Here is a 144179-nt window from a genome sequence, read left to right on the forward strand (position 1 = left end):
AAGTCTAGGGAAAAAGATTCCAGTACATTAAGAAATAAGCTTTAACAGTAGAGTGAAAGAAAACAATTGGTAGGTTTAAGCACATAGATGGTAAGGTTAAGTGGTAAAAATTATTGTCTTCAATAATGTGAATATTTTTGTTTATTTAATAAGACTGACTCCAGTGATTTGCAGAGAAGCTAGACTTCACACCTTACTAGTGAAGGGTGGCTACTCACAACATAGGTTAGCCACCTCTGGAAAGGGGGGACAGACTCTTGGGGCCACATTCTATGATCTCCTGACCAGATATGGAGATATTAGGCCCATAGTCTGAGATAAAACCACAGGCCCAAGTGCTCTCTTATGGTGGCGGTTTGGGATCAGGTGCCCCTCTGACTTATGCATTTTTTAAATAGACTTTATTTTTTTAGAGCAGTTTCAGTTATACAGCAAAATTTAGGGGAGGTTCTAGAGATTTCACATATATTCCCTACCCCAAAACACATGCATAGCCTCCTCCACTATCGACATTCTCCACCAGAGTGGTACAGTGTTATTACAATCAATGAACCTACATAGACACATCATTATCACCCAGAGTGCATATAGTCTACATAAGGGTTCTCTCTTGGTGTTGTATACTCTATGGGTTTGAACAAATGAATAATGACATGTTTCCATCATTATAGTATCACAGAGTTGTTTCACTGCCCTAAAAATCCTCTGTGTTCTCTGCCTATTCATCCCTCAGTGGAGTTTTTAAGAGTAAAAATGAGAGTCTCAGCACAGCAAATAAAAACAAGAGATTTTCTGTTCTGCTCCCAGAAAAAGCAGAAAAGGGTATATAGGAAGCAATATTTTGAATTATGAGAAGAGTAAAACAATCTGTAGTTTTATTTTTTGATGTTTTAATCATATGTTTGGAAGTCCACAACCTGAGCCTTCCAGCATCAGTCAAATAGAAATGTGATTCCCAGGGTTGCAGTGTCTGCAGGAGTATTAGGCTTCTTTGTGTAAAATATCATCTTACCATTTGGGAAAGATCCTTAAACAATTCCTCAAAATATGGATTTTTAATAGACCTTGAAAGACAAAGTTATAATTTTCACATTGATGAAAAGTAAGAGGATAAAGTTTTCAGAACACATTTAAAGAAGCGGATGGAATTGTGGGTGCTGTTAAAAAAAACATGAAAATAATCAAAGAGTCTCGGGGCTGGTATTCTACTATCTCACAGGAAATGAATGTATGAATATATGAAGGCTAGCAGAGTCTGAAAATTATATAGTTTGGTCAATTTGATTATCAGTGGGTGGATTATTCAGCTTGTTGATTATCTGCAACAAAATTTTAATCCCAGTATGGCTTCTTCAGCTTGCTTTGCCTGTAATTAGTTAGCATGTGCTTGGGGAATGCCAACCAACTCTAATATTAGCTCCAGGAAAACATAATCACCAAGGTAAATCTGCAGCTGCTGCAAGAATGAATGTGTCCCAAACTAGATGCCACTGGGTTTTATATTGGATGTGGTTTTGGATTATTCATGCTATAAAAATGCAGATAATCATGAGTGGTGTGAAATTTTTCTCTTCCAGCATGTGGGGCTTTCTTTTGGTCATCTTCCTGTAGTCCTGCTTTCTAGTGAGCTACCTTTCTGCTCAGCATCCACCCAGGCTTCCTGAGCTCAGAGATAGAGAGCTTGGATTCATGTTGCAAGTATGTGTTCCTATGGCTCATGCCTGTGATGGGACAACCGTGAACGTCATTGGACTTCCCCTACCACAGTTATTGCTAGTTGCTACTGTCAATTTCAGGCGAGGTCTCCGAATGCCCCTTATGGATCTCAGGCAAAGACGACTCTGTCCCCAGGAAAGTATGTACATGTGAGTGAGCAGAAGGCAGTAATGGAGGGTGATAATGAGTTGAAGTTTAGCTATAAATAGAAATGTGTTTTTCAGAAGAACAACTGTAAATTGAAATTCCTCAGGAAAACAAATAACGCAAACTTTCCTAAGGGCTCCTTTTGCCATTAGTTAGGATTAGGTTCGGCTGCATATGACAAAGCACCCAAAATAACAAAGCCTAAAAAAATCTGAGTAAAAAGAAGTGTAAACTCCATTCTGTCTTCTGTAGAAGGCAGTTTTACAACGTTATCATAGTCACAAGGCTTCTGCCGTCTTGATGCTCAGCCATGCTCAGCGGGTGGTTTTCATCAAGATGGTTGCTCAGGCTCCGGTCACTGTTTCCACCTTTTAGCTGGCAGAAAAATGGAAGAGTCAAAGAAGGACATGTCCATTCCCTATAAAGACCCTTCCTGGAAGTTGCCCAGGCCTTTCTTCAGCTTCCATCGTATTGGCCAGAAGACTTAGTCACGTGATCACATCTAGCTACAGGTGAAGCTGAGAAGACTTTATTCTGGGTGGCCCTGTATCGTTAAGTATAGCTGAAAATGGAGGATTTTGTTACCAAGAAGAGGAGAATGGTTTTCAAGAGATAATTAACTGTCTTTGTCACAGACTGCTTACCTTTTATTAAGTGCAAAGCAAACAGACCTCCGGCAGGGATGGTATTAGATTATATTACAGGTTGTCCTTACGTTTCAGAGGAAGGAAAAACCTGTTCTCTTTCATTGTCTCTATGTCCCTTCACTTCTTCTGCCCTCTTTTCCCAGTGCCCTGACCTCAAGGGGCAATTATAGGCCTGACAGCTTTGTAGGACTTATCAGGAAAAACTGTGAGTCTTCAAAATAGAAAAAAAACAGTGTCCTGTCCAGTATACCTTTCAAGGTTATCTACACCATTCACTGTCTTTGAACTTTTTCACAACCCTGTGGGTTGTAGAAAACTCATAATAATGCAAATTATTTTTGCCCATAGAAATGCAAATTAGTTGTGTCTGGTGGAATGCAATTGATTTTTGACTCATTTTGCATCTATTTGCAATTTTATTTCAGCTTTCCTTATTTGCCTATGTATGTGTGGTGCTTTGAATTCTCCTTTGGACAAGTTGCAACATCTTACTGGTTTCCTCATTAATTAGCAAGTTAAATAAAATATTTGACGTGTGTTCATTCTATAAAAGAGTTATGTTTATATCTTCTTTAAAAAATTGTCCTTTATCAGAATCTTGAGTCTGTGCCTGGTGTCTTGGTATACTCTGATGTTCTTGATCCTCTTCACTCCATCAAATCTATCATCTCAGTGTCTTTAATGTACTCTGTCATACTTCTAGAAAACAACTTAAAACATAACATCAGTAATAATAGTAATGACAGTATCATTTACTTAGTGCTAATTAGTCAGACCCCATACATACCCAACCCGTTTAACTTTCCTCAGTCCACCCTGCAGAGATGAGTACTATTATAATAACAATAACCACTTTATAGGTGTGAAACTGAGCTTGGAGTAGTTTGATATCTTTCCCAAACTCACACAGCTAGAAGGTGGCAGAGACTGGATCTGAGCTCAGGTCAAACTCCAAACCAGTATCCATTTCCCAATTTCCTGAACTTGAGAGTTAATGGCCTGAAGTGGTCACTGTTGCTACCTCTTTCAAAGATACTTGCTCATTAACAGAGCATACACAAATAAATGAATTCCTGATAGTGGGATTTCAGACTTTTTTGGTGTGTTGGTGCTGAGATGCTTCCTCAGGTGGCAATTTCAATCATCAGATAGATTGTTCTCTGCCTATTCAACTTATTAACAAAACTCACTTTACTCAGGGAGCAATGACTACTGGGGATGGAAGAAAGAGCCCTGGGGGCTGGAGACCTGACTTCTAGTCCCAACTTTGCTACTGACTAGCTACAGGTCGTATCCTAATAGGACCATGAAAGTCTTCATTACTCATTTCACAGATGAAAAAACTGAGGGCCAAAGGAGAATTTCTGACTTGCAGTGATCTGTTCACTAAAACAGCACATGGCATGGTAAGGATTTAGATGGCAGTGACGAGAATGCAAGGGGAGACAGCCAAGAAAGTTGAAAGTGTCTGATTTTGACTTCAAAGACTTGGGTTTGAGGCTGACTTTGCTGTGTGATGTTGGATAAGTTACTTTGGCTTTTTTCACCCAACAGATCTCATCTTTAAAGTCAGGGATATAAGATTTCTAGGATCTTTCTAGCACTAAATGTCTTTTTAAAAAATGTACAAATTTATGGTGTACATGTGAAATTTTGTTACATATATATAATGTGTATAGTGACCAAGTCAGGGTATTTAGAGTGTCTACCACTTGAGTATAATACATTTTTGTTAAGTATAGTCACCCCATTCTGCTATCAAACATTGGATTTATTCCTTCTATCTTACTCTATGTTTATACACTTTAACTTCCTTCTCTTCTTCCTGTCCCCTTCCCCCTACTCACCCTTTCTGGTCTCTGTTATCTCTCTTTATACTCTCCACCTCCATGTGGCTAAATTTATTAGCACCCACATATATGTGAGAACATGTGATGTTTGTCTTTTTATGCCTGGCTTATTTAACGTAATGATCTCCAGTTCCATCCATGTTGCTGCAAATGACATGATTTTATTATTCTTTATGGCCAAATAGTATTCCATTATATATATATATACATATATATATATATATATATACACATTGTATATATGTATGTATATATATGCACATATATAGTATATGTGTATATACAATATACATATATACTATATATGTGCATATATATACATATATACATATATATACTATATATGTGCATATATATACATATATACATATATATACAGTATATGTATATATATACACTATATCTGTGTATATATATTGTGTGTATATATATATATACACACATACACAAAATGGAATACTATTTGGCCATAAAGAATAATAAAATCATGTCATTTGCAGCAACATGGATGGAACTGGAGATATATATATATATCACATTTTCCTTCTCCATTCATCAATTGATTGACATTTAGATCGATTTCATGTGTTTGCTATTGTGAAGAGTGCTGCAATAAACATGTGAGTGCAGGTGTACCTTTGATATATTGATTTCTTTTCTATCAAGTGGAGTAGATATCCAGTAGTGGGATTGCTAGATAGAATGGTAATTCTAGTTGTAATTGTATGAGAAATCTCCATACTGTTTTCCATAATTGCTGTACTAGTTTACATTTCCACCAACAGTGAATAGGAGTTCCCTTTTCTCTGCGTCTGTTATTTTTAATAATAGCCATTCAATAATAGTCATTCTGACTAGGGTAAGATAATATCTCATTGTGGTGTTGGTTTGCATTTCCCTGATGATTAGTGATGTTTAGAATGTTTTCATATACCTGTTGGTCATTTGTATGTTTCTTTTGAGAAATATCTATTCATGTTATTTGCCTACTTTTTAATGGGATTATTTGCTTTTTTCCTGTTGAGTTGCTGGAGTTCCTTGTATATTCTGAATATTTGTCCCCTGTCAGGTGATTCATTTGCAAATATTTTCTCCCATTTAACAGATTATCTCTTCACACTGTTGATTATATCTTTTGCTGTGCAGAAGCTTTTTAGTTTAATTAAGTCCCATTTGTCTATTTTTGTTTTTGTTGCCTGTGCTTTTGAGATTTTAATCATAAATTCTTTGCCTAGACCAATATCCAAGAGAGTTTTCCCTAGATTTTCTTCTAGTATTTTTATGGTTTCAGGTCTTACATTTAAGCGTTTAATCCATTTTGAGTTAATTTTTGTGTATGATGAGAGATAGGGGTCCAGTTTCATTCTTCTGCGTGTGGCTTTCCAATATTCTCAAGCACCGTTTTTTGAAGAGGGTGGCCTTTCCCCAACGTAAGTTCTTGTTGGCTTTGTCAAAGATCAGTTGGCTCTAAATATGTGTCATTATTTCTGGGTTCTCTATTATGATTCATTAATCTTTGTGTGTATTTTCATAACAACATCATGCTATTTAGGTTACTATCATCCTGTAAGATATTTTGAAGTCAGGTGATGTGATGCCCTAGCTTTGTTCTGTTTTGCTCAGGACTGCTTTGGTTATTTGGGCTCTTTTTGGTTGCATATGAATTTTAGGATTGTTTTTTCTAATTCCTTCTATGAAGAATCACATTAGCATTTTGATAGGGATTGCACTGAATTTGTAGACTGCTTTGGAATATGGTCATTTTAATGATATTAATTTTTTTTATATCCAAGAGCATGGGATGTTTTTATATCTCTTTGTGTCATCTTCAATTTCTTTCATCAGTGTTTTGTAGTTTTCCTTGTAGAAATCTTTAATCTCCTTGGTTAAGTATATTCCTAGGTATTTTTCCGTAGCTATTATAAATGGGCTTGCCTTCTTGATTTCTCTCTCAGTTAGATCATTTTTAGTGTACAGAAACACTACTGATGTTTGTATGTTGATTTTTTTGTATCCTTCAACTTTACCGAATTCATTTATCACATCTAAGAGTTTTTTGGTGGAGTCTTTAGGTTTTTCTAGATATGAGATTATGTCATCTGCAAAAAGGTACAATTTGTCTTTCTCTTTTCCAGTTTGGATGGTTTTTATTTCTTTCTCTTCCCTGATTGCTCTAGTTAGGACTAGAGTACTACATTGAATAGGAATGGTGAAAATGGGCATCCTTGTCTTGTTCCGTTCTTAGATTAAAGGCTTTCAGCTTTTCCCCATTCAGTATAACATTAGCTGTGGTTTTGTTGTATGTGGACTTTATTATTTTGAGATATGCTCCTTCTATGCCTAGTTTGTTGAAAGTTTTTATCATAAAGGGATGTTGAATTTTATCAAATGCTTTTTCTCCATCTATTGAGATGATCATATGATTTTTGTCCTTCATTTTGTTGATGTGATGTATAACGTTTATTGATTTGCATATGTTGAACCATCCTTGCTTCCCTGGGATAAATCTCAGTTGATCATGGTGTATTATCTTTTTGATGTGCTGTTGAATTCAGTTTGCTAGTATTCTGTTGAGGATTTTTGTGTCCATGTTCATCAGGAATATTGGTCTATAGTTTTTTTTTTTTTTTTTTTTTCTGCATCCTTGCCTGGTTTTGGTATCAGGGTGATGCTGGCCTCATAGAATTAGTAAGAGAGAATTCCCTCCTTTTCAATGTTTTGGAATTATTTGAGAAGAGTTGGTATCAGTTCTTCTTTGTATGTTTGGTAGAATTCAGTAGTAGAAGTTGGTAGAAGCCATGTGGTCCTAAACTTTTCTTTGTTGGGAGACTTTTTATTGCTGATTCAATCTCATTACTCATTATTGGTCTATTTAGGTTTTCTATTTCTTCCTGATTCAATCTTGGTAGGTTGAATGTGCCCGGAAATTTATCCATTCTCTCTAGGTTTTTCAATTTGTTAGTGTATAGTTGTTCATAATTGTCTCTGATAATATTTTACATTTCTGTGGTATCCATTGTAATGTCTTTTTTCATTTCTGATTTTATTTATTTGCATCTTCTCTCCTTTTTTTCTTGTTTTAGTCTAACTCGTGTTTTATCAATTTTGTTTATCTTTTCAAAGAATGAACTTTTCATTTCTTTGACCCCTTTGTATTTTTTTAGTCTCTAGTTCATTGAGTTCTGCTTTGATCTTTACTATTTCTTTTCTTCTGCTAATTTGGGATTTGGTTTGTTCTTGCTTTTCTAGTTCCTTGAGGTACATTGTTAGATTATTAATTTGTAATCTTCTTTTTTGATGTAGATGTTTCATACTATAAGTGTCCTTTTCAGCACTGCTTTTGCTATATCCCGGAGACTGATATGTTGTGTTTCTATTTTCATTTGTTTCGAGAAATATTTTGATTTTTGTCTTAAGTTCTTTTATGACCCAATGGTCATTCAGAAGCATGTTGTTAATTTCCATGTTTTTGTATAGTTTCTAAAGTTCCTCTTGATATAATTTCTAGTTTTATTCCATTGTGGTCTCAGAATATACTTGATATGATTTCAAGTTTTTTTTTTTTTTTTTTTTTTTTTACCATTCATTCTTTTTTTTTCTTTTTTTTTTTTATTATTATACTTTAAGTTTTAGGGTACATGTGCACAACGTGCAGGTTAGTTACATATGTATACATGTGTCATGTTGGTGTGCTGCACCCCGTAACTCGTCATTTAACATTAGGTATATCTCCAAATGCTATCCCTCCCCCCTCCCCCCACCCCACAACAGGCCCTGGTGTGTGATGTTCCCCTTCCTGTGCCCATGTGTTCTCATTGCTCAATTCCCACCTATAAGTTTTAAAAATTTGTTGAGACTTGTTTTGTCACATAACATATGGTCTATCCTGGAAAATGTTTCATATGCTGATGAAAATAATGTATATTCTGTAGTTGTTGGATAGAATGTTCCGTAAATGTCTGTTAGGTCTATTTCATCTATACTCCAGTTTAAATGCGATGTTTCTTTGTTGATTTTCTGTCTAGATCTTTCTAATGCTGAGAGTGGGGTGTGAAAGTTCCCCACTATTATTATGTTGCTGTGTGCATTTATCTCTCTCTTAAGAGCTAGCAATATTTGCTTTATGAATCTGGGTGCTCCTGTGTTGGGTACATATACATTTAGAATTGTTATGTCCTCTTTCTGGATTGATCCCTTTATAATGACTTTCTTTGTCTTTTTTATTTTATTTTTTTAACCATTCTTGACTTAAAGTCTGTTTTATCTGATGTAGCTACTCCTGCTTGCTTTTGGTTTCTGTTTGTATGGGACATCTTTTTTTCCATCCCGTTACTTTCAGTCTATGTGTGTCTTTTCTGGTATGGTGAGTTTCTTGTAAACAGCATATAGTTGGATTATGCTTTTTAAAAATCCATTCAGCCATTCTGTATCTCTTAAGTGGAGAATGTAATCTGTTTACATTCAGGGCTATTATTGATATGTGAGGTTTTGTTCCTGTCATATTATTAATTGTTTTCTGGTTGTTTCATATATTCTTTGTTTATTTCTTTTTCTTTTGTCATTTGTTGTGGTCTGGTGGATTTCTGTAGTGATACTATTTGAGTTCATTCTCTTCCTCCTTTGTGTGACTGTTTTATCAGTGAGTTTTATACTTTGTGTGTTTCATGATGGTAAATGTCATCATTGTGCTTGCAAGTTTAGGACTGTCTTGAGCATTTCTTGTAGGGCCAGTCTAGTGGTAATGGGTTCCCTCAGCATTTGCTTGTCTGGGAAATACTTTATTTCTCCTTCATTTATGAAGGATCATTTTGTTGGATATAGTATTGTTGCCCAACAGTTTACGTCTTTCAGCACTTTGAATGTATGTATCATCCTATTCTCTTTCCTCCTGTAAGGTTTCTGCTGAGAAATCTGCTGTTTGTCTGATGGGGTTTCCATTATAAGTAACTAGGCATTTATCTCTTGCCATTTTTTTTGATTTCCTCTTCGTTTCATTTTAGACAACCTGATTATAATGTGCCACAGGGAAGGGCTTTTTGCATTATATCTGCCTGGGAATCATTGAGCCTCCTATATTTGAATGTTTAAATCTTTTGCTAGACCTAGGTAGTTTTTATCTTTTACTTCATTAAGTAGATTTTCTAATCCTTTCATTTCCTCTTTGCCCTCAGCGATACAGAATTCCTATATTTAGTTGCTTTGTGCTGTCCCAAATGCTCATTTTTTAAAATTACTTTTTTAAAAAAAATTTGTCTGACTGTGTTATTTCAAAAGATCTGTCTTCAAGTTCTGAGATTACCTTTTTTCTGCCTGATCTAGCCTTTTGCTGAGGCTTTCAAATGTATTTTGTATTTTCTTCAATGAATTCTTTAGTTGGGAGGCTGAGGCCAGCAGATTACCTGAGGTCGGGAGCTTGAGACCAGCCTGACCATCATGGAGAGACCCTGTCTCTACTAAAAATACAAAATTAGCTGGGCATGGTGGTGTGTGCCTGTAATCCCAGCTACTCAGGAGGCTGAGGCAGGAGAATCATTTGGACCCAGGAGGCAGAGGTTGTGGTGAGCCAAGATCGTGCCATTGTACTCCAGCCTAGGCAACAAGAGCGAAACTCCATCTCAAAAAAAAAAAAAAAATTCTATTTGTTCTTTTTAAAAAAATCTATCTCTTTGGTAAATTTCTCATTCATATCTTGAATTGTGTTTTTCTGATTTCTTTGTATTGTTTTTCAGAATTCTATGTTATCTCACTGAGATTCTTTAAAATCAATATTTTAAATTCTTCATTTGGAATTTGGAATATTTCTGCTTGATTAACACGTATTGCTGGAGAATTATTACGTTTCCTTGGAGGTGTCATATTTCCTTGCTTTTCATGTTTCTTGTGTCCTTACACTGATATCTGTGAATGTACTATAACAGTCACTTCTTCCCATTTTTGAATTTGCTTTCATAGGGGAGGACTTTTTTCTGAAGATATACCTGTGGTGTTTGTTTGGTTGGATCCTTTGGCTTTGATTCTGGGTGTACACAGCAGCATAGTCTTCATATGGTTTCTTTGGTTGTAACAAGTGTTAGTGCTTTCTGTGATTTACTTGGAGGGTTAGGGTGAAGTTATTACTGGAGGTTGTGGTGAAGTCCTATTGGGTATTGGGAAGTCAGGTAGGCCAATCTTCAGGCTCCAGTGGTAGCAGTCATGGGCTGATCATGCATGTCTTTGTGCACCAGGGTGCTGTAGAATGGCACTTGTATTGGTGGTTACTGGTGTGTCAATTATTGGACCTTCAGGTGGCTTGCTCATATGCCACTAGTGGCAGTACTGGGCTGGGTGGGTGAGTGGGTTCTTGGGTCCTTGGACAGTTGGTGTGCTGTGGGTGATGGTAGTAAAGTCCCCCCCACAAATAAATTTTTAGAGGGAGGAGCTTCTGAACATGTTGGTATGTCATAGGCCTTGGGGTCTTACAGCAGTGCCAAGTCCTCAAAACTATGGTGATAATTAAGCAGAACTTCTAAATGTGGTTTTAGCCATAGCAAATTAAAACATTTGAAAAGTTATTTGATGGGATTCATTAGCTAGGAAGGTAATAGATGGCTTCATCTCTAAAATGAAATTAATAATACATGCCTTGCAAAGGTGTTAAAAGGATTAAATGAGATAATGCATGCAAGACATCCAGAACTCTACTGGGTACATATTGAGCAGGCAAAACATCTAGAACCCTGCTGGGCAACATTGGGCACGTGCAAAGATTATCTGATGTTACTATTAATACTGCTGTTGTCAGTACTACTATTCAGACATAAAAGAAATTTGCTCATGGTATCTATCAATGAGGCTGCCTTTGCCAATAGGCATTCAATTTCAGCACTTTGTATCAATACAATAGCCCCATGACTATAGCTCACTTATCTCTAATTTAAAATCAAATAAAATTCCTCTGGAGGAAAACAACCACCTAATAGCATAGAGAATACAAACACAATCATCGACTTGGGCAAGAAGTGCATCTGTCTCTTTAATTTAAGCTGTTGGATTTGATGGAGTGTTTTCAGCCTGCAGGACTTCACAGGATCATAGGGATTTTTAAAAACTACTTTCTTTTTTAGCATAAAGCTAATACATTTGCACAATAAATATTTCAAGCAGAATAAGACTGTATAAAAGGAAAACTGCTATGTAAACTATTTTTTCTTTAACCCCCATCACATCAGTCAAATAACCCTGTTAGCCATTTTCAGAATACTTCTACAAATTTTTGATGCATATATAGGTATATTTATCTCATCTTTTTTGAAATAACATAAATAGGATCACATTGTTTTGTACCTTGCTTTTCTTCTCTTAATAATGTATCTTGGAGATTATTCCAGATTAGCACATCTTTACCCTTTTTTTTTTTTGTAGCAATGACATAGTACTCCAGGTATGGATACATGATTGTTTACTAAATCTGTCTCTTTCAGATGGTTAATTGGGTTATTTTCCTTTTTTCTCTATTACAATCCACAATAAACAGCCCTATAAGGTATTTGAATAGTTGTGGGTTGTGCATGGACACATGATTGGGCTGCCCATTATTATGAGATGGATTGGGGACTTAGAGGACTGTTACTCTTTCCTACAATGTTTATGCCTTGATTGAAAGCAGTGACTAATGGAGGGACTATTTGAGATCACTTCAGCCCTCTTATTCATATGCAAATATTTATCAGGCTCTTCCCAGAGCTGGTTATCTTGTTAAGCTAGTATGGGTCACGATGTTATAGATGTTATAGTAAAACAACTAAAAGATTTGAATAGACTCTTGGAAACTCAAAAGTGGTATACAGGTGACCAATCCTGTTCTGACTAGCATTATGGTATTGGTTACTAGGATGTGTCACTGATGTGGGGCTCACCGAAGCCCAAAACTGAGTCCTCTTTGCTTTATTTCTCTCCTTCAACCTTCTCATCAATCATTTATCAAATTATTAAATATGTTTGATTTGTCTTTCATAGTTGGTCCAGTTCCATCTCTTCTCTTTCCCACTACCTTCTTTCAATACGCCATCACATATGCCATTTGTGCCGGGCACTGTGTTAGGAGGCTTACGTACATTTTCTCAGGTAATCCTCTCAATAGCTCTGTGAAGTAGGGACCGCTCTCCCTCTTTTACAAGATAATGAGGAGGAAACTGGGGTTCAGAGAGATTAAGAGATGTGTCCAAGATCACACTGCTTGTATTTGGTGACCTGGGATTGAAACCTAGATCTAATCCACCCCAAAGGCTATGTCCTTCCTTCTATCTCAGCTGCCTGCTAATTGGTTTCTGTTCAGACCTATTTTTCCTCTCTAGTTCATTCTGCAGGCCACTGCTAGATTAAGCTGAATAAAATAGCTCTTAAACACAATATTTTTCTATTCAAAGGCCTACGAAGACATACTTCCCAAAGACCTGTTAATTTTATCAATGAAATGGACATGTTAACCTGGAATTTAAAGCAGTATGAACTAGGGACCCTACTTAAATTTCCAGGAAAATTGTCTCTGTATCTTTACCTTTCTGTAGTTGCACGGGAAACAGTTTATGTGAGAGAGTCAGAAGGAAATCTTTGGCGTCAGACAGACCTGGGTTCCTTCCCACTCCACCACTTATTAGCATGTGTGACATTCAGCCAGTGAGGTAAACTTTCTAAGCCTCCATTTCCTCATGTATAAAATGGGGATAACATACTTACATCATCTTAAATCCTTACACCACACTAATTATATAAAGGGCCAGGGAGCTATTGTTGTTACATATATTCTGTTCCTAGCCCATTACTCTGTACTGACTGGATGGCCAGTGGCAGCTATTTGAATGAATGAATTGAATGAAAGATTCGATAGGTGGAATAAACTGGGCCAGGCAGACTTTGGCAAGGGACCAGTTTGAGAACCTTGAGATAGTGTGTGTTATGTGCATGGGTAACTGTGATGAGGAGAAAGATGTGAAAAAGAAGGGAGTCCCTGAGAAGACACATTTTTGAACAGAAAATCTGTAAATGATTGTGCTTGATTGATCCCCAGTGGAGAGTCAGGAAAGTCTAAGAAAAAGGCATTTACATACTTGGCTCCTCCTTTCCATCAGACTGTACTTGGGATAATTGTTTTTTAACTCTTCAGCTGAGTAAACTGAGGCACAACTTACATTCTACAATTCCCACAACACAGAACACGTATGGCTAAATTCTTAACATTACGGGGTATTGGAGTTTGATATTCTCAAGAGGAAAAGTATATTAAAGGCACGCTACTATTTAGAGAATTTTGATTGATGTTCACTGTAGTTCCTTTGCATTCTCTGAAGGCCTTTATTTGCTCACTGCATAAAGGTAGGGTCCACTAACATTAAACATAAACATGTTTGCAGTAGGTTTAGATTGACCATTTAAAAGCCACCTGGCTGGGGATTTGATGCTTCGCAAGAGTGGGGAAGAAAAGAAAAATGAAAACAAAAACAAAGCCAAGCAAAAACCTTAGGGAAATACATTTCTAGTAATGTGAAATTGTGAATTGTTCTTTGTGTTATTATTTCACAGCCGGATCAGTTCAATGTTTGCAAAAATTGATGTTACTCTACGTCAATTTTTAAGATTTCTGACTGTGGGATTCACAGTTGAAAATGCAGTGAAAGGTGATGTGGCTGCGGGAAACAAAATTAAGGTATAAAACAGTAAAATGGTAAGAGTGATCATCAAATATACAGCATGTTCAAATGCAAATGGTATTTCAGAAATAAGTAGACTTAAAAATATGAGGAATAAAACAGGTCTGTGCAGAAAAGTAAAATAAAAGCACAAGGACAGTGATAAAATAGATCTGTTCATTTAACATCTACTGGTATAAATGTTTGCTTCTACGCATAATTTAGATACAAAAGCGTAATATATTTTGTTCAATCTTGGAAGAAAACCAAATGACATTAGGGTTCTACCTAAGGAAGAATTGCAAGGGTATCAGAGGAGTTGGCCTGGGACTCACCCCCACATGGTAACACTTGCAGGTGGATGCATAAGGCTGACCTGGGCAGAGACGTGTGTATATAGGAGGGGAAGGAGATGAGAGGAGTTTAGACCACCCCAGGGGAGGTGCTGGTGGGAACCCAGAAGGGGAGTGTGTCAAGAGAGGGAAGAAAAGAAGGAGTTTTGGTTTAGAATGATAGATATATGTATAATACATGCCTGGGGTTTTGAGAGCATCTGAGAAGTCCTGCAGATGTAGTGTTTTTCTCATTTATAAATAATTGAAGGTTGGAAGTTTTGCATTTCTTCTACTTCACTGTTTATATGCAGTGGTTCTCAACTTTAGCTGTACATTAGAATCACTTGAGAAACTTTTATAAAATAGCTTGCCTAGGTGTTAATACAGAGCATTTAAATCAGAATTTCTGGGGAGTAGAATCTGGGCATCTCTGTGTGTGTGTGTTTTTTTAAGCTTCTCAGGTGATGCTGATGTACAACGAAGGTTAATTACTGGCACAGGAGTATTGCTTTAAGTGGAGTGCTTGCGACTGCAGTTGAGATCCAAGCCAGCAACCCACTTTTGGTACTTCAGGGTTTCTGGTGGCCATACAGACGAGAAGGTCTTTAGGCCACAGCTGTATGTGGATTTTGGTGACCCAAGTAGGAATCTTGGTACCACCACTTGCTACATGTGAGGCCTTAAGCAACTTGCTTACTTATCTGAGCCTCAGTTTTTGTACCTGTAAGTTGGAGATAACAATAATTTAATAGGATGATTGAAAGGATTAAGTGATAGAATGTATGTATTAATAAATTATCTGGTACAAGCCACCATTTATTCAACACCTTCCAGATGTTCACTGGACTCTGCCTCACAAGGAACCAGTGAAGATGTTTCAGACACTCATCAAATCTGCAGATACAAAACTGGGAGATAGAGCTGATATAAGAGATATTAGAATCAAGATTCAAAAAGATTTTGATCAGCCGGAAGGATGGTCAACCCTTGCAAAATAAGTACAGGGATTTGAACTTAAAATTTAATAAAAATAAGTGTAGAGCCACGATTTATACCAGGACAGGATATGAGAGTAGTTCCTGTGCAAAAGGTCTGCGAGTTTCACGAACAGGTTTAATAAGAAGTAGCTATGTAGTGTTATTGTTCAGAAAGCTGAAGTGATTGGAGGTTGAATGAAGAGAAATGTGGGATGCAGGTCTCATGTAGCCACAGACTCTATGGGCCCTGCTCTAGATTGACTCTCATTTTCTTAAGGGTCATTTATTCATTAACAAATATTAAAGACCTACTACGAGCAGGGCCCTGTTCTAGGCTCTGGGGATATAACATTCTTATCCCTGTGGAGCTTAAATTCTATGGGGGTGGGGTGGGGAGACAATACACAAATATATAAGTTATATGAGCAATTAGAGATAAGAACTATGGAAAAAAATAAACAGGGAAGGGGGGAAGACAGTGCCATAAGTAGAAGGGGCTATTTGCAATTTTAGATAGGTCAGCCATAGAGGGCTTCACTGAGAAGATAACATTTGGGCAAAACTTGAGGGCAGTAAAAAAGGTAAGTGGTTATTTGAGGCGGAAGAGCACTCCAGGTAGAGGGAACTGCAAGTACAAAGATCTTGATGTAGGATGTGCTTATCTAATTAAAGAAAAATGAAAGAAGCCCTAATCGGAATACAGTGTTCAATCCTAGGCCTCATCCTTACTGTTTTTAGCTGAGTATAAAAGGAAAATATTTGGAAAGAAAGCATTTGAAAAATATAAACAATTTAAAGACAGTATAAATCATCTACTATTCAAGTATTCTTGGTATTTTGGCATATATTCTTCCAGCTTGTGAGTAGACTGATATGCAGAAGTAGCAGAAAATAGTGTAGGTGAATTGAGATTTAGGTTTTAGGAGCTCTCCGGGGCTCTATTTCTAGTTCTGGGGACTTCATTCTGCATTCCTATCGTGGTATCCAAATGTGAACCTCAACGTAATTTCAAATTACTACGGATCAAATCTAGCCTTTGAGTTGTTTCCAAATAGTTGAAATCCTTATATTCAAGGATTTACAGTTTTTAAACTCTTTGCTACTTTGACAGGTGAAAAATGCCCTTCACTTTCGGGTTTCATTACCATTGGCATTGAGCATCCTTTTCTATGTTTATTGACCATTTGCAATTCTTCTTCTGTGGTGTTCCTGCTTACCAATAACCCTTTACACAGTGTGGTGCCTAAACTAGAGTATTTCTAGAGGATACTCAGCTGAATGGCAGAGACCCTATCATTTTATTCAAGGTTGTAACATTGAATGGTAGTTACCAAAAGTGGCTGCAACCATTCCTCCTATCCCACATGCTCTTTTGCAATGTGACATTGCCTATCCTCCTACCAAAAGGTAGACTCCATTTTCCCTCCCTTTAATTTTTTTTTTTGTTTTTTTTTTGTTTTTTTTTTTTGTTTTTTGAGACGGAGTCTCACTCTGTCGCCCAGGCTGGAGTGCAGTGACGCGATCTCGGCTCACTGCAAGCTCCGCCTCCCGGGTTCACGCCATTCTCCTGCCTCAGCCCCCGAGTAGCTGGGACTACAGGCGCCTGTCACCACGCCCGGCTAATTTTTTGTATTTTTAGTAAAGACAGAGTTTCACCGTGTTAGCCAGGATGGTCTCATTCTCCTGACTTCGTGATCCGCCCGCCTCGGCCTCCCAAAGTGCTGGGATTACAGGCGTGAGCCACCGCGTCCGACCCCCTCCCTTGAATTTTGGCTGGCCTTGTGATTTACTTTGATCAATAGAATGTGGCAGAAGTGATACTGTGACCTCAAGAACTTACAAGGTTAAATTAATGGCACAGTTTTGTTTCCTAACTTAGACTAGACATTCCAATTTTTGAATTGCTACTTTGGGGATGCAAAGTAAGGATAGGATTATTTTACCACAGAGTGAGCAGAAAATTCAGGGGCCTGCAGGCACTTTCATTCAGAGGCAGAGGGTAACCCTCACCTAATTAACACTAAAGGGACAGCATAGGGACAGTAAGATCATAGTAGAGATGAACTTTCATTATTTCATGAATTGATCACCCCTTGCTTGGCTAGAAGTCCAACAGCCCCCTTCTGGGGAAGAAGCTTACATTTTCCTGAGTCTGAGGCACTGCTCCAGTTTCTTGGCAGCCCCAGGCTCTTGACTATTCTTGACTATCATTCTGTGCTCTGTGATTGTTGCCCTTTCTAACATTCCAACTTTGAACCCCCAAAGTAAAAGGTCTTCCTTTTTTTGATTTCCCCAAAGCATCGCCCACCCAAGGTAGTTGTGTAGCAGCCTTTTGGGGTCTCAACCATTGCAGCAAACAGCATTAAATTGACTACTATGAATTCATATTCTTACAAGTCTTTCAGCTAGTGAGAAACTCTCAGTGGTAGGAATGGCTGCTTTTTACCTTGTATGTTCTCCCATCTCTCCAATCTGGTATCCAGCCTCTGAACACCCACATTTCTATTAATTTCTAAAGCAGAAGACTTCAGCTCCTACCTCAAATTACCTTCAAGCCTACCTTTACAGGCCCTCAAACTCAAGTCACTCTACTACATGTGTGACCATACATGCCACCTTAGGTTGATGATAATGGCAAACTAACATTTATTGTTGTTCCCTAGTGGCCAGGCTCACCTGCCAAGTCATTTAATATTTACAAGGTAGATATTACAATAACCCCTTAGTCTCCTTTTATATTTAAAGAAACTGGGGAGCAGAGAGGTTAAGTCAAGTGTTCAGGTCACACAGTTAGGTAATTGAGCTAGGACTCAAGTCCAGGAAACAGAAGCCACCAACTTAACACTAGTACTGCCTTTAAAATTATAATTCTCTCTTTAAATGATGGCATCCTTAGATAAGGCCTCACTTCCTACTGAGCATTGTTGAGAAACTATCTATACATTTATTCATCCCCTGTTTAGAACCAGTACCACAAAGGGCATGGATTTTTTTCACTTTCTTCATGTTTATGTTCGCTATAAAAAACATTCAAAGAAAACTGATAGAAATTGTAGTGATATGGGATGCTATGAGGTGACACTGGGAACTTGTTGTCTTAATCCTACCTCCATCTCTTACTCCTACTCATGAGATGCTTAGAGAAATTATATGCCTGAGAAAAAGGCTGGCAAATACTGGCAAAACAGTAGTTTTGGGTGAACTGTGACTTTCTCTGCAAACACCAATATTGAACCCTGGAGAAACACACTGGACTTCAATGTCCTGGCTACAGACCTAATGGGTCTCCTTCCAAATCAGAATCTTACCTCTCGAATAGCAAAGGGTATTCCAATTCCTACTTTGTATTCCAGAGGAAAGAAGGAAACTTCACTTTCCCTTGTGTTCCTTAAGGTAGCTGAGTGCTACCTTACCTGTCAGGCAATAGGGAAAGACTTGAGGACGTGATAGATGCGATGCCTTCTGTTATGGAGCTTATAGCTTGGTAGGCAGACAGACATTAAACAGAGCAGCACATAATGATAATGATAATTGGAATACATATTCTGAAAAACAAGTGCAGAATCTTGGGGATGGAGATGGGGGTGCGGCTGTTCATGAGAGGGCCTTAAAGGTGAGCAGGAGCCAGCCAGGTGAAGACTGGGATAAAGTGTGTCAATGTAGAGGGAATAATAAGTGGAAGGCTTGGAGTCAAGGACGGATTTGATGAATCGCAGGCCCTGGAACCTGGTGGGGAGAATGAAGCAAATGGCACATCCAATGGTTGGGCGATGGGGCAGGGCCTTTGAGACTATGATAAGTGTGAGAGTTGACCCCTTTTTTGATAAGCAGACCCACCCTCTTCCCCCACTTGAGATGGTCCCAGTGGCCAAAGGACTCATCACACAAGCTAGGCTAATCAGAGTGTGTATCTTGAGGATTCGAATCTCAAGCAGAGTGACCTAAGGGCAAAAAACCGTCAGCACCGAGCTGTTCTGATGTCTTCACTGTTCTATAAGTTTCTGACTGAGCTTCCTAGAGTCACTGGATCTCCTGCTCTTCCCAAGGACTACTTATTGATATTTTCCTTCAATTCTGAACAGCATTTTTGGTTGAAGTTAGCCAGGGTTGATTTCTGCAGCTTGTGACTAGAAAAAAGAAAAGTGGGGGTGGAGGTGGTGCTGAACAGGATCCCACATCAGTAATAATAAAAGTAGATTAGAAAGCCAGCAATGTTGACCTTTAAAGGCTAGCATAGGATAGACATGATCCAATGAATTTTAAAAATCACTCTGCTCTTCCTGTTTCCTCTTTTGTTCTTTATACTTTCCCTAATAACCTATCAGCAATGTATTCTATAGTTCAGATGAGAGGTGATATGCTTGGCCTAGAGAGAGAACAGGGCAGTTGCAGAAAATGAGACACAGGGAAAAGCCTGCTTATCCCTAATGCCCTGTAGTAGGCAGGTGATGGAACTTGGTGGCCTGCTTGCCCTCCCCTGCCATCTTTCCAGCAGAGTTGGTCTTAATCTGCCCTATCCTCTGAGTGGGGTAAGAAATAGGAGACCTTTTTATACAGTGACTCTGCCTTCTAGAAATCATGATCCATTTAGAGTCTTGCAATTTTACCAAGCAGAGTAAGTGAAATGCCTTGAGATTTTGACCCGTCTTTTCAAGAGGAATGAAGGAATGAAAATTAGGACTTGCTTATCTTTTAAAGCAAGCAGAGAGCTGTATCAATTGGTCAGCCCTCAGTTTATACTTTCACTCTTCTATTTTTCTGTGCCTGCTAGAAGGCATATTTTCCCTATGATTCTAGGCTGCTCTAGGCCAGCTGATCAAATTTCTGAGGCTCCCAGGGAATGGATAGAATAAATATCCATTACCAAAAGTAATCTGTGGCTGAGAGTGCAGAGAATTTGTGGTGGAAGAAGAATTTGCCCCTTCAGCAACATAATCCTGTGAGGACTGAGTTTTCTTGGCTGAAGTAGGAGCTGTGGGCCTTCATTGGTAACCTGCAGAATAGTCCTAAACGGCTCAGGGCCATAGCCATGAGCAGAAGAACCAGCCTCATTCTTGTTGAAGTTCCAAAACAGAAATTGGGTAGACAGAGAATTTGAGTGGGTTGTTTGCCCAGAAGGTCCCCTAGTTGAATTCCTTGCTTAGCCCACATATGGTTGTCTTTAGCTCACATCTGGGCCCTGATCTAATCCCCTGTAGACAGAGCAGGGACATAGAGCACCCTACCCTGATATGGTAAGTAGACATGGGAAATTATAGTTGGGGCAGCTTTTCTCCTTAGGTGTCTAAAGAACCCATGAGTTCTCAAAGCCCCCTCTCCCACTACCTTACCCAGTCTATCTTCGTGTTTTTCAGTTGGGCACCAGTGTCTCCAGTCCTATCCTCATATATATTTCCTGGTCATTTAGTGACTTTAACAGTCCCTTCTCATTTATTGTAATCTCATAGTTTTAATATAGTTTCAGGGCCATAGAGGTCATCTATATCAGCTGTTCCACTTTACAGACATGAAAACTAGATATAGTAGAGCTCGATTGCACAGCATGAGTTGGGATCCTGAGGTCACCTTATATGTCAATAAAATAATTCTGTAAACCAACATTTTAGGAAGGGAGTGTTATGGTGAAGTTTCAAAGAGGAAAAATGTAATTATCAAGGTCAGTTTGAGATCTTTAACATGGAATCATATAATATGAATTGGTTTCGTATCTGGCTTCTTTTGTTCTGTTTTGTTTTTGAGACGGTATCTCACTATGTTGCCCAAGCTAGTCTTAAAGTCCTGGGCTCAAGCAGTCCTCCTGCCTCAGCCTACCAATTAGCTGGGACTACAGACATGCACCACCATGCCCAGCTCATGTCTGCTTCTTTAGCTCCAAATAATGGTCTTGAGATTCATCCAGGTTGTAGTATGCATCAATAATACATTCCTTGTTATTGCTGAGTAGTATTCCATTTCATGAATGTACCACAATTTATTCAATCATTTACCTGCTGATGTTGCCTCCAGCTTTCATTTTGAATAAAGCCACTATGAACAAGTCTTTGGGTGGAAATATATTTTTATTTTTGGGTGTAAATGTCTAGGATTAGTATTGCTGGCTCAGGAGACTTAGATTTTATTATTAGCTCTGAACTAATTTGTTGTTACTTTAAGCAAATTATATCCCCTCTCTGGGTTCCAGAGTCCCCATTTGTAAAAGAAAGGGGTTGGACTAGATGATTCTTTTTGAAACTGTGCTCCTTAAATCCTCTCAATTCTGAATTGTCTGATGGGGGAAGAGGGAAGGTGAATAGCCAAGGGCTGAGTCCCCACTCCTACTTTACCCAGACAGCTTGACTAATATCTAAATGTTGTCTTTCTCCATTGGAGTTCATTTGAACAAAGTGTTCCATGACTAGGAATGTTAAACTCTTGGTCTAGATGGTCTCTAAGATTCCTTTGACTCTCTAAAATATTTGGAGTGTACCAGAGTTTTTGCCTGCTTTCAGGCTTCCATGAGTAATGTTCTGGGAACAACATCTAAGGTCACAGAAAAGCAAGCATGAGTGAAAATCACCTCTCTTTTCTCTTTATATATGACAGCAGGTGAAACTAAGCTGTAACTGAACTGAAATATATATGCAAGAGGGCATATCAGACTTCTGTGTCAGACAAGATGGTATAGACACATTTTCCCCTGCTCTTCCTAGTTAAGTACTACTGTAAATCCAGGAAATAATGCAAAAAGCAACCAGAGGAGAAGTCAGAATGAAAGGTGGTAACAGGAAGGTGAACTGGTTTGGGACCCCAGAATTGAAAGGACAACACAGATGCAGAGCATTCATGTCCCCTCACCCAACAGAAAAAGGTTACCAGGCCTGGTGTTTCTGTATCCCTAACTTGGCAACAGAAGGCAGCCAAGGTAAGCTTGTTCTACCCCTGGATCAAATGGAAGGCCCTCTGACAATGAAGGCAAGCCCAGCATCACCAGTAAGAAGGATTGATAAGGAGTGCTGTAAACAATAAGTAGTCAAGGGAGGTGTTCTCTTTCCCTGCCCAGCCTGAGACTCCCCTCCCCTCCTGAGAGATACCTAGGCACCAGCACAAGTAGCCCAGCCTGCCAGGAAGCCTTTTTGTCCCTGTGGACCTAAGACTCACTTCCCACATTGAGATATACTTGGCTGCCTGACCTGAGCAAATCTCCTCTTTTCTCTCAGGCAACATACAAATGAAAAAAATAGAAAATCTCAGCAAAGAAATAGAACAGACATTTTATGGAAGAGGATACACAGATGGTGAATAAGCATATGAAAAGATGTTCATACCATTAGCCATCAGGGAAGTGCCAATTAAAACCACAATGAGATATCACCAAGTACCTATCAGAATGGCTAAAATAAAAAATAGTGACAACACCAAATGCTGGTGAAGATGCAGAGAAACCGGATCACTCATACATTGCTGGTGGGAATGGAAAATGATACAGCTACTCTGGAGAGCAGTTTGGCAGTTTCTTAAAAAACTAAATATGCAACTACCATATGACCCAGCAATTGCACTCTTGGTCATTTATCCCAGAGAAATAAAAATGTACATTCACACAAAAACTTCTTCATGAATATTTATAGTAGCTTTATTTGTAATAGCCCCAAACTGAAAACAACCCAGATGTCCTTTGACTGGTGAATTGTTAAACAAACTATGGTACATCCATACCATGGAATACTACTCAGCAATAAAAGTGAATGAACTCTTGATATATGCAACAACCTGGATGAACCTCTGTAGAATTACGTTGAGCAAAAGAGGCAGTCCCCAAAGATTACATGCTGTGCGATTCCATGCATATAATAATTTTGAAATGACACATTTTTAGAAATGGAGAATAGATTAGTGGTTTTCAGAGGTTAGGAACTGGGGTGGATGGAGAGAATAGGTGGAGGAGGGGCTAGAAGAAGGTAGTTGTGGTTATGAAAGGGCAACAGGATGCATTCTGTCATGATGAAACTGTTTCCTATATTGATTGTGGTGGTGGATACACGAACCTACACATGGCATAGAATTGTACTAAAACTAAACACCTCCCTCCAACACACACAAACGAGTACAAATAAAATTGAGGAAATCTGAATAAGATAGGTGGATTGTTACAGTCTTGCAAGTTGTTACTACTGGGGGAAACTGGGTAAAGGGTACACAGGATCTCTGTACTATTTCTTAAAACTGCATGTGAATCTACAATCATCTCGTGAAAAAGTTCAATGAAAAAGGAGGCCATTTCAAAAAGAAGGAAGTAGATGGTATACACACAGATCACTGTCCTAGGAAGGACAGGCATTGGAGGAGTCTGGGCAGCTCTTGGCTCCTAGAGAGAGCAGTGACCGTGGAAGAATGTGTGATTCAGGCGGCCACGCTTTCCTGCTCCTGAAGAGAGTGCTTAAGTACTGAATGCTCTTCATTTAAATTTGAAAAATGTGGTAGCCTGCTTTTGTTTGGGCCCGCCACTAAATAAGACTGTAATTAGTGAAGTATTTTCAGTAGCACTAGGGCTCTTACCCGCGGGATCTAGGATGTTTTAATTGCTCTTTTATAACAAGTGCCTAGACAGACACTTCTGCCTTCAGTCTACATGTGAAAAAAAATAAAAAATCCACAACCCCAAACACCACAGCTTAGAAGTAAAACCCTTCTGAGAAAACATGTTTTGAATATAACTTCACATCACTGATGGAATTTAATTATATATGAGCACTTAAGTTTAGCACCTTGTAGCCAATTTTTACACTTGGGATTTTAGATTTCTTTAATATATTTACTCAGTATGCCAAATGTAACTTATTTTTTTCTAAACATTGAGTCTACAGGGAAGATTTCCCTCCAAGTGAAGGCTGGCTGCCGGAGACGGAGAGATGATTGAATTTGCAGGGTTGTCAAAAGTTGCCAAGAAGGAGGGATGAGGCAATGATGCAAGAGCTCTCTAGTGGACACTGTACTGCTCGGCCTAGATACCTCTTCAGAGCCAACACACTCATAACCAAGCTGCTGTGAATATTGATTGCAGACGGCCAATGACTGACTGAGCCCCCTGCTTCAATTTAGGACAACTCTTAGGAGCCATGCCGGCTCTACAGAGCCCCCTGTTAGGATTGGCTGAGGTCTCAGTTGCAGTCTCAGCTGAAGTCTCACCTTACGGGTCAGTTTTGCTTTCTTCACCCAGTTACAAATGTATCTCTTGAGGTTTCTCCCTAATAAGTCCTTTGTACAAAACTCTCTGTCTCAGAGTTGGCTTCCAGGGAATCCAATCTAAGATAATACATTTAATTGGATTCCCTGAAAGCAGAGCCTGCAAGGAGAACTTCGGTGCAGAAGGTTTATCTCCCAAGAGATAATTCTAGGTATTGGGAGTGAAGGAGCAGGAGGAATGAAACAGAAAAGGAAAACAGCCAATATGAAGTGCATAATCAAGCTGGTTGTTGCTGTGGGCAACGGGATCAATTCCTCTGGAGATGTCGGAGAAATCTGAGTGTGGCTCAGATATGTCTCAACGAAGAATGAGATGCTGGGGCATTTATCCACATACTACTGCCCCCAATTATTTAAGGACTATCTCTAGAGACACTAATGCCCCCAGGCTTCTGCTTGTTTTATGCACAAATGGAAAATTTCTCAGCATTTCTGAGAGTACCCTAAGGCAGAAAATAAGAGAGGCCCAGCAGGTATTGAGGTGGGATAGTTCCAAAATCGGAGGTAGCTGAGGGTCTGTGGTGTGGAGCATCAAAAATGTCTGCTACTTAGGAGAAGGAATACCAGCCTTTTTATTTGACAGGAGTCAGAGGAGCTCATATAATTCAGGTGAAATTTCCAGGGTGAACTAGATCCTTTTCACACCAAGCCTCTGTTTGTGGCACTGAACTGGCAATGGAAAGCAAGGATACAGGAAAGTCGAAAGGACACCAATTAAAAGGTCTTTCACTTACTTACCTACTGAGCTGGCTGAGCAGTCATTGTATTGGTCCCTCTTCTCTCTGTGTAAAGCTAGACATATAAAAATTAGGTTCTGAGATGGAGTCCAACAGTATCTCAATTGTGTTAAGATGTGTTTATCTCCAGGAGTGGAAAGAAGACAAAATAATATTGGTTCTGCCAGAAAAATACAAAGGAAAGAACTGATGAGAAAACACCAATGGCTGATCTAGGTTCACTTTGAAGTGTTTAGGCTGGTAAATCTCAGAGCATGGGCTCGAGATCAGCAGTATCAGTATCATCTGGGAACTTGTTAGAAATGCAAATTTTCAGGCCCTTCCCCAGACCTGTAGAATCAGAGACTCTGGAGCATGGGCCTGGCACTCTGTGCTTTAACCAAGCTTCCAGGGATTTCTGTTGAGAGCTAAAGTCTAAGAATTTTAATGGTCTAATTCTAGAGTATTCACTTATACCTGAGATTTCAGCAATGAAACCATAAATCTAATTCACAAATTTTGCTCCAGTTAGGCCTGGTTTCGAAGCAATGTGGCATACATAGTGAAAATTATTCAGCAAGTATTCCCTTTGTTAGTCTCTGTGTTGAGTAGGTGTCATATGAAGAGAAATTTTACAGATTTGAAAAACATCTAGAAGATAGCTTTTACTGTTTTATATCTCTGTAGTTGGTCATTGCCTATTTCTCTCCTCCTTGCCTAACAAATGCTGACTCATCATCTATCATGTGCTAAACATTCGTATAGATGCTAGAAATATGGCAATGAATGAAAGAGATATAAATTCTGGTCCTCATGGAGCTTGGTGTGTGTGTGTTTGTGTGTGTGTGTGTTTATGTGTGTGTGTGAGAGAGAGAGAGAGAGAGAGATGGAGGTGAGTGGGATGACAAACTAGTCGTTAAACACAAAGAAATTATATAGCATGTTAGAGAGTTCTTAGTGCTCTGGAGAAAAGTAAGGCAGGAGAGGTGAATAGGGAATTTTAAATAGGGTGGGTCAGGGGAGGCTTCACTGAGGAGACGTTGAAAACCAGTTTTGAAGGAGATGAGGGAGAGAACAGTGAAGATAATTTGAAGAATGAGTGTTCCAGGTGGAGGAGTGGCAAGATCAAACAGATACCTCGAAGTGGGAGTGTGCTTCTAGCATTCAATATCAGTTCTGAACCTAGGTATGGAGAAAATGCTGTGTGACCGCAGAGCTTTACTGCTAACTATTGGCAGGTGAGCAGCAAAACCCTAGCTAAGTTGAAAGTAGAAGCATTGGAATCTGTGTTGAAGTCCACTTTATGTATAATATGTGTTTAGATGGCTCTTGTTATCCCTTTAAACACAGATGCAAATGCCTACGTGTAAATAAACTGCTGTACATTTTATTTATAATATGTACTTAACAGTTTATCTAGACATAGCTATACCTAGATGCAGATTTTTTATATTTGTCAAACTGATTTATAATACATAAATGTAAATCAAACTTAGCTGCAGTTTAAGGAGACAAGGAACCATGAGTGGAGGATGGGACTTATTTTTTCTGCTAACAAACAAAGCATTTAGAAATTGTCATGGAGCCTTCTGAAGTCATGTTCAATGATACAAGCACAAGTTCTGAGCCCAACAGGAGTAATTGCACATGGTGGGTGAGGCTGGCCTGCCCGGTTTGCCTCAACATTTCCTTCCTTTTTTGGCTTTGTGTGGGACTTCAACTCACTTTCGCTTCTCTTCAGGTTCAAATAATTTCATAACACAAATAACCTTTTGGAAAAATTATAATGTGGAGTCTTAATGGCAACCTGTTTCTTCTGGTTGTGTAAGAAAATTAGTAAGGATCTCAGAGGGTGGATAGTTTCACCCTGGCTAGTAAATCAGGCAGTTCCTTACATCAATGCAAATGGCGGTTGGTGCTGGAGAGCTGGCTTGTAATAACTACAGGAGAGTTTCCAGTGATTATGAGAGAAGCCCGCTGATGTGCAGCTTTGGACTTTTTCGTGTCAGCACTGAATGTCTTGATTCAGGTTAAACACAAACCACTTCTGCTTGGAAGAAGCAGTCCTCAGCACGATCTTTCCTAATCAGTTTGCCAGAGATAATGATTTATTCAGTGTATGAAGCATAGGGGTGACTTTTCCAATCAGCACTGGGAAATATCTGGAAGGCAGTCTCGAGTCTCCATAGTGAATAGGGTTATTTTTCCCATATGTTTCCAGGCACCCCTTCAGTTTATGGTAGTCTGTGTGAACACGTTTGCAGGAAACCTGTGAAGTTGAATTACTGTGGGGTCTACAATCGCTGAATTCTGAGTGTTGGTTCCATACAATAAACGATGAACAATTCAATGCTGAATGACGTGTCCTACTGTTGGCTGCAGAGAATTTTCCTTCTGAGGGATGTTTAAGAAAACATGTACGTGGGGAGGTTTCAGAGCAGATTTGTCAGAAAATGATGGGAAGATTACACCAGCAATTCTTAGCCTTTTCAGGTATAAATATTTTTAAAATCCAAATATTTCAGGAAGCTGCTGCTGCTATTTCAGTATTCATTATATAATAGATATGATCATTTAAAAACATTACTTAGTTTACTAAGTTAGGCTTAAAGAGTCTATTCCTTACCACAGCTTCTACAAATAATTAGAAAAAAATTAACAGTCCATATATGTGTGAGGAATATTAGTTTATTTAACTGGCCAACAGAGGAGTTCATAGATTTCCCTACTCCAGTTCCCTCCAAATGAAACTCATAGCTCAGAGATTGGGAATTTAGGATGAAGTGGCTTTTCAGAATGAACTCTTGTAGCTCCAGGGTGCAATTAGTTAGTGCATGGTACTTATAAGGCAAGATGAACTCTTTTGTACCTACTAGCCTTCCACCTCCACCCCCAGCAGCATACACTTTGTTAAATGCACTGGCATTCAGGGGTGGGGGGATAAGGTAGGACTAATGGACCTGCTCATTTGTGGCAAAGGGCAAAAAGCAGGACCTAGCAGGTGTCATTGTGCAAGGTTTTAAGTCTAGTGTCACCATATTATGTTCGCAGTGTCAGAGGGCCACCAGACTTTGCTTAGAATGACTTCCTGCTGTTTTCTCTTCCCTGAAGGGATTTCTTTAAGTCTTAAGGTCATTGTGTTCCAGTGTCATCATTTATAATCTCTCTTGTAAGGATCTTCTCTTCCCCACGTCACTCATCCATGGAGGGTGCCTCCTTTTCAGAACAAAAGGCTCAGTGTGGATTTTATTCTGAAAGAACAACCTAATTGTAATAAAGGCTCCACTGACCCTGTAGCTTATGTTGGTAAGGCTTCATTTTATTTTATTTTAAAAAATCTAATCCTTTATGAACTTGAATTTCAAAACAAGAAATTCACTCTTCCCAAAATGATAGTCAGATGGCTTTGGAAGGGCTCCAGTTGCTTCCCTGACTCCTGCGATGGAGGCGTGTGTTTTATATATCCTATCATGCGCAGGTCTCACACAGACCTTTTAAAGTTAATTAAAAAGTCTTCTATAGGCTGCCAGATCTGGGCAGGAGCATTCCTCTCTAACCTTTTGTACCAGATTAAAAACCTCTGACAACCAGGGATGTTGCCAAATTTCAAATGAAGTGTTCAGAGTAAATTCAATAAGCTGTACAATTCAGTCAGCTTTAGAGTGACTCGCGTTTCTGGTTCAGCAAGAACTGGAGGATTGATGGGGACTGAATTCCTTCCTTTGAAGATTTCTTTACCATCCTGCTCTTTTCAATAGCATCCCCCCACCCCCACTGAACACCCATAATGTTTCTAACCATAGGAGAGTGTTGCTCAAAGTCTCGTGGGCGTGCCTTTGACAAAAGTGTTCCTTGTTACGTGCAGGTTGGGAAACTCTGCATACCATATTCCCTGCTTGGAGAGGCACAATGCACAGGAGCATATCCAACTCGAGCTTTTCTGCAGAAAACAGTTTCGTTTTGCTTAACACAATGCTTCCTAGATATATTTGACCATACTACCTATATTCCCCCCAATAATCTTTAATAGCTTTCCAAAGAGCTTGCAATATCCTACAAAGGATTAGGTTGAAGGTTCTGTGAAAATGAACTCTCTGACGTATAAATATTGTACAAGTCATGGTTTCCTGTGATAAGCACAAGGAATACATTCCCAGCAGAGCATACCAGGAGACAGTGGACTGAGAGGGATGTTTGGTAAGCAGACTTCTGCGTTGCCCCAGTTCCTTTCGGGAGACCTACTCTGTTGCTTCTGAGAAAGATTCTGCCATTTCACAAGATCAAGTGAACCCCGTGCTCCCAAATATATCATTCTAAAATGCCACCTTATATGTGTGGTTGCAAACACTGTCTTTAGCAAACCATGTCACTATGATCTGTCATCCGGCTATAATTTCTTTCTACCCCACTAGCTCATCTTGCTCTTTTGCCCACCGTGTATATAGTAATGAACAGGCATTACCCCTGTGCAGTGGCCTTGCAACTACATAAGAAAGACCAGTTTGTGGGCACACATTCTTAGTTCTCCATGAAGTTTAAGTGGACCTTAGCACAGCAGGAATGGTCAGGGTGTACCCCAGAACAAGTGTTCTGAGGAGAACATTTTGACCTGTCATTACCAGTTCCCCAGCTCTCTAACAGTTTGGGTCAGTAGAGTTTGGAGAATGCTGAACATTTTGAATTTTTTTTAGCAAGGGCAGAACCAGGGTCCTGGCAGAAGAACAAATGGCACGCTCAGAGAATTTTAACAGACAGCTTATAGAGGTAAGGGTGAGGTTAAGGGAACGATAAGGGATGAGAAAGCACCCAGAGAATAGCAACAGCAGGAAGCTGTTACCACCCTAGGACTTCTCATTTTAAGGCCGGTTTATCCCTATTTGTGAAAATAAAATTAAATGACAGTGTTTCAAATGACACATATACAAAAATCATAGACATAAATGTAAGAGCTAAAACTATAAAGCCATTAGAAAAAAAATATAGAAGTAAATTTTTGTGACCTGAGGTTAGACAAATTTTTTTTTAGATATAACACAAAAATTACAAGCAATAGAAGAAAAAAATGATAATCTGGACTTCTTAAAAATTAAACCTTTGTGCTTCAAACAATATTAGGAAAATGAAAAGACAAGCATTTCAAATTGTAATGTAATAAAGGACTTTTATCTAGAATATGTAAAGTATTTTTGCAACTATATAATTTAAAAACCCAATTAAAAATGAGCAACCCTCCTGAATAAACATTTCTTCAAAGAAGTTGTACAAATGCTCAAAAAGCACATGAAAAACTGCTCAACATATAAGCCATTAGGGAAATGCACATCAAAACCACAACGAGATACTACTTCACACCCACCAGGGTAGATGTAACCAATAAAAACAGACAATATTAAGTTTTGGCAAGGATGTGAAGAAGTTAGAGCCTGAACCATTGGTTGTGGCAAGGCAAAATAGTGCAGCCACTTTGGAACATGGTTTGGCAGTTCCTTAAAAAGTTAAATATGAACTTACCATACAACCCAGCAGCTTCACTCCTGTCTGTGTATGGAAGAGAATGAAAACATATGTTTACACAAAGGCTTGCATGTCAGTATTCATGGCAGCTTTATTCATAATAGTCAAAAAGTAGAAACAATCCAAATGTCCACCAATGGGTAAATGGATAAACAAAATGTGGTGTATCCATACAATAGAATACTATTGGGCAATGAAAAGGAATGAGGTACAAATACTGTTCCACTGTGGCTGGACTTCAAAAATATTATGCTAAGTGAAAGAACTTGGATATAAAAGACCACATATTGTATGATTCCATTGATATGAAATGTCCAGAATAGGCAAATTCATAGAGATAGAAAATAGATTAGTGGTTGCCAGGGGCTGGGAGTAGAGTGAGGTGGGGCGGGAATGGGGAGTGACTACTGATTGGCAAGGTGTTTCTTTCTGGGGTGATAAAAATGTTCTGGAATTAGATAGAGGTGATGGTTGCAGAACTCTAAGTTTACTAAAAACCATTCAATTGCACACTGAAGTAAGTAAATTTTATTATTTAAATTATATCACAGTAAAGCTATAAAAAAGAAATTTCTAGGAAGGGATTAAGATGACACATAGGAGGCAGGACCAGCCTGCAGCCCCACTTGGACAGATAGATCAGCGTGTGGAGACTCTCATTTTGAACTTTTGCTCCTAGAACTACCACAGGAACATACAAGGAAAGCTGAGAAAATCCGCAGACCCTTTGAAGGAACTGGATCACCACTGCAGGCTCCCTGAGATGCTGAAAAACTGTAAGTCTGCTTGCTTTCTCAATGGAGAGGCTCGTGGTCTGGGGCAAGTTCTCAGCCCTGGTCACCAGCTGCCTGGAAATAGACTTGGTGCTGTTGAGGGGGGCGGGGGCATGGTGGGAGTAAGACTGGTGTTTAGGAATGGGAGAGGGGTGAGACTGGTGACTGCCAACTTTTTTCTCACTTCTTTGGCGACCTGTATAACTCAGCAGAGGCAGCCATAATCCCCCTGGGAATATAACTCCATAGGATTGGGAACCACACCCCCATCCCCCACAGCAGCCACAGCAAGCCCTGCTCAAGGAGAGGGTGAGCTCAGACACACCTATCCCTGCCCCTACCTGGTAGTCTTTCTCTACCCTCCCTGGTAGCCAAAGACAAAGGTCATAATCTCTTGGGAGATCTATGGCCTTGCCTACCACCTGAGAATCTTAAATACTAAACCAGGTGTCCCTAGGGCAAGCTTGCATCCTCCCTATAGGACCACAGCTGATGTGCTCTTGAAAGTGCCACCTCCTGGCTGGAGGCCAACCAACACAAAACCAACACACTAAACAAAAACACAACCAAGGACCCTCACAGAGTCCACTTCACTCCCCTGCTGTCTCCACTGAAGCAGGTGCTGGTATCCACGGCTACAAGATCTGAAGATGGATCACATTACAGGATTCTTTGCAGACACCCCCAAGTACCAGCCCAGAGTCCAGTAGCGCCGCTGGGTGGCTAGACCCAGAAGAGCAAAAATAATTACTGCAGTTCAGCTCTTAGGAAGCCCCATTCCTAGGGGGAAGGGGGTGAACACCACATCAAGGGAGCACCCTGTGGGACAAAAGAATCTGAACAGCAGCCCTTGGATCCCAGATCTTCCCTCTGACATAGTCTACCCAAATGAGAAGGAACCAGAAAAACAATTCTGGTAATATGACAAACATGGTTCTTTAACACCTCCAAAAGATCATCCTAGCTCAACAGCAGTGGATCCAAACCAAGATGAAATTTCTGAATTGCCAGAAAAAGAATTCAGAAGGTCAATTATTAAGCTAATCCAGGGGGCACCAGAGAAAGGCGAAGTCCAACTTGAAAAAACAAAAAACATGATACAGGATATGAAAGGAAAATTCTGCAGTGAAATAGAGAGCATAAATGAAAAACAATCACAACTTCTGGAAATTAAAGACATACTTAGAGAAATATAAAATGCACAGGAAAGTCTCAATAATAGAATTGAACAAGCAGAAGAAAGAACTTCAGACCTTAAGACAAGGCTTTTGAATTAACCCAATCCATCAAAAATAAAGAAAAAAATTTAAGAAATGAACAAAGCCTCCAAGAAGTTTGGGACTATGTTAAACATCTGAACCTAAGAATAATCAGTGTTCCTGAGGAAGAAGAGAAATCTAAAAGTTTGGAAAATATATTTGAAGGAATAATCAAAGAAAACCTTCCTGGCCTTGCTAGAGATCTAGACATCCAAATACAAGAAGCTCAAAGAACAACTGAGAAATTCATCGCAAAAAGATCATTGTCTATACACATAGTCATCAGATCATCTAAAGTAAAGACAAAGAAAAGAATCTTAAGAGCTGTGAGGCAAAAGCATCAGGTAACCTAAAAAGGAAAACCTATCAGATTAACAGCAGATTTCTCAGCAGAAACCCTACAAGCTAGAGAGGATTGGGGTCCTATTTTCAGCCTCCTTAAACAAAACAATTATCAGCCAAGAATTTCATATCCAGTGAAACTAAGCTTCATAAATGAAGGACAAATACAATCTCTTCCAGACAAATGCTGAGAGGATTCACCACTACCAAGCCAGCACTACTAGAACTGCTAAAAGGAACTCTAAATCTTGAAACAAATCCTCAAAATACACCAAAATAGAATCTTCATAATGTATAAATCTCACAGAACCTATATAACAATGACACAATGAAAAAGAAAAACAAGGTATTCAGACAACAAATAGCATAATGAATAGAATAGTACCTCACATCTTAATACTATTAGGTTGCTGCAAAAGTAATTGCAGTTTTTGCCAAAATGGCAGAAACTGCAATTGCTTTTGAAGCAACCTAATAGACTGTAAATGGCCCAAATGCTCCATTTAAAAGATACAGAATGGCAGAATGGATAAGAATTCACTAACCAACTTTCTGCTCTCTTCAGGAGACTCACCTAACACATGAGGACTCACATAAACTTAAGGTAAAGGAATGGAAAAATATATTCCATGCAAATGGACACAAAAAGCAAGCAGAAGTAGCTACTCTTAGACAAAACAAACTTTAAAGCTATAGCAGTTAAAAAAGACAAAGAGGGACATTATATAATGATAAAAGGACTAGTACAAGAGGAAAATATCACAATTCTAAACATATATGCACCTAACACTGGAGCTCCTAAATTTATAAAACAGTTACTACTAGACCTAAGAAATGAGATAGACAGCAACACAATACTAGTGGGGGACTTTAATTCTCCACTGACAGCACTAAACAGTTCATCAAAACAAAGTCAACAACAAAAAAATTGACTTAACAGATATTTACAGAACATTTCACCCAACAACTGTGGAATATACATTCTATTCATTGGCACATGGAATATTCTTCAAGATGGACCATGTTATAGGCCACAAAACAAGTCTCAGCAAATTTAGGAAACTCGAAATTATATCAAGTATTCACTCAGACCATAGTGGAATAAAACTGGAAATCAACTCCAAAAGGAACCCTCAAAACCATGCAAATTCGTGGAAATCAAGTAACACACTCCTGAATGATCATTGGGTCAACAATGAAATCAAGATGGAAATTAAAAATTCTTTGAACTGAATGATAATAGTGACACAACCTACCAAAACCTCTGGGATACAGCAAAAGCGGTCCTAAGAGGAAGGTTTATAGCATTAAATGCCTACATCAAAAAGTCTGAAACAGCACAAATAGACAATCTAAATAAATAAAGCCAAATACTTGTAGCCAACTGATATTTGACAATACAAACAAAAACATAAAGTGAGGAAAGGACTTAACAGATCAACAAATGATGCTGGGGTAATTGGCAAGCCACATGTAGAACAATGAAACTGGATTCTCATTTCTCACCTTACACAAAAATTAACTCAAGATGAATCAAATACTTAAATCTGAGACCCGAAACCATAAACATTTAGAAGATAACATCAGAAAAGCCCTTCTAGACATTGACTTAGGCAAAGACTTCATGACCAAGAACCCAAAAGCAAATGCAACAAAAACAAAGATAAATAGATGAGACTTAATTAAACTAAAAAGCTTCTGCACAGCAAAAGAAACAATCAGCAGGGTTAACAGACAACCCACAGTGTGAAAGAAAATCTTCACAATCTATTCATCTGACAAAGGACTAATTTCCAGAATCTACAAAGAACTCAAACAAATTAGAAGAAAAAAACAAGCAATCTCATAAAAAATAGGCTAAGCACATGCTTCAAAAGAAGATACACAAATGTCCAACAAGCATATTGATATGGTTTGGCTGTGTCCCCACCCAAACCTCATCTTGAATTGTAGCTCCCATAAACCCCATGTGTCATGGGAGGGACCTGTGGGAGGTAACTGAATCATGGGAGCAGGTTTTTCTTATGATAGTGAATAAGTCTCATGAGATCTGATGGATTTATAAAGGGCAGTTCCCCTGCACGCGCTCTCTTGCCTGCTGCCATGTAAGACGTGCCTTTGCTCTTCCTTCGCCTTCCATCATGATTGTGAGGCCTCCCCAGCCATGTGGAACTGAGTCCATTAAACCTCTTTTTCTTTATTAATTACCCAGTCTCGGGTATTTCCTCATAGCAGTATGAAAATGGATCAATATACATATGGAAAAATGTTCAATAGCATTAATTATCAGGGAAATGCAAATAAAAGCCACAATGTGATACCACTTTACTCCTGCAAGAATGGCCATAATCAAAAAATCAAAAAATAATAGATGTTGGGTGAAAAGGGAATACTTTTACACTGTAGGTGGGAATGTAAACTAGTACAACCACTATGGAAAACAGTGTGGAGATTCCTTAATGAGCAAAAAGTAGATCTACCATTTGATCCAGCAATCCCACTACTAGGTATCTACTCAGAGGAAAAGAAGTCATTATATGAAAAAGATACTTATGCACACTTGTTTATAGCAGCACAATTTGCAATTGCAAAAATATGGAACCAGTCCAAATGCCCATCAATCAACGAGTGGATAAAGAAAGTGTGGTGTATACATACCATGGAATATTACTCAGCCATAAAAAGGAATGAAATAATGGCATTTGCAGCAACATGGATGGAATTGGAGATGATTATTCTAAGTGAAGTAACTCAAAAATGGAAAACAAAATATATATTCTGACCAATATGTGGTAGCTAAGCTATGAGGATGCAAAGGCATAAGAATGATACATTGGACTTTGAGGACTCAGGGGAAAGGGAAGGAGATGGCGAGGGATAAAAGACTACACATTGTGTACAGGGTACACTGGTTGGGCGATGGGTGCACCAAAATCTCAGAAATCACCACTAAAGAACTTATTTATGTAACCAAACACCACCTATTCCCTACAAACCTATTTAAATAAAAAATACATTTCTAACAATGTTTTCATTACCAATGCCATTTCTGTGGCAAGTGAACTCAGTTTCTCCACAGTAGATCAAACTTTAAACATTCTTTACTTGTGGGATGTTAGTCCTTCGATGTTTATGTGAGCAAACTAATTAGGCAACGGATTTTTCATTCTTTCTTTGTTGGTTATTTTTTATCCATTAATAGCTCAGGAGGAATCTTGCTCAGGGTCAACTGAATTACATTTGCTGTGTGGTGGTTAAACCCTCAGACTGTGGGATATGAGGATCCTGCCTCCATCACTTAGCTGTGTTAAATTTGGGGCACAATTATTTAAACTTTCTAATTCTTCCTCTTCTTTACAGAGGAGGTAAAAACAGAAATGACTTCATGTTTATTGTGAGAAATTAAAATGGACTTTTTACAGCACCTGACACATAGTAAATGCTCAATCAAAATAAATGCAATCTACTCTATGGGCTGAATGCTAGACACCCTGATATAAAGGAATAAATCGTTTACTAATTACAAGATTTGCCTCAAGCTTGTGTAAGGCTGAACTGGAACTAAGATCTTCTGGATAGTTCTCTGTTTTATTTCAGATTTCAGCATGTAGAGTGGCTGCCCTATCTGTTCCTCCTCCCCAGTCTCTACCTGGTCTTGATTTTGAATTTCCTCAACTGCTTGTATGCATAAAAGTCTCAGGATCAGCTGTTACAGTCTAAGTGCACCCCCGAGTCACTGTCCTCCAGGTGGGAAAAGTTCCAAATCCTCAGGGCCTCTGGGTAAAGCTAGAGTGGCTTTGAGGATGATCTTAGACCTAGAGTGTACATGCAACAGGAAGAGATTTTGCTTTCCATTGGTGGTATCCATCAAATTTTACTTTTTGGCCAGACATGATGGGATTTTTCACAGCTTCAAAATCAGACAGAAACTGTGCCTAAGATGGAATTTATAGCCTGGATATAAAATGAAATGGATATCAAAGGGGGACAAGTGCCCCTTAAAATAAAATCAGAGAATAGGGAGCAATGGTCTTAGAAGTGATGCCTCTAAGAGGGATTCATAATAGAATCTAACTCAGAGTTAAATGAGCAGTTTGTAAAGTAAAATATTGTGTTCTGGCTACATGGATTGTCATATTAATTTATAAATTAAAAACAAGACTCCATGTTGAAGGCACCCACTGACATGTTGAAGGAGAATTTCTACCACTTTGGAAAAGAATTTTTTTTTTTTTTTTTTTTTTTAAAAAAGCCCTCCACAAAAATTTTGACTTGCCTACATTCTTGCTGTGTCTTCATTCTCTTTTCTGCACTTCTCCCCACCTCTCCACCTTCCTTTGCTTTGGTGATTTCTACCTGGCTCCACTGCGCAACAAGGTGAAGAATGAGGGGAGACATGAGTGAATGTGGTGTAGCCTACACACTGATTTATCTCTGTCCAAATCTTTCCTTGTTCACTTTAAGACACAAAACCAAACATTTCCTTCCGAGTCTCCCAAGGATTGGGTGGGCCTGATCTAATAAAGGTCATTAGAAGCAGAGAACCTTTCCCTGCTGTAGTAAGAGATGTGACAATAGAGCAGAGTCAGAGAGCGAGAGAAAGCAGATGTTGCTGGCTTTGGAGGTGGAGAAAGAGGCTGTGAGCCAGGGCATGTAAATAGCCTCTAGAAACTGGAAAAGACAAGGCAACACATTCTCCCCTGATGACACTAGAAGGAAGGCAGCCCTTCCAACACCTTGATTTTAGCCCAGTGAAATCCATGTCAGACTTTTGACCTACTATATTAGGGTTCTCCAAAGAAACAGAACCAATAGGATATATATAGAGCGATATATAAGAGATTTATTATGGGAATTGGCTCATGTGATTATGGAGGCTGAGGAGTCCCACAACCTGCCATCTGCAAGCTGGAGACCCAGGAAAGCCAGTGGTGTAATTCATTCTGAGGCAGAAGGCCTGAGAATTTGAGGGAGGGCTGGTATAAATCCCAGAGTCTGAAGACCTGAGACCCAGGAGCTCCAATGTCCAAGGGCAGGAGAAGATTGATGTCTCAGCTCAAAGGCAGAGTGAGAGAATTCACCTTTCTGCCTTTCTTGTTTTATGTGAACTCTCAGTGAGCTGGCTTATGTCCACCACATGGGTGAGTGTGACTCTTCGTTACCCAGTCTACTGATTCCAGTGCCAATCTCTTCCAGAAACACCCTCACAGACACTCCCAGAAATCATGTCTCACCAACTACCTGGGGATCTCTTAGCCCAGTCAAGTTGACACATAAAATTAACCATCACCCTTACAGAATTGTAGGATAATACATTTATGTTGTTTTAAGCCACTAAATTTTTGCTAATTTGTTACAGCAGCAATAAAAAACCAATATACCTTCCCATTCTTTTCCTTTCACCTTCATTCTCCCCACACCATTGTAAGTAGATCCTTCATTAACAGCCCTTCGTTGAAATCATTTAAAGTGAAACCTGTTCTCTGTCCTTATAAATGCGTAGTCTCATTTTATTCTTCCTTCCTTCTGCCGTTTATTCTCTATGCCCATACTCATTCTTCTTTTCAGTTAGGCACCCTTTCAAATGTTTAATACATGTCCTTGTATAGGTAACCCACCCAAAAGATACATGTGAATGTACACCTTTTAAACTTAAATAAACTATCTTCTATAATAAGTCTAATTTTTCCATAGGTTTTAGTTTTTATTCAATGCTACATCTTTAAGAATGATCAATATCTCTGTATATGAGCTGGTTCCTTACATCTGATTGCTGTATCCTTGAATCCTGAGATCTAGGCATGAAAAGATGCAAGTGAACCAAGGCCCTGGGGCCTGAAGGATCCTGAGAAGAAAGCAAAGTTCCCACCTCAGAAGATGGGGTGAAGGCAGACAGCAGGGAAGTTGGGAGTGGAATGAGATAGAAGGTGAAGAGATGTGACTGGAGAGATGCCCTTAGTAACCAAAAATTTATGAAATGAGTGTGAAAAAGTGAGTTCATTCATAACAAATAGCTTACAAGCATTTTCATTTGATCCAGCCTCCCTAAATTTCTCTGCTTTTTCTTGGCTTACCTTGGATATTTATCTCTGATCCTAGAAAGCAAAGCAAAACAAAGCAAAGCCCAGTCTGTCTCAGCCTGGTCTTAAATCTTGCTGCTAACCAAGACCTTATTTACTATTCTGACACCTAAATATTTATCTCCTTTGTGTGAACTTACAGTCTCCTGAATTTGGAGCTATATGTAGATTTAACTCATGCAAATGACTTCTTGTGTGACCCATGAGAGTATTTCTTTCCAGATAAATATATACACATTTTTTCTTAGTGAAAATAGTTTTTTCTTGCTTTTATTCCAGATTATAAAGCAATTAATGTTTATTATACAAAAACATTATTACAATACAGACAAGTAATATCATACAGGAAAGAATGAAGATATAAATATTACTTATTCTATCATCTGATTTTAACATTTTGCATGTATATTATTATTTCAGCCTTTCTTAATAATATTAAACCAATAAATATTTATTATGCAATTTAATGGGCTAGGTGCTGGAATATAATAAAAAGTGAAAATAGACACAGTTTCTGCCCTTTGGCCCTTGTAATTTAGCGAGGGAGAATTACATTTAATTATATGATTATTTAATGTCTGCAATAGTTACAATGCTTTTGCTGGTGTATCAGCCAGCTATTGACACAGCAATGCTCCATAGTAAATTACCCCAACACCCAGTGGCATATAACAATAAACACTTTTTCCCATGCTCACAGGTCTGCCGGTGAGTTTGGGAAACTCTGCTTTAGGTTGTAGGTCTGTGAATTGGCAGAGGTGGCTCTGTTTTAGGGTGTGAGTTAAATTTAGGTCCTCTTTATATGTGTTCATTCTGGTACCCAGACTGGTGAGAAAACAGCTACCTAGAGGATGATCTTCTCATTTAGAAAGAACAAGAAAGCAAACCAAATCATGCAAGTACATGTTGAGGTTTTTCTCTCATTATGTTTACTAACATACCATTGGCCACAACAAGACACATAACCAAGCCAAAAGCCAAGGGACAGAGAAGAACATTCTTACCACCATGAGGATGTGGCAAGGGTATGGCTATCTATTACAGAGGCATGAATAATTGGAATAAGGAATTCAACTAATCATAGTATGTACAACCAGAAGTGTTATTTATCAACTGTTTTCTCCTCATGGTCATAAAATGTCTGAAACATTATTAGGCGTAATATCATCTTATGATATTATCTAAAAGGGAAGAGATGTGTCCTATCTTATTCCTTCTTAGAAGGCTGACTCCCCATCTCCTTGTTATTTGACTTCTCATTAGCAAGGGTTGCTTCACATGCCTATTCCTAATCCAATCACTGGTAGGAGAATAGAACTGACATGATTGGCCTACACTAGAAAACATTCATTCCCTGGGGCTGGAGAATGGCTCCTGACACAAGATTGTAGAAGGTCCAGAGCATACCGTTCAGGGCCTTGCAGATCAAGTTAAAGTTTTTATTCTTCATCCTGAGTGCAATGGAAAACCACTAAAGATTTTAAGAAAGAAAGTGATATAATCAGAATTGAGTTAAAGGAAGGTCACACTATCTACAGTGTGGAGACAAATTGAGGAGTTGCAAGAATGGATAGAGAGGGATGAGTTGAGAATTTACTGTGTAGTTCAGTTGAGAGAAGATAATACCTTAGCTGGAATGGTAGTGGTAGATATGAAACAGATGTGATTAAATTTGAGAAATATTTAGGAGGTAAAGTTGATAGTATTTAGTGATGAATTAGGTTCAGGGATGGTGATGAGCGAAGGTATCAAGGACTATTTTTAGATTTTAGGACTACATAGCTGAACCAATGTTGGTACTATTCATTGTGACAGGGAATAGAGGAAGAGGTTCAGATTTGAGCAGGAGGACCTCAAAGACAAATGTTGAGCTTGATATGCCTCTGAAATGTTTACAAAGAGATATTGGATTTATGTGTCTGAGATAATATGTATGTATCTGCACAAAAATGGAAATCGATGCCAAATATGTTAATAAGGGAGAAAATAAAATGGAAAGAGTGAATGGTCTAGGAATAAGCTTTGAGGAATACCAGCATTTAGTGGGTTAACAGGAGAGGACGAGCCTATGATATGGTGAAGGAAGCTGAGAAAGACCAATCATTGAGGTAAAAGAAAAACTCAAATGTAGAAAGAAGACCCGAAGCCAAGAGAACAGAGTGTTTCATTAAAAAGAGAGTGGTGATGTGAACTGAAGTTAGATTGGTTAGTAACATTGAGATCATGGCTCATAAGTAAATCAGCAAGTACTGTTTTGGTGAACTAATGGGTGCAAAAGATGAGAAAATGGAGGTGTTGGGTAGAGGAAATTTTTTAAGAGCTTGGCTTTGAAGGGGACAGAATATGAAGTGGGAAGTGTAACTAAGGGAGCATTGGGATGAATGGGCTTGATGCTGATGAGAAGTATCCAATTGAGAAGAAGCTTTATACACAAAAGAGAGATGGTATAAGAAAGACTAAGACTCTTGAGAAAACAGAGGGTAACAGAATCTATATATGTATCCTTATGTATTTATGTAGTTAAATATCTCATCCTTATACAACAGCATCCCAAAGAGAAAAGCAAGTGGACAGGTGTGAGTGACTAAAATGCCTTCTATATCCACTGCTGTCTTTCTATTTGGGTGAAAATTTTTTTTTTTTTGAGACAGGGTCTCACTCTGTCGTTCAGGCTGGAGTGCAGTGGTGTGATCACGGCTCACTGCAGTCTCAACCTCCCAGGCTAGGGTGATCCTCCCACCTCAGCCTCCTGAGTAGCTGGGACTACAGGCATGTACCACCATGCCCGACTAATTTTTTAAATTTTTGTAGATATGGGGTTTTGCCATGTTGCCCAGGCTGGTCTCCAACTCATGGACTCAAGTGATCTGCCTGCCTTGGCCTCCCAAAATGCTGGGACTATGGATGTGAGCCACCACACCTAGCCAGGATGAAATTTTAACCCAAGGCCATCAACAAACTTCTATATCTCATTAGCCAGAACTGGGTCACATGCTTACCCCTGGGTCAATTACTAGCAATGGGAAATGAAATGTCCACGATTTACTTACAGTCACCCCTCATTTTTCATGCTTGGGCCTGGGTACATTGCCACCAAAAAACATCGAGGCAAGGAAGACTGTGAAATAGGTTTTGGACTGGTGGCTCCAAGACTGTCTACCACCAAGAATGTTTGCCTCAGTAGCTATTTTGATTGGCTCTTGTATGTTTGTGTAATTATAAAATTAATTGCTAATATAAAAATTCACATAATATTAAAAGATACAATAAAAAGTGAACATAAAATAGTGCGTAATTCCACTAACCCCAAAATAAGCAATTGTGATTAACATTTTGGTATAGAGCCTTTCAGAACTTTTACATGCTTCAAAATGATTTTTCTTGTCTTTCTCAAAATCGGGAGCATACTGTGTGTTTGTGTGTGTGTGTGTGTGTGTGAGAGACATATTCTATTTTTTTCACATGAAACATATTTTTTGAAATGAAACACTAAAATATAAACTAGATCCCGGTAAATTGTGTGTTTCTGTTGTGTTTATGGTTGTTTCATACATGGTTCTAGGGGTATATGAGCATGCATGCCTGTTTCTTTATTCCCTGAACAATGTTAGGTATATTAATTTTAAAAATCTTTGATAATCTTATAAAGTAAAAGTAATAAATCAATCTAATTAACTTTTTTGTTTCAGTTTAAAAAGCTTTCCATGGATACATTTGCCATTTTAACTTTTTATTCTTTCATTTTGCTTATATATCTTATTGATTTGTGAGAATCTCTTTATGTATTAAGGACATGAATTCTTTCACATATGTTTCAGGTGTTTTAATTTTTTTAGTTCTTGTTTTCTCTTTTAACCTTGTTAATAATCTTTGTGCAATTTTAAAATTTTTAGATAAATTCATCAAATCTTTTTCTTATGGTTTCTGAGGCAGTACAATGCAGTATTTAACATCCAGGTTTTTGGAGTCAGAAAGAATAGGGCTTGAATCCTGGCTCTTTCCATGATTCTATTGCAATGATCTTTGAGAAAATGACTCAACTTTTCAGACACTTTGTTTCACCATCTATAAAATGGAGACAAAAATGCCTCCTTCAAAAGACTGTTATGCAAATTATATACAAATCATGAATGAAAAGATTTCAATGACTGGTGCATTAATGCTCAATAATTTTAGATATTGTTATAAGAATAAATATTAATATGATTATAAAAGATCTTTATATTAAAATTTTATAAAATATGCATGTATTTCTTGTCTTTAAACGTAAATATGAAAATATAAATCTTAATTTAAAACAGAATGATAATACCGAAACAGTTTCACATGGATTAAAATTTGAATTTGAATAACGTAAATTCAAAGACTTTATTATTGGAGATTTTGAAGTCTTAAACAAATATAGCCCACTAATTTTTTTTTAAAGTACAGTCTCTGTTTAATGGTTAAAAATTATTTTATGAAGTTATTTATCCTTTATTCAACCATTCTAGCTTTTTAAATTTTCAGTGAATCAAATGAATTATCAACTATGGAAGAAATTAAACAGATATTTTTCATATTCATGCTTGGTTTTTAAGTGTTGTTTGAAAGTCAGAGAATTTTAAAGATTTCATGAAACCATTAAGTAAAGAAACCATAGCTTCCTTTTCAGCATTTTATCCCCCCATTTTAGTTAATATCCAGAAGGGATGGCCATATTTGGGTAGATGACCACAAACAGATTACTTATGTAGTCTTGGATTTTCTGTGCATTTCATGGGTGATGAAGAGTTCACTATATACACGTGTGTGTGTGTGTGTGTGTGTGTGTATGTCTCTCTCTCTCTCTCTCTCTCTCTCTATATATATATATATATATATGAAGTGCTGACTTGTAATGATAACAAGAATTATTGCTTTGAGAATACCAAATGTGTAATGATTCCTTCCACTAGAAGGAGCGGTGCTTCATAAGAACCCAGACAGGATGGGAGGGTTCCAGAATACTGTGCTCCTGTTGTTAGACAGGCAGTGTGGTGTAGAGCTTAGAACAGGACTTTGCAGACTTACGGCCTGGATTTGAATTCCACTTGTGTTGCTTAGTAGCTCTGAGGCCATAGGCAAATTATCTAACTTCTCTGTACCTCAGTTTCTTTGTTTGTACAATGGGGATAACAGTAGTGCCTACCTTGAAAGGGTATTGTGACAATTCAGTGACTTCATGGCTTTAAAGCACTTAGAACAGTATCTGATATAATTAACAGTCAATAAATATTATTGTGATGATCTTGTACTCCTCTACCCAACTTCTATCATAGCACTGTGACATTTACAGTTAAACTATAGTGTTCAGTACAATCATAGGAATATCTTGAATTTGTTGGTTGTCCTTATGGAGAGGAAACCCCTGGATCTCTTGAGGTTTCATGCTCCAATCTGAGTAGAAAACCCAGGACAGACATAGAAGGTAAGGAAAGTGAAAAGCATTTGACAGTGCATCAAGAAACCAATAATAGCACCTCCCCTTTTAGTGATGAAAGGCAATTTTTATATACTATACTAAATAAAATGTATTGCAAGCATTCATTAGATAGCATCAAAATCCGTTCGTTACATCCACTGGCTATTGTGTTATTCAGGTATCTGTTGGCATATTGCTTGGTATAACTGAATAATGAGGCTTTCATTCAATTTGCAGATCTGCAGTACAGTGTATTTAGGAATTAGCTCAATGTTTCATCTGTGTCTGTTATGAAAAGGACAGATAATAGAAAGATTGCCATGCTGTCTGGTAGCAAAACCATCTCATGGGATTGCTAAATGAGGTGCAAGCTCATCTGGAAATCCAAGCAATCTTCCTTTCCTTTCTTACCTTTTCCCCTTTACACAAGAATTTCTTCCATTTCATTTGTGCCAGTTTTGATGGAGAGCTGTAGGAAATTATGATTAAATGTGGCATTACAATTTTTACCCTGAATTTTGGTTGTTCAGAATTAAACAGCAGCCCTTTAAGCTGAGAATTATCTACAGAGCCAGGCCTGACATCAAGCACTGACATTGTTTCTGTATTGAAGATGCTGTCTTTGTAACACAGTGTGGTTGAGATCTAAAAGATGAAACAGAATGCTTTCTAATAACCTAGATACTGAAGTAAGAAAGAAAAATTCAACAGCACAGTCTTCCTTTCTTAAAGAGGCTGCCAATTTCTTGGACTTGAAAAATAATCCTTGGATTTAATGAAGTTCAATGTCTTTAGTTCAACTCATTATGCCTCAGGTAGCATTCCATTTTTAAGACTCTAGTTACACAGTGCATTTATAACTAGATATAAAATAATAACATCTTAGATTCATACAGGCCAACCCAGTGTCCATTAGTATACACTACTTGAGGGAATGTAGCCTTATTGGCAAAGTCAACATCAAATGTCTTATACATGTGATTATCGGCTGAGTGGCACCAAAGTACACTTTAATTCAAAGTCATTGCAATCTCTGACTTTATTTTTACTCAGATGTGAAGGGAAAGATGTGGGCTTCTCTCTGTTTTGGCTACTCCTTCAAGCAGCTCCTTCAGCATCTGGCCTTTTCCTGAATAGAGAATGAATCCTGTCCCAAGATGGATTTGAAGATAAAATGGACCAATCTATGGGTGAGTCCATAGTTTTCTGCCACATCTATATTACCTCCTCTTATATTCCTTTCTATTGTGATTAAAATATGCATAACATGAAATTTATCATTTTAGCCATTTCAATGTGTATAACTCAGTGGCTTAAGTACATTCACATTATTGTGCAACCATCACTGCCATTTATCTCTAGAACATTTCCTTCTTCCCAAAAAGAGACTTTGTACTAATTAAATAATAATTCCTCATTTCCTCCTCTCTCAGCCCCTGGTAACCTCTAACCTACTTTCTATCTCTTTGAGTCTGCCTGTTCTAGGTACCTCATATAAGGAGAATCATACAATATTTGTCTTTTTGTGTTTGTGTTTTCTAGTTGCATTGGCATGTAATATATTTTTCTGGAAACACTGGCCACTGGAGACTTGACTTGTGATTGATTTGAGTGATTGACAGTATTGTATTGAAACACTTAGTCATATATGTTGATAAAAATAGGTACTATTTGTAACTAGAATATAGGGGTAGAGTTTGAGTTTTTCATGAATAAATTTTCCTTTGGATTTTTAGTTGGAAATTTTGATTAGTTCCCTTTCACTAAAGTGCAAGGCTATATTTTAGTTCTAATGTTAAAAATAATCACCACATCATTGTGTAAAAGAAAGTTGAAAAGAAGCATAATTTCCCTTGGGAGCTAGAGAGCCTATCCCTGAAAGTTTTGCTTTATCCAGAGTTCCACTGAAAACGTCAGGTTGTCTGATACTGTGTCTATAGAGATTACTTGTCTGTGTGTTAAGGGTGAAGTAAATCCAACATTAGTATCCAGTTTTCTTGAGACAAGGGAGAGGAAAGAAAGTGACATCACCTTTTGGTGACATCATGCAAAAGTCAATCTTCATTTTGAATTAGCTCTTGAAAAAGCTTGCCTTAGGTTGAAAACCTTAGGAAAAACTATGAGTAACACTATAAAAAGCGGATTGAGAAATTCAGAACCAGAATATGATCTTGCTCAATGTGCAAATGTGGTTTGTTTAGAGGATGCTTTTAGGAAGTGTATACGTGCCTGTGTGCACACACACACATATGCACACTCACACATTGCACTGAACTGCAATATTGCAGCTTCTGACATTTGATGCCTCAATTTTGCTAGAATTTCCAAGGGCATAGTTTGGAGTAAATAATAATCATTTACTGCATTAATCTTGCATTCTCAAAAAATGCCATTTTGTTTCCTCAGGACAAGAGTGTCAACTCAAATTTACTCATGGACCAATTTCTCTTCATGAAAATCCTGGTGGGCTGAACTAATATTTCCTTAAAAATATGCCAACTAAAATAAACCTGTTTTCACTGAGGGTGTTATCATTGAATGATGACCTTCTGCAGACTGGAGCTGGCCTGCAGGCTCAATGCTTGGCATTTATACTCTAGTATATTTCAGGTTTACTTATACTAATAATCAAGCTAACACTAGCTTATGGGCTCTTAGGCATGGAAGGGATTTTGAGAACCCGTTTGTTGATCTAGAAATGAATCCTTTTCACTTTAATTGGATTTTTTTTTTACATATGTGAGACAGATGACAATATGTATCCTGTTTGACAATGCTTTTGGAAAAATAGCAAGAGGAAATAAGTTTTAAGTGGAAGAATTTAAGTTGGATACAAAGAAGTAGTTGCTGAAAGAACAAGCAAAACACATTAGAAATAGCTATCAGTGTTGGCTTGGTAAATCTCTCTTCCCTCTCTCATTTTGTGGGTGCATATTGGTGGGTGCAATTTGTTAATGCATATACACAATCATAATTTTTTCTTTTTCTTTTTCTTCTTATTTCACCTAGCTCAGTTCTTGCTGTTATAGACTGAAAAGTACTCACCATGGTGAGTAGTGGCCTAACCTGAGTGATTATAACTTGGTCCAACAATTGGGATTGGCCTTCAGCCTTGTTAGACATGGTTCTAAAGCAAAGCTGTTTATTTAAAGTAGGCAAATCATGAGATACAGATTTACAAATGAAATGCAGGTGTGTTACGTTCCATGGGGAAATATTCCTCCCTGGTGAGCAGAATGATCCTATCCTCCACTCAAGGTACCCACCTTCCGGAATCAAAACCAAATGCAATAGGAAATGTTGGTTGTCATCCTGGCATTCATTCCCTCTTTTTCCATTTCTAACTAAATTGTGATTTTGTGTAGGTGTCATCTACTCCCACACATAACCCACATGCCTCAGGGGAAGCTGGTCCACCCCAGACCTTGAAGCCCCAGTTAGTCTAATCTAGTCATGTAAGCCAGTCTGTTAAGCAGATAGTCTGGCCCAAATCAACTTGATCTAATGAAAAACAAAAATAACTTCTCTGAGAGTTTTTGGGAATACAACTTTCTTGTTGATAAGCACAGCTACAGGAAGTCAGTCTCTCACTGGGTATAAATTAGTAACCATTAGCACTAGTTGCTATAAGAGTGTATTCTATAGCCATGAGGGGAATCAGCCTCAGGATGAAGCTGACAGTGTTGGTGTTAGAATGAAGAAATGGAAGTAACCTGTGTCCTTGATGATTTTCTTGCTCAACTAACCCTGAAGTCTATCCTACAGGATGAAGCATTATGAGGAGATATAGCAGGCAAGCAGAGGTCTGAGATCAGTTGACTTTAGTTTTGGCCAACAATACGTTTTATTATTATCGAAGAGAGGTTGAGACCGGTTTTCAATTTTATACAGCTCAAAGAACTGAGTTTTTTGACAACTCAGCTCAAAGCTTGAGTTTTCTATCATTGTCATGCCAGAGTGAAACATTTGTCGTTCTCTAATTAAATAATGTACCTACCACAACTGGAACATTAAAGGATCTGGTAGAAAAATTTCAGGCTATTGACTATTTCTTACATATTCCAGTAAAGTCTTACAAAAATGAGATAAGCTTCAATATTCATCTCAGATGTTGCCATTGGAAGACAGTGGGGTTTCTTTCAGAGAGAACTGTGGGATGCCAGATTGGTTGTCTCTCTTGAACTCCCTTTACTACTAGAATAGTAAACCTTGCTACCATGTCCAGGAAGAAATATATCATATATCCATAGACTGATGATCATTGGTGGTATTTTTCATTCTTTTTTCTATTTTGTTTTTTGAAACAGAGTCTCACTCTGTCGCCCAGGCTGGAGTGCAGTGGCACGGTCTCTGCTCACTGCAACCTCCACCTTCCAGATTCAAGCTATTCTTATGCCTCAGCCTCCTGAGTAGCCACGGCTATTTTTTTTTTTTTTTAAGTAGAGATGGGGTTTCACCATGTTGGCCAGGCTGGTCTTGAACTCCTGACCTCAAGTGATCCACCCACCTCGGCCTCCCAAATTGCTGGGAATCCAGGCATGAGCCACCATGCCTGGCCATTTTTTAAATTATTATTTTCTGAAAGGAAGGTTTTATTAGAGCTTCTGTGCTTTATCAACCATTGTGTATTACATGTGCTCAAGATGTATTATTTAATTTATAGCCATCTATTGCTTGATTGCCAGGAACTATATCTTGACCTGATAGAGAGGACTCAGTGTCAACCAGGGATGGGCTTGCAGCTAAGTATAGCAGCTGGGAAGACATTGGGTTGCTTCCTTTTAGGAGTGGCCAACAAAGGAAGAGGCTTTCTATGTTTTGTGTTTCTATGAAGTTTTCAATAAACTTTTACCAATATACTCCTTTTATCTCCTTGGCCAAAATTTGGTCACAAGTCAATTCCTAGACCAGTCATTGGCAAGGAAAATATGGGATTACCCTTAAATCAATCATTCTTGTCTAGAGTTAAAGCTAGCTAGCCAACTTCCTCTAAATCTGCTCATTGGAATAGAGATAGAATGGATGTTGGAGAGTCAGCCACAGCATGTACTTCATGGATTTGGTAATCAGAGAGTTGTTTCATAAGCATAGAATAAGGTGGAGGACTGAGACTCTGCATATGACAATAAGGAGAAACTGTACTTTTTTTCCAAGTTCTTAGGGGTAGTCACACTTGCTACCATGTACTACCATCCATGGGATGGTAGATCCTTAAGACCTAGAGGTCTAATGTTAACTTTCTCACACTTTTGTCTTTGATTAGGCCTCTCTAGCACATAACATAGTGAGACTATGATTATATGATAACAGAGATTCTTAAACTGGCTATGTTGAATAAAAGATTTTCAAGACATTGATGAGTCTTATGAGAAAAAGCATTGTATGTTTCTGATAATTTTTGAAATATGTGGCTTACACCAAATATGACTCCCAATGATTTTTTTCCCCTCCCTGTATATGCAGGCTACTCTTCACATGAAGACTTTGTCCCTCCCTGCCCCTTGAGTCATAGCCAGCCTTGTGACTTATGTGGATCAATATAATGTGACAGAAGTGATGTTTTGGGATTTCCAAACGCGGGCCTTGAGAGAACTAGCAGCTTTGGCTTCTTCTGTCTGGAAGTCAGCTACCATATAAGAAGTACGACTGCTCTGAGATCACCATATTTTGAGAAACTCAGCCTAGCCATTTGGCGAGGTCACATGGAGGAGCACTGAGGTGCCATCCATGTGAGTGAAGCCATGTTGGGCTTTCCAGCCTAGCCATTAGCTGAATGTGGATAAATGCAGCCTGAATTCCTGACCCATAAAATCATGATAAAGAGTAGAGCATTGTCTTAAGCCACTGAGTTTTAGGGTAGTTTATTATACAGCAATAGATGACTGAAACAGTTAAACATATGTCTTTACTGCAGAACATTTTGAAGCTTTTAATATGCACATAATCTTTAAGTATCTCCAAAGCATGACAGGGTGATTGGCAATTGGGAACCCTCTTCTCTTGTTACAAATATAAGTGTATGTTCTGCAGGTCAGAATATGAGAAACTACTCCAGAGTGTAGTAGATGGAGGCTTGATGCTCCATGGCCAGCAGAACTGCCAAGGAAGGAGTTTCTGGGTGCTAGGCATAACAATGGAGGTGACCAAAGTCTAGGTTATAGAAAATGTTCTAGCCAGGCAGGTGAAGCAGAGTGTATAGGAAGATTGAAAGATCGGGGCAAGTGTTATATGGGAGGAAGAGCAAGTAGTCAGCCTCAGGGAGGTCTAGCACAGTGTCATTGCTCATGAGCAGAGCATGGCCTCAGGGATAAGGCACTATGAGAAGACATAGCAGGCAATCAGAGGTCTCAGATCAGAGATCTGGAAGCTTGCACACCCTAGTCACTGAGATGGAGTTTAAGAACAGGATTCCAGCTGACAGGAATCCTGTTCAGAAAGGGGAGACATTGCTGAGAACGAGGCAAGATCCCAGACTTAGAGTCTTAGGGCACCAAGTAGGTTATAAAGGCAGTGTCTTACAGTGTTGCCCAGAGATGGCTGAAAAACTTAGTCCCATTGCTGCTGGAAGCCTTCAACTGTCAGCCCTTTTTGGGGATTGTCTCAGCTGAAGATAGCCATTTCCATTGAAGAGAGCTGCCTTGCACAAAATAATAACTCCTACCCGAAGATGGTGCAATGCTGAGGTATAAATGTCTGACTCCTCACCCCAACTTGGGACAACTCTGAAGGCCTATCCCAGCTCCAGATCTGCCTGTGGGGTTTGAATGAGGCCTTCATCAGGACTGTATGTTAGTCTCCTCAGGCTGCCATAACAAAATACCACAGGCTAGGCGGCTTAAACAACAGAAATGTGTTTTCTTACAGTTTGAAGGTTAGAAGTCTAAGATTGAGGTAATGGCAGGTTTGGTTTCTGGTGAGGCCTGTCTTCCTGGCTTGAGTAGCCACTTTGTCATTGTGTACTTACATGGCTGCTCCTCTGTATTCTTGGGGAGAGAGGGAGAGTCTCTGGGGTCTGTTCCTCAACTTATAAGGACACCAATCCTGTCAGATTAAGGCCCCACCCTCATGACCTCATTTAACCTTAATTACTTCCTTATAGGTCCTATTTCCAAATACAGCCACATTGAGACTATGACTTCAACAGATGAATTTTGGGGTAGACAATTCAGTCCACAGCACACTCCACTCCTAGCATTCCCACTCCTCTCTCTGCCCACTCCTGCTTCCTTGGCAGTTTTTCCACAGGTGTAGATCCTAAGAGCATTCCCTAATAGAATTCCTGCACACAAATCTGTGCTTCAGAGTCTCAGTCCCAGGGAATCCAACCTGTGCTGGATTTGAACTGTTCAAACTGAGGTACAGATTGAGGACTGGCTATGGGAAGTACCAGCTTTTCTAGGAAAGAGATCCCAGGCTCATTGTCTCTTTTATATTTGTCTTTTTATGTTCTGTACCTGACTTAGGGATTGGCAAATGGGAGGTGTTTAATGGTTAGTTGAAAGAACTAATGGATGAATGAATAAACAGGAACAATGCCTGTTTCCTACACTTGGGATACAAGTCCAGAACTAGCCTGGTTCCCTAGATCAAACCAGATTACTTAACTTCTTGAATCAGGACTTCCTAAATACACTGTGAAGCTATAGGATCAGATCCAGAGCCTGAGATGGGGCTGAGTCTGCAGATGGAGGTCAGCTAGATCCATTTTTGAGGACTGTAGCTCTGTGAAGACACAAAGGTCAGTAGCTCCCACAGAGTGCCTTGTAAGATTAACTTCCAATGCATTAGGATTTTAATATGGCCATTTGTTTAAATTAATGTCTTACAAAATGTCTGTCCTTGATACTATCCCACTTACACTAACATCTTAGGGTTCAAGGAGGCAGTTAGGCCCTAACACATTGTCAAGTATTTGTTTATTCTGTTGATCATTTAAAACAAATATTTATTGGGCATCTATAACACTCAGGCTCTATTCCAGGCATTGGTGATTCAAAATTGGTGTTCAACAAACTCCATAAACTTCTTTTTATCATGTTTTAAATCTTACTGGGAGTATAGATGGAAGGAAGCCTCAAGGTCACAGCTGCAAGGTTTAATACACAAGCTTTGGGATTAGGATGAGTTTAAATCTTGGCTCGGCAATAAACCTGGGCAACCTGCCTAACTTTTGTGAGCCTCAATTTCCTCATTTGTAAAATGGGAATAGTAACACTAACATTTACCTCATGAGGTTGTTGTAATGATTATATGAGATAAGCTTAGAAAAGTGTCTGATTTATACTTTGTGTCCCTTAGTAAATTCATAGAATAATGGTAACCTCTTTCCCAACAGATTACCAATTTCCTTATCCCACGCATATAATCCAGGTATGAATGATAAGAGAAGATACGGTTGTGTGAGATGTGTAAAGAAACAACATGTACTGATAACTCTGGTAGGTTGGAGTATTGTTTCCAACTTTTTGCTCACCCTGTAATAGAATGATATGTTCACTGACTTTGCTATATGACTTTGTGGTATCTCCCATACGAATAAGCAGAGTGTACTTCTCCACCTCATTGCTTTTAGGTCTTGGCCATGTGATTTGTTTTGGTCAATGGAATGTTAGCATGTACGGGCATTGTAGTGGGTTGAACAATATCTCCGCAAAATTCATGTCTTCTTGGAACCTGTGAATGTGACCTTATTTGGAAATAGGATCTTTGCAGATGTAGTCAAGTTAAGATGAGGTCATACTAAATTACGTGGGCCCTAAATCCAATGACTGGTGACTTACACACACACACACACACACACACACACACGGTATAAGGCCATGTGATGACGGAGGTAGAGATTGGAGTGATGCAGCTACCAGCCAGGGAATGCCAAGGATTGCTGGGAGTCACCAGACACTAGGAAGAGATAAGGAAAGATTTTTTTCCTTGAGCCTTCAGAGGGAACATGACCCTGCTGACACCTTAATTTTGGATTTCTAGCCTCCAAAACTGTGAGAGAATAAATTTCTGTTGTTTTAAGACACCTGGTTCATGGTATCTTGTTATGGCAGCCGTAGCAAACTAATACACACAAGTACAGAGAATTTAAATGAGCTTGTGTGTTTGACTTGGTCTCTTGCATTTCTGGCATTTGCCATGAGAAGAACATGCTCTGGGTACATGCTGGTTCCAGAATGAGGAGACTTGTGGAGTATATGTGATTCCAACCCACAGTTATGGGCAAAGTCCAGCAAATCTCAGATGATCTCAGCAGAACCACAGTCAGCCTGCAGGCTGTGAACAAGAAATAAATGCATGTGGCTATATTGCATTTTGGGCTTGCTTGTTGCACAGGATTAGTGTAGTAATAGCTGAGTAATATAGTGATGGATTGGGAGTGAGAGACAAAGGAGAAGAAGCAGTCTCTTAGAACTTTAAAAAGTACCAGATCACCTTATTCATTGTCTTCAGGAATAGATGCAACCCAAATATATAGGGGGCAGTGGTGGGAGGGAGTAAGGTTTCATGCTAGAGAGTATTTTTCTTTTTTTCCATGGGAAGATGGGAAGAAAATGAAACCTACTTTGGAGTCACTTATCTATCCAGTTTTCCGGATATCCATTTGGATGAACAGGCAACAAAATGAAATACAGTGGAAGGAGAAGGGAAAACCAGGGAGGCCCCTAAGCTGTTTCTGTCTTTGCCAAAGGAGCCAACAACCCAAACAAGAAGAGGTTGTCTTTAGAAATGACATATGGTTAGGTAGGTTTTGAAAAATTAAAAATAGCAAAGGGTTTCTAGTGTTCCTAGCTTATTATGGGATAAAAATGAGAAGCAATTTGCAAAGATGTGGGCAGTAGCAGAATGAATAGTGGAGGCTGATTAGGTACATTTGCCCAGGGCAACTCATTAAAAAGCACCCGAGTACAGTACTGAAACCCTTGTAATTTCCACTACCTCCCACCATTACCACTTTATCAGCTTCAGAGAGAAAGTCAGTTTATTATTCAAAAAGCCCACTCCTGAAATATGTTTGTTCCCAAAGCCCTTTTCTTTCTTGTAGAAACACACTGGAGTCATTCAGTTGCTTTTGGATGGGGATGAATGTCAATACCTCTCCTTAGCCTTAAGGCAGGAGGTTAAAGATTGACATTGTGCCTCTATTTCTGTTACTTTTTTTTACCTTTGTCTTCCTTCTAGTCAACAACGTACCATTACAGATGAGGTAAGACACCATGTGCTCATTCTCTGTGTGCATTTAAAATGTGGATTCAGCAAGTTCATCTCTTCTCTTTGTTTTGACAATGGGGAAGGGAAGGCTGCTTTGATCTTTGAAAATTATGGCTATAAATAATGCCTATTCAAATGTTGGCTCAACAGTGATTGCTTTTGAGTTATTTTTGGAATCTTTCTAAAGCCCTCTTTTCTCCTTTGGATGTGTTAGATGCTGATCAAATTTGGATTCCCACATCATATTTATGTATCTCAAGTATATTTGACAAACAGATGCTGTACTGTATCTCAGGTAAATATTTTATGTTTTGGTTTTTTTCTTATCGTAAAAGTAATGCATGCTTATTATAAAGTTGGACTGTATACCAAAAAAGTGTAAATAAGCAAAAAAAGTAAAAATCCATAAGCTTACCACTCAGAAATACTGATAGAATCTATATCTATATCTGTATATTTTTATAAATATGTGTATACGCAAATTTTATATATGTCTATACAGTTTCTTTATAAATTTGGTATCATACTGGTCATACGGTTTTGGAGTTCCTGTTTTTAGCATAAGCTATTATCCCATGTGCTAGATGGTACTCAATTTGGTGTGTCTGTTGTGTTTGTGGTAAGATTTATTCTTTTTCCGATTGGCACTTTGCTTAGGGATATTTTGTAGCCCAGTTCTTTTACTCTGTCTTCATAGTGCATGGAAATGGAAATGTGCTTTCCCCTATGCATGAATGAGGATCTTTCATTTGCTACTCTTTCTGGAGAGAATGATAAATCCAGTTCTAAGGTTTCAGATTTAACTCTAAGACTGATTTGTATGTGGCCATAAGTTTAAGTGCTAGGTAGTCAGGCTTCCAACATGTATTAATCCCATGTCATGTGCAGAACACAATGCTAATTGTTTTAGTGTTTCTTGTGGATGTAGAAATACATCAGTCTTCAAGTGACCAGCAGTTCATGAAATAATTGGTGAGGGGAGAATGGGTTCCGATGGAGTCTGGCACTGACTGGTTCTTGGGGAAGTGAACAGAGTAGACTGGCTAAATTCTAGGGTTCATCTTTGGAACAAGAAATGCAATAATCACAGGCTCAGAGGCAGAGAAAGTCTTTATAAGTGTAAAGAATGGCAAGGAGCTTGGCTTGGCAACAGCAGAGGAGCCATGCAGGGGAGAACAGACTGGAGGCTGATCTGTTTGTAGGACCTGGATGCTGAGCAGACAAGCCTGAATTTGACAACACAGATGGGAAGGATCCCGAGTAGGTTTCTCAGCAGGGCAGTGATATAAAGATGAGGGCATTCAAAGTAGATGATTTTATTGCCTGTGTGGATCTGTAGCTCTCATTATCTAGTGTGATCATTTTAAGAGTGTGCCTGCTAGGCTTCTGCCCCGTCGGAGTCTGGCCATCTAAGTTGTGTGCAGCTTGTGCAGCTAGTATCACATCCTGTCCCACTGGGAAGGTCTGAGGTGGGCCAATTCCGGCCCCTCTAAATAATTAGTTCCCACTGCTCTCTGTGTACAGAACTGAAAGGAGCAATTTATTGACATTGTGGGTAATGCCCAGACACTGCCAACAGAAAGTATTAAGCTAACTGATTTGTAGAAGAGGACAAGGGGGATTATTTTTCAACCATAAACCCAACTTGAGAGGGAGTAGTTGTCTACTCTTTAAAATTAGCACCAAGGTTTACCTCACAAAATGCACACTCCTGCTCTCACACATTGCTGGCAGGGATGCAAAATGGTACTTGTGAAGGAGAATTTGGTAATTTCTAACAAGATTGCATATGCAGTTACTCTTTGAGTTATGAATGCCACTTCTAAGAATCAACCCTAAAGATATAATGGCAAAAAATATAGAACGACACATGTGCAGGGTTATTCACTATAACACATTCTAGCAAAAAATTGGAAACGTCAAATTTTATCAATGAGACAAAAAAAAACTAACACACGTCTACACAAAGGAATACTATGCAATTATAAAAAGGAATGAGGAATAGCGCTATACATTGCTGAGGACTGGTTTCCAGCATATATTATGTGAAAAAACAAGGTAGGAAAAGCATATATTATAAACTATCATTTATTGTAAGAAAGGGGGGTATGAATGTGTATATTCATATGTGTATATTACTATATATACCCATATGTGTATATGAAAGTACATACAGTATAATATATTTATTTGCTTATAGTAAAAAAGGAAGGATAAACTTGAAGCTAAAAATGAAAAGAAAAAAAAAGGTTACCAATCGGGAAGGGGAACAGGAAATAAGAAAACATGGTGAAGGGAAAGGAATAGAGTTGGCACTTATCTGAATATACCTTGTTTTGCAGATTTGAATTTGGAAACAAGAAACTATATTATATAATTATATTACAAAATTAAAATTTAAAAAGCAATCTCTAAAAATAAAAAAAAGCAATGTAAAACAGATGAAACAAACTATGTAGCAAGTTTTTGGCTTAACCACACAGAGAGAAACTGTTCCATATGATTTCAATTAAACACAATAATTTGGCTTTACATTCCTAGAGTGATTATGTGCTAAGGACAGAAAGAACTGTAAAAATATCTTGGTAATATTAGTGTTATAATTCTGATGTTGTGTGTGTAGTGTAGGAAAAGGCAAATGAGTATACTGGTATTGTTGAGAGCTGGGATTTTTGGCATGAATAACAGGCAATACAGATATAATACAGATGAGATTAAGTAAAAATCTTATATTTCTGGATTTGAAATGAAAGCGTCATTACAAACTCACATTATAGCTCATCTTTCATAAGTAGATTTTCTAGCTTTGAACGCTGAAAAGACCTAAAAACAGTGACCACCCCAGTAGCAATGCACATCCCTGGTGTCCAGGTTGTGGTCTTTAAGTACCATTTTCCATTAAAAGGAACCTGGGCTCCTTGGAAAATTAGCTGATATCAGAACTGGGGCACAAATGTATAAGATAAGCCTGGAACAACTTAAGAAACTAGGAGGCAAGGAGGCTTTCAAAGACTACTGTGGGTTTCTTAAAAGGACACAAGAGCCACTTGAAGGGGGACGATTTGATTATCAATAAGAATAACAATTGCGATGGATTGAAACATTTGTATATGTTTAATCCTTCCTTATGCTTATTCTGATTAAAAAAATAAAGCTCACCGGTCACCTCGGATCTGCTTTGTATTAGAGAACCAATGGATATCCTGAAAACTGGAATATAAGTGGAAAAAATCTAGCTTTTATCTTTGTTTCCTACATCATTATAATCAATTAATTGATCAGTGGAAGTTCCTTATTCTTCTTCTTTTACTTTTAGTTCAAAGTACTCATCATGAAAGTTCCCTCTTAAGCATATTAGCTGGCAAATGAAGGAATGATAGAATTATAACACTTCTATGTTGCAACCTCTAATAAAATATTGATCTGGACAATGATAGTGGGTGACTGCTAACATCACAAAAAGAGAGAAAATCAGCTTTCTTGGCCTTTTAATGGATACTCACAGCACTACCTATTAAAGATTACTGCCAAAATAGTATAACCAAATATGATCAAGGTTTTACTTTTAATAACCAATTTACAGGAAATACAGGGACAGAGGAACATGTTAAATAATATCATGAGATATGCTATGGTTTGAACGTTCCCTCCCAAACTCAGGACGTTTGAAATATATTTGTCATTGTGATAGGGCTAAGAGGTGGGACCTTTAAGAGGTGATTAGGTCATGAGGGCTCTGCTCTCATGAATAGATTAATGCCTTTATTGTAGGAGTCAGTTAGGTATTATGAGAGTAGACTCCTGATGATAGATAAGTACAGCTCCCATTTTCTTTCTGTCTTGTGTGCTTGCTTACCTTATGATGTAGCAAGAAGGCCACCACCAGATGTGGCTCTTTGATCTTGGACTTCCCAGATTCCAGAACCGTGAGCTCAATACAGTAGTCCCTCAGTATCCATGGGGGATTCGTCTAGGGCCCCATACAGATACCAAAATCAGAGGATGCTCAAATTCTTGATATAACATGGCATTGTATTTGCATATAACCTACACATATCCTCTCATATACTTTAAATCTCTGGTTTACTTAAATACCTAAAACAATGTAAAGGTTATGTAAATAGATATTATACTGTATTGTTTTTTATATGTATTTTTATTGTTGTATTGTTATTTTATTATTTTTTTCCCAGTATTTTTGATCAGTGGTTTGTCTGAATCTACAGATAGAGAAACGGTGGATACAGAGGGCCAGCTGTAAATCTCTTTTCTTTCTAAAGTATCTAGTCAGTCATATTCCGTTATGGCAGCAGAAAACGGACTAAGACAAGATACAATTTGCAAAATCCAGACTGTACAAAACATGGGACCATCAACCTAGTTTATCCAACAAAAAATTGCAGGAAAAAAAAGATATGAGTGAACTAAGACTTAAAAAAAGGAAACCAATTGCTATGTACAGATCTTATTTGGATTCTGATCCAACACATCACAGAAATGCAGATATGAGACAGGGAAATTTGAATATTGACTAAATTTTAACAATACTGAAAAATTGTTAAGTTTTACAAGTGATATTAGTATTATTATTTTTGGCAGTAAATACTGAGATATTTGCAGATTACACATTAGGAAATTGTGGATTTGTTTCAAAATAAGAAAGTAGCATGGGCTGGGGAGAGTAGTAGGTGGGGAATGTATGAGACAAGATTGGCCATGAGCTACTGGTTGAAACTAGGTGATGTGATGAGTATATGTATTACCACATCGTAATAATCAGGCCAATTCTCTCAAACAAATGAAGAAGTAAATATGAGAAATAGAATACAGAGGAAAAAAGCAATATCTTTATTTCTTCGAAGTTTACTAATCGGCTTTAAAGTTCTTGAGTAATATTTAAGTATTCTGAACTTCTATTAGGATTTCAAAAATACAATTTATTTATTTGTTTTTGACTCTTTTAAAATCATCATTTAGAAACAAGAACTTCCATAGCAAATTGGGATTTTAACTCAGCATTTAGTGATGAATTATACAATTCTGAATATCTGGGCTTGTTAGAAAAGATGACATTTTCCATTGTAATGTTTATGTATGAGTTATCTCTCGTATGGGAGTCCACTGTTTATAGTAGCCTAGGCTTTTGATAAGTTATAGTTGCTTCAGGCTGTGTGCTACATTTCTTGGTAAGTCTCGGTGGGTGTTAGCACAAACACTACTCATTTGTCATCTTTTACTAAGCTAAAACTTTTCTGTGCAGTTGGAACACAAGTCTTCTCTTTTATCCCTGACCTTCCTGGGACCTTTATCGCTATCAGCAGTCCCTTCCTTGACTGCCTTACTGTCATCTCAGATGGAATCTACCAATATTGTATTCCTCTTATTTCTTCTGAAGTGGTTCTCTCTTGACATAGCCTAGCATCTGATAACCCTAGACTCAAGAAATATTCTTTGTGTTTGTCTTTCTTTGACTATGACTGCAGGTCATCTGGGGAACTGTTTACTGTTTCAGATATCACCAGTCACTACTGAGAAGGAAGAAAAGTAAAACTATCTTTGAACTCTGTGGAGGTAAAGATTTTCAAACTCTGAAAGACAGGAAGGAAGGGCCTTATTGAAACCTTTACCTTCATTGTCACAAGGGTCTCTACTCTTCTTATTTCAGGATGGTTACTGAATTGTTTTCAATACAGTCCAATTCAGAGTATAAATTTATAGTAGATAGTAAGTATATGACTTCTTTTTATAATTTTATTAAATGGATGTACTCATACAATTACCAAAGCCTACTTGGGAGTTAGATGGTTTTAAATTTAAGGTAATAATTTATGCAATTAATAAATCTGTGTCACCCTTTAAACAGAGATTAATTGAATTAATTTTGATAACATTATTCTTCATATTTCTCTTTGTGTGTGCTAGCACACTAATAATAGACGTTAATAATGCTTTGTATTTGTAAAGAATCACTGTATTCAAACCATTTACAGTGATGTCTCATCTAATAACATAGGCAAAGTAATTATTTGAAAAATTAGAAAATTTTGATCCAATGAGGCCAGAAGACTTACCAAGTTAAGGATAGAACCCAGAGAGTCAAGGAATGCTTTTTCTACGTCCCTTCTTCCCCAGCCACATCCCCAACCAGTGTATGGGCTTGATTCCCACTCCACTTTTCGGAGGACCAGCTTTTGGTTTCTTTTTTCTTTTGGCTTGGAAAAGCACCCATTTATTATTTCACTGGGCTATAGATTGAATGTTTGTATCCCCCCAAAATTCATGTGCTGAAATCCTAACCTCCACGGTAATAGAAAGTGGGGTCTTTGGGAGGAGATTAGGTTATGAGGGCATAGCTCTCATGAATGGGACTAGTGCCCTTATAAAACAGGCTCTGGAGAGATCCCTTGCTCCTTCTGCCATGTGAGGACACAGTGAGAAGACGGCTGTCTTTGAGCTGGGAATGAGTCCTCACTGGACACAGAATCTGCAGGCACCTTGATCTTGGATATCGCAGCCTCTAGAACTGGGAGAAATAAATTTCTGTTTTTCGTGAGCCACCCAACCTATGGTATTTTGTTATAGCAGCCAGAACAGACTAAGACACACCGTTTTTGTGGTTCAGGAGTCTGAGCATTGCATAGTTGAATCCTCTACTTAGATCTCACAAGATAACATCAAGGTGTCAGCCAGAGCTGTAGTCTCATCTGATGCTTAGGAACCTCTTAAAGCTCATTCAGCTTATAGACAGAATTCAGTTCGTTAAGGCTGTAGAACTCATGCAAGCTTTTATTTTCTTTGAAGCCAGCAGGAGACTGTGCCTCTGGTACCTCATCCTCTTTTAAGAACTCCCCTAAGTAAGTCAGGCCCACCCAAAATATTTTCTTTTTGTATTAACTCAAAATCAACCTAATGACAGGAGTGAAATCTCACACTCAGGGAGAGAAAATTATATAGGGCGTGTACACCAGGAGGTGGAAATCTCGGCCAACTACAAACTGTATACAAAAACCTTTAAAACATCATTGTGAGAAATTATAAGAACTAAGTAAATGGAAATATATATGTTCATGAGTTGGAAGGTTCAATATTGGCAACGTATTCTTTTGAAATTGATTTATATGTTTAATACAATCCAAATTAAAATCCTGGCAGGCTTTTTTTGTAGACATTGACAAGCTGATTCTAAAATCTATATGGAAATGTAAAGGACCTAGAACAGCAAAGACAATTTTGAGAAAGGATCTAAGTTAAAGGACTAACGCCACTTAATTTCAAAACCTATAATGAGGCTACAATGATCAAGTCAATGTTGTATTGAAATATAGACAAATAGATCAATGAAGTAGAACAGAGATTAAAGAAAAGGACCCACAGATATAGAGCAACTGCTTTTTACCTTCATTTATTCCTTCTTTAATATTCCTTTATGTGGATCTGAGTTTCTAACTTATATCATTTTCTTTCTTTCTGAGGCTTTTAAAAAACATTTCTGGCAAGAGTCTTATTGATTTTTCTCTATTGCTTTTCTGTTTTCAATTTCATTGATTTCTGCTCTTAAATTTGTTACATTCTTCTTGTTTTGAATTTAATTATTTTATTTTTCATGTTTTTAAGGTTGAAACTTGGATCATTGATTTGAGACCTATCTTCTTTTCTAATATAAGCATGTAACGCCATAAATTTCCCTTTAAACACTGCTTCAACTGCATGCCACATATTTTTATATGTCATAATTTTGTTTCTTTCAATTCAAAATGTTTTCTATCCATAGGTTATTTAGATGTGTGTGATTTATTGGGTTATTCATTTCTAGCTCAATTCCATTTTTGTTATATAACATAATGTGTCTGATTTCACTTGATTTTATTTTGTTAAGTTTTGTTTCTTGATTCAGGATATAGTCTATCTTGGTGAACATTCCACACATACTTGTAAAGAATATGTATTTTACTGTTGTTGGGTAAACAAATTAGGTTATGTTGAATGATAGTGCTGTTCAGGTCTATATCTGTATTAGTCAGCTCAGGCTGCCAGAACAAATATCATAGACTGAGTGGCTTAAACAATAGAAATGTACGTTTCACCATTTTGGAGGCTGGGAAGTCTAAGATCAAGGTGCCAGCTCATTCTGTTCTTGGTAAGGACTCTCTTCCTGGCTTTCAGATGACACCCTTCTTGCTATGTTTTTCACATGAACTTTCCTTGGTGCTAGGGCTTCAACATATGAATGGTGGGGGGACATATTCCGTTTATAGCAAGGTCCTTGTTAATGTTCTAATTATTCTGTCTGATCATTGAGAGAAGAGTGTTAGAGTCTCTGACTTTAATTGTAGGTTTGTTTATTTCTCCTTTCTGACTTATCAGTTATCTCTCCATGTATTCTGAAGCTGTGCTAGTAGTGCTTACATATTTAGGATTGTTATTTTTTGTGAACTGGCTCTTTTGTCATTAGGTAATGTTTCTTTATATCATTGGTAATTTACTTGTTCTGAAGTTCTCTTTGTTCAGCATTAATATAATCCCTTCAACTTTCTTTTGATTAAAATTTACATGATATATCTTTTCCTATTGTACTTTTTATATTTTTATGTAGACTCTTTCCATTTAATGTTAGTTTATTGTAGACAACCTCTTGTTGTGTGTTGTTTCTCATCCAGTATGACAATATCTGCTTTATAATTGTGTTTTTAGACCATTTAATGTAATATAATTATCGATGTTTGGATTTAGGTCTACTACTTTATATTTGTTTTGTTTGTTCCCTTTGCTTTTTGTTCTTCTGTTTCTCTCTCTCTTTCTCTGTCTCTCTCTTTCTTTTTCCTGACTACTTTTGGAGTATTTGAATTTCCTTTATTTGAATTTTGACTTGTCTATTTTTGGCTGTATCTCTTTGCATTAATTTTTTGATTGTTCTAGAGATTGTACTCTCTTTCTCTCTCTCTCTATAAATATATTTTAGAGTTAATAGTATTTCACCACTTCAAGTAAAATATAAAAGCCTTATAACCATATACATCCCCTTTATGCTTCCCCCTTTATGTCATAGTTGTTATATGTGTTTTATCTACACACGTTGTATTAGTCCATTTTCACACTGCTATAAAGAGTACTACCTGAGACTGGGTAATTTATAAAGGAAAGAGATTTAATTGACTCACAGTTTCACATGGCTGAGGAGGCCTCAGGAAACTTACAATCATGGCAGAAGGTGAAGGAGAAGCAAGCATCTTCTTCACAAGGTGGCAGGAGAGAGAGAAGTGAAGCACAGGAAAAACTGCCACTTTTAAAACCATCAGATCTTGTGAGAGTCACTATCATGAAAACAGCATGGGGGAAACCACCCCCATAATCCAATCACCTCCCACGAAGTTCCTCCCTTGACACATGGGAATTACAATTCAAAATGAGATTTGGGTGGGGACACAGAGCCAAACCATATGACATATTGAAATCCCCACCAGACAATGTTATAATTTTTGCCTTTACAGTCATACATACTTTGAATAATTTAAGAAAAATAGTATTAATATTATATAATGACCCTGTTATTTATAATTTTTGTTGCTTTTTCTCATTTCTGATGTTCCAGATTTCCCTCATGTATCATTTTGCTTTCTGTCTAAAAAATTTCCTTTAATTTATTTTAGAGCAGGTCTGCTGGTGAATAATTCTTTTAGTTTTCCTTCATCTGAACATGTTTTATTTTGCCATCATTTTGAAGAATACCTTTGTTTTGTATAGAAGCATTGACATGCTTTTCTTTCAGCACTTAAAAATGTTGTTCCATTGTCTTCTGGCTCCCTGGTTTCTGATGAGAAATCTGTTCTGATGGGAGCAATTCAAGTCATTGTCCTCGTATATACAATGTATCACTTTCTTTTCGGCTGCTGTCAAGATTTTTTTCCCTACTACTGGTTTTCAGAAGTTTGATCGTGGTGTCTCCAGTATGGTTTTCTTTGGATTGGTGCTGTCTAAGGCTTGCTGAACTTCTTGAATCTCTAAATGAATATATTCCATCTTTTTTTTTTTTTACATTTTTGGTAATTATTTTTCAATTTTTCCTGCATGAATATTTTTATTATCTTCTGCTGGGACTCACTGACACAAATGTTAGATATTCTGATATTGTCCCATGCCTGCATCTCTGTTCACTTTTGAAAATCTTTTTCTCTCTGTTATTCAGATAGATAATTTCTACTGACTCATCTTCAAGTTCGCTGTTTCTTTCCTTTGTTATTTTTTTCTGTTGTTGAGCTGAACAGTGAATTTTAAAATTTAAGACATTGTATTTTTCAATTCTAAAGTCTCCTTTTAAAATAGTTTCCATATCTACTTTGTGAACTTCTATCTTTCTATTTATAACAAGTGTATTTACCTCATGGAGCCTAGTTATAATAGCTCTTTCAAAGTCTTTGATTATTTCAGTATGTGAGTCATCTTGGTGTTAGTACATGTTGATTATATTTTTCTGTGAAAATTGGTCATATTTTCCTAGCTGTTTGTATATGAAACAATTTTGGAAAATATTCTGGACATTTCGAATATCATACTGTGAAACTGAATCATTTTAAACTCATCTGAGAAATGTAGATCTCTCTCTCTCTCTCTCTCTCCCCCTCTTTCTCTCTGTCTCCTCTGTGTGTGTGTGTGTGTGTATTTTAGACCACAAGTTCTGTCTCATCCTCTGTCAGTGGTAATTCCAATGTCTGTTCAGTTTTCAACATCTTTGGTTTGTTTCTTTGAGTCTGTGCCATACATGTGCCACTTTGGGGTCAGTCTGGAAGTTGAGAAGTAGTTTATGTTGTATTTTAGTTCTGAAAGCTTTTGCTATGCTGTTTTTGTTCTGCCCCATGCATAAATTACTCATGGATTATTCTAGAACTCAGGAGTGAGTTATATCTTAGTTCAGTTCTCAAAGTCTTTGCTATGCTGACTTGGGTCTGTCCCAGGCATCTACAGCTCAGGTGTGAGGTCAGATCCTATCTAAGATGGTACACAATATTCAGAAATAATCTTCTCCCTTTTGTCTGGGATTCTCCAACCCCTCACCTACCATCCCCCCAACACACAAATATACACATCAGCTTGCAGAGACCTCTTTTCTTGGTGCTATGGCTAGAAAGATGGATATTTTATTGCCTGTGCAACTACTGCCACAGCTCCTAACTAGTGTCCATCTTTGGGCCATGAGATCAAAGAGAAAAAATATCTGAGAATCTTATACTCCTATATGGGTCTCTTCTTCAAGATTTGATTCCTGTCCCCAATCTGCCTACTTTTGTCTACTTTTGAGTATACAGGTTGTTACTTTTTGTGTTTTGTCCAGAGTTTTTAGTTACAATCCATAAGCTCACTCCATCTTGGCCAGCACTGGAAGTCTCTTTTCACTTCACTTTTAAGAAGAGAACTTGGGCTTCATGTTTGCTCCACAGTCTCCTATCAGATTCTGGGTAAAACACAAGACTTTTAAAGAAATCGTAGACCTGTGTCCACTAGGAGGCAGCACTAAGAAACCCAGCATTTCTCCAGGTCTCTGCAGCCTCAAGTACATGGATGAAATCTTGGCACCTTGTGGCTTCCAATTCCCACAAAAACAAACACTGGGACCCTAAGCTCCCCTCTGCACTTTGCCTCATTCCCATTCTTTCCTTAAGGGTTGTAGGTATGCGGCCAGTGCTGCTGCCATGTCCACCTGCTTCCAGTGCTTGCTCAGTCAACTTGCCGTGGCTGCATGGATGGAAGAGGGCTTCTCCCTGGTAGTGTTTACAGTTCTTTCAATAGGCTCCCAAAGCTGACTCTTTCAATATCTTCAAGGACTCTTCCAGAAAAGCTGGAATAAGTGCCTCCCCGCCGGCCCAAGTTAGGTTGAAAACTGAAGTCACTAGTTGCTGCTCATCACATACTTCTGGCTCTCTAACTTCTCAGCACTTAGTAGGGTCATCTTCTTGGCCCTTTTGTGGTTCGGTCAGGCCACACGATTAATTTTGGTCTATAAATTGAGTTGAAAGTGATGAATATTACTTCCAGGCTGGAACATTAAATTGTCAGTGTGAAACTTTCTAGAGTTCTCTTTCCCTTTGTCAAAATGACTGTAATGTTCCAGGTTGTAGCTCCTCTACCAGGCAAGGTCTCAGAGTGAGGACCACATAGTGCAGAGCCCCCTGTCAACCTACAATGGCCATGTAGTATGAGTGAGAAATAACTTTTGTTGTTTTAAGCTACTGAGGTTTCGGGGTTATTTGTTGGTGAAATATTATCTAACCTACCCTGACTGATACAGAAGCTATATGAAGAGAACTACCTAGCATTATAGTAAAAATTATTTCTCCTTACCCACTTCAAATAAGGGTCTCAGGGCATAGACAAGTTATTCTTGAGGTGGTCCCAGCTAATTGTTAGTTTTCTGTCCATTCAAGCACTCCTCTTAGAACTTGAAGCTGTCTCTGTCTTGCTGGAATTTTTGAGTCTTAGTTTCCAGGACCTGAGTATCATTTCTTAAATTTATGCCCTACATTTATTCCTCAAGACCAGGTGATCTTCACACAAACAGAACAAATGGTAACCTGCCAACAAAACCCAGAATTCAAGAGGTGGGCTAGAGTTTAGACTCCTCTCTTTCTTCCATTCTATTACACTAAAGTTGTTTATTTCTTTTTCCTTCCTTTATTCCAGTAATTTCTGGCACTTTTACCTTTTAATATTTTTTCCTTTATTCCCCCTTTAGAACACCCCACCCTGAAGACATCTGGTTACTTATCACTATACTTTTATATCCTTCTTTCTCTTAGTGGACTACCTTTTTCCTTATTTAGATTAAATTTGGTGTTCTCACCTCAAGACCCTTCAATATTTGTATTAAAGTTGATTCTATCTGTGGCCCTTGTTTAATTCTTGCATCCCTGGCCTAAAGAAGTAATGTACTGAATCTCCTAGAATAAGAAAATATAGAGATAATGCTACATGGTCATAACAGCCCATATACAGCACTTGTTATGTACCAGGCATTTTTCTAACCTCATTAAGATCTATTAACTCATCTTCTGCTCACAAAAGCTCCATACATACATAAGTATTATAATCTCTGTTTTGTAGATGAGGTAACAGGCACAATGATTATTTGACTCGTTCAGGGTCACACAGGTTATAAGTGGCAGAGCGAGAATTAGAAACCAGGTTGTTTGGCACCAGAGTCCATGTTTTAGTCATTACATTTTATTGCTTCACTCTAATGCGGAAGGTTTTAAACCATGGGTCAATAAACTATGGTCCTCAGACCGTATATGCGTTGGCATACATTTGTATAAATAAAGTTTTATTGGAACACAGACACTTCGACTTGTCTAATATTGTCCGTGGCTGCTTTCATGCTATAAGGGAAAGGGTGAATAGTTGAGACAGAGACCATATAGCCCACAGAGCCTAAAATATTATTATCTGACCCATTTTAAAGGGTGAATAGGAGTATTTCAGACAAAATGTTCCTGATAAAGGGAATGGCATGCAAAAAATTATGGGGCATACAACCTCAGAGTTTTTTTGCACCTGCACTGTAAATGTTTTAAGAGAAGAGTCTCGTCTCACCATGGTGAGAACACCATACGTGCTCAATACACAGTTGTTGAAAACATTTGTCCAGTTTATCCGCAATGTTAAGCCACTCATAAATGTGTACTGCTGTACCTATTTTTTGTGTTTTCCAGAATTATTTTTTCTTCTAATATTTAATTTTTTAATTTTTGTGGGTGATATGGTTTGGTTCTGTGTCCCTACCCAAATCTCATGTTGAATTGTAATCCCCAATGTTGGAGGTGGGGCCTGGTGGGAGGTGATTGGATCATGTGGGTGGTTTCTCATGAATGGTTTAACATTGTCCCCTCCCCTTTAGTGCTGTTCTCATAATAGAGATCTCGTGAGATCTGATTGTTTAAAAGTGTGTAGCACCTCCCGCCTCATTCTCTCTTGCTCTTTCTCCAGGCATATGAAATGGTGCTCCCCCTTTGCCTTCTGCTATGATTGTAAATTTCCTGAGGCCTCCCCAGAAGCCAAGAAGATGAGCCAATTAAACCTCTTTTCTTTATAAATTACACAGTCTCAGGTCTTTATAGCAGTGCAAGAACAAACTAATAAGGTGGGTATATAGTAGGTGTATGTATTTATAGAGTACATGAGATGTTTTGATACAGCCATGCATACTGATATTGATTATGACCATATGAGTCAGGAACAAGGAAGGATAATGAGTAGTCCAGTGAACTGAGTACATTATAAATTCACATTATTATGATTCTAATTATATTACTTTTATTCATCTATGTATTTGTTGATAGGTTGTATATTTTGTGTTCAAATGTGTTTTATAATAGAAAATAATCCTAGTGAATCTGATGACATGTCAAAAAAATTTGTCCCTGAATTTATGGTGGTGGTGATAAGGGGCTTAGAACACACGTACATACACACACTCACTGTTACCAGACCTTGCCCCTTCCCAACAAACACACTTACAGACACATTTTAATAATTAATGTTTTATTTAGGCCCATTTCAAAGATGAACATTACAATGACAGTTATTTAAAATATAAATAGGGTCCAATAACTCTAACATAATGTATTTCTGAGGAGAGAACTGAGGAGGACCATCAGAGGGAGTCACATTGCTTATTCAGTTTGCACAGTTGTTTATTGTTTGCAGCAGTAGAAAGGAATAGTTTTGTGTCATAATAACTTCACAAGGCTTTGACACTTAGTAAAACGGGAAACTGTTGCCTGGGAGAGTTTTTTAATACAGAAGGAAATGATTGCATGTACTAAAAACTTTTGAAATTCAGTGTACGTGTTAGATTCAAGTTTATAGGCAGGAAAGTGTTTGATCTCTGTTATAGATAATTTTTTTAATCTGATGAATAAAATAGTGTTTTTGTTTCTACCTGTTTTTACTGAATACCTAAGATAAATGATTAATTATATAAAATCTTGTAATAAATATTAGTTTCCATATTATGAGTCCATAGTTTTAAAATTATTTTCTATGTATAACACACTTTTTTAAAAAAGAATCTTTATTTTAGGCTCAGGGGTATGTGTGCAAGTTTGTTGTACAGGTAAACTCATGTCATGGGGGTTTGTTGTGCAGATTATTTCATCGCCCTGGTACTAAGCCTAGGACCCAATAGTTATTTTTTCTGATTCCTTTCCCTTCTCTCACCTTCCACCCTTAAGTAGACTCAGCGTCTTTTGTTCTCCCTTTGCGTCCACGCAGAACACTATTATTTACACATTAGGATTTTTTTGTTTATACAATATGTTTTAGAAACTATAAAAGTAGCCTACTTGTTGAAAAAGTATTTTTTAATATTCTAAAGATCTGCTATGTTCTCTTTTCATGTTTCAGTACCATTGAGCTGTTTATCTTAACAGTGTCATCTGATAATCTGAGACTTCTTGAACAAGCAACCTCATTTTTTTTAGAGAGCATAGTACTTCAAACTATAGTTTGCTTGACTGTACAGGGAATACTCGACGAGGGTTTCAGTGGGGGCATCTATAAGAAACACTATGATCTTTCCATCTTTCCCTTAGCAATTAAATTCTTGTTTACTAACTGTAGCTTAATTAATTGAATATGCTAAGTTTGTCTAATTTTTTAAACTCAAGTTCAGGGATACAGGTACAGGTGTGTTATAATAGTAAACTTATGTCACACGGGGTTGTTATTCAGATTATTTTGTTACCCATGTATTAAGCCTAGTATGCATTTGTTATTTTCCTGGGTCCTCTCTCTCCTTCCACCCTTCCCCCTCAGGTAAGCCCCAGTGTCTGTTGTTCCCCTCAATATGTCTATGTGTTCTCATCATTTAGCTCCCACTTATAAGTGAGAACATGTGTTGTTTGGGTTTCTGTTTCTGTGTTAGTTTGCTAAGGATAATGGCCTCCAGCTCCATTTGTGTTTCTGCAAAGTTTATGATCTCATTCTTTTTTATGGCTGCTTAGTATTCCATGGTGTACACATACCACATTTTCTTTAATCAATCGACCATTGGTGAGCAGTGATTCCATGTCTTTGCTATCATAAATAGTGCTGCGGTGAACATACGTGTGCATGTGTCTTTATGATAGAAAAATTTATGTTCCTTTGGGTATATATAGTCAGTAATAAGATTCCTGGGTTGAATGGTAGTTCTGTTTTTAGCTATTTCAGGAATCACCACAGTGCTTTCCACAATGGTTGAACTAATTTACACTTGCCTCAACCGTGTATAAGCATTTGTTTTTCTCCTAAATCTTGCCAGCATTTGCTATTTTTTTACTTTTCAATAATACCTATTCTGACTGGTGTGAGATGGTATCTTATTGTGGTTTTGATTTACATTTCTCTAATGATCATTGATACTCAGCTTTTTCATATGCTTGTTGGTACATGTACGTCTTTTTTTGAAAAGTATCTGTTCATGTCTTTTTCCCGCTTTTTAATGGGGTTGTTTTTTTTTTCCTGTAAATTTGTTTAGCTTCCTTAAAGATGCTGAATATTAGCCTCTGTCAGATACATAGTTTGCAAAATTATTCTCGCATTCTATTTAGTCTGTTCAATCTGTCGATAGTTTCTTTTGCTGTGCAGAAGCTGTTTAGTTTAATTAAATTCCATTTGTCAATTTTTGCATTTGTTGCAATTGCTTTTGGTGTCTTTGTCATGAAGTCTTTGCCTATTTCTATATCCAGATGGTATTGCCTAGGTTGTCTTCCAGGGTTTTTATAGGTTTGGGTTTTACATTTAGGTCTTTAATCCATCTTTAGTTTATTTTCGTACATGGTATAAGGAAAGGGAACGGGTCCAGTTTCAATTTTCTGCATATGCCTAGCAAGTTATCCCAGCACCATTTATTGAATAGGGAATCCTTTCCCCGTTGCTTATTTTTGTCAGGTGTGTTGAAGATCAGATGGTTGTAGGTGTGCGGCTTTATTTCTGAGCTTTGTATTCAGTTCCATTGGTCTATGTGTCTGTTTTTGTACCAGTACCAAAGAGAAAGAGGAGGAGTATACTTCATAACTTTTTTCTTTCTTTATTGATACATAATATTTGTACATATTTATGGAGTGCATGTGATAGTTTTTTTATATGTACAGAGTGTGTAATGATCAAGTCAGGGCATTTGGGGGTGTCCATCACCTTGAGTATTTATCATTTCTATGTGTTGGGAACATTTCAAGTCCTCTTTTCTAGCTATTTTGAAAAATATAATACATTGTTGTTAAATATAGTCACCTTAATATATATGCGTGTGTATATATATATATATATATATATATATATATATATATACCTATAATTAAGGTAACATGGTATTATCTTGGAAATAGGCACATAGACCAATGAAACAATATTGAGGCTGGGTGCAGTGGCTCATGCCTGTAATTCCAACACTTTGGGAGGCTGGGGTGGGGAGATGGCTTGAGCTCAGGAGTTCAAGACCAGCCTTGGAAACATAGTAAGACCCTGTCTCTACAAAAAAAAAAAAAAAAAAGCCATGCATGGTAGTCCATGCCTGTAGTCCCGGCTACTCAGGAGGCTGAGGTGAAGTATCACTTGAGCCCAGAAAGTTGAAGCTGCAATGAGCCATGATCATGCCACTCTACTCCAGCTTGGGTGACAGAGTGACACTCTGTTAAAAAAAAAAAAAGAAGGAAAGAAGACAAACAAAAAACAAAACTGAGGGTGCAGAAATAGCTCACACATATATATATGGTACTCAATACATGACAGAGGTACAGATGCGTCACTATAGGTCAGTGGGAGTATATTAGTTTTGCAGGAATCCCATAGAAAGTTACCACAAACTTGGTGGCCTAAAACAACAGAAATGTATCCCCTCACAATTCTGGAGACCAGAAGTCTGAACTCAAGCTGTTGGTAGTGCCATGTTTCCTGTGAGGACTCTAGAAAATAATCCTTCCTTGCTTCTCCCAGTTTCTAGTGGCTCCCCATGTTCCTTGACTTGTGGCAGCAGAATGATAATCTCTGCTTCCATCTTCACATGGCGTTTCCCCCTGTGTGTCTATGTCTTCTCCTCATCTTATAAAAGCACTTGCCATTGAATTTAGGGCACATCTTTTTAATTTAGGATGATCTCATCTCCAGATCTTTCACTTAGTTGCATCTGTAAAAACCTTTTTTCAGAATATGCTCACATTCATAGGTGTTGGGTGTTAGAACTTGAATGTATCCTTTTCAACCCACTACAGGGACTAAAGAAGAGAGAGTTTAATAAATGTTGCTGAGGCAATTGGCTGTTCATGTAGGAAAAAATTGCATTCCTAAACCACCCCATATCAAAACCAGACTTCCGTGTGGATAAAAATGCAAAAAGAGAATTTTAGTGGGAAAGAAAATACGTATAATATTATAATCTGTGTAGAATTTAAAAAATCCTTGTTTAAAAAGAGGCCCTGAAAACACAGGCATAATGGAAAAAAAATTCATAAATTCAATTACATTGAAATTTAATACTTCTATACATCAAAACTACCATAGATAATGAAAACACAAGTTATATTAGAAGAATATATTTGCAATGTATATGACTAATAATGAATATGTATAAATCAGTAAGAAATGGAAACAAAGCAAAGCAAAATAATAATTTTTAAAATGGGCAAATGTGTAAACATGCAGTTCATAGAAGAGCAAATAAACCTATGAAAAGATACTTCAACTCCTTGCTAATATGGGAAATGTAATTTCAGTGAGGAATGAGATTCCGTTTTGCAAACATCAAACGTGTAAAAAACTGAAAAACTTGAGATTACCAACACTTGGTATAGTGTACATTAGTATAACGACTTTGGAGAGCAATTTGGCTTTGTCTAGTAAAGTTGAAAGTGTATATACCTAGAACCTATAAATTCTCCTGCAGACATGTGCGTTGCAGCTCTCAGTCATCAGTGAGGGAATGAATAATTTGTAATAAATTCATGGAATGTAATATTCTGTGACAGTTGAAATAAATGAACTAGCTCTATCTGTGTCAACCTGAATAAATCCTTAAAATAATGTTAAGATAAAAAGCAAATTTCAGAAGAGTAGATACAGTATGAGAGTGTTAAACACCAAACTCTGGAGAATTACTCCTTTCGTGGAGGTGGTGGAGGGAAGAAAACTTAATGGAAAGAGATAAATATAGGACTTAAAATTTATTTGCTATGTTTTCATTAGGCTGGATCATGAGTACATGAGTATTTATTATATTATTCTCTAGATTTTTGGTATTTCTTAAAACTTGGAAAATCTTTCATCATTTCAAAAGCAAAATGTAAGAGATGATTGATTGAGTTATTACAAGAAAGATATTGTTCTGATGATTTCAGTCCTCTCAAATTTAAAATAATATGAATTGTAGCTAAAATTATAGCATGATGGAATTTAAAGACAAGGAAGAATAAGTGAAGAAGGAACATGGGAAATCTGGAGGTCTGGGACTCAATTCTGGTTCTGTCATCAACTAGTTCTAGGACCATGGACGAATCCCTTAACCTGTCCGAACCTTTGTAAAGTTGGATTGAAAACAGACCCTGATCTTGATTGTAGGTAAAATGTCTATGGTTTGTAAAATTTACAAAAAACATGACCATGTGAACTGACAGATAGGAGGGCTGCTCCAGGGAGGTAGACAAAAGCTAGACCTTTGTTGATTGAAGTTCCAGGATGCTGTGATTCTTTGATGTTAAGGCTGTGGAGTAAGGAAGATTTGAAGTTGGATAAATTTGGGGCTATCTAGTATAATTGAAAGTGCACAACCCCACCCCAGAACCTAGTATTTCCTCTGGAGATGTGCAAAAATGTTCATGGCAGCTTCAGAAGACGATGAAGAAGAAATAGGAATGTGGCAAAGAATACTCTTTAGTGCAGACATGAGGATGATCAAAGACTCCAGTCTTCTCCCTAGATACATTGGGAAATATTTTGTGTGTGGTGTTTCTTATCTTGCCAATCATGTTACACATCAAGTAATATTTTTACTGACACTTTGCAAACTGTATAAAACAACACAATGTTGTAGAACAAGCATTAACTGCAGATTCCTTTGAAGAGGAGGGCTGGCTGACTGGCTGACCTCTAAGGATCCTCAAAGGGCGACATTCATTATGATAGACCAGAGCCTGCCTCTCAGTCGGTGGAAAATTCTTCTAATCATCAAATGTGTAAAATTGAAGCCAAGGATTCAGATCTTATCTATGTCTAATCAAAAATGGAAGTTTTCTCCTTGAAAGAGATTTTCCCTAAATCTAACAGATAATCCTGAGAAACCCACACGTGACATTATTAATAATAAGTTGTAAGTTAAAACTTTTCTAAACTATTAATAACAAAATTTTTTGAACAGCCGTTTTAGGAAACGGAATTATCTTTCTATTCTCTCTGTTAAAATGATACTACAAAATCATTATCACATGAAAAGACAAAAGTGCATACATCAAAAAATGTGAGAAAAGAGTATTATAGAGGTGGGTCAAGCTTTCAATTAGTAAAAACATTATGTTAATTTTTGTGGATTTTGTTTTACCTATGGTATTTTCCAGATATTTAAAATGTGTATTTATTGTGATTTTTCTCATTCTAAATTAATATTTACTTTTATATGTTAATTTTATTCTTATTTTCATATATTTTTTTCTTTCCAGTTTTTATTTTAGTTTCAGGGGGTATCAGTGTTTCATGGGTAAATTGCATGTTTTGGGGGTTTGGAGTACAGATTATTTTATCACTCAGGTAATAAGCATAGTACCTGATAGGTAGTTTTTTGACCCTCACCCTCCTCCAACCCTCCACCCTCCAGTAGGCCTTGGTGTCCATTGTTCCTTTCTTTGTGTCCATGTGTACTTAATGTTTAGTTCCCACTTATAAGTGAGAACATGCATATTCTTTTCCCAAAAAGATGTCCCTCAGACTGCATAAGCTTCGGATACCACAGAACCTGTATTTTCCTTGAGCTTAAGAGATTGTGAATCCCAAATACCACGTACATTATGGATCCTAACGGTCAGAAATTGTGATACTTGAAATCCTTATGAACAACCTTTTCAAAGCCTGGTGTCACACTTACTCAATTACAGTTACTAGTTGAAAATGAGCAAAAAAATGTGACAAGAATCCACATGACCTGATTAAAAATCTACATTGATAGAGGTAAATAGAAATGGTAATGATAAAAATGGTAATAATCATAGATAACCTTTGTTGAGCACCTTCTATGTGCCAAGCTCAGTATTTTATGCCTTTTATATCAATTCTCAGTTAATATTTGCACTAACTTTATTAAAGTAGTTTTTATGCAAATAAGGGCAAGTGCCCAGACAACACACATATTAAGACCTGCTAGATCAGTGATCATTTGGAAAATCTCATGGAGATTTTAAGCAGTAGCAGGTGTAAAGCACCTCTCTTGCTCATTCATTCTAGGGTAGTGCATGGTGATCTAGCAGAACCAGACATTCAATTCCAGGAGAGGCGCCCTTACTCTTGGCTCTGGGGCTTTTAGGCTGCATGATTAGTGTGAGAGCTTTGTAACGTGTCAACTTGGCTAGGCTAAACTACATTTCCCAGAATCCCTTTCTTATATGTTTCTGGTTAAGAGGACCACAAAGGAGATTCTGAAGAGATTTGGAGAGCTAGGGGGAGGCAGCTGCCATTTTATAGCATACACACATTGTTGCCAATCTGCTGACTTACCTTCTTGGCATGACACATCAGCTGGGTTAGGGTTATGTGTTTAGCTCTTTGATGAAGGACCCTGCTTCCCCCAAGGTATCCTGGTGTCATTGGCAACAAGAACAGATACTGATTTCAGTCAACCCTTGTGGGTTTCCAACTTGTGATCATGGAGTCCCATGCTACTTGTGTTCTTCCTTTCCTGGCTGCTTTCCCTGTGAACTTCAAGTTCTAACATCAGGCATGAAGACAGCCTCACAGAGACTGCTTAACTAATTCCGGCAATTGTGTAAGCCAATTCTCTGTAATATCTGTGGATATAAATGTAGATGTAAATATATAGAGATAGATATATATCTCCTACTGGTTCTGCTTCTCTGGCTGAACCCCGACTAATACAATTAGAGAAGCCTTGGCCCCTCCCTTGATATGATAAGGGCCCTGATGTCCATCATTTGCAGTTCCAGGTGATGACATGATGAGGTACTGCTAAGATTCATCAATTCATTATTCATGATTAGAGAAAAATTAGTTCTCTTCCTGGCATAATCAAGGAGCTAGGTGCCAGGCCTTAAAATTGAATAGGGTTGATTATTCTTATTACTAGACCGTAGCTGGTTTGCATGATGCTTTGCCGGAGGCTAATTCCTTTACTGAGAGGCCAATTTGCAGGGATTCAGTCTTGGACAAGTATGGCAGATGGTATTTTCTAAAGATAGCTATACCAATATACAGTGCATCCCACATGCTCTTCCTAACAATGCAATGTTGCCACTCCTCCATTGAGAGATAGGGTCTGTATTCCATTCCTTTGAACCTTGGAAAATCTTTGTAATTGCCTTCACTACCAGAATGCAGCAGAAGTGATACTATGTGACCTCCAAGGCTATATTATAAAAGGCTATATGGTTTCCATCTCTCTCTCTCTCTCTCTCTCTCTCTCTCTCTGTTTCTCCCTCCCTCCCTCCTCCTTCTTTCTCCTTCTCTCCTTTCCCCCATCCATGGTACACAGTCACCATTATAGAAGAAAGCCTAAACTAGCCCATGCAGGGAGACCACACAGACACACCATGTGGAGAGAAGCAAAAGTCTCCAATTGTTTCCCAGCCATCAACCACCAGACATGTGACTGAGTGAGGCTTTAGAAGTTTTGATCCCGTAGTTTTTTAGTCTTCCAGCAGAGGCCTCAGATACTGTGGAGCAGAGTGGAACACAGATAAGCTGTCCCCAGAAAATCCTGCCCAAATTGAAGATTTGTGAGAAGAATAAAGTTGGTTGTTTTTACCACTAAATTTTGGAGTAACTTGTTTGGTATTAGTTACTGGAAAAGACAAGTTAACTGTGTGTAATAGTGATCTACTGCTGTGTAACAAATTATTTGAAAATTTAGTGACTTAAAAGTATAAACATTTATTACTTCACAGTTTCTGAGAATCAGTAATTCAGGAATTGCTTAGCTTGGTAGCTCTGGCTCAGGATTTCCCATGAGGTGGTAGATGAGATGTTGGTCAGGGCTGTAGTCATTTGAAGGTTTGACTGAGCAGGAGGATCACCTTCCAAGATATCTCCCTCCCATGGTTATTAAGAAGAAGTCTTAGTTCCTTGCTGGATGTTGACAATAGGCCTCAGTTTCTTGCCACATGGGCTCCTCACAGAGCTGTCTTAATGTCTTCATGATGTGATATTTGGCTTCCCCTGGAGCAGATGAGAGAGAGAGAGAGAACAAGAAGGCAACAAAAATTCTTCTCATGTCCTAGCCTTGCAAATTGCCCACTATCATTTCCATCACATGCTGTTTGTTGAAATACAGCCCACACTCAATGGGAAGGCAATTACGTTCCACCTTTTGAAGTGGGGAATTTCAAAGAACTTGTTGGTATACTATAAAGCCACTACAACCTGACCTCAGTTGTAGCACCTATGCCTCCTTCCCCCATTTTGTGACCATTCCATCCTCTTTAAACAAAAGAGGGCTGTGAGGCTAATTACTGCTATCATTCTAGGAAACACTGGAGAATAGTTCAGAATGGCTGGGTGACTATCCTGGGGTGCAGGTCATGTTTACCTGAGGCAGTTGGGTGAAGACAATTTGTCAGAAGGATCCAGGAGGCATGCATTTTGTGGTCTGCAAAGTAATAAGGCTGACACCTACTATTGCTGTGTGGAGACTGAGGAAATGTTAAACACGATTTGCAGAATTGCTCTTGAGTTTCTTCTAATGGGAACCTGTGTCATTTGGAAGAAGAATGAGCTCTCCTGCCTTGTTGCTCAGTCCTGGATCCTAGGATCCATTGTTGATATTTTTATTGATGAGGATTAGTGTTTTAACTTAGTGGAATTTGCAAAAGACTGGGAGATGCCAGTAGCAAAGTGGTGATGTTAGGAGACACTGGAATGGCCTTGATTTACTTCAAAGAGTCATGAGGATGACAGTTTTCCTGGAATGCAAGGTGGGTGATAATTACTGATCTCCACCCCCTTCCTCCTGTAATTTTTCGTGATGTTTTAATATTAGTTGAGGTGCTTCTTCTTCTACTTCAGATGAAGTATTCATTTCATTTGGTTCATATCCAGGGTGATAATCTTGATGGAAACCCAGACACTCAGTTACTGTCACATTTAAATAATTTGTTATTAGTAGTTATATCTTGCTTTTTAAAAATTGAGGTAAAATTCACATAAAATAAAATTAACCACTTTAAAGTATACAATGAAGTAGCATTTGGTACATTCAAAATGTTGTGCAACCACCTCTCTCAAGTTCCAAAACATTTTCATCACTCTAAAATAAAACTTATATGCATTAAGCAGTCACTTTTCATTCCTCTCCTACCAGACTGTGGCAACCACTATTCTGCTTTCTGTCTCTATGAATTTACCTATTCTGAATTTTCAATGGACTGTTCTTCAGCCATAAAAATTGAAGTACTGATACATGCTACAATGTGGATGCACCTCAGAAACTTGCTAAGTGAAGGAAGGCAGACACAAAATGTCTCATTACTGTACGATTCTATTTGTTTGAGTTTCCTTCTATTTCTAGTTTGTTTTTATCAAAAGAGAGTGCTGCATTTTGTCAAGTTCTTTTGTTTTGCATCAATTGACATGATTGTGTGTGTGGATTTTTTCTGTCATTCTATTAATGTGGTGTATTATATTAATTGGTTTTCAATGTTGCACAATTCTTACATTTCCTGGGATAAATACCACTTGCTTATGGTGTATAATTCTTGTAATATGCTGCTGGATTCAGTTTGCTGGTATTTTGTTGAGATATTGCATCTAAGTTCATAAGGGATGTTGGTTTGTAGTTTTCTCATGATGACTTTGTCTGGCTTTGATATTAGAATAATTCTGGCATCACAGATTAAAGTACAAAGTATTCCCTCCTCTTCTATCATTTTTTGGCAGGCTTTGAGAAGAGTTGTTGGAAGTTCTTTTTTAAATGAGTGGTAGAATTTATAGGTAAAGTCATCTGGTCTTGAGCTTTACTTTGTTGGGAGGATTTTGATTACTGATTTAATCACTGATTAATTCTCTTATAATCCTTTTTAATATTTCTATTGGTCAGTTGTAATGTCTCCATTTTTATTTCTGGTCTTAGTAATTTGAATATTCTCTTTTTTCTTAGTCAATCTAACCAAAGATTTGTAAATTTTGTTGATCTTTTTAACTGACCAACATTTGGCGTCATTGATTTTCTGTATTTTAAAAAAATTTTAGATCTCATTTAATTTCATCCTAATCTTCATTATTTCTTTCTTTCTGCTGGATTTGGGTTGGATTTTTCTCTTCTCTTTCTAGTTCCTTAAGGTGTAAAGTGAGGTTATTGATTTCTTCTTTTTAAATGTATAAGTTTTTACAGCTATAAATTCCCTTCTAAGCACTGCTTTTTCTATATCCCAAACATTTTAGAATGTTGTGCTTTCATTTTTATTTGTCTGAAAGAATGTATTTTCTAATTTCTCTTGTAATTTCTTCTTTGATCAATTGTTTTTCTTTTTTTTTTTTTTTTTAATGGAGTCTCACTTTGTTGCTCAGGCTAGAGTGCAGTGGCACGACCTCAGCTCACTGCAACCTCTGCCTCCTTGGTTCAAGTGATTCTCCTGCCTCAGCCTCCCAAGTAGCTGGGATTACAGGAGCTCGCCATCATGCCCAATTAACTTTTCTATTTTTAGTAGAGATGGGGTTTTGCCATTTTGGCCAGGCTGGTCTCAGACTCCTGACCCCAAGTGATCTGTCCCCTTTGGCCTCCCAAAGTGCTGGGGTTACAAGCATTAGCCACCATGCCTGGTCTTTGATCAACTGGGTTTTAAAGAATGTTGTTTAATTTCCAGATATTTGTGAATTTTCTAGTTTTCCTTCTGTTATTTATTTCTAGTTTCATTTCATTGTAGTAGAAGAAAATACTTTGTATGATTTCAGTCTTTTAAAATTCATTGAGATTGTTTTGGCCTAATGTGTGGTCTTCTCTGGAGAATGTTCCATGTATATTTAAGAAAAACTTATATTCTGCCATTCTTGAGTAGAGTGTTCTCTGTATGCCTCCTAGGTCTAGTTGGTTTCCAGTATTCTTTAAGTTCTCTATTTCCTTATTGATCTGCTGTTTTGTTGTTCAATCCATTATAGAAAGTAGGGTGCTAAAGTTCCCAACTACTATTGTAGAATTATTTTTGCTTCACATATTTTGGGTCTCTGTTGTTAAGCAATATACGTTTATTGTTGTTTATTATTGTTGCATCTTCTTAGTGAGTTGACCCATTTGTCAGTATATAATGTCCTTGTTTGAATTTTATGATAGTTTTCTTATTTAAAGTCTATTTTGTTTGATATTAGTATAGCTACCTCATCTCACTTCTGGTTATAATATGCGTGTAATATTTTTCCTATCTTTTCACTTTTAACTTTACGTTTTTGCATCTAAAATTAGTATCTTGTAGATAACATATAGTTGAATCATGTTTTCAATCTGTTCTGCTAATCTCTGCCTTTTACTTTTAAAATTTTTATTTTGTTTTTTACTTTTGTGACTACATAGTAGGTGTTTATATTTATGAGGTACATGAGATGTTTTGATACAGGCATGCATTGTTAAAAATTCACATCATGGAGAATGGGGTCCCCATTCCCTCAAGCATTTATCCTTTGTGTTGTTAAAAGAAAAACTTTGGCCGAATTAATTTAAAGGAGTTTAGGGGTGGGGCCAAGATAGCCAACTAGAAACAGCATCATTATGAGGCTCCCATAAAACAACAACAACAAAACAACAAAAACACAACATAATAAGCATGTGAATCCTTCACCGGCAACCAAGGTATCCAGGTTCTTTCATCAGAACTGACTAGGAAGCTGGCATGACCCATGGAGAGAAGGAAGAACAGTGTGGTGTGGTGGCCTACCTGAGAGCCACACAGGGCAGGAAAGCCCCCTCCCCCCAGCCAAGGGAGGCGGTGAATGAGTGTGCTACCCAGCCAGGGAAACCATGCTTTTTCCACAGAACTGTGCAACTCACAAGGATTGGAAGATCCCACTCATGAACCCATGCCACCAGGGCCTAGCGTCCCAACCCTGGAACATGCAGACATGCAGACTCTTAACAGCTTCTCAGCTGAAATCTGCTTAAGCCTACTGAACTTCCTGGTGGAGAAGCAACCAGCACCGTGGCTGTGGCTGCCTGCTGTCTAAGCCCTTTGAGCTCCTTGGGGGAGGGGCAGCAGCCAGCACTGGGACTCTAAACTGCCTAACACACTAAGCTCCCAAGGCGGGGCAAGGGCAGCACCCATCTCCATAGCCCCAGAGTGTGCTTTTCCCCTGCTGGAGTCAGGGAGGCTGGATGGCTTGGTCCCAAGACTTGTCCCCTACAGCCCAACACAGTCAGCTTCCAGAGTGCCAGTCAGCTTCCAGAGTGGCCGTGGCAGTCAGCTTCCAGAGTGCCTCTTCAGGCTTGACTCTGACCCATTCTTTCTCAGTGGGCGGGGCTTCCCTGCAGGAAGTCCAGTAACTCCAGCCAGAGGCTCAATGACAGAACCCAGGTCCTCCTGGGCCTGAGCTCCTAGGGAGAGGGGTGGCCACATTAGCCTTTCCTCCTAGTAGTTCTGAGGAATCTGGGCAGCCCAGATGAGTGGGTTTCCCCCAAGCAAGGCACACCCCTCCAACAAGGGGCAAAATGCCTGGTTAAATGGGTCCTGTTCCCCATGCCACCCAACTGGGTGAGACCCTCCAACAGGGGTTATCAGACACCCTGTACAGAAGTGATCCTACTGGCATCAAGTTGGTGCCCTTCAAGGTCAGAGGTCCCAGAAGAAGAAGCAGGCACCCATTTTTGCTGTTCTCCAGCCTCCTTGAGTGACATCTCCAGGTGTGGGAGTGAATCAAATGAATAAGGCCTGAAGTGAACTCCCAGCAAACTGCAGCAGCCCTCCAGAAGAGGGACCTGACCATTGAAAAACAAACAAACAAACAAACAAGCTGAAAGCGACATCATCATCATCATCAACAACAACAACAAAGCCCTACAAAAACCCCATCTAAGGGTCAGTAGCCTCAAAGACTGAAACTAGACAAACTCTTGAAGATGAGAAAGAATTAACAAAAAAAATGCTGTAAACCCAGAAGGCCAGAGTGCCTCTTGCTCTCTAACTGATCACAACATCTCTCCATCAAGGGCACAGAACTGGACGGAGGATCAGATGGACAAATTTATAGAAGTGGACTTCAGAAGATGGGTAATAAAAAACTATGCTGAGCTAAAGGAGCATGTTCTAACCCAATGCAAAGAAGCAAAGAACCTTGATAAAAGGTTAGAGGAATTGCTAACTAGAATAAACAGTTTAGAGAGGAACATAAATGACCTGTATGGATATTCAACATTTTTAAAGAAAAAAATTTTCAACCCAGAATTTCATATACAGCCAAACTAAGCTTCATAAGTAAAGAAGAAATGAAATTCTTTCCAGACAAGCAAATGCTAAGGTATTTTGTTACAACCAGGCCTGGCCTGCAAGAGTTCCTGGAAAAAGCACTAAATATGGAAAGGAAAAGCTGGTACCAGCCGCTGCAAAAATGCACCAAGATATAAAGACCAATGACACTATGAAGAAACTTCGTCAACTGGTGTGCAAAATAACCAAATAGCAACATAATGACAGGATCAATACATATAACAATACAATTCACACATAACAGTACTAACCTTAAATGTAAATGGGCTAAATGCCCCAATTAAAAGACACAGGCTGGCAAATTGGATAAAGAGTCAAGACCCATCAGTGTGCTGTATTCAGGAGACCCATCTCACGTGCAAAGACACACATAGGCTCAAAAATAAAGGAATGCAGGAATATTTACCAAGCAAATGGAAAGCAAAAAAAAAAAAAAAAAAAAAAAAAAAAAAAGCAGGGGTTGCAGTCCTAGTCTCTGACAAAACAGACTTTAAACCAACAAAGATGAAAAAAAATACAAAGAAAGACATTACATAATAGTAAAGGGAATGATTCAACAAGAAGTGCTAACTATTCTAAATATATATGCACCCAATACAGGAGCACCCGATTCATAAAACAAGTTCTTAGAGACCTACAAAGAGACTTAGACGTCCACACAATAATAGTGGAAGTCTTTAGCAACACACTGTCAGTATTAGATCAATGAGACAGAAAATTAACAAGGATATTCAGGACTTGAACTCAGCTCTGGATCAAGTGGACCTGGTAGACGTCTACAGAACTCTTTACCCCAAATCAACAGAATATACATTCTTCTCAGTGCCACATGATACTTATTCTAAAATAGACCACATAATTAAAAGTAAAACACTCCTCAACAAGTGCAAAATAAGTGAAATCATAGAAAACAATCTCTCAGACAACAATGCAATCAAATTAGAACTCAGGATTAAGAGACTCACTCAAAACCACACAATTACATGGAAATTGAACAACCTGTTCCTGAATGACTCCTGGGTAAATGATGAAATTAAGGCAGATATGAAGAAGTTCTTTGAAACCAATGAGAACAAAGAGACAACATACCAGAATCTCTGGGACACAGCTAAAGCACTGTTAAGAGGGAAATTTATAGCACTGAATGCTCATATCAGAAAGCTTGAAAGATCTCAAACTGACACCCTAACATCACAATTAAAAAGGATAGAGAGCCAAGAATAAACTAATCCAGAATCTAGCAGAAGACAAGAAATAATTAAGATCAGAGCAGAATTGAAGGAGATAGAGACACAAAAAACAGTCCAAAAAATCAATGAACACAGGAGCTGTTTTTTTTTGAAAAAAATTAACAAAACAGACTGCTAGCTAGACTAATAAAGAAGAAAAGAGAGAAGAATAAAGTAGACACAATAAAAAATGATAAAGGAGATATCACCATTGACCCCACAGAAATACAAACTACCACCAGAGAATACTATAGACACCTCTATGCAAATAAACTAGAAAACCTAGAAGAAATGGATAAATTCCTGGACATGTACACCCTCCCAAGACTAAACAAGGAAGAAATAGAATTCCTGAATAGACCAATAACAAGCTCTGAAATTGAGGCAGTAATTAATAGCCTAGCAACCGAAAAAAAGCCCAGCACCAGATGGACTCACAGCTGAATTGTACCAGAAATACAAAGAGGAGCTAGTACCATTCCTTCTGAAACTATTTCAAACAATTGAAAAGGAGAGACTCCTCCCTAACTCATTTTACAAAGCCAGCAACATCCTGATACCAAAACCTGGCAGAGATACAACAAAAAAAGAAAATTTTAGGCCAATATCCCTGATGAATACTGATGCAAAAATCCTCAATGAAATCTGGCAAACCAAATCCAGCAGCACATCAAAAAATTTATCCACCATGATCAAGTTGGCTTCATCCCTGGGATGCAAGGCTGGTTCAACATATGCAAATAAATAAACGTAACCTATCACATAAACAGAACCAATGAAAAAACTACATGATTATCACAATAGATGCAGAAGAGGCCTTTGATAAAATTCAACATCCCCTCATGTTAAAAACTCTCAATAAACTAGGTATTAATGGAACATATCTCAAAATAATAAGAGCTATTTATGACAAACCCACAGCCAATGTCATACTGAATGGGCAAAAGCTGGAAGTATTCCCTTTGAAAACCAGTACAAGACAAGGATGCCCTCTCTCACCACTACTGTTCAACATAGTATTGGAAGTTCTGGCCAGGATGATCAGGCAAGAGAAGGAAATAAAGGATATTCAAATAGGAAAAGGGGAAGTCAAATTGTCTCTGTTTGCAGATGACATAATTTTATATTTAGAAAACCCCATCATCTCAGCCCAAAAACTCCTTAAACTGATAAGCAAGTTCAGCAAATTCTCAGGATACAAAGTCAATGTGCAAAAATCACAAGCATTCCTTTATACCAACAACAGAGAAGCAGACAGCCAAATCATGAATGAACTCCCATTCACAATTGCTACAAAGAGAATAAAATACCTAGGAATATAGCCAACTAGGGATATGAAGGACCTCTTCAAGGAGAACTACAAACCACTGCTCAAGGAAATAAGAGAGGAGACAAACAAATGGAAAAACATTCCATGCTCATGGTAAAAAGAATCAATATCATGAAAATGGCCGTACTGCCCAAAGTAGTTTATAGATTCAATGATATTGCCATTAAACTATCATTGAAATTCTTCACAGAAGTGGAAAAGGGTATTTTAAATTTCATATGGAATCAATGAAGACCCCGTATAGTGATGACAATCCTAAGCAAAAAGAACAAAGCTGGAGGCATCACTCTACCTGACTTCAAACTATACTACAAGGCTACAGTAACCAAAACAGCATGGTACTGGTACCAAAACAGACATATAGACCAATGGAGCAGAACAGAGACCTCAGAAATAACATCACACATCTACAACCATCTGATCTTCAACAAATTTGACAAAAACAAGCAATTGGAAAAGGATCTCCCATTCAGTAAATGTTGCTGGGAAAACTGGCTAGCTATAGGCAGAAAACTGATACTGGACTCCTTCCTTACACCTTATGCAAAAACTCAAGATGGATTAAAGAGTTAAATGTAAAACCCAAAACCATAAAAACCCTGGAAGAAAACCTAGGCAATACCATTTAGGCATTGGCAAAGACTTCATGACAAAAACGCCAAAAGCAATTGCAACAAAAGCCAAAATTGACAAATGGGATCTAATTAAACTAATGAGCTTCTGTACAACAAAAGAAACTATCATCAGAGTGAACAGGCAACCTACAGAATGGGAGAAAATTTTTGCAGTCTACCCATCTGACAAAGGTCTAATATCCTGAATTTGTAAGGAACTTAAACAAATTTACAAGATAAAAACCACCCCATCAGAAAGTGGGCAAAGAATATGAACAGACACTTCTCAAAAGAAGACATTTATGTGGACTGGGAGTGGTGGCACATGCCTGCAATCTCAGCACTTTGGGAGGCCAAGGCAGGTGGATCGCAAGGTCAGGAGTTCGAGACCAGCCTAGACAATATGGTGAAACCCCGTCTCTACTAAAAATACAAAAATTAGTCAGGCATGGTGGCATGCACCTGTAGTCCCAGCTACTCGGGAGGCTGAGGCAGAAGAATCGCTTGAACCCAGGAGGTGGAGGTTGCAGTGAGCCGAGATTGCACCACTACACTCCAGCCTGGGTGACAGAGCAAGACTGCGTCTTAAAAAAAAAAAAAGACATTCATGTGGCCAATAAACATATGAAAAAAAGCTCAACATCACATCAGAGAAATGCAAATCAAAACCACAATGAAATACCATCTTAAGCCAGTCAGAATGGCGATTATTAAAGTCAGGAAACAATAGATTCTGGTGAGGCTGTGGACAAATAGGAACACTTTTACACTGTTGGTGAGAATGTAAATTAGTTCGACCATTGTGGAAGACAGTGTGGTGATTCCTCAAGAATCTAGAACCAGAAATACCATTTGACCCAGCAATCCCATTACTGAGTACATACCCAAAGGAATATAAATCATTCTACTATAAAGACACATGCACACATATGTTTATTGCAGCACTATTTACAATAGCAAAGACATGGAACCAACCCAAATGCCAATCAATGATATACTGGATAAAGAAAATGTGGTACATATACATCATGGAATACTATGCAGCCATAAAAATGAATTAGATCATGTCCTTTGCAGTTGCAAGCCATCATCCTCAGCAAACTAACACAGGAACAGAAAACCAAATACTGCATGTTCTCACTTATAAGTGGGAGTTGAACAATGAGAACATGAACGCAGAGAGGGAAACAACACACACCAGGGCTTGTTGTGGGGTGGGGGGTGAGGGGAGGGAACTTAGGGGACATGTCAATAGGTGCAGCTAACCACCATGGCACATGCATACCTATGTAACAAACCTGCACGTTCTGTGCATGTATTCCATTTTTTTTTGGAGAAAATTAAAAGAATGAATAAATGTTCTCATCACACACACACACACACACACACACACACAATAAATTTAAAGGAGTTTAATTGAGCAATGAACAATTTGGGAATCAGCCAGCCCCCAGAATCACAGAAGATTCAGACAAACTCCACGGGTGACTTGCGGTCAGAACAAATTTATAGACAACAAAGGTAAAGTGATGTACAGAAATGGAAGTGAGGTACAGAAACAGCTGGATTGGTTACAGGTTGGTGTTTGCCTTATTTGAACACAGTTTGAACACTCACCAGTGTATGAGTGGTTGAAGTATGGCTGCTGGGATTGGCCAAGACTCAGCTATTGTTATAGGTGCATACTCCTAAATTAGGTTTTCAATCTTGTCTATCTATTAAATTATGTTGCAGTTCATCCACAAAGACTCAAATATAGAAGTACAGAGTCCTTCTCAGGCCATATTTAGTTCTCTTTAATAGTGTTACAAACAATCCAATTATACTCTTTTAGTTATTTTAAAATGTACAATTAAGTTGTTATTGACTGTAATCACCCTGCTGTGCTATCAAATAATAAGTCTTATTCATTCTTTCTAACTATTTTTTGTACCCATTAACCATGACCATGTTCCCTTTCAGCCCCCCATTAGCCTTCCCAGCCTAGGGTAACCATCCTTCTACTCTGTGTCCATGGGTTCAATTGTTTTGATTTTTAGATCCCACAAGTAAGTGAGAACTTGTAATGTTTGTCTTTCTGTGCTTGGCTTATTTCACTTAACATAATGATCTCCAGTTCTGTCCATGTTTTTGCAAATGACAGGATGTCATTCCTTTTATGGCTGAATAGTACTCCATTGTGTATATGTACCACATTCCTTTATCCCATTCATCTGTCAATGGACATTTAGGTTGCTTCCAAATCTTGGCTATTATGAATAGTGCTGCAACAAACATGGGAGTACAGATATATCTTTGATATAGTGATTTCCTTTCTTTTGGCTATGTACCCAGTAATGGGATTGCTACATCATATGGTAGCTCTGTTTTTGGTTTTTTGAGAAACCTCCAAACTGTTCTCCATAGTAGTTGTACTATTTACATTCCCATCAACAGTGTATGAGGGTTCCCCTTTCTCCACATCCTTGACAGCACTTGTTATTGCCTGCCTTTTAATTAGAGAGTTTAATTCATTTTTATTTAAAGTAATTACTGATAAGAAATGACTTACTGCTAATGTCTTGCTATTTGTTTTCTGTTTGACTGGTATATTTTGTGTTACTAATTTCCTCTATTATTACCTTGTTTTGTGTTCAATTGACTTTTTGCAGTGTGCCATTTGATTACTTTTTCTTTTGCTCTCTTTCTTTTTCAGAAGCTTTCTTTTGTTGTTTTCTTGAGGATTACTATAACCTCTTACATGTGTGACAACCCATTTTGAATTAATATCATCTTAGTACCCTCTTAATGTTTCATATAGGGAAAATCTGCTAGGGGTGAACATTCTCAGCTTTTGTTTTTCTGTGAATGATTTATTTTGTGTTTCATTTTAAAAGGAGTGTTTTGTTGGACATAGCATTCTTGGTTGACAGTTTTTTTCGCTTTAAATGTCATTCCACTGCATTCTGGCCTTCTTGGATTCTGCTGAGAATGTAGCTGTTAATTTTATTGATGATCCTTTGTACATGATGAGTTGCTTCTCTTTTGCTACTTTTAAGATTATTTCTGTCTTTCGAAAGTTCAGTTAGAGTATGTCTTGGTGTGATTCTCTTTTTGTTTATTCTATGTGTTGAGCTTCTTGGAAGTGTAGATTAATGTGTTTTATTTTCTAAAATGGGAAGTTTTTCACCATTATTTCTTCAAACATTCTTTTTGTACATTTCTCACTTTTTATTCTGGAAATCTCATTATGTATATGTTGGTAGGTTTGATGGTGTCCCGTAAGCCTCTTAGGCTCTGTTAATTTTTCTTAATTTTCTTTTCTTTCTGATCCTCAGATTGGATAATTCAATTGACCTATCTTCAAGTTTACTGATTATTTCTTCTCCCTGCTCAAATCTGTAGTTGAGATCCTCCAGTGAATTTTTAATTTTACTGATTATGTTTTTCAGCTTCAGAATTTCTGTTTGTTACTTTTTATAATTTTTAGTCTCTTTAGTAATATTCTCTATTTGTTCTGTACATCATTTTCTTGATTTTTTTTGGTTCTTTGAGCATGTTTAAGTCAGTTGGCTTAAAGTATTTGTCTAGTAATTCCAATGTCTTTGCTTCCTTTGGTACAGTTTTGGTTAATTTATTCAGTGAATGGGCTATACTTTCTTGTGTCTTTGCATTTTTTTCATAATTTTTGGTTAAAAATTGGACATTTTCAGTAGTATAATGTGGTAACTATGGAAATCAGATTCTTCCCCCTCCTTAAGGGTTGTTTTGTTGTTTGCTGTGGGTTGCAACTTCTTTTTTGTTTAGTGGCTTTCTAAACTATCTGTAAAGACTATATTTTTTTCTTGTGTAGTCTCTGATGTCTCTGTGCCTTTAGCTTATGTTATGATAGAGATTTTCTTGAATGGCTGGCGTCAATAAAGGAAGAAGAATGGAAAAAATATTTTAGTCTTTTAAAATTGGCTCTATTGGGGACTGTATTAGTCCATTCTCACATTGCTATAAAGAACTACCTGAGACTGGTAATTTATGAAGAAAATAGATTTAATTGACTTACAGTTCTGCAGACTGTACAAGAAGCATGGCTGAAGGCCTCAGGAAACTTATAATCATGGTGAAAGGGGTAGAGGAAGCAAGCATGTTTTACCATGGCAGAGCAGGAGAGAGAGAGGGCTAAGGAGGAAGTGCCACACACTTTTAAACCATCAGATCTCATGAGAACTCCCTATCACAAGAACAGGAAGGGGGAAATCTGCCCCTATGATCCAGTCATCTCCCACCAGGCCCCCTCCCTCTACATTGAGAATTACAATTCAACATGAGATTTGGGTGGGCATATAGAGCCAACCCATATCAGGGACATTCCTTCAATGCTTAGCCAGTTTCTTAATAACTCTGCCTTAGTCTTCACTCTATATTTGTGCTGAGCCTAATGATAAGCCTCAGGTGAATACTTAGGGTCTTCTCAGGTCTTTTCTGAGTGGGAGCCCTCCCCTGGGGATGCATGAATTTCTAAATTCCCCAGCTGGCACATTAAATTAAAGCATTTTCAATGCTTTAATTCTTCAAAGAATATTTCTCTCCAGTTTTTTTTTCTCCCAGGCTTTTAGTGCACCCATTCTTTACCTTGACTGCAGTCTTTTGCCCTAGGCAACAGTGTTTTGTTAATTGCCTTTTAATGTTTTTCAAGAATATCCTCTGTATACTCTCTTTTCTTCCCTGAGAGAGTTCTGACTTAGATGAAGCAAAAGCAAGTACCTTGTGTGAGTCCTTTAGGCAGTTGCCCTATAGATCAAAAAAAAAAAAAAAACAAACCCACAATTATTTGAGAACATAGCCTACTGTCTCTCTCTGGAATAAGGGACCAAGGTCCTACACTGGGACCAGAGGAATTGTCTTCAAGACTATTGTCAAGTCAGAGATGGGACAGTGCAAGGGCAAGTAAAAACACTGAAAATTTCTACCATTTTAAAATTTCCTTTTTCTTGACTCAGCATTTACATGGTTTCTACAAAACTTTGACTATTTTCCAGAATTCCTACAAAGGTGATTCTGAGCATGTTTGCTCATTTCTTGGTATTTCTGTGGAGGAACAGGCCCTTGGAGCTAACTACTTTGCCATTTTTGCTGACATCACCTTTCCACAATTTGTTTTGAATTCCTCTAGTATTTAGTAAGGACTTGCTATGCGTCAGGCACCATGTTAAATGTTTTATGTTTATTTAACCCTCATACTAATTATATGAGGGCAATATTATTATCCGCATTTCACAAAAGAAGAAAAACAGGGAAGATTTGTCTAAGGAAATACTACAGATAGGAAGAGATACACATGAGCTTGAACTCAGATCTGTATGATTTCTAGCCCCAGGCTCTTAATTGCTAGGATAAACCAATATGTCAAGAAAGGCAGGCATAATAAAAGGTGTTAGGTGACCTAATTCTAGACACAATTTTATGCTAAGGGATTAACTATAATTTGTTTATATAAAAGATGGTTTTTATTTTCTATCTCTCATTCATGCTTTGCATCTGAATGGTATAAGTGAGTGTGAAGGGTCTCAATAGAAGTAAGAGAAAGAACTATATCCAAGATAATCCATCAATAGTCATACAGGATGAATAAACAAATGTTGATTACTGTTCATGCTAGCATGTAATGTTTTTATTGAAAGACTTAAGTTAGGAGGATGGCCAAAGTAAATAGAAAAGGAGTGAAGGGAGGATGTGTGGATACTTGATACATGATTATCCTATTCTTGTGTGTTGCAGTTGTTCCTGATTATTTTGATGGAGGACTATTAAGGAACTGTAAGAGTTGTGGATTTAGACTCCCTGAGTTCAAATTCTGACTCTACTTTTTGCCATCTCTATGGCCTTGGGCAAATTCATTAATCTATGCTTCAGTTTCCTCACTATGAGGTATGGGGATAACAATGGTATCCACTTCATAGTGTGCTTCAGAATCAGATAAGCTAGCAAAGTGAACAGCATTAAGAATTGTGTCTGGCACAGAGTAACCATTTTAAAACGTTGGCTATCAGTATTATTATAAAACTAAACAGAAAAAAAAACACATTTTTTCTCAATAAGATTTTAATGGTCACACTTCATTATCACCTCCCTTTGCTCACTTACTTATCCTGGTGGACCCTTATGGGGCACATGGCACTTTAGAAGCATCTCTTGTTTTGCATTTCACCTTGTTAGAGTAACTGTAACTCAAAAAAGAAAAAAGAAAATTGAAAGACTTTCTTATCATGCTTCTTCCTGACAACTTCTTCAATTCTCCTTCATTTCAAAGAGGATGAAAATGTACAGACAGTCATTTTTTTAATAACTGAAATTGTACAAACATCCCTCTTACTTGTACTGAAAGTTCCATTTTCATTTAGCATTTTATTTCCTTCTGTGTAATTTTAAGTTTACAAAATCTCAGATAACATTAATCTCAACAAAATTTTGTTAATGGTGTTACCTCTGGTACTCCAATATGATGAAGCTAAAATATAAATAGATGGAAGTCTTTTTATGAATTTTTTATTTGAAAGTGTCTTGGGGATCCTATGGACATGAGGATTTATATTGTTTTTCCACTGTGATACATATGAAGGATGATGTTGATGAGATTAACACAGTCCTATGGACTCATCTAAAAATTCCTTGTGTGTACTAACAGATGGTAATCTTCATATTTCCTCAAGAAGTCATTTAGGAATACCAGCAAATAAATGTGACATTATTATTTTTAAATAGATTTTATATTTTAGAGCAGTTTTAGGTTCACAGCAAAGTTGAGCAGAAGGTACAGATATTTACCATATATTTACACATAATATCTTTCCCCATTATCAATATCCCCCAGCAAGGTGGTACATTTATTGCAATTGATGAACCTATGTTGATATATCACTATCACTCTAAGTTCATGGTTTACATTAGGGTTCCCTCTTGGTGTTGTACATTCTATGGGTCTGAAAAATGAATGACATATGTCCATCATTATAGTATTATACATGGTAGTTTTATTGCCCTAAAAGTCCTCTGTACTCTGCCAAAGTGGCATTATTTTAACAAATAAATTTGACCTTTTTCCTAGTCACACTATAAAAAGCAAATCCTTCAAACATGCTGAAACTTTATAATTAGTGATGATACTGATAAGAAACCTAAGAAGTGACTCTGAGTCATAATGGGCCCCAAGATCAAGAACCAGCTAACTTGCCAAAGTGCTTCACTTTACAAAAGAAGAGAGTGGTGATCAGTTGCCCAAAGTCACACAGTGGTGAGCAACTCCAGGGACACTTGACTCCGGGCTTAGTTATTCAGTCCACAGACACTTATTGAGCTGCTTCTGTGTCTAAGCCTCTTGCCCAACAAAATGGTGAACAAGACTCCACCTACTTCAAGGATTGGGAGAATAGAGAGTGGAATGGGAGCAACTGGTGAGTAAAGCATCAATTACGTAACAGTATTAAGGTGAAATACAGAAGTTGGTAGAAGCACAGATCAGGGGAATCAAACTGGAATTTGTAGTAGGTTTGAGGAAGGCTGCCCAGAAGAGGGGATATCTAAGGTAGACTTGAAGAATGAATGGGAGTCAAGTCATATTTGGCCAATTGATAATTGATATTAAGGTAAGACTATGTCCAAAATTGGCATCATGGAAGAAAAAATAGCCCTTTAACGATCCTTGTCTTGTAACCTTAGCCAGAGTTAGAACCTTTACTGGGTAATGATAAATAATAATATTCATTGGTTTATTGTTGTTAATTTTTAAGCATATCTGTATTAGAACTTCATGTGATTCTTTCAGTGATTCCATGAGTAAGGAAGAGCAGGTATAATCAATGTCTCAAAGAATGACCTAAAATAAATTTGGAAGTAAATAAAGTGAAATTACAGTGGATGTGACCCTTTTGATTTTTTCTTTGAGATATGAAATAGCCTTTGTTTGCTCAAACACATACTGACCATCTTGTGGAGTAAAGTTTGGTCCATTAGAGAAGTGAAAAATGCCATATCAGTCATGTCAGTTGATGTTCTTCCCATGATCACTTTGTATTCTGATTGAACTACCTCACCCACAGCCTGTGACCCTACATCCACAGGATGAGCCTATCTTTCCCTTGGTTAAAACTAATTGACTAGGATTAGATACTTTGATCGTGATTCTATAAAGTAGGGCTATAGAGATAGGATTTAATTATTGGCCCCAACTTTTTACCCTTCTGTTTGTTAGTCTGTTTGTGTTGCTATAAAGGAATACGTGAGGCTAGATCATTTATAAAGAAACGATGTTTATTTGGCTTATGGTTCTGCAGACTGTACAGGAAGTGTGGCACCAGTACCTGCTTCTGACGGGGACTTCAGGAAGCTTCCAGTCATGGGAGCATATGCTTCTGGTGAGGGCTTCATGAAGCTTCAGGGTAGGGGAATAGCTATCACATGGTGAGAGTGGAGAAAAAAGAAAGAGAAAGGAGATGCCTGGCTCTTTTTAATAATCAGATCTCTTGGAAACTAATGGAGTGAGAACTCAGTCATTACTGTGAGAACAAGACCAAGCCATTTATGATGGATCCACCCCTGACCAAAATACCTCCCACCAGACTCCACCTCCAGCATTGGAGATCAAGTTTCAACATGAGATTTGGAGAGAACAAATATCCAAATTATATCACCTTCCCTTGCACCCATATTCTTATGGTCTCATTATGGGCAGAAAGTACTTTCTCACTCAGGACTTTGGACTTGCTGCATGACTTGTGTTGGCTAATGGCACACAGGTGGAAGTGCCAGCCATTCTGAGCCTAAGCTTTAAGAGGCTTTCTGTGTTCCTTCTCATCCACTTGTGCCTCTGTCATCTCACGATAAAAACTTCTCTTGGATAACTTCTGCCCCTGTAGCCTGAGTCTTAGAATAAACACATGTGGAGCAGAGCTGCCAAGCTAAGTCAGTTAAGTTTAGCTGACACCAGCTGACTCGCAGATCCATCAGAATCAATGGTTCATATCTTGCCCTTGATGTTTGCAACTAACTTGATGGAAGACCAGTAGATGTTGTCCTCTTGACCTGAAACCTAAGGTAGACTTTGTGGCTTGGACTGCCATTTTGGGCTACAGATGAGTATGTAGAGGAGGTCAGTTTACAGAGAAAGACAGGAAGTGAAATATACAAGTGACAGAGACAATCATCTTGGCTTCTAGCTGTTCTCTAGATTTAGCTTCCCCAAGGCAGGGAGCTATAAGGGTAGGTAGTGGTCTTTGGACTTGGTGACATTCTCAATCTATGAGAGGACTGGCTATTATTGGACTGTCTTGCAAAAACTGGGATACCATGTGGTTTCTTGAAATTAGGCAAAATTACTAGCAGTAAGACTGAGGAACAATGTTAAAGTATGGTTTCTGCAAGGTTGTCTTGAAGCTGAGTCACCTTAAAACAAGGACAGTTTAGATTTCTCTCTTGGAGAGCAAGATCAGTCCAAAAGTCTAGGAAGTGGCTGCATCTACAGGGGATCAAGTTTCCAGAGATGAGTAAACGAGATGCAAGAGGCAGCTGTTATTTTGTCTGTACAGTTTTCTTTCTCGGGTTTACTTAAAAATGTTCCTGTGAGAAATACACTGCCTTGCCTAACTTCTCTTTTCAGCTTAAATTGTACCATCCCCAGCCAGACTCAGAAGTGGTCAGTCTTAATATCATGCCACTCTGCCTTCCCTCTCTCCTCATCACAAAGTAAATTGAACCAAGGGAGTACTTCTGCCTGATCCAAAGGAAACCTGTCCATGTGGCTTCTGTGGGGCTCAACCTGGTTACAGGGGTGTAAAGATTTGGCAAACAGACTAGCTCATCTGCTTGGCTACAGTGATTGGTTCAGTCTTAATTTAGGGCCCCAGCCAGGGCAATCATAGTCCTCTCCAGGGTTTTTCTTCCAGAAGGTTGAGGAGAGACTATTATTTTTACTCTGATGGCTGAGATGGCAGCATTTAAGGGAAGAGCTGATAGTGGCTATTTTGATGCTATCAGATGAGAACCTAAGGATTAATTCTGTCAGATGCAAGAAGTATGGTGAAGAAGCAGGAAGGTGGGAGGGAATAAGGGAGAGACAGAGGAAAGAGAATGAGAGGGCACTGAAAATAGTGCCTGAACTCCTGGTATGCAGCCCTGCTAAAGCTAACTCTATCCGCTGGTTTTGACAGGTGCTAGTCCAATAAATGCCTGCTTCTCTTTTTCTTAAACCGGTTTGAGTTAGGTTTCTATCACCTCTAACGGACAGTCTTGATGAATCCAGAAGGACCATTGGGGTAGAGAGGAGGCAGCCCATTGTGGGGACTAGGTCTTCTTTATTGGCACAGCTCATTAAAATACAAGAGAGAAAGGCCACATAGATTCCTCTGAAAGCAGAAAGTAAATTGTAAAATCATGAAGGAAACCAAAGCAAAACATATCAGACCTAATTCAATTTACGTTATTAGGTAAAGGTTTTTATAAGACTTTTAAGACTTGCTGTAATTTCATAATGTCAGTGGTAGGTACTGCTCAAAGTAAACTGCATGGATTCAAATCCCACCTTCAGTATTTACTAACTGTGAATATTAACCTCTCTGAATAGTAGCCTCATCTCTGAAATAGGGATAAAAGTAGTGCCTATCTCATGCAGTTGTTGCAAGAAATAAATGACTTAATTTATGTAAAGCTTTTAGAAGAGTGTTCAATAAACACACAATAAATGAAACTGTTATTATGAGCTGTTTTTATTTCTCACATTTGTTACCTTGATTTGTAAGAGGGATGGTGTATTTGTGTAGGCTTAAGAAGGTGGGATGATGAACAATACAGGTGAACAAATCCCTAAGGTTTCTGGGAAAGAGGAAGCAGGTAAACTGTGAGTGAACCAGAACTCATAAATATCCCTGGGTGTTCATTCTGGCTTAAGGTATTTGGGAATCAGGTATCTATAATGTACACGTAAAGACATTGAGGACTAGAGACTGATGTGCTCCAGGCCCATCAGAAGTTACAGGCAGAGCTGAGACTTGAGCTCAGATCTTGTGATCTTAATTGGGTCCCCTTTCCAGGTCATCATAGTATGAGCAATGTGAAGGCAGGGACTGTATTTGTTATCCTCGGGGTTTGAAGAAATTTAAATGGAATGAATGAATGAATGAATGAATGAATGAATCTGGTCCAAAATGACTCTTCTGGTCACCAATGCTATTTAACAAATTACTCCAACGTTGGTGGCTTAAAACAATAACCATTTTATTATGCCCATGGATTTGGGATGAGGAATTCATGAAGAGCCCAAGTAGGCAATTTTCATTTGAGGTTTCTCATGCAGTTACAGTCAAATGACATCTTGATTCAGTTGGATGTTCAAGATTGCTTAGTCATGTTACTGGCAGTTGGATAATGGTTGTTTGCTGTGAGCTCAACTGAGGCATCTGAAGCATTTATACATGGCCTGTTCATGTTGGACTTCTTACAGGATGGCTCAGGACTCCAAGCAAAAGTGTTGCAGTGGCAAAGTGGAAGTTACCTTTTCTTTTCTGACCTACCCTTAGAAGTCACATAACATTACTTCTACTGTATTCTGTTGGGTACAAGTGAATTGCAAGCTTGCAAGGGGAGAGGACGTAGATTGCACCATTAAATAGGTAGGGTGTCAAAGAATTTAGGGCCATAAAACTAAAACTTCCACAATGACCTTCATTATATTTGTAAGTTATATCCATGTAAATAGACTCTGCAAGGGTGAGACTTGATGCTGGTCCTGTCCCAGGTTACCTGATGTTCCTCGGAACATGAGTCACGGAGGTGCCACCTGTTTTGTTTACTGGCCATGGCTACACACCCTCTTTGTGCTGCTGCTTATTTGTATCTCAAGCCACCAGTGGGATATTATTCTTGCCTCTGTGTGACATAATTCTTACTCTTTGCACCATGTCCATATCCATCCTGTTCTTCTCTTTCCCTGGAAGTCAGGCTACACCCTTTGCAGCAGCTCTTCCTGAGTGAGGCTGCACGAGCCCATTTTCCCATCAGAACCCACTCTGAGAGTTCCACTTAGCTCGGGGCAATGCACACCACTTTGGTGTCACTCCTGATTTCACTGCCTACAGTTCAAAGGTTCTCTAGATTAAGTCCCTTTGGTTTAGAAAAATATCCTTGCTAAAGTCTCTTTAATGGAGGATGAACTGGTGAGGTGTAGGAGTGATCCGTGCTACTAACAAACATGAGACAAAGTTCTGAAAATGTTTGCCGTTTTTCCTACAGAAACCCTTCCTAGGGGACATAACGGTCACCAAACAATGGTTTCTGAAGATGATGCTGCTGATTCTGAATCTAGTAATTTTTCCGGGAACCACCTAGAAATAAAACATAACCCTGAGACTTTTACTGTAGTAAAAATGTCAAAGCAAATCAAAACACAAGGAATACAATATGCAGATCAATGCAATAAATCTCTATATTGCTATATTTAACATTTTCATTTTTGAAGGGGTTTGGTTCACTGCCAAAATGATCTGAAACACTAGAATCCCATTAGTCATTAAGAACCAATTAGGTGGGAAGTTGTCAATTTGTAAGCTAATTTTGGGCGTATAAGAGAAAAATAAACTGAATTATTTTAAGGGACCACAAGCATCTCTCACACTTCTAAGTATAATTATGCCACAACCAGCATAGATAATGCTGCCCAAAATAGTACTTTAAGATAAGACTAAACACAACCTTTTAAGCCCTAAGGAAAATATTTATGAACAGTCTAAAAGAAGAATAATGCTAATTTATAAGGTAAATTGGGAAATGAGAGTCAAAGGAATATTATGTTCAAACTATATGTTATGGTTAGAGTGTCCCTGAAGCTTAGAAGAAAAAAAAAATCATGAAATTAGAAAGCTGGTCCTAAGGAATTGAAAAGTGCAGTAATTATCTTTGTTGTGGTTAAGGGTACAGGTAATTCATTTTAAGTAACAAACAAACAAACAAACTGTATTTTACTTCCTGAAATCTCACAGAAAAGCAATTTCAGTAAGATGAAAAACACCAAATTGAAAAAATGGTTGATTTGGATTTCTTCATCACCTCACGGACCAAATCAAAGAGACTGTAGAACTAATTGCCCCAATTGTGAAAAAATGAACTAGCCAAGAGAAATGAGTCCTCCCAAAGCAAATTCAGAAACAAACTAAAATTGGTGTATATTTTTCTTAATTCTTTTTCATTTGAGAGCAAAGAACCTATATTGCTCAGATTAAAAAAAAAAAAAAAACAGAGCAAATTCAGGAGTCATAGAGTCCTCCCGAAGCAAATTCAGAAACTAAAATTGGTGTACATTCTTCTTAATTCTTTTTCATTTGAGAACAAAGAACCTATATTGATCAGATTAAAAAAAAGAAGCAGGGAGAATTCAGGAGTCATAACTGAACTGAAGGTTTGATAGAATCAGGGTGGGTCATTGAAGATGGTAGACCTGGGATAAGATACTTGGAAGTCTGTGTTGCGCATGTCCTTTTGTCTCTGACAGAACAACATGCAGTATGCTTCATGGTGGGAAGGCCTGTAGCTTTCCTAACTCTTGCTGGCTGCCTTGTGTTAGCAAATAATTAAGAGTCATTACTATAAGATGTGACACTCTTATTAAGAATTTCAGAAGTTAGAGGCTTCCCGTAAGTGTCAAAGGGAGAAAAGAGCCTGAATAACCAAGGCAATCCTAAGCAAAAAGAACAAAGCTGGAGGCATCACACTATCTGACTTCAAACTATACTACATGGCTACAGTAACCAAAGCAGTATGGTACTGGTACAAAAGCAGACAAATAGACCAATGGAACAGAATACAAAGCCCAGGAATAAGACCACACACCTACAACCATCTGATCCTCAACACACCTGACAAAAATAAGCAATGGGGAAAGGAATCCCTATTCAATAAATGATGCTGGGATAACTGGCTAGCCATAGGCAGAAAATTGAAACTAGACCCTTTCCTTACACCATGTACAAAAATAAACTTAAACGTAAAACCCAAACCTATAAAAACCCTGGAAGACAACCTAGGCAATACCATCTGGATATAGAAACGGGCAAAAATTTCAAGTCAACATAGGTTTTTGCAACAAAAGCAAAGACCTATAGACAGAAATACCAAAAAGCAAAAATTGACAAATGGGATCCAATTAAACCACTTCTGCACAGCAAAAGAAACTATTAACAGATTGAACAGACTACATAAAATGGGATAAAATTTTTGCAAACTATGCATCTGACAAAGGCCTAATATCCAGTATCTATAGGAAACTTAAACAAATTTACAAGAAAAAAACAAACAGCCCCATTAAACAGTGGGCAAAGAACATGAACAGACACTTTTCAAAAGAAGACATAGATGTGGCCAACAAGCATAAGAAAAGAAACTCAACATCACTGATCATTAGATACATGCAAATCAAAACCACAGTGAGATACCATCTCACACCAATCAGAATGGCCATTAATAAAAAGTCAAAAGATAACAAATGCTGGCAAAATTGTGGAGAAAAAGGAATGCTTATACACTGTTAGTGGGAGTGTAAAGTAGTTCAACCATTGTGGAAAACAGTGTGGTGATTCCTCAAAGACCTATAGACAGAAATACCATTCAACCCAGCAATTCCATTACTGGATATATACCCAAAGTTACGTAAGTCATTCTATTATAAGGACACATGCACATTACTCACAGCAGCAAAGACATAGAATCAACCTAAATTCCATCAATGGTAGACTGGATAAAGAAAATGTGTATATATATACACCATGGAATACTATGCAGCTGTAAACAATAATGAGCTCATGTCCTTTGCAGGGATATGGATAGAGCTGATGACCATTATCCTTAGAAATCTAACACCAGAGCAGAAAACCAAATACTGCATGTTCTCACTTATAAGTGAGCTAAACGATGAGAACACATGAACACATAGAGGGGAACAATGCACACTGGGGCCTATCACAGCGTGGAGGGTGGGAGGAGGGAGAGGATCAGGAAAAATAACTAATGGACACCAGGCTTAATACCTGGGTAATGAAATAATCTGTATAACAAACCCCCATGATACACATTTACCTAAGCAAAAAACTTGCATATCCTGCACACCTCTGAACTTAAAAGTTTAAAAAAAGATTGTTACTGATGAGTTTAACGCCATACATATAGTAAGCACTAAGCAAAAAACTCAATATCAAACACTTAGTTCCTTGTAGTTGGCAAAGCATTTTCTCATGCATTGACTCATTGATCCTCATAATAATCCTGTAAGGTAAATATTATTAACTCCAACTTTACAAATTAGGAAGTAGATTTTCATATTATTAGTGGGCTCAAGGATGGTGTGGAATTGGGGGTTGATATGTGGAAACCCCAATAGGAAGCAATGAGAGGCTGGCAAACTGAACTAGCTGCAGAGTATGGCCTCAACAAGAAACCTGAGCAGGTTGATCTCAGGGGCTGACAGGAAGATCAAGTTTGGGCTTTAGGCAATATTCAGACTCAAGGGAGGGACTGCTCCAGCAGATAGATCACAATGAAGAAGTACACTGAGCTATTCTGTAATATTCAGCAGAGAATCCCAGGCAGGAACTCAGTGCCATGGACTGGTTCAACACAGGAAGCAGAGAAATGTCCATTGGTGCTGTCAATTCTAGGTACCACCCATGGGAATGCTGAGGTTCCTGTTATGTATACTGCCTTTGTCCCATTGACTGGCCTGTGTGTGGATACTTTCAGTAGTAGGGACAGGGATAATGAGAGCAAGAGGCATTAGGCAGGGGTGAACCTGGGGGAGCAATTCTTTGTCTTTTTACTTCATAACCTATGCAATTTCTATTGTACCTCACTGGCTGCCATGAATAAGAGAAGAAAATTAAGGAGAGCAAAGAGACAAAAGTCAAATGACCAACTGGTGTATAGAAAGATGGGTATATTAACTAGAATTAATGGTAACTTGTGAAAAAAAAAAGAAAGATGGGTGTAATCAATAATGGCTTCACAGTGCAAATGAGTTTTTAACTTATTCTCAAAGGAAACAGATCATGTAGCCTGACATTTGCAGTGATCCTTAATACGGTTAAATGACAACATTAATTGTACTGAAGCCCAGTTATATATTTTATCATCTTCTCCAAGGAAATCAGTTTGGTCTACTTTCTTCCAATCTTCTCCTCGTAGTGTCTATTCTTAATTCCAAAGACTGGGTGAAGGAAATGATCCTGCCTTCCATTTCTCATGGATATAAGAACTGTTTAGAGCTGCGTTGTTCAGTGTGGTAGCCATTAGTTACATGTGGCTATTGAGTGCTTGAAATCTGGATACTCTTAATTGAGATGTGCCCTAAGTGTAAAATTTGCACTGGGTTTGAAGACTTGAGGTGAAAAAAATGTAAACTCTCATTAATAAGTTTTATATTGATGGCATTTTGAGATAACTATTTTGGATATATTGGATTAAATAAAAATATTAAAATTAATCCCACCTTTTTTCTTAATTTTTAAAATGTGGCTACAATAAAATTTAAAATCACATATGTGATTCATATTATATTTCTATTGGACAGTGCTTTTTTAGAGAGAAGTGCCACATTCCTAAAGGGTTGCTCCCTTTCAGACTTTGCCAAATGATTCTCTCCCCTCTAGGCCAGTTTTAACAAGTCGAATAATACAGATTTCATAATTGGAAGGAAGGCTGCAAGTCATTTGGAAATTACGTGATGAAGCTGCAATGGGATCATAACTCCTGCATGACAATTTGCTTTTCTGAGCCTTTCTTATTCCAAATGGAAAAGTCACTGCTCTGTTCTCTCCTCTAGCTAATTTACATCTTATTTTCTTTCTGTCAGAAGTGTCATTTCCTGTGATTGATGAAACCATCTTTGCTAAGTGCAAAAACAAGGCCACCACGTTATTAAAACTGGATTCACTACAAATATTTTCATCCTCTGGATTGGGAAGAATTCATATAGTTGCTTGGAAACCCTTTTAAAAATTGCAATGTTTAGTTACTTTCAGAAATTGAAGTCAGGATTACAGGAGCAAAAAATATCACTACCTTTACAAATATGAAAAAAAGGAGACATTATCTGGCAGAATGATTTTCCTTTAATCCTAAATCATAGCTATACATTGCCTCTGAATTGGCCATTTTTTGATTCAAGGGTTTTAGGGCCATCTTAATGTTGGGCTTCTGTACAGTTAATTAGATTGACAGTTCAATAGATTTTATTCACTTAAAAAATAATTGATTTGGTCTTTAGAGATGATTTTTTGTAAGTCTGTAGTCTTCGTTTTATGAACACAGCTGAGTCTGTAACAGCAATGTTGGATCTTTATAATGATTACTTCAAAATAAGGAAGACATGTTAAACAAAAGGAAACAGACCCTTTCTCTTTAAGAGGCAATTGGGACAAATTGCATAGTTGTATTTACTCCCATGATGCCTTTTTCCTGTTTTGCTTTAGTTTCTTTGTCTTTTAATTTTATTTTGTATAATCTTACATTACATAAAATACATATTTTATATATTTATTAAAATATCTGCAACTCAGACTTGTTTACTGTTGTTTTTTGTATTATCATTTTAAGTTACAGATAGTAAAATTTACTTTTAAATTATAACAAATGTATAAATTTTTGTAACCATCACTAACAGGATATAGAACAATTCTGGCACTCTCCCGAATTCCCACTTGCTACCTCTTTGCAATTAGACATTCTCCCTACCCTTGATCCTTGGCAACCACTGATCTGTTCTCTGTCCCTAAAAATTTTGCTCTTAAAGAATGCCATATGAATGGAATCATATAGTATGTAACTTTTTGAGACTGGTTTCTTTTACTTAGCATGATGGGTTTGAGATAGATTCATGTTATTGCATCTGTTCTTTTGATTGCTGACTACCATAGTATGTTTATGCATTCAGTTATTGAGGGACATTTGGGTTGTTTCTGTATTTTTCTGACTGAAAATAATGCTGATATAAATGTTCATATCCAGGTTTTTACATGAAAATAAGTTTCGTATCTCTAGGGTGAATACCTAGTAATAGGATTGCTGGGTCACATGGTAAGTGTATATTTATATTTTTAAGTCGATGTTTAAATTTATAAAAAAATTATGCCAATGTTTTCCAGAATGGTTGTACCATTTTGCATCCCCACCAGCAATATATGAGTTTCAGTTGTTCTGTGGCCTCACTGGCACTAGGTATTGTTGGTAGTTTTTTTAAAGCCATTTTAATAGGGATGTAATGGTATCTCATGGTGGTTTTAATTTGCATACCCTTAATGACTAATGAAGTTGAGCATCTTTTCATGTGATTATTTGCCATTATATATTTTCTTTGATGAAATATCTATTCAAATATTTCATCCAGTTTTAAATATTACATTATTTTATTATTATAGAGCTTTATATAAGTCTTTTGTTGGATATGTAACTTTCAAATATTTCTCCCAGTCTGTGGTTTGTCTTTTCACTTTACAGTGTCCTTCAAAGAGCAAAATTTTTAAATTTAAAAGATGTACACTTCAATTTCTTCTTTTATGGATTGTGCTTTTGGTGTTATGCCTAAGAAATCTTCACCTAACCTAAGGTCACAGAGAGTTTTCCTATATTTTCTTCTAGGAGTTTAGAAAATTGACCCATTTTTGTTTTTTGTATACAATGTGAGGTATAGGTCAAGGTTTATTTTTTTCATATGGATGTCCAATGGTTCCAGCATCATTTGTTGAAGACTGTCCTTTCTCTATTAAATTGCCTTTACATCTTTGTCAAAAAATCAATTGAACATGTTTACATGGCTCTATTTCGGAACTCACCATTTTTTCCATTCATCTATATATCTATCCTTAAGCCAATACTGCCCTGCCTTGATTTCTGTAGGTTTAAAGTATATCTTAATATTGGGGAGTGTGTCCTTAAGCTTTGTTTTTCTTCTTCAAAAATGCTTTGGTTATTTCACTTTCCATAAAATTTTTAGAATCAGCTTGTCAATATGTACAAAAAATTTTGGAATTTTCATTGGGATTGCTTAAAATATATACATCAAGTTGCGGTGATTTGACATTTTAACTATATTGAGTCTGCGAATAGCATGATCATGATGTATCTTTCCATTTATTTACATATTTGAATTCTTTCATTAGTAATTTGTAGTTTTCACATACAGATTCTATATCATTTAAATATATTTATACTTAAGTATTTCATATATTTCAATGCTATTGTAAATGGTATTTTTCTTTAAATTTTAGATTCCAACTGTTCATTATTGATATATGGAAAATTTTTAATGTCAACTTTTTTATCCTATGACCTTGCTATACTTGTTTATTACTTCCAGGAGATTTTTTTTTCTTTTTGTATAGGCTTTGGGATTTTATACATAGATAATCATGTCACATGCAAAAATATTTTTGTTTCTTCCTTTTAATCTATACACATTTATTTCTTATTCTTGTCTTATTGTGCTACCTAGGACTCCCAGTACATGTAGAATAGGAGTGATGAGAGAGGATGTTTTTGCCTTGTTCCTGACCTTGGAAGAAGGCACCCATACTTAAGTCCAGTCTTAAGCATAATGGAAGCTATGGATTTGTTGTAGATGTTCTATATCAAGTTGAGAAATTTCCCATGTTTTCAGTTTTCCAAGAGTTGTAATCACACGTGTTAGATTTGTCAAATGCTTTTTCTGCATCTATTGATATGATTATGTGATTTCCTTCTTTAGCCTGCTGATGTGATCGATGTTGATTAATTTTCAAATGTTGAACCAGCCTTGCATAACTGGAAAAAAATCACTTGGTTGTGGTATATAAATTTTTAAATACATTGTTGGATTCAGTTTGCTAATATTTTCTTGAGGAGTTTTGTGTCTATGTTCATGAGAGATACTGGTCTGTAGCTCTTTTTTCTTGTGATGTCTTTATTTGATTTTGGTATTAGCGTAATGCTGGACTTACAGAATGTATTAGGAAGTATTCTCTCTGCTTCTAGTTTTCTAGAAGAGACTGTAGAGAACTGGTATCATTTCTTCCCTAAATATTTGGTAGATTTTACCAGTGGAGCTATCTGAGCCTGGTGTTTTCTTTTAGAAGATTCTTAATTGTTGATCCCATTTCTTTAATAGGATTGTTGTTGAATAATATATATTTCTTCTTGTGTGAGTTTTGATAGTTTATCTTTCAAGGAGTTGGTCCATTTCATCTAAGTTATCAAGTATGTGGTCAAAGAGTTGTCATAGTACTCCTTTATTGTGCTTTTAAGGTCCATGTGAAATCAGTAATAATGGCTCAGCTTTCCTTTCTGATATTTGTAATCTATGTCTTTGCTCTTTCCCCCTAACCTTGGTTAACCTGGCTAGAGGCTTATCAATTTCATTGACCTTCTTAAAGAATCAGCTTTTGGTTTAGTTGATTTTCTCTATTAATTTCCTGTTTTTAATTTCATTGATTACTGTTCTAATTTTTATTATTATTTTTCTATTTGCTTTAGTCCTACGTGGCTGTTCATTTTTTTTATTTTTTATTTTGTAAATTTATTTTACTTTAGGTTCCAGGATACTATGCAGAACGTGCAGGTTTGTTACCTAGGTATATGTGTGTCATGGTGGTTTGCCACACCTACTGATCTGTCCTCTAAGTTCCCTCACTCTCCCTCCCCTCTCCCTCCACCCTGCAACAGGTCCTGGTGTGTGTTGTTCCCCTCCCTGTGTCCATGTGTTCTCATTGTTCAACTCCCACTTATGAGTGAGAATGTGCAGTGTTTTTGTTTTTCTGTTTCTGTGTTAGTTTGCTGAGGATGATGGCTTCCAGCTTCATCCATATCCCTGCAAAGGACACGATCTAATTCCTTTTTATGACTGTGTAGTATTCCATGGTGTATATGTACCACATTTTCTTTTCTTTTTCTTTTTTTTTGAGATGGTGTCTCACTCTGTCGTCCAGGCTGGAGTGCAGTGGCGCAATCTCGGAGCATTGCAAGCTCCGCCTCCTGGGTTCACGCCATTCTCCTGCCTCAGCCTCCCGAGTAGCTGGGACTACAGGCACCCGCCACTACGCCTGGCTAATTTTTTTGTATTTTTAGTAGAGACGGGGTTTCACCATGTTAGCTAGGATGCTCTCAATCTCCTGACCTCGTGATCTGCCCACCTTGGCCTCCCAATGTGCTGGGATTACAGGCGTGAGCCACCACGCCTGGCCACCACATTTTCTTTATCCAGTCTATCCTTGATGGGCATTTGAGTTGGTTCCATGGCTTTGCTATTGAAAATAGTGTTGTAATAAACATATGTGTGCATGTGTCTTTATAGTAGAATGATTTATAGTCCTTTGGGTATATACCCAGTGATAGGATTGCTGGGTCAAATGCTATTTCTGGTTCTGGATCCTTCAGGAATTGCCATGCTGTCTTCCACAATGGTTGAACTAATTTACATTCCCACCAACAGTGTAAAAGTGTTCCTATTTCTCCACAGCTTCACCAGCAGCTATTGTTTCTTTACTTTTTAATAATCGCCATTCTGACTGGTGTGAAATGATGTCTCATTGTGGTTTTGATTTGCATTTCTCTAGTGATCATTGATGTTGAGCTTTTTAAAATATGGGGTTTTTTGCCATGCAAATATATTCTTTCAAGAAGTGTCTGTTCATATCTTTTTTATTATTATTTTACTTTAAATTCTGGGATACATGTGCAGAACGTGCAGGTTTGTAACATAGGTATACATGTGCCTTGGTGATTTGCTGCACCCATCAACGCATCATCTACATTAGGTATTTCTCCTAATGCTATCCCTCTAGCCCCCCACCCCCTGACAGGCTCTGGTTTGTGATGTTCCCCTCACTGTGTCCATGTGTTCTCATTGTTCAACTCCCACTTATGAGTGAGAATATGTGGTGTTTGGTTTTCTGTTCCTGCGTTAGTTTGCTGAGAATGATGGTTTCCAGCTTCATCCATGTCCCTGCAAAGGACATGAATTCATCCTTTTTTATGCCTGCATAGTATTCCATGGTGTATATGTGCCACATTTTCTTTATCCAGTCTATCATTGATGGGCATTTGGGTTAGTTCCAAGTCTTTGCTATTGTGAATAGTGCTGCAATAAAGATATGTGTACATGTGTCTTTATAGTAGAATGATTTACAATCCTTTGGGTATATACCCAGTAATGGGATTGCTAGGTCAAGTGATGTTTCTAGTTCTAGATCCTTGAGGAATCGCCACACTGTCTTCCACAATGGTTGAACTAATTTACACTTCCACCAACAGCGTAAAAGTGTTCCTATTTCTCCACATGCTCTCCAGCATGTGTTGTTTCCTGACTTTTTAATGATCACCATTCTAACTGGCATGAGATGGTGTCTCATTGTGGCTTTGATTTGCATTTCTCTAATGACCAGTGATGATGAGCTTTTTTCATATCTTTGTTGGCCACATAAATATCTTCTTTTGAGAAGTGTCTGTTCATATCCTTCATCCATTTTTGATGGGGCTGTTTGTTTTTTTTCTTGTAAACTTGTTTAAGTTCCTTGTAGATTCTGGATATTAGCCCTTTGTCAGATGGATAGATTGCAAAACTTTTCTCCCATTACGTATGTTGCCTGTTCACTGTGATGATAGTTTCTTTCTCTGTGCAGAAGCTCTTTAGTTTAATTAGATCCCATTTGTCAATTTTGGCTTTTGTTGCCATTGCTTTTGGTGTTTTAGTCATGAAGTTTTTGCCCATGTCTATGTCCTAAATGGTATTGCCTATGTTTTCTTCTAGGGTTTTTATGGTTTTAGGTCTTACATTTAAGTCTTTAATCCATCTTGAGTTAATTTTTGTGTCAGGTGTAAGGAACGGGTCTAGTTTCAGTTTTCTGCATATGGCTAGCCAGTTTTCCCAACACCGTTTACTAAATAGGGAACCCTTTCCCCATTGCTTGTTTTTGTCAGGTTTGTCAAAGATCAGATGGTTGTAGATGTGTGGTGTTATTTCTGAGGCCTCTGTTCTGTTCCATTGGTCTATATATCTGTTTTGGTACCAGTACCATGCTGTTTTGGTTACTGTAGCCTTATAGTATAGTTTGAAGTCAGGTAGCATGATGCCTTTAGCTTTGTTCTTTTTGCTTAGGATTGTCTTGGCTATGTGGGCTCTTTTTTGGTTCCATGTGAAATTTAAAGTAGTTTTTTCTAATTATGTGAAGAAAGTAAATGGTAGCTTGGTGGGGATAGTGTTGAATCTATGAATTACTTTGGGCAGTATGGCCACTTTTGTGATATTGATTCTTCTTATCCATGAGCATGGAATGTTTTTCCATTTGTTTGTTTCCTCGCTTATTTCCTTGAGCAATGGTTTGTAGTTCTCCTTGAAGAGGTCCTTCACATCCCTTGTAAGTTGGATTCCTAGGTATTTTATTCTCTTTATAGCAATTATGAATGGGAGTTTACTCATGATTTGGCTCTGTTTGTCTATTATTGGTGTATAGGAATGCTTGTGATTTTTGCACATGGATTTCATATCCCGAGACTTTGCTGAAGTTGCTTATCAGCTTAAGGAGATTTTGGGCTGAGATGATGGGGTTTTCTAAATATACAATCAAGTCATCTGCAAACAGAGACAATTTTACTTCCACTCTTCCTATTTGAATACCCTTTATTTCTTTCTCTTGACTGATTGCCCTGGCCAGAACTTTCAATTCTATATTGAATAGGAGTGGTGAGAGAGGACATCCTTGTCTTGTACCAGTTTTCAAAGGGAATGCTTCCAGCTTTTGCCCATTCAGTATGATATTGACTATGGGTTTGTCATAAATAGCTCGTACTATTTTGAGATAACATTCTATCAATAACTAGTTATTGAGAGTTTTTAGCATAAAGGTTGTTGAATTTTATCAAAGGCCTTTTCTGCATCTATTGGGATAATCATGTGGTTTTTGTCATTGGTTCTGTTTATGTGATGGTGTATGTTTATTGATTTGCATATGTTGCACCAGCCTTGCATCCCAGGGATGAAGCCGACTTGATCATGTTGTATAAGCTTTTTGATGTGCTGCTGGATTTGGTTTGCTAGTGTTTTATTGAGGGTTTTCACATCAATGTTCATCAGGGATATTGGCCTGTAATTTTCTTTTCTTGTGTCTCTGCCAGGTTTTGCTATCAGGATGATGCTGGCCTCATTAAATGAGTTAGGGAGGAGTCCTTTTTCTGTTGTTTGAAATAGTTTCAGAAGGAAAGGTACCATCTCCTCTTTCTACCTGTGGTAGAATTCAGCTGTGAATCTGTCTGGTGCTGGGCATTTTTTGGTTGGTAGGCTATTAACTACTGCTTCAATTTCAGAACTTGTTATTGGCCTATTCAGGGATTCGATTTCTTCCTGGTTTAGTCCTGTGAGTGTGTATGTGTCCAGGAATTAATCAATTTCTTTTAGATTTTCTATTTTATTTGCATAGAGGTGTTTATAGTATTCTCTGATGGTAGTTTGTATTTTTAAGGGATCAGTGGTGATATCCCTTTATCATTTTTTATTATGTCTATTTGATTCTTCTCTTTTTTTTCCTTTATTAGTCTTTCTTTCTCTTGGCTGATTGCCCTGGGCAGAACTTCTGATACTACGTTGAATAGGAGTGGTGGGAGAGGGCATCTTTGTCTTGTGCCAGATTTCTAAGGGAATGCTTCCAGCTTTTGCCCATTCAGTATGATATTGGCTGTGGGTTTGTCATAAATGGCTCTTATTATTTTGAGATACATTCCATCAATACCTAGTTTATTGAGAGTTTTTAGCATGAAGGGGTATTGAACTTGTCGAAGGCCTTTTCTGCATCTATTTTGATAATCATAGGGTTTTTGTCATTGGTTCTGTTTATGTGATGGATTACGTTTATTTATTTGCATATGTTGAACCAGCCTTGCATCACAGGGATGATCGTCATGGATAAACTATTTGATGTGCTACTGGATTAGGTATGCTAGTATTTTATTGAGGATTTTTACACCAATGTTCATCAGGGATATTGGCCTAAAATTTTCAATTTTTTGTTGTGTCTCCACCAGGTTTTGGTATCAGGATGATACTGGCCTCGTAAAGTGAGTTAAGGAGGAGTTTCCCTTTTTCTATTGCTTGGAATAGTTTTAGAAAAAATGGTACCAGCTCCTCTTTGTACCTCTGGTAGAATTCGGCTGTGAATCCGTCTTGTCCTAAGGTTTTTTTGGTTGGTAGGCTATTAATTACTGCCTCAATTTCAGAACTTGTTATTGTTCTATTCAGAGATTTGACTTCTTCCTGGTTTATTCTTGGGAGGGTGTATGTGTCCAGGAATTTATCCATTTCTTCTAGATTTTCTAGTTTATTTGTGTAGAGGTGTTTATAGTATTCTCTGATGGTAGTACACATTACTTTGGGATCAGTAGTTATCTCCCCTTTATCATTTTTTATTGTGTCTATTTCCTTCTTCTCTCTTTTCTTCTTTATTAGTCTAGCTAGTGGTCTATCTATTTTGTTGATCTTTTCAAAAAAGCCAACTCCTGGATTCACTGATTTTTTGAAGGGTTTTTCATGTCTCTATCTCCTTCAGTTCTGCTCTGATCTTAGTTATTTCTTGTCTTCTGCTAGCTTCTGAATTTGTTTGCTCTTGCTTCTCTAGTTCTTTTAATTGTGATATTAGAATGTTGATTTTAAATATTTCCTGCTTTCTCCTGTGGGCATTTAGTGCTGTAAATTTCCCTCTAAACACTGCTTTAGCTGTGCCCCAGAGATTCTGGTACGTTGTGTCTTTGTTCTCATTGGTTTTGAATAAATTGTTTATTTCTGCCTTAATTTCGTTATTTACCCAGTAGTCGCTTAGGAGCAGGTTGTTCAGTTTCCACATAGTTGTGTGGTTTTGAGTGAGTTTCTTAATCCTGAGTTCTAATTTGATTGCACTGTGGTCTGAGAGAGTGTTTGTTATGATTTCTGTTCTTTTGCATTTGCTGAGGAGTGTTTTACTTCCAATTTTGTGGGTGATTTTAGAATAAGTATGATGTGGTGCTGAGAAGGATGTATATTCTGTTTAGTTGAGGTGGAGAGTTCTGTAGATGTCTATTAGGTCCACTTGGTCCAGAGCTGAGTTCAAGTCCTGCATATCCTTTTTTAATTTTCTGTCTCATTGATCTGTCTAATATTGACAGTGGGGTATTAAAGTCTACCACTATTATTGTGTGGGAGTCTAAGTCTCTCTGTAGGTCTCTAAGAACTTGCTTTATGAATCTGGTGCTCCTGTATTGGGTGCATATATATTTAGGGTAGTTAGCTCTTCTTGTTGCATTGATCCCTTTACCATTATGTAATCGCCTTCTTTGTCTTTTTTGATCTTTGTTGGTTTAAAGTCTGTTTTATCAGAGACTAGGATTGCAACCCCTGCTTTTTTTTTTTTTTTTTTTTTGCTTTCCATTTTCTTGGTAAATATTCCTCCATCCCTTTATTTTGAGCCTATGTGTGTCTTTGCACGTGAGATGGGTCTCCTGAATACAACACACTGATGGGTCTTGACTCTTTATCTAATTTGCCAGTCTGTGTCTTTTAACTGGGGCTTTTGTCCCATTTATATTTAAGGTTAGTATTGTTATATGTGAAATTGATCCTGTCATTATGTTGCTAGTTGGTTAGTTTGCCCATTAGTTGGTGCAATTTCTTCATAGTGTCGATGGTCTTCACACTTTGGTTTGGTTTTGCAATGGCTTGTACTGATTTTTATTTTTTCTTTTTATTATTATTATTATTATTATTATTATTATTATACTTTAGGCTCTATGGTACATGTGCGCAATGTGCAGGTAAGTTACATATGTATACATGTGCCATGCTGGTGTGCTGCACCCACCAACTCGTCATCTAGCATTAGGTATATTTCCCAATGCTATCCCTCCCCCCTTCCCCCACCCCACAACAGTCCCCGAAGTGTGATGTTCCCCTTCCTTTGTCCATGTGTTCTCATTGTTCAATTCCCACCTATGAGTGAGAATATGCGGTGTTTGGTTTTTTGTTCTTGCGATAGTTTACTCAGAATGATGATTTCCAATTTCATCCATGTCCCTACAAAGGATGTGAACTCATCATTTTTTATGGCTGCATAGTATTCCATGGTGTATATGTGCCACATTTTCTTAATCCAGTCTAGCATTGTTGGACATTTGGGTTGGTTCCAAGTCTTTGCTATTGTGAATAATGCCGCAATAAACATACGTGTGCATGTGTCTTTATAGCAGCATGATTTATAGTCCTTTGGGTATATACCCAGTAATGGGATGGCTGGGTCAAATGGAATTTCTAGTTCTAGATCCCTGAGGAATCACCACACTGACTTCCACAAGGGTTGAACTAGTTTACAGTCCCACCAACAGTGTAAAAGTGTTCCTATTTCTCCACATCGTCTCCAGCACCTGTTGTTTCCTGACTTTTTAATGATTGCCATTCTAACTGGTGTGAGATGGTATCTCATTGTGGTTTTGATTTGCATTTCTCTGATGGCCAGTGATGGTGAGCATTTTTTCATGTGTTTTTTGGCTGCATAAATGTCTTCTTTTGAGAAGTGTCTGTTCATGTCCTTCACCCACTTTTTGATGGGGTTGTTTGTTTTTTTCTTGTAAATTTGTTGGAGTTCATTGTAGATTCTGGATATTAGCCCTTTGTCAGATGAGTAGGTTGCGAAAATTTTCTCCCATTTTGTAGGTTGCCTGTTCACTCTGATGGTAGTTTCCTTTGCTGTGCAGAAGCTCTTTAGTTTAATTAGATCCCATTTGTCAATGTTGGCTTTTGTTGCCATTGCTTTTGGTGTTTTAGACATGAAGTCCTTGCCCATGCCTATGTCCTGAATGGTATTGCCTAGGTTTTCTTCTAGGGTTTTTATGGTTTTAGGTCTAACATTTAAGTCTTTAATCCATCTTGAATTGATTTTTGTATAAGGTGTAAGGAAGGGATCCAGTTTCAGCTTTCTACATATGGCTAGCCAGTTTTCCCAGCACCATTTATTAAATAGGGAATCCTTTCCCCATTTCTTGTTTTTCTCAGGTTTGTCAAAGATCAGATCGTTGTAGATATGTGGCATTATTTCTGACGGCTCTGTTCTGTTCCATTGATCTATATCTCTGTTTTGGTACCAGTACCATGCTGTTTTGGTTACTGTAGCCTTGTAGTATAGTTTGAAGTCAGGTAGCGTGATGCCTCCAGCTTTGTTCTTTTGGCTTAGGATTGACTTGGCGATGCGGGCTCTTTTTTGGTTCCATATGAACTTTAAAGTAGTTTTTTCCAATTCTGTGAAGAAAGTCATTGGTAACTTGATGGGGATGGCATTGAATCTGTAAATTACCTTGGGAAGGATGGCCATTTTCATGATATTGATTCTTCCTACCCATGAGCATGGAATGTTCTTCCATTTGTTTGTATCCTCTTTTATTTCCTTGAGCAGTGGTTTGTAGTTCTCCTTGAAGAGGTCCTTCACATCCCTTGTAAGTTGGATTCCTAGGTATTTTATTCTCTTTGAAGCAATTGTGAATGGGAGTTCACTCATGATTTGGCTCCCTGTTTGTCTGTTATTGATGTATAAGAATGCTTGTGATTTTTGTACATTGATTTTGTATCCTGAGACTTTGCTGAAGTTGCTTATCAGCTTAAGGAGATTTTGGGCTGAGACAATGGGGTTTTCTAGATATACTATCATGTCATCTGCAAACAGGGACAATTTGACTTCCTCTTTTCCTAATTGAATACCCTTGATTTCCTTCTCTTGCCTAATTGCCCTGGCCAGAACTTCCAACACTATGTTGAATGGAAGTGGTGAGAGAGGGCATCCCTGTCTTGTGCCAGTTTTCAAAGGGAATGCTTCCAGTTTTTCCCCATTCAGTACGATATTGGCTGTGGGTTTGTCATAAATAGCTCTTATTATTTTGAGATACGACCCATCAATACCTAATTTATTGAGAGTTTTTAGCATGAAGGGTTGTTGAATTTTGTCAAAGGACTTTTCTGCATCTATTGAGATAATCATGTGGTTTTTGACTTTGGTTCTGTTTATATGCTGGATTACATTTATTGATTTGCGTATATTGAACCAGCCTTGCATCCCAGGGATGAAGCCCACTTAATCATGATGGATAAGCTTTTTGATGTGCTGCTGGATTCTGTTTGCCAGTATTTTATTGAGGATTTTTGCATCAATGTTCATCAAGGATATTGGTCTAAAATTCTCTTTTTTTGTTGTGTCTCTGCCAGGCTTTGGTATCAGGATGATGCTGGCCTCATAAAATGAGTTAGGGAGGATTCCCTCTTTTTCTATTGATTGGAATAGTTTCAGAAGGAATGGTACCAGCTCCTCCTTGTACCTCTGGTAGAATTCGGCTGTGAACCCACTGGTCCTGGACTTTTTTTGGTTGGTAAGCTATTGATTATTGCCACAATTTCAGCTCCTGTTATTGGTCTATTCAGAGATTCAACTTCTTCCTGGTTTAGTCTTGGGAGGGTGTATGTGTTGAGGAATTTATCCATTTCTTCTAGATTTTCTAGTTTCTTTGCGTAGAGGTGTTTGTAATATTCTCTGATGGTAGCTTGTATTTCTGTGGGATCGGTGGTGATATCCCCTTTATCATTTTTTATTGCATCTATTTGATTCTTCTCTCTTTTTTTCTTTATTAATCTTGCTAGCGGTCTATCAATTTTGTTGATCCTTTCAAAAAACCAGCTCCTGGATTCATTTATTTTTTGATGGGTTTTTTGTGTCTCTATTTCCTTCAGTTCTGCTCTGATTTTAGTTATTTCTTGCCTTCTGCTAGCTTTTGAATGTGTTTGCTCTTGCTTTTCTAGTTCTTTTAATTGTGATGTTAGGGTGTCAATTTTGGATCTTTCCTGCTTTCTCTTGTGGGCATTTAGTGCTATAAATTTCCCTCTACACACTGCTTTGAATGCATCCCAGAGATTCTGGTATGTTGTGTCTTGGTTCTCATTGGTTTCAAAGAACATCTTTATTTCTGCCTTCATTTCGTTATGTACCCAGTAGTCATTCAGGAGCAGGTTGTTCAGTTTCCACATAGTTGAGTGGTTTTGAGTGAGATTCTTAATCCTGAGTTCTAGCTTGATTGCACTGTGATCTGAGAGATAGTTTGTTATAATTTCTGTTCTTTTACATTTACTGAGGAGAACTTTACTTCCAAGTGTATGGTCAGTTTTGGAATAGGTGTGGTGTGGTGCTGAAAAAAATGTATATTCTGTTGATTTGGGGTGGAGAGTTCTGTAGATGTCTATTAGGTCTGCTTGGTGCAGAGCTGAGTTCAATTCCTGGGTATCCTTGTTGATTTTCTGTTTCGTTGATCTGTCTAATGTTGACAGTGGGGTGTTAAAGTCTCCCATTATTAATGTGTGGGAGTCTAAGTCTCTTTGTATTTCACTCAGGACTTGCTTTATGAATCTGGGTGCTCCTGTATTGGGTGCATGTATATTTAGGATAGTTAGCTCTTCTTGTTGAATTAATCCCTTTACCATTATGTAATGGCCTTCTTTGTCTCTTTTGATCTTTGTTGGTTTAAAGTCTGTTTTATCAGAGACTAGGATTGCAACCCCTGCCTTTTTTTGTTTTCCATTTGCTTGGTAGATCTTCCTCCATCCTTTTATTTTGAGCCTATGTGTGTCTCTGCATGTGAGATGGGTTTCCTGAATACAGCACACTGATGGGTCTTGAGTCTTTATCCAATTTGCCAGTCTGTGTCTTTTAATTGGAGCATTTAGTCCATTTACATTTAAAGTTAATATTGTTATGTGTGAATCTGATCCTGTCATTATGATGTTAGCTGGTTATTTTGCTCATTAGTTGATGCAGTCTTTTCCTAGTCTCGATGGTCTTTACATTTCGGTATGATTTTGCAGTGGCTGGTACCGGTTGTGCCTTTCCATGTTTAGCGCTTCCTTCAGGAGCTCTTTTAGGGCAGGCCTGGTGGTGACAAAATCTCTCAGCATTTGCTTGTCTGTAAAGTATTTTATTTCTCCTTCACTTATGAAGCTTAGTTTGGCAGGATATGAAATTCTGGGTTGAAAATTCTTTTCTTTAAGAATGTTGAATATTGGCCCCCACTCTCTTCTGGCTTGTAGGGTTTCTGCCGAGAGATCCACTGTTAGTCTGATGGGCTTCCCTTTGATGGTAACCCGACCTTTCTCTCTGGCTGCCCTTAACATTTTTTCCTTCATTTCAACTTTGGTGAATCTGACAATTATGTGTCTTGGAGTTGCTCTTCTCGAGGAGTATCTTTGTGGCGTTCTCTGTATTTCCTGAATCTGAATGTTGGCCTGCCTTGCTAGATTGGGGAAGTTCTCCTGGATAATATCCTGCAGAGTGTTTTCCAACTTGTTTCCATTCTCCCCGTCACTTTCAGGTACACCAATCAGATGTAGATTTGGTCGTTTCACATAGTCCCACATTTCTTGGAGGCTTTGCTCATTTCTTTTTATTCTTTTTTCTCTAAACTTCCCTTCTCGCTTCATTTCATTCATTTCATCTTCCAGGGCTGATACCCTTTCTTCCATTTGATCGCATCGGCTCCTGAGGCTTCTGCATTCTTCACGTAGTTCTCGAGCCTTAGTTTTCAGCTCCATCAGCTCCTTTAAGCACTTCTCTGTATTGGTTATTCTAGCTATACATTCTTCTAAATTTTTTTCAAAGTTTTCAACTTCTTTGCCTTTGGTTTGAATATCCTCCCGTAGCTCAGAGTAATTTGATCATCTGAAGCCTTCTTCTCTCAGCTCGTCAAAGTCATTCTCCGTCCAGCTTTGCTCCGTTGCTGGTGAGGAACTGCGTTCCTTTGGAGGAGGAGAGGTACTCTGCTTTTTAGAGTTTCCAGTTTTTCTGCTCTGTTTTTTCCCCATCTTTGTGGTTTTATCTACTTTTGGTCTTTGATGATGGTGATGTACAGATGGGTTTTTGGTGTGGATGTCCTTTCTGTTAGTTTTCCTTCTAACAGACAGAACCCTCAGCTGCAGGTCTGTTGGAGTACCTGGCCGGCCGTGTGAGGTGTCAGTCTGCCCCTGCTGGGGGGTGCCTCCCAGTTAGGCTGCTCGGGGGTCAGGGGTCAGGGACCCACTTGAGGAGGCAGTCAGCCCGTTCTCAGATCTCCAGTTGCGTGCTGGGAGAACCACTGCTCTACTCAAAGCTGTCAGACAGGGACATTTAAGTCTGCAGAGGTTACTGCTGTCTTTTTGTTTGTCTGTGCCCTGCCCCCAGAGGTGGAGCCTACGGAGGCAGGCAGGCCTCCTTGAGCTGTGGTGGGCTCCACCCAGTTCAAGCTTCCTGGCTGCTTTGTTTACCTAAGCGAGCCTGGGCAATGGCGGGCGCCCCTCCCCCAGCCTCGCTGCCGACTTGCTGTTTGATCTCAGACTGCTGTGCTAGTAGTCAGCGAGACTCTGTGGGCGTAGGACCCTCTGAGTCAGGTGCCGGCTATACTCTCCTGGGGCACCGTTTCCTAAGCCCGTCGGAAAAGCACAGTATTCGGGTGGGGGTGGCCCGATTTTCCAGGTGCCGTCTGTCACCCCTGGAAAGGGAACTCCCTGACCCCTTGCGCTTCCCGAGTGAGGCAATGCCTCGCCCCTGCTTCGGCTGGCGCACGGTGTAGTCACCCACTGACCTGCGCCCACTGTCTGGCACTCCCTAGTGAGATGAACACGGTACCTCAGATGGAAATGCAGAAATCACCCGTCTTCTGCGTCGCTGGCGCTGGGAGCTGTAGACCAGAGCTGTTCCTATTCGGCCATCTTGGCTCCTCCCCCTGCGGCTTGTACGGATTTTTCCTTTCCGTATTTAGTGCTTCCTTCAGGAGCTCTTGTAAGGCAAGCCTGGTGAGAAAACCTCTCAGCATTTGCTTGTCTGTAAAGGATTTTTTTTCACCTTTGCTTATGAAACTTAATTTGGCTGGATATGAAATTCTGGGTTGAAAATTCTTTTCTTCAAGTATGTTGAATATTGGCCCGTGCTCTCTTCTGGTTTGTAGGGTTTCTGCAGAGATCTGCTGTTAGTCTGATGGGCTTCCTTTTGTGGGTAACCCGCCTTTCTCTCTGGCTGCCCTTAACATTTTTTCCTTCATTTCAACTTTGGTGAATCTGACAATTATGTGTCTTGAGGTTGCTCTTCTTAAGGAGTATCTTTGTGATGTTCTCTGTATTTTCTGAATTTTAATGTTGGCCTGTCTTGCTAGGTTGGGGAAGTTCTCCTGGATAATATATTGAAGAGCATTTTCCAACTTGGTTCCATTCTCCCCATCACTTTCAGGTACACCAATCAAATGTAGGTTTGGTCTTTTCACATAGTCCCATATTTCTTGGAGGCTTTGTTGTTTCCTTTTCATTCTTTGTTCTCTATTCTTGTCTTCATGCTTTATTTCATTAAGTTGATCTTCAATCTCTGATATCCTTTTTTCTGCTTAATTGATTCGGCGATTGTTACTTGTGTATGAATTCTCGTGCTGTGTTTTTCAGCTCCATTAGGTCATTTATGTTTTTCTCTAAACTGGTTATTCTAGTTAGCAATTCCTTTAACCATTTTTCAAGGTTCTTAGCTTCCTTGCATTGAGCTAGAACATGCTCCTTTAGCTCAGAGGAGTTTGTTATTACCCACCTTCTGAAGCCTACTTCTGTCAATTTGTCAAATTCATTCTGTCCAGTTTTGTTCTCTTGCTGGTGAGGAGTTGTGATCCTTTGGAGGAGAAGAGGCTTTCTGGTTTTTGGAATTTTTGGCTTTTTTGTGCCGGTTTTTCCTCATCTTCATGGATTTATCTATCTTTGGTCTTTGATGTTGGTGACCTTCGGTTGGGTTTTCTGTGTGGATGTCTTTTTTGTTGATGTTGATGCTATTTCTTTCTGTTTGTTAGTTTTCCTTCTAACAGTCAGGCCCCTCTGCTGCAGGTCTGCTGAAGTTTGCTGGAGGTCCACTCCAGACCCTGTTTGCCTGGGTATCACCAGCGGAGGCTGCAGAACAGTGAAGATTGCTGCCTTTTCCTTCTTCTGGAAGCTTCATCAGAGAGGGGCACTCTCCAGATGCCAGCCAGAGCTCTCCTGTATGAGATGTCTGTCGAACCGTGCTGGGAGGTATCTCCCATTCAGGATACACGGGGGTCAGGGACCCACTTGAGGAGGCAGTCTGTCCCTTAGCAGAGCTTGAGTGCTGTGCTGGGAGATCCGCTGCTCTCTTCAGAGCCAGCAGGCAGGAAGTTTTAAGTCTGCTGAAGTTGCCCCCGCAGCTGCCCCTTCCCCCAGGTGCTCTATCCCAGGGAGATGGGGGTTTTATCTATAAGCCCCTGACTATGGCTGCTGCCTTTCTTTCAGAGATGCCCTGCCCAGAGAGGAGGAAGCTAGAGAGGCAGCCTGGCTATAGTGGCTTTGCTGAGCTGCAGTGGGCTCTGCCCAGTTCAAACTCCAGGTGGCTTTGTTTACACTGTGAGGGGAAAACTGCCTACTCAAACCTCAGTAATGGCAGATGTCCCTCCCCGCACCATGCTTGAGTGTCCCAGGTTGACTTCAGACTGCTGTGCTGGCAGAGAGAATTTCAATGCAGGGGATCTTAGCTTGCTGGGCTCTGTGGGGGTGGGATCTGCTGAGCTAGACCACTTGGCTCCCTGGTTTCAGCCCCCTTTCCAGGGGAGTGAACGGTTCTGTCTTGCTGGCATTCCAGGCACCACTGGGGTATGAAAAAAAAACTCCTGCAGCTAGCTCGGTGTCTGCCCAAATGGCCACCTAGTTTTGTGCTTGAAACCCAGGGCCCTGATTATGTAGGCACCAGAGGGAATCTCCTGGTCTGCAGGTTGCAAAGACCATGGGGAAAGTGTAGTATCTGTGCTGGAATGCATCATTCCTAATGGCACAGTCCTTCACAGCTTCCCTTAGCTAGGGTAGGGAGTTTCCTGACCCCTTGAACTTCCCAGGTGAGGTGATGTCCCACCCTGCTTCAGCTCGTCCTCCATGGGCTGCACTCACTGTCTAACCAGTCCCAATGTGATGAGCCACATACCTCAGTTGGAAATGCACAAATCACCTGCCTTCTGTGTTGATCTCAGTGGGATCTGCAGACTGGAACTGTTCCTATTCAACCATCTTGCCAGCCACCCCATCAAGATATGTTTCTCTGTTCATATCTTTTGCAAACTTTTTGATTGTGTTGTTTGTTTTTTTCTTCTAAATTTAAGTTCCTTGTAAATTCTGGATATTAGGCATTTGTCAGGTGGGTAGATTGCAAAACTGTATAGCCAAGACAATCTTAAGCAAAAAGAGCAAAGCTGGAGGCATCATGCTACCTGACTTCAAACTATACTACAAGACTACAGTAACTGAAACAGCATGATACTGGTACCAAAACAGACATATAGACCAATAGAACAGAACAGAGACCTCAGAAATAACACCATACATCTACAACCATCTGATCTTCGACAAACCTGAAAAAAACAAGCAATGGAGAAAGGATCTCCTATTCAATAGATCATGCTGGGAAAACTGGCTAGCCATATGCAGAAAATTGAAATTAGACCCCTTCCTTACACTTTATAATAAAATTAACTCAAGATGGATTAAAGACTTAAATTTAAAACCCCAAACCATAAAAACCCTAGAAGAATACCTAGGCAATACCATTCAGGACATAAGGATGGGCAAAGACTTCATGACAAAAATGCCAAAAGCAATTGCAACAAAAGCAAAAGTTGACAAATGTAATCTAATTAAACTAAAGAGCTTCTGAACAGCAAAAGAAACTATAATCAGAGTGAACAAGCTGTTTATTCTTCAGTTTGCTGAGGTGGATTCTTAGGTTACTTACTTTAGATCTTTATTCTATGTACATACACACATACTATATATACTTATATATACATATATAGAGTAACTTTTTCCTCTACACACTGTTTTTGCTGTATCCTACAAATTTTGATAAATTGTATTTTTATTTTTATTTAGTTCCACATGCAGATCCTGAACATATTTTGTTAGAATTGTACATAAATATTTCATTGGGGGGCTACTATGAGTAGTATTATTCTTAAATTTTGGTTTCCTATTGTTTATTGTGGATGTATAGAATTTGTATCTGTGACCTTGCCAAAGTCACTTATTAGTTCTATGTGCTTTTCTTAGATTACTTGGGATTTTCTATATAAGTCATCTGGGTATATTAATAGCTTTATTTATCCCTTCCTAATCTGTATACCATTCATTTCTTTTCTTGATTCATTGTACTTGCTAGTACTTTCAATACGATACTGAATAGGAGTGGTGAGAGTGGTCCTCCTTGCCTTGATCCCAATCATAGGGAGAAAGCATGCAGGTTTTCACCATTAATTATGATGTCAGCTGTAAGGTTTTCGTAGATGCCTTTTATCATATTGAGAAAGTTTTCTTCTATTTCTTGTTTGCTGAGAGTTTTTATCTTGAATGAATATTGAAATTGTCAAGTGATTTTCTGCATCTTTTGATATAACCATGCATTTTTTTCTCCTTTAGACTGTTAATACAATGAATTACATTGATTGATTTTCCAATGTTGAACCATTCTTGCATTCCTGGAGAGAAACTCCACTTGGTGATGATGTATTGTTCTTGTAATATACTGCTGGGTTAAATTGCTAAGTCTTTTTTTTTTTTTGAAGATTTTTGCACCTATGTTCATGAGGGATATTGGTCTATAATTGTCTTTTCTTGTATGGTCATTGCTGGTTTTGGTATCAGAGTAATGGTGGCTCAAGTTAGTTGTGATGTGTCCCCTCCTCTTCTCAGATGCTTAATAGAATTCTACAGTGAAATCACCTGGGCCAGGAGTTTTATTTTTCAGAATAATTTTGATTATGAAATTAATTTCTTTAGTAGATATAAGATTATTGAGGTTATTTATTTTATCTTGTGTACATTTTGGTAGGTTATATCTTTCAAGCAATTGGTCCATTTTATCTAACTTGTCATATTTATGTGCATAGAATTGTTTTTAATATTCCTTCGTTGCCCTTTAATGTCTCCGTCTATAGTCACATCTCCTCTTTCATTCTTGTTATCCATTGTAAGTGCCTTCTCTCTTTTACTTGATCATCAAGCTAGAGGTTTATTAATTTTATTGCATTTTTTTCATAGAATCAGCTTTTAGTTTAATTGATTTTGTCTGTTGCTTTGTTGTTCTCAATGTTATTAATTTATTTTTCTTTATTATTTCCTTTTGTCTTTGCTTTAGTTTTAGTGTCTTCTTTTTCTGGTTTCTTAAAATGGAAGCTTAAGTTATTGATTACGCTTACTTCTTTTCTACTATAAGCATGTAATGCTATTAATTTTTTTCTAAATGCCTTTTGGGGCACATTTCACATATTTTGATATTTATTTCTATTTTTATTCAGTTCAAAATACTTTCTAATTTCTCTTTAGAGTGCCTCTTTGCACCATGGATTAAATGGTAGTGTGTAGTTTAATTTCCAAATCTGGAGATTTTCCAAAAATCCTTGGTTATCAATTTTTAGTTTAATTATATTATAGTCAGAGAATATATTTTAGATAATTCAATTCTTCTAAGTTTAACAAATTTATTCTATGGCCCAGGATATGGTCTGTTTTGGTGAATATTTCCATGTACACTTGAAAAAAATGTGTATTATGTAGTTGTTGGGTAGAATGTTATATAAAGGTCAACTAGAACTAATAGTTCATCAACCAACTACTTTGTTGATGATGTTGCTCAGGTTTCTATAGCCTTGCTGCTTTTCTATTTGTTTTATCAGTTACTTTGAGAGACAACTTGAAATGCATAAAAATAATTATGGATTTGTTTATTTCTCCTTTTAATTCTGTCAATCTATGCTTTACTTATTTTGAAGCTCTGTTGTCAATAGCATACACATTTAAAATTGTTGTGTCTTCTTGAGGAACTGAACTTTTTATCGTCATGTGGTGTCCCTTTTTGTCTCTGGTTATTTTCCTTTTTCTGAAGTTTACTTTGTCTGATATTAAATACACACACCAGCTTTTTTCTTCTCGTTAGTATTTGCATGTTATATCTTTTTCTCATAATTTCATTTTTAACCCATGTATATCATTATGTCTTGAGTAAAATTCTTGTAGACAGCATACAGTTGGTTAGTGTGTGTGTGTGTGTGTGTGTGTGTGTGTGTGTGTGTTTAAAAATCCAATCTAATTATCACTCCCTTTTAATTGTTTTGTTTAAACTATTTTCATTTAATGTAATTACTGATATGGTTGCATTTTGGTGCAGCACTTTATTATTAATTTCTGTTCTCTGTATTTTACTACCTTGGTTTTCCTGTTTTGTGTTCTTTTGAGTTACTTACTTTTGAGAATCCCGTTTTAATTTCTCTATTGCATTTTTTACTATATCCCTTTGAATTGTTGTTTTCAGTGACTGTTGTAGGAAATGCGATATACACATCAAACTTTATACAATCTAATTAGCATCAATATCTTACCATTTCACATAAAAATAAGGAATAAGTATACATATATAATCATTTTACTCTTCTTCCTTTTACAAAATTTTCAAATGTATTCCATTTACCTATTGAAAATCCCATCATACAGCATTATGCTTTTTGCTTTCAACAAAAATATATTGTTACACAAAATTATGGGACAAAAAATAGTCTATTTTATTTAGGGAGACATTTACTATTTTTGTTGCTCTTTGATCATTATTGATGTTCTAGATTTCCTTTAGTTATTATTTCCTTTCCACTTGAATTTCTTTACATTTCTTTAAAGTTGATTTATTAGCAATGAATTATCTTATTTTTCCTTCATCAGAGAACATCTTCATTTTTCCTTCATTCCTGAATGATAATCTCATTGGTTATAGAATTCTGGGTTGACAGGCAGGTCTTTACTTTCAGCACTTTAAAACTGTTGTTTCACTGTCTTCTCGTCTCCATCGTTCCTGATGAAAAATCAGCACACATTTGGATCTTTGTCCTCTAAATGTAATATATTGTTTTTCTTTGCCTGCTTTCAAGACTCTATTTTTGATTTTCAGTAGTTTTAAAATAATATGTACAGCATGATTTCTTTGAGTTTATCCTTTTGGGGATTCACTAAACTTCTTAGATTTGTAGGTTTTGTTTTTCCTGGAATTTGGGAAGTGTTCAGTCAAATATTTTTCTGCATGTACGTTTTTCTCCTCTCTTGCTGGAACTTTGATGAGATGAATGTTGTATCTTTTGCTATTGTTCCACAGGCTCTTAAGCTCTGTTTTATTTTTTTAAACTGTTGAATCTCTATATTTCAGATTGCATAGTTTCTATTGACCAAATTCACTAATTCGTTCATCTGTCATCCCCATTCTTCTATTGATCCCTTCCAATTTTTATGTATATTAGTTTATTTTTATTGTTGTATCTTTCAGTTTTATGATTTTCATTTTGTTCCTTTTTAGACCTTCTGTTTCTCAGAAGAGAACTGATATCTTTACATTTATTCCAAAATTGTCAACACTTACTTCTTGTAGCACAATCATAATAGCTGCTCTAAAATCTTGCCTGATAATTGCAGCATTTAGTCACCTCGAGGTTAGCATCACTTGATTGCCTTTTCCTTTGACAATCTCTTAGGTTTTTATGATTCTTTATACATTGAATAATCTTTGATTGCATTTGGGCATATTCAATACTATGTTATGAGACTCTGAAACCTGTAAAATATTATAGAGAATTTTTTTTAATTTTGTTTCAGCTGGCAGTCAAACCTGTTGCATCTAGACTGCAAGTCCTAAGCCAACTTCTGTAAGCTATAGTTCCGATGTCAGTTTAGTTAAAAAAGCCATTGCAGTGATCTTCTGGTTTGTACTCTTTTGTACATTCTTGGTGCCAATTTGGGATCTGGGCAGTGATCTATGGTGTAGTTGAGTTCATAAAGCCTTTGCTGTGTTCATTACATCTGGTTTCACACATGAGCAGCTTGGGACTGAGCCCAGGACTTTAGAGATCTAAAAATCCCCTTTTCCAGCTTCATCATCTCTGTAGTTCTCTCTAATTCCCAGAGGCCCTTTTCCTGGTGGTCTAGCTAGAAACTCAGAGAGCTTCAGCTTTCCCACATTTTTATGTACTTCTTGTGACTGGGCCTAATTTGGGACAAAGTAGTGGGAGCAAAGAGCTTGTAGGGCTGCTACTGCTGCCTCTACTGACAACATCTTTGCCCAATGTAGTACAGGGAGAGTAAAAAGGGGCTTCTCCACTTCACAGTGGTAACCTCTGTCATAAGGATGGCATGACTTTTCTTTGCTGGCACTCAAAATGGCTTGGGGCCACCTCCATCTTGTTTGGAGCAGTGGACTCCTGTTTTGTTGCTCATGCTTGAGAGTGAAAAGGGGTTTGTTCCACACTGGCCCTCACTCCTGCTTCTCTGGCTAGAGAGAGTGAACTTCTCTTGAATCTTACTTTATATGTGCCTGTTAGTAGTTTTGATTTTTGCCTGCCACAGAGTTTAAGCCAGGATATAGAAGACGGGGGGAGAAACAAACCAACAGGCAACTTATTGCTGATTTGTCCTTTGAGTACTGAATTCTATATTCAGACTACCTGGTCTTATCTTCCTTTCAGAGTCTTCTGAGAGTTGCTTTATGTATTTTGTGCAGAGTTCTTAGTTGTAATCAGTCGAGGAGGTAAGATGGAGTTATTTCCTCCATTTTAACTGAAACTGGTACTCATCTGCTTTGCTTCTACAAGTACATTGTATTTATAATATGAAAATATATATCTGGTAGGGAGTATTTTTAAAAATGCAGATTCTCAGGTCCTATCCTTAGACAAAATAAATCAAAATATTCTGGGAGTGGAGACTAATAACCTATATTTTATGGAATATCCCCATATGGGATTCTGACGGAACAGACAGGTTTGGCACCTACTTTTTCTCATTTGCAGATGAGGAAATGGAGACCTAGGTTGTATTCTGTTCTCATTCAGTTTATTCTTTATTGCCCATGTTTTTTTTTTTTATTTCACCCTGTGAGTCATGTTTTGTGCTAATAGGGAATATTTTCCCACTGTATCAAGGGCCAAGCTTAGTGCAACTGTAGGTGTTTATTTATTTATTTATTTATTTATTTATTTTTGAGACAGCATCTCACTCTGTCTGGAGCTGGAGTGCAATAGTGTGATCTCAGCTCACTGCAACCTCTGCCTCCCAGGTTCAAGTGATTCTCCTGCCTCAGCCTCCTGAGTAGCTGGGACTACAGGCACCTGCCACCACGCCCAGCTAATTTTTATATTTTTAATAGAGACGGGGTTTGACCATGTTGGCCGGGATGGTCTCGATCTCTTGACCTTGTGATCTGCCCGCCTCGGCCTCCCAAAGTGCTGGGATTACAGGCGTGAGCCACCGCACCCGGCTAACTGTAGGTATTTAAACCACAAGGCAGTGGAAAAGGAGAAATGGGTAAAATTGGCTACATGTGATAGTTGGATTTGGTTTCTTCTAAACATTTTCCATTGTGAAAGCTTCATAGCCAATCAGAAGAGAAAAATCATTTTACAGAAATTCATGGAATTAAAAACTTGGGACAAATTATCCAGTTGAGATATAAGGAATAGACCCAAATCCCAGACAGGGAGAGAACTAGAAAAGAAATTTTCAAGTTTTGGCTGAGGACATAAGAGGACAATGGGGAAGAAGAGCTGATAAATATCTAAATGTTAGAATAGAGGCAAAAATAGGACTGGTTGAGCTACCTGTGAAATTAGTTACAAAATGAGTGAATATCATAATTAATAAGTAAAGCTAAATCAATCTTGTTTAATTTAATGGGACTCTGTACTTGTTTGTTCCCTAACATACATCATCTTGTATACTAGGGATGGCTTTGTAGATTGTATGCCACACAACTCCATAAGGCACCTTATGCATATTTTAGAATCCCTGGAGTTGAATACAACTGTATGTGCTACCCTTTCTTGTATCTCCAAGGTTTTTCTTTTTTTTTTTTTTTTTACTAAACAGTAAAGTGGTACCTTTTCTAGATGACTGAGTGTGTACTATGATTGAAAGGCAGTAGAAGAGGATGAGTGGAGAAAAGCAAAGTGGAGAGGCCTTAGTGTAAATCAGTTGTAGGATGTATGGGGTTCTAGAAATAGTGAGAACTTACAACTTGAACTCATTAAATTCTCCACTACCGCAGTCAATTTCTTCCCCCTTCAGCACCCCTCTGCAACCATCCCACAGAACAGACTTCTAAAGGAAACATTTGGCCAGAGGACAAGGCCCAGCAAACATACACTCTTTTTACTATTATTCCAGTATAACTTCTGGTGAGCCAAATTGAGTGACATGGAAGACCCTTTTGTCTAGAGCTAAACCTCTTCTTTCTGACCATCCTGTGCTAACACCCAAATCTTAGTCCTTCAAATCTTACAGTGCAGGAAAAAATAGACTCATAGCATGAAAGCTAGAAGGTGAATTGGAAATTGGAGGTGCAGTGGAGTGGTGTGAAAAATCTTTTAGAAGGGCTTGTTTTTCAAAATACAATCCTCTATAAGCATTAGGGCCACCTGTTTTCTTTTTGCCAAAAGAGGCTTATTTCTGAGCTTCACCACCAGAGAGTTTCTGATTCCATAAGTGTGGATTTGGGATCAGGAATCTGTATTTTTCACAGGCTTTTCAGGTTATTTGTAAAAACTTTAAAGTTTGAGAGGGAGGAGGACGGTATCATGATATTGGAGGAAAGTTGACCTTATTTACCCACCTTACCTTGATTATAACACGGACCCCTGATTATTCATTGAACTGAGTAAACCTAGAAAAGTAAGAATAATTTAGTATTATGTATATAAGGGCAGTCAGGTGTACTATCTTAGTAATACAATACTTGTCTAATTCTTACTGAACAATTGGCTCAGAAAGGACAAACTATTTTGGTAATTATAGATAAGTTACCTTACAGTTTATGTTTGCATTTGTGTTTCTTTTTTCTTCTAGAATTTTATTGAAGAAAAATGAATGTAAACAGTTTGTTTCTCCTTATTCATTCTTTTCTTTTTAGAGTTCCGCTTATTTTAAATATTTTTTCCTTTTTATTTTTACACATTTATGGGGTAGGTATGCAATTTTGTTACATGCATAGACTGCATAGTGGTCAGGTCAGGGCTTTTAGGGTATCTGTCATCTTAATAACATACATTGTACCCATTAACCAATTTTTCATCATCCTCCCCTCTCCCACTCCCTCAGTCTTCTGTGTCTTCATTATCTATCATTCCACTCTCTGTGTCCATGTGACCACATAAAATAATTTTCTGTAGTTTTTCTAATATGTAACATACAAATAGATGGAGTTATCAAGCGGAAAAGACAGTGGAGAAAGGAAATTTGTAATATTGGCAGGACTGAGTCACATGGGGCTTCAGGATTTACTTAGATTTCACATATAAATTAGAAGACTATTTTATTACTTCTAGTTAGCATGTAGTGTCTTCATACATCACATTGCTACTTAGCACTGCAAATTTGTTTCTTTGTTTGTTTGTTTGTTTGTTTTCGAGACAGCGTTTCACTGTTGTCGCCCAGGCTGGAGTGCAGTGGTGTGATCTCAGCTCACTGCAACCTCCACCTCCTGGGTTCAAGTGATTCTCCTGCCTCAGCCTGCCAAGTAGCTGGGATTATGGGCATGCACCACCATGCCTGGCTAATTTTTTAAAAATATTTTTAGTAGTCGGGGTTTCAGCATTTTGGCCAGGTTGGTCTTGAACTCCTGACCTGAGGTGATCCTCCTGCCTTGGCCTCCCAAAGTTCTGGGCAAAGTTGTATTTTCGAGGGACATTTTCTATCATAAAAATGATCTAAAAGAATATTGCGGTTTTGTCAAGAAAAACATTTGCAAGTCACTTGTGAGAACCTAGAAAATTAATGTATATATTATAAAATAGTCTTTTACTTACCATTTGTCCAAGAAATTCCACTTCTAGATATTTACCCCAAATAATGAAAATGCATGTTCACAAAATAAAATTACAAGAACGATCATAACAGCCTTAATTATAATACTGCAAACTTGAAACAACTTAAATGGCTAACTTTAAGAGAATAGATAAATAAATTGTGGTATATTCATAGAATGAAATACTAGAAAGAAAAAAAGGAAGAAACCACTCATGGATGAATCTCACAAACCTTATTCTGAGTGAAAGATCCCAGGTACAAAAGACCATGTGCTCTGCAATTCTATTTATGAAGTCCTAAAATTGGCAAAACTAATCTATGGTATGGAAAAAATTCAGAACAATGATTGTGTCTGGGTTGGGAGTATAAATTGATTGGAAATGTACATTAGGGAACTTTCTGGGAAGATGAGAGTACTGAAAATCTGGACAGGGAATATGGGTTATATGGGCACATTATATTTCTCATATGGTATTTGTCAAAATTACACAGTTAAGATTTTTGCCTTCTGATATATATAAATTTTACCTCTGTAAAGAATGTTATAGAAATAATAATTGAGTTAGGAATAGAGGAAAATGTAAGAAACAAGAATGACAGAATGTTGTAGTTGTTGCAGCTGGATGATAGATATGTTGGCTTTGTTATACTGGTCTGTTTATTTTGTATAGGCAGGACATTTTCCATAATAAAACGTTTAAAAGGTTGCGCGCGGTGGCTTGTGCCTGTAATCCCAGCGCTTTGGGAGGCTGAGGCGGGCGGATCACGAGGTCAGGAGATCGACACCATACTGGCCAACATGGTGAAACCCTGTCTCTACTAAAAATACAAAAACTAGCTGGGCGTGGTGGCACATGCCTGTAATCCCGGCTACTCAGGAGGCTGAGGCAGGAGAATTGCTTGAACCGGGGAGTGGGAAGTTGCCATGAGCTGGAGGTTGCGGCGAGCCGAGATTGCGCCACTGCACTCCAGCCTGGCGACAGAGCGAGACTCAAAAAAAAAAAAAAAAAGTTTAAAAACTCGGCTGGACATCTCTGATTCTGATCAGATTTTTTTGGTCTATATGATTTTTTGTTGTTGAGCTACTCAAAATTGTGATGTTTCAGTATCAATATAAGGAAATAAAAAAGAGTATCATTAATCCATAAACTGAAATAATTTGTGCCTGCAGTTTACAAACTCCATCCATGCTAGACTTACATTCTAGCCTTCAGGTTTTATTAGTTGAATGCTTTTATAAAAGTTATTTTAGGAATCAAATAAATGAACACTGTACTTGAAAGAGTCTGAGGTCATTGTTAAAGTTTCCATGAGGAGTTAAGTGGTAATTCTTGTTCTTAATAATAGCCATACTCTTTAATATCTGTCTTAGTTTGTTTGGGCTACTATAACAACATATCAGAGACTGGTGTCTTCTAAACAACAGAAATTTATTGCTCACGTTGCGGAGGTGGGGAAATTCAAGATCAAGGCACCAGCAGATTCTGCATCTAGTGAGGACCTGCTTCCTGGTTCATAGATGGCACCTTCTTGCTGTGTGTGTCCTTATGTGGTGGAAGGGGGATGGCAGTTCTCTGGCGTCTCTTTTATAAGGGCACTAATCTCATTTATGAGGACTCTTCCTTCATGACCTAATCACCTCCCAAAGGCTCCATCTCCTAACATCATCACAATGGTGATTAGGTTCCAACACATGAATTTGAAGGGACACAAACATTCAGACTATAATAATATCTGTGCTTTGCAACTACTCATGGCTTTTTTTTTTTTTTTTAGACAGAGTCTCACTCTGTCACCCAGGCTGGAGTGCAGTGGCGTGATCTCGGCTCACTGCTGCAACCTCTGCCTCCTGGATTCAAGCAATTCTCCTGCCTCAGCCTCCCAAGTAGCTGGGACTACAGGCGCGTGCCACCATGCCCAGATAATTTTTGTATTTTTTTTAATAGAGACGTGGTTTCACCATGTTGGCCAGGCTGGTCTTGAACTCCTGACCTCATGATCCACCTGCCTTGGCTTCCCAAAGTGCTGGGATTACAGGCGTGAGCCACCACGCCCAGCCCACTCGTGGTTACGGTGATCACTCAGAAAGAGATCATTATGGCCATCAGTTTGCTTCAGAGTAGAATGTCTTCAGGTTCAGCATAGTATCTGCACATAGCCGACAACTGAAGATTTGTTGACTGAATAGCTAGTAGACAAGAGGAATACGCAGACACTGTGACCACCAATAATCTTGATTTCCCTTTTGCCTTGTAAGAGGATGTTCTCAGTTAAACTGGACAGCCTATATCCCCACAACCATCCATGCCTTGGGCTGTGGTACTTCAATGGCCATTTGTTTAGTACAAATTTATTTGTGATAAAAAGTATTTGTGAACATTTCCCAGTTGTGTGAATTATTTAACCTTTTTTAGCTCCCTTTCCTCATTTGTAAAATGAGATTAATACTAGTACTTACTTCATAGGTGTCTTATAAAATTAAATGAATCAATATGTATAACACACTTACAACAGCACTTGAGACATAGTACCATGAGAGTGCTTATTAGAATCATCATCATTATTATTACTATTATTATTTACCATGATTGATACTGATCTTTGTTGTTTTTTTCAAGCGAGAGCTCTTATTGTCTAAGTTAAGCCCCATGTTTCCTTTAAGTGTCCAGGCAACCTAGTATCTTCTGGCTGTGTAGAGCTGGCTTTAGCAATTTCTTGGTATGAAATCACCACCTATTCCTGTAATTCTATTCTCTTTTGGATCTTGATAACCCTACAATACCACTGCTATGGCCTTAGCCACTAAAAAGTGGCTTTGCTGGGGCCTGCTAAGAATTATAAACTTCAGAGGGGAATCTGCAAAAACGTGGGGACTTTGAGGAACATGGACCACTCCATTCACTTGAGGGGCACTTAAACTTCACAAAATTTACCAAAGACCACACTGAAAATCTTGCATAGCGCAACTGCCAAGAGTCATAGATGGAGAGGGACTCACTCTTATGTCAACAAGGCTGTATAAAAATATGTGGCTCTTTTATACCCATAAATCATGACTTTAGAGGCAGAGACTCAGATACCCACAAATCGTGACTTTAGAGGCAGAGAGACTTAGATGGTATGAGGCGTCTTCCAGAATAAAGGAGTTTATTTATGCTGTTCAAATTTAGGATAAGGTTAGCGTTAGGTAACTTCCTGGTTATCTGTGATGTGGGTCTCTAACTGAGAATTTCTGCAGCCTCTCTAGATGCCAAAGTAGCATCACTTAAATTAGAGGCCTCAGCCTCTGGATGCTTGTTACAAAATTTGCCTGTGGTGATCACATTCATGATCAGAGATTTGTTTATTCCCACAAAAAATGCAGCCTGGAACCTACCCAGCAGCTAAACCCAGACTAGCCTTGTCATCCTATGAGGGTTGGAATTATCTACCTGGCTGGGGTTGTCCACATTTATAGGGCAGGGTTCCCAGCCCCTAAGTATGATTTCCAAGAGTTTCTTCTGGCTTTCTTTGCTGTAAGGGCCCCCAAGTATGGGCAATTCTTTTGCTTGCAAACGAGAATCCAAACATCCTGTGTTTTCTCTGCTTCTCAAAATCATCTACCCATTGAGCAAGCTGCCTTTTGAATTATAACATCATTTATATTTTAGTTATGATTGTATCTTCTCTGTTCATGGTCTGTTTCCCTTTCTTCCTCTCTGTCCAATTCACAGTAATTATAGAAATGGGTTAAAATATTTTTACAGGGAAGTCAGATTAAAAACCAGCAAAAGTAAATACAATAAAAGGGAAACTAGGTGGCCTTAGGCAGGTACCTTTGATTAATTTTACAAAGTTGTTATGCATGGATTGCTTATATGCAGTGTAAGCAAGAATAGAAGTTTATGAGCTATTGACATTTTCTTATGAAAGTAGGAAACTGACTGGCTATTCTATGATTCCTGAGGTTCCTCTGGGGGAAAAAAAACAAAAAACCTTACTCTTCATGTCAATAATTGTTTCTACTCTAGACCTTACTGAAAGCTGACTGTTATGTATACCACATGCTCTTTCTTGTCTGACCTGTCCTAGGTTCAGTTTTCTTTATTGGGTTCTCAATTGTTCAACACTTATGAAATGGACATATCTCAGCTGGTAGCAAAGAGAGTGAGAAACATTTAGAGAGGGGCAAATAATTGACAAACATGAAGATACTGAGCCCTTCCTTCCATGTTGCCACCAACCGTTAGCAAGTTGGCTTGCCAGAAAATTAAGAGTAAGCTTTACAGACAGTTTCTGACTCACCTGTAATGCCAGCACTTTGGGAGTCCAAGGCAAGCAGATCCCTTGAGCCCAGGAGTTCAAGGCCAGCCTGGACAACATAGTGAAACCCCGTCTTTACTAAAAATATAAAAATTAGCTGGGTGTGGTGGTGCGTGCCTGTTGTCCCAGCTACTCGGGAGGCTGAGGCAGGAGAATCGCTTGAACCTGGGAGGTGGAGGTTGTGGCGAGTCAAGATCTCACCACTGCACTCCAGCCTGGGTAACAGAGTGAGACTCTGTCAAAAAAAAAAGTCTGTAAAACTCATAAACCTCGGGTGAGGCTTTCATAAAGATAAAAGGAGTAAGACAGAAATTGGTAATATCAGGAATCAAAACTGGGAGTCACATCACTAGAGACCCTCATGCCAATAAATTGAAAATTTACAGGAAGTGGACAAACAGTAAAATACTTAAAATACTGAAAAACTTAAAACACTGAAACCTGAGAGAAGATGTAAAAACATGATCTGAACTGTATATATGAAATAAATGCAATCAATAATTAAATAATTTTGACACTGTGTTTCTGTATGTTACACACAAGCCAATTATTTGGACCTGGTGCATGTAGTCCTAGCTACTCACTGAGTAGCTGAGACACGAGAATTGCTTGAACCTGGGAGGCGGTGGTTGCAGTGAGCTGAGATCACCTCACTGCATTCCAGCATGGCGACAGAATGAGACTGTCAAAAAAAAAAAAAAAAAAAAAAAAGAGAGAGAGAGAAAGAGAGAAAAGAAAGTTCCTGACTCATCACCCGTTGTGTTGCAGGTGATTTGTACTTCTGAATAAATGACAGAAATGCCCGGAGCCCCTTTCCCTGGCAGGCAGTGATTGATCTAGAGAAGTACATTTAAGTCCTTAGTGAATTTTAAGGGTTAACAAGATAGTAATGCCAAGAGTGTCGGTCCCTTTCCCTATTGCATTACTTAATAAAGGACAGATGTCTCTCCAAGGACCTTACTGGCAATTAGAGAATGCATTTGCCCTTAGTATTATTTCAATAACTGTTAAACCTCAATGGACTTCATTGTTTGTGTTTGTAGTTGTAACTCACATGATATACTCTATAAACCTGGTACAAATATGGACATACTTTTTGTATGTAGGTTGAGTATCTCTTATCCAAAATGCTTGGGGTGAGAAGTATTTTGGATTTTTTACGTTTTTGAATATTTTTATATACACAATGAGATATCTTAGGGATGGGACCCAAGTCTAAATATGAAATTCATTTATGTTTCATGCACACCTTATATGCATAGCCTGAAGGTAATTTATTACTTAAAATAATTTTGTGTATTAAAGAAAGTTTTTTTGTTGTTGTTTTTTTTTTTGAGATGGAGTCTTACTCTGCCACCCAGGCTGGAGTGCAATGGCATGAACTCAGCTCACCGCAACCTCCACCTCCCGGGTTCAAGTGACTCTCCTGCCTCAGCCTCCTGAGTAGCTGGGATTACAGGCATGCGCCACCATGCCTGGCTAATTGTTGGTATTTTTAGTACAGTCGGGGTTTCACCATGTTGGCCAGGCCGGTCTCGAGCTCCTGTCCTCAGGTGATCTGCTTGCATCACTAAAGAAAGTTTTGACTGTGACTCATCACATGAGGTGAGGTCGAATTTTGCACTTGTGGTGTCATGTTGTCACTTTAAAAGCTTTGCATTTTGGAGCATTTCAAATTTTGGATATTTGGATTAGGGATGTTCAACCTGTATTTCCATTTAACTGCTCAAGACTGGATTCCTTTGAAGTAGTTTCTCGCTCTCTCCCAAGACCCTCCCTTTATCCTCCCCTCCCCACATATAGTCTGGGAATGCAAGGGCTTATGGTCTCAGTGGAAGTCAATCTGGCTTTCATAGTCAAGTGGAGAGAGAGCCCGGCCTGATCCGTGCACTACGGCCCATGCTTCTGGAATCCATAACATGTTGTTATTGAACACTCATCCTGCATGGTCCAGCGGCAATGCTTGTCGACTGATGTAGTGAGACTTTGGTGACCAGATTCTGGAAAATGATGCCATGATCTTTTCTGGGCAGACCAAGCCATTATCACAATGTGGAATCAACCAGTATGCCCTATGATGGTCATTTGCTCTTCACACACATTCATAATCCTGTCCCCCCACCACCCCCAAGGTTTAAATTGGCCCCTAGAGTGTCAGGACAGGTTTAGCTATCCATCACCTAATGAAGCCTGCACTGTGATTCCACTTCATTCCCTGGGATTCACACCCTGGAAGTTGAGCATCTTTTACTATTAGACATTCAAAACACAATACAGTGTGTGTGATGATACCCATTTTCTCTGGCATCTGAGATCCTGGACAACTCCTTAGGGCAACACTACTTTCAGGGACACCAAAGTGGGTTTTCCCTTTTTTCCTGCTAGAGAGAGGGAAAAAAACCTGTACAAATATACTATAGTATATAGTATAATTCAATATATACTGGTTAAAAAAGCTTTTGTGGTCCAACATGGTGACCTACCTAGTGCATCTAATATTATATTTACAGATACGTGCACCTGGTCCAAATAATTGGCTTATGTGTAACATGTAGAAACTTAGTGTATTCGTTTGTTGGGGCTGCCATAATAAATTACCACACTCTTGGTGGCTTAAAGCAACAGAAATTTATTCTCCCACAGTTCTGGAGGCCAGAAGTCCAAAGTCAGTTTTATTGACTTAAAATCAAGATGTCAGAAAGGGCACATGCCTCTCCCTCTGGAGGCCCTAGGGGTGAATCCATTCCTTGCCTCTTCCAACTTCTGGTGGCTGTGGGCATGCCTTAGCTTGTGTCAGCATCCCTCCAGTCTCTGCCTCTATGGTCACATGGCCTGCTTCTCTTCCATGCATGTGAAATCTCCACTGGGCTTCCTCTTACAGGGATGTTTATGAATAATACAGGATAATTTCCCCATCTCAAGATTTATAAACCAATCACATCTGCAAAGCCTTTGCCATATAAGGTAATCTCACAAGTTCCAGGGATTAAGATGTGGACCTACATTTTGGAAGCATTATGTAGCCTATTACATGTAGCTAATTTAAATTTAAGATTGACTATGTAATACATCCCACTCGTCTTTTCCTTATTCATAGGAACTCATGACACTAAGAAATACTTACCATCTACATATTGACTGACTGGACAATGAAAGTGAAGAATGAAATGGCATTATTCAACAAAAAGATATTAGTAACTGCAATATGCTTCTGAGACAGATAAGCTTGACCAGTTACAACCATTTGTAAACACTGAAAGGAATTACATGAGTATCTTGGTATCTCTGGGAATAATTTGGTGATTAAAAAAACCCAGCAAAACAATAAATCAATAGAAAAACTTACAAGGTGTTTAGAAAAAGAAACATTGCTATATATTGATTACCCACTTTCTCCCTGGTTTAAATTCAAGCACTGCAGAGTATGTTGAATAAGCACATTTAGCATACTCAGTTTATAAAAGTGTCTTTTGTCAGTTTGATGCAAACTACATTGGGGGAAATAAAAAATAAAATCCAGAATTAATGTTCCAAACTGCAATTGCTGAAAGCGGGGAGAGATAGTGAAAAACCGCAAATAGAAATGACACTTAAAAATAAATCCTTGAGTGACTTCCAGCCTGTTTGATATCTATTTCCTAAAGCATAGAGCATTTGTTGTCTCACATCTGAAATAGATGGTTTTGTTTTGCTAGAGCTTACACATATGTACATTTGTTTATTCTCTGAAGGTGATTCTTCATCATAAGGTATTGGAAACAGATTCTTCAGGGAAAACATCTGTTCAGCTATAATGCTAGCATCTGCCAAGTTAGGTGTGCTGAGAAAAAAAGAACTTTATCTTAGTGGTTCAGGGACCTCAAATTTACAAGCTGACAAAATATCAAACACAGACAAGCTGCATCTTTCCTCCATTACTCCTGCCCATAGTCTGGAACTATATCCACAATCCTAGCCTAGCCGTGGCCATGCCAGACACAGAACACAAAAGTGAGACAGCATTAATCCTAGGGTCAGTTCTAGGGCCAGAGGCCATTGGGTCTACTAAGCAAAGGGCCCTGACACCAAAGCAGACCTTGGCCTTGCTTTACAATTTCGTTAGATCTTTCCCTGTTGCTCCAGGTTGGCTTGATGTTTATGGATCTGAGGTCTTGGATGTGGCACATAACGTAGTCATTAGGAGCATGAATGCTGGAGCCAGACTGCCATGGTTCAGACTCTTGGCTCTGCCACTAACTGTGTGAACTTGGGAAAGTTACTTAACCTCTCTGAGCTCCTATTTCTTAATTTGTAAAATAAGGACAATTATTTCAGAATTGGATATAAATGGACAAGATGTGTAAAGGTGCCACTACAACCTGAAAATATGTACTCTTAGAACTGTTTAGAATGAATAGCAAAATAGTTCATACTGACCTAGTTAAACCTGGGGAGTAACTAACCCTTTGATAAAAATCCCCCATCGGAAAATGCTCTGTGCCTTCAAAGAATTGTAATCTACATATATCCTTACTTTAATCCAACTCTCTTTACTCCAACAGAATCTATTGGCCTCCCTCACCTTTAATTTGTGCTCCCTTCCATAAAAGTGGTGAGCAAGTTGAGTACTTTCTGGAATTTGCAGAAGATTTACTAGTCCCGAGCTTATGAAGCTTCAGAACTCACTCCATTCCCATTCCACAAATGTTTTCTTAGTGTTTGTGTTGGGCAAGACATTTGGTCCTGAGTAGAATTTTGGTACTAATAAAAGCAACTATTGGTTGTAAAATCTGTTCTCTATTCTGTTTCTCTTGATCAACCATTATCTAACTCTGCATTATGCATTTAACTCTGTGCTAACAACTTCTTTGCTTATTCTCCATTGTTCTTGTGTCCACTGTAATGTAGATCCAGATTGTTGTCATTCCTGGAGGCCACAATGAGGTGCCAATTTAGAAACTTAGAAAAACTTAGAGAAAATTAAAATAAGATTTCTGTTTGAGAGTTAAACTTTAAAGGTCATATGTAATAGATCAGAAGTAAGGAAGAGTTGTGTAAAGAGGCAGCATGGCTCTTGGGCCAGCAAGGCTGGACGGCAACCAGACCTGTTATGTTAACATTTCTGAGGAACAAAACAGCCTTGATAGTGGTGCCAAGGGGAGTCATACACAGTCAGGACCCTTCTAAGTACAGTAGAGAAGAAATCTGGGCCAAGCTGGCTGGCAGGTACAACATCCTTGGCAAGACTCTCCCTGTGCTGAGTGAGGAAGCTCAGGCTACATCAGCTAAGGAATATTTCTCACCTAAATTCTTTCTTTGAATCCATAGTCATCAAGACCTCTTGTCTCCATGCAAAGGGGGAATATACTGATCTGCTACGTTGAGCCTTCTATTACACTTGACATTTGAATTTCTGATGGTAAATGGATGAGTCAGCATATTTTTGGGTGTACCATTTTGATTCCATGAGCTTGATGAGTATGAGGACAATCCTCAGGGTGCCTTGGTCTGCTACCTAAGTCACAGGCCTTTTTTGATGATGCTATCGCCCACTGCTTTTTAATTTTGACAAAAAAGAACCTCTTGCCTAGATTGCAACATCACTTTCCAAATGAATTTTCCATTTTCCTGCCTCTTCAAGTCTATCCTGTACCTAACCACAAATGCTTCTTTCCCATAATTTGAATTTCATCATGACATCTACTCAAGAAACTACTATGATTGATTGCTCTCCCAAATAACTTGAAGAGGCATGTAAAAGATCCTCACCAAAGAATGTTTTATCCCGTCCTAACTGCCAAACTACCAGAAATTTTAGTATCAGAGCTTTATTCCTTTTAGTTTAAGGCCCAGAATTTTGGACCATTCTGTTTCCGTTATCTTCTGGCCTCCATTGTTTTTGATGAGAAGTCAGATACCATTCTTATTTGTGTTCCTTTGTATATAAATATGCTTTTTCTCCTTTGGCTACTTTTAAGATTTTCTCTTTATCTCTGGTTTTCAGCAGTTAGACTATGATGTGCCAGTGTTTGGCTTCCTTTGTGTTTACATTGATTGGGGGGTCACCAAGCTTCCTGAATATCTAGGTTGTTTTTCTTTATTAAATGTGCAAAAATTTTACTCAATTTGTCTTCAAATAGTTTTTATGCACTATTGCCTCTCTTCTCTCCATCTGGGACTCCAATTACATTTGTGTTAGTCTGCTTGATACCATCCTGCAGGTCACTGTGGCTCACTTTATTGTTTTTTCAAATTATTTTTCACCCTGTGTTTCAGTTTGGGTAATTTTATTGTCCTGTCTTCAATTTTACTGATTCTTCTTCTGTTGGTTCCAATCTGATATTAAAGCCATTCTGTGAATTTTTAATTTTTGATTTTTTTTAGTGCTAGAATTTTTACTTGGCTCTTTTTTTTTTTCAACAGTTTAAGAATCTCTCCTGAAAATGATTTGTGTTAGTGTGTTTTCATGCTGCTGACAAAGACATATATCCAAGACTGGGAAGAAAAAGAGATTTACTTGGACTTACAGTTCCACATGGCTGGGGAGGCCTCAGAATCACAGCGAGAGATGAAATGCACTTCTTACATGGCAGCAGCAAGAGAAAATGAGAAAGAAGCAAAAGTGGAAACCCCTGATAAACCCATCAGATCTTGTGAGACTTATTCACTATCACGAAAACAGCACAAGAAAGACCGGCCCCCATGATTCAGTTACTTCCCCCTGGGCCCCTCCCACAACACGTAGGAATTCTGGGAGATACAATTCAAGTTGAGATTTGGATGCGGACACGGCCAAACCATATCATGATTGTTCTACCATTTATCCATTTTTCCCCTGTAAATTTTTAACATATTTATTATGGTAACAAAAATATTGGTTAATTCTAACATGTGGATCACCTGTACATTTTTTATATTAATGAATTTTTTTACACATTTCTGGTTTTTTCATTTGTATATCTAGTAATATTTTATTGTACACTTAATGTACATTATAGAGATTCTGGATTCTAGTTTCCTCTTCTGAAGAGTGTTGAGTTTGTATTGGTAGGCAGTTACTGGTGGAGCACCTTGATATTTTGGAGACTTGGTTTTCGGCTTCATTAAGTCAGATCTGTTTTAGTTTTGCCTTTTGTCCTTGGATAAATCCCTTCACCCTGGCACGTGATGGAATTATAATGGAAAGTCCTAGGTGTTTACCAAGCCCTTCCAATTTGAGAGTACTCAAACTCCAAACTCTTTCTCCTCTGCAGGGGGCAGTTGGTAAAATTGATATTCAGTGTTTCATCTTTCCAGCTGTCTTCCTATGTATTATAATTCAGAAGTCAGTCATGGATTTGAGGAATGTTTGCATGCAAATTTTGTAGCTTCTCTCTTTGAAACTCCTTCTTTCTGGGATTTCCTCCTCCTCAATTCTCAGTTTCTCTGTCAGATCCAAAGTTTGTCCTCTGAATCTTCAGGTCAAGAAAACTCAAGCTTTTTTGTTTTAGCCTTATCTTGGAGATTTGTGAGAAATGAGGGATGTCCTAAGAAAAAACATATAAATATGAATCTCAGCCAGTGTGATTCCCCTGTTACACAGGCCAAATTTCCTCTGCTTTCTTCCTGCCCAGTGCCTCCAAACAGTTCTTTCATGTTTTTCAGAGTTTATGGTTGCTATCATCAGAAGGGCTAGTTCAATACCAGTTATACCACTATTACTAGGGGTCTTGAGCCTCCTCTTTGACATTATAAATCAAGCTTGTCCAACTCGCAGCCCAGAACAGGTTTGAATCCAGCCAAATACAAACTTGTAAACTTTCTGAAAGGATTATGAGATTGTTTCACAATTTTTTTTTTTAGTTCTTTGGTATCATTAATGTTCATGTATTTTATGTGTGGCCCAAGATAATTCTTCCAATGTGGCCCAGGGAAGCCAAAAGATTGCACACCCCTGTAATGTAAACTATCCCTAGAGTGGTTAATGCATTGTGTTAGTCTGTTTTCACTCTGCTATAAAGAACTTCCCTGAGACTGGGTAACTTATAAAGGAAAGAGGTTTAATTGGCTCACAGTTCCACATGGCAGGGAAGGCCTCAGGAAACTTACAATCATGGCAGAAGGGGAAGCAGGTGCCTTTTTCACAAGGTGGCAGGAGACAGAAAGCGTGTGAAGGAAGAACTGTCAAACACTTATAAAATCATCAGATCTCATGAGAACTCACTCATTCATAAGAGCAGCATGGGGGAAGCCACCTCCCACCAGCTCCCTCCCTTGACATGTGGGCATTATAGGGATTACAATTTGGGATGAGATTTGGGTGGGGACACAGAGCCAAACTATATAATGCATAAAACTTATTGCCTATTAATACATTTTTTAAGAGAGAAGCTGGGGTTCTTTTTGATTTCTAGACCCTGACCACCTGTCCCCAGTGACCAGCTGTTTGCTGCCTGCCTCATCTGCCTACCCACAGTGGTTATTTTGGCACAAAAGGAACTTGTGGGAGTGATGTTTACAAAGTGGTATGAATTATAGTGACTGACCAACCACCATGAGGTTAACTGAATGAGCACTGAAAATATACACTATGCTAATGGAACTCTATGGGAGGCCAGAGAATGTAAAAATTTGGAACAAATGCTTTGGTGTCAGACGTTTTGGGTTTGATTTTGAAGCAATTTGCTTAACTTCTCTGTCCCCGTTCTTTTATCTGTAAAATGAGGTTATTATCTTACATGGTCATTGTGAGAATTAAACAAACAGATGTATATATAGCTAAGTACAATACCTGTTATGTAGTAAGTTTTCATTAAATCTTTATAATAGTCCACCCTTATCTGGGGGGGGGGGGACACATTCCAAGACCCCCAGTGGATGCCTAAAACCATGGATAGTCCCAAACCTGTACAGTTGGCTCTCTGTATCTGCAGGTTCCACATTCTCAGATTCAATCAACCTTGGATCAAAAATTTTGGGAAAGCAATAAAAAATAACAATATAGCAATAAAAATAATAAAATTAAAACAGAATATAACAACTGTTTACCTAGCATTTATATTGCATGAGATACTATAAGTAATCTAGAGATGATTTAAAGTATATGAGAGGATGTACATAGATTATATGCAAATATGATGTTATTTTGTATAAGGGACTTGAACATCCATGGATTTTGGTATCTTTGCAGGGATCCTGGAACCAATACCCTGAAGATGCTGACAGAGAACTATATTTTATTTTTTCTTCATATATACTTTATTTTTTCTTACACATATATGCTTTATTTTTTCTTACACATA

General features: G+C 38.1%; 1 long non-coding RNA gene across 1 annotated transcript; it reads left to right on the forward strand.

The window, feature by feature from the left end:
• The first annotated feature begins 31474 nt into the window (after positions 1–31474).
• Positions 31475–69023, forward strand: LOC129052852 (uncharacterized). Its single transcript, XR_008517976.1, has 5 exons — positions 31475–31565; positions 45740–45876; positions 53022–53124; positions 55113–55193; positions 68873–69023. It is a non-coding gene; the product is annotated as an uncharacterized LOC129052852 (long non-coding RNA).
• Positions 69024–144179: the final 75156 nt, after the last annotated feature.

The sequence above is a fragment of the Pongo abelii genome, chromosome X, assembly GCF_028885655.2.
Source record: "Pongo abelii isolate AG06213 chromosome X, NHGRI_mPonAbe1-v2.0_pri, whole genome shotgun sequence".
Lineage (NCBI taxonomy): Eukaryota > Metazoa > Chordata > Mammalia > Primates > Hominidae > Pongo > Pongo abelii.